At 39.1% G+C, this 144,179-nt stretch overlaps 2 protein-coding genes and 1 pseudogene across 5 annotated transcripts; 1 reads left to right on the top strand and 2 right to left on the bottom strand.

Moving 5' to 3' along the window:
• Window positions 1-42,684: 42,684 nt before the first annotated feature.
• UACA (uveal autoantigen with coiled-coil domains and ankyrin repeats) lies at window positions 42,685-129,727 on the top strand. 4 transcript variants are annotated; one of them, XM_029237284.1, is made up of 19 exons: window positions 42,685-42,885; window positions 87,128-87,261; window positions 91,507-91,595; window positions 94,677-94,741; window positions 95,538-95,595; window positions 101,398-101,468; window positions 101,572-101,678; window positions 104,898-105,079; window positions 106,257-106,294; window positions 108,985-109,053; window positions 110,119-110,226; window positions 110,774-110,806; window positions 111,698-111,796; window positions 115,348-115,384; window positions 116,557-116,609; window positions 118,189-120,927; window positions 122,707-122,859; window positions 124,931-124,996; window positions 127,516-129,727. In XM_029237284.1, exons 1-19 carry the CDS (start codon window positions 42,805-42,807, stop codon window positions 127,585-127,587), a joined length of 4,254 nt encoding a protein of 1,417 aa, XP_029093117.1. In that variant the 5' UTR covers window positions 42,685-42,804; the 3' UTR covers window positions 127,588-129,727. The 4 variants fall into 4 exon arrangements, with proteins under 4 accessions (XP_029093117.1, XP_029093118.1, XP_029093119.1 ...); XM_029237285.1 differs by lacking the exon at window positions 42,685-42,885 and adding an exon at window positions 84,517-85,005; XM_029237286.1 differs by lacking the exon at window positions 42,685-42,885 and adding an exon at window positions 85,706-85,724.
• LOC114904003 (ubiquitin-conjugating enzyme E2 N-like) lies at window positions 77,207-77,672 on the bottom strand. Its single transcript, XM_029237288.1, is given in 2 exon segments — window positions 77,207-77,363; window positions 77,365-77,672. Coding segments are annotated over 2 exon segments (447 nt in total). The 3' UTR covers window positions 77,207-77,224.
• On the bottom strand, window positions 103,519-104,383 carry LOC114904004 (annotated as a pseudogene).
• Window positions 129,728-144,179: the final 14,452 nt, after the last annotated feature.

Genomic DNA, 144,179 nt, shown 5'->3' with positions numbered 1-144,179 from the left:
CTTTGGAGATGTCAGTGAGCCTTGCCCCTCCTGGGGTCTCAGTTTCCTCGGGTGGAAAATAAAGGGCTACGACTTGATCTATATCTCCAAAACCTCTTATACCTGGAACATTTCCATACTGCTTAAACTGTCCAATTTTTATTTTTGGTCTTAAATTTTTCACCTTCTATTTACCATATATGTCCTCATGTCTGTGGGAAGTCTCTACTTGAATGTCCTGCTATTACCCCAGACCAATTAAGTTAAAATCACATCTCTGGATCAGCCCTCTCAGTCAACCATCCTTCTCTCCCCCTTTATCTCAGTGATGACGGAATTTATGGTACAACCTAAATGATAGTTTTCCTTCTTAAACGTCCCCTTCCTCCCTCTATATTTGGGAGAGAAGTAAGGGTTGTCTCCCTTCTCCCACATCTGAGTTTCCCTGGCCTCTGTCCCTCTGAGTCCGGCTCTCTTCCTGGTGACTCTGAGTTCTGTGTGGGTCACAACTCAGGTCAACACTGGGCAGGCGCCCCCAGCATCCTGCTGCTTCCTGAATAACGGCCTACGTGCAGGGGAAGGCAGATGAATGCGTCTCTTTTCTCTTCACAATGTTATGACACAAACAGGAATAAATAAATGTTTCAGGCTTTCCTAAAGGTTAGAAATACTAAAGTTACAACAAAGAGACAATTTTAAGCAGCCATCAATACCACTTTTCTTGGAAAAGAATCCAAGAAATTAAATGTCTCATAGGAGGAAACTCTTTCTGTGCGGGCTCTCCAGAACCCAAGTTTGCCCCCTTGATCTTATATCTGCTTTCCTTTCGAAGAGACAGCCTCCCTCTGCAAACCTCCCCACGCTGGGGTGTGCATCCCTTCCCATGTTTAAGAAATACCACCTCCCACCTATAGGGACAGGTCCGTCACACAAGGATCTCCAAACCAACCCAACTCCCCAGGTGTTCGTTTAAACCAAGGCTTAGTTATTCCATCCAGAATGGCTCAGCCAAATCGTGCAAGCTGTACGTGGGCTCTGCAAGTCCTCCAGAGCCAGGTAAGCTGTGGGGTATGTGGGAACCCCATACCTGGTCCTATTTAAGGTCTTCCACCAAAACGTGGCCTGAAAATGGACCTCCGTACCCTCCATCAGTGAACGACAGCAGTGCGTTAAATCTCCTATTATGAAAGTGAATTTGTCTATTTTTTCCTTGTAGCTCTGTTGCTCGTATGTAAGTTGAAGTTAAGTGCATACAAATTTAAAACTTCCTGGTAAATTGGACTTGCTGATATGAAGTGCCCTTGTTTATTTCTAGAAACGCTTTTGCTTTCAAGTCTACTGTATCTGTTATTATATAATTTCCTTTGGGTTTATATTTGCACAGTATATCTTTTCAAATTCTTTTACTTTCAACCTTTTTGTACCATTACGTTTTATTTTTTTAATAAATTTTTAAAAATTAAGAAGAAAAGATGGGGCTTCCCTGGTGGCGCAGTGGTTGAGAGTCCGCCTGCCAATGCGGGGGACACGGGTTCGTGCCCCGGTCCGGGAAGATCCCACATGCCACGGAGCGGCTGGGCCCGTGAGCCATGGCCGCTGAGCCTGCGTGTCCGGAGCCTGTGCTCCGCAACGGGAGAGGCCACAGCAGTGAGAGGCCCGCGTACCGCAAAAAAAAAGAAAAGAAAAAAGAAAATGGACCTCTTTATTTTTCAAATACCTGTGGACTAAGAGTTGGTGCACACACACACCCCTCCCAATGACAAACATTAATTCACAGGATAGCATAGAGTAACTTTAGACCCATAAGGAGAAAAGAAAAACTTGTTTTCCCCTAACTTCCTGTACTTTGCAAGGCTGCCCCCTTGAAATTTTACTTTACATTCTTTTGGGGACCGGAATATGCTTCTATGCTCAACTCTTCCCCCACCCATTCTTCTTTCAAATTGTACTCCCTTAGTCTGGCCCAGAATAACGAAAGGGGCCTATTGGTCATATACCTTTTAATAGTAGCTTGTGGAGCTTCTCAAAGATCCCCCCTAGAAACTTGGGAAATATTCCTTGTAATATGAGAGACAGATGAAACTCTTAGATGATGGGGCCCTGCTGCTCCCAATTCCTCTCTGAGTTGGGGGCAAGTGAGGAAGGCATGTGTATGTAAGGGAGAAATTCTCCCAGTTATAATAGCAATAAAAAGGGTGAGGCCTGACCCGTGCTTACCAATTTTTATAGCATCTCTCAATCCTGACTGCACATTAGAATCACCTGGAGAGCTTTAAAAATACCAATGCCTCACCCCTGAACTATTAAATCAGAATCTCTGGGAATGAGGTCTGGGCATCACTGTTTGTCAAAGCCTGTAGGTGATTCTGATGTGCAGCAGGGCTGAGAACCACTGATGTGTAGGGATGGGAAATTATCACAGCTGGAAAAGGTCACGTTTTGTTGTGCCTGAAATGAATTCTGCAGCCCCAGGCAGCCTTGTTCCATCAGGCTCCTTTCGGCATCCAAGATTCTCGGTGCAATTTCAAATAGAGTGGAGAGTGAGGTATCGGGTTCCTACAATGCAGCTGTTACAGAGGGTCTGGAATGACTGTTATCATCCACCCCAGTGGAAGTTTCCCACCACATACGCAGACTCTTATTTTTAATGTAAAGAGATGACTGCAGTTACCATACAGCGCCTCATAGAGAGTGGACTCTCAACAAATACAGTACTTGTTGTAATAACTCGTTATTTCAACAGAGCATAAATGGGCAGTTACCCTCTTCCACCACGAGATGGCGACCTACGAAAGATCACTGTAGAACAATGTTTCAACTCTGCCAAAACAGAAAGGGATGAATAGCAGAACCTAGAGATAAAAAACGGAGCATAGGTGTGGGCATATGGGTGTGGAGGGGGGGTGGGGGGGCGGTGGTTTTTGTTTTTGGTTCTTTATCCTTTTAGATAAGCAGATCAACAAAATTCAAGGTGGTTTAAAAAAAGTGAGAACGCAGTGGATTCACAGGACTCATCTCCTAAGAGGCTGAGCTCCTTGGTTGACATCTATGTGCTTCGTGGCATCTCGGGAAGGTAGGCCAGGGCTGAGCACTAAGCTACTTTACGTATAAGGTCAGTAAGTGGCCCCAGTTCGGTTGCTCTGCCAATACATCCTCTTCCAGGAAACATGTTTCCAAGTCACCCTGGTCCCTAGATCTCCTCACCCACCCACCTGGGGAGTTTCAGGGAAACAACTAATCTGCGGAAACAGATACAATCAGTCATACATCAATTAATACAACCTCTGGACAAGCGCCTTTTAATCAAGCTGGCCTTGGCACCAGGGAAGGTTGGTGGGATTTCTTGTCTACATGCTGGTCCTCGGAGAGGCAGTGGAGTGGCATCTCATGAGCAGTGTTTGATTGATAGGCTGAGATCTAGGTCCTAGTGTCTAAAGAGCATGTATACTCCAGGCGATGGGAGGCTCCACCCTGCCTTGGCTGCGTGCTGCCTCCTGGGACACTGGGCTCCAGGCGATCAATCACTGCTAGAGAGGTAGGGCTCCCTACCTGGCCATCTGCTCCGGCAGTACCCACGCTGTCCATAAAGCCAGTCACTTGACCCTGGAGGGGAGAGGAGGCAGACAGCACACGGGGATGGCCTGCTGGTGACTAAAATCTTTGTACTGCTGGATACTGCTGAAGAGGAAATCGTAAATTCACAGTCTTCAGGGCATCGGGGCCATCCTTTGACATGTCTCTAGAAAGTATCCTGTCCCTTCCCTGCGATGGCTATTCCAGATCTTCACCACTACTCTCTAATTCCACCCTTACTTCAACTCCCCTGTCAGTAGATGGCTTTGCCTCCTGGTTCCCAGAGAAAATTGAGGTCGTGCAGCATGAAATTCCTCAACTTCCAGCTTCCCTCCTACGGATGTGTTTATGTCTGCACCCCTACATCCCCCCACCGACGTCGGAGAGCAGAGGTGTCTGGCTCGTATGGAGACCAGAAGCTCTTCACCTGTGTTCTGATTCCAGAGCCTTCGACCCCTCCCAGGGTTCTCTGGGTCTTTGCTCCACCAACTTTCATGTCTCTCTGTCTTTCTGGCTCTTTCCATGTGCAAGCTCCCCCATCATCAAAAAATGAAACAGAACAAAACAAAACCGGTAGTAGCCCATCCTCCAGCCTGTCTCCGCTCCCTCACACCTAAGTGTTCAGCTTCAGACGGGGGGCAGGTGTAGAGACACAGCGGGGTGAGGGAGGAGGGGAAGCCCCTTCCCCTCTTCTCCCCACCCTACCAGTGGTCTGTTACCACTCAGCAGTGGAGCAGTGAAAGTAGACGCAGGACCCCAGCAGCAGCACTGCTGTATAAAGTGACAGTGACCTTGAGGTTGAGCTGCTGACATCCGAGCTGGCATCAGAGGCTTCTGCAGGCTGCCGAGACTGTGCGCAGTGAGCCCCCGTCCTAGGTTGCCCTGGGCCTCACCTCCCGCCCAATCGTGCCTTCTGTCTCCAAGACCAAGGCCAGAGTGGACACAGGCCAGGCGAGAAGCCTGTCCTGTCTGAGGATCAAATGGAGGCAGGAGCGGCAGCAGAAATAGCACTGAGGGGTGGACATGCTCCGGGCCGAGGTCAGAGTGGGCAGCCAATGGGCACGTGCAGCCTGTGGAGGAAACATTGCGAGGGGGGACTTGGACTAATGTTCATGTCACCCTCCATGTTCAAAGAGCAGAGAACCGCCATGCTCAGAGTCCAGTCTGGGAAGTCTTCCAGACGGGCCTCGGTGTCACGGTCCCGCCTCTCCCTCGGGCTGAGTACGTTCCTCTCTTGCAGATGTTGTTGCTGAGCACTGACTCAAAGGCCTCCTGGATGCCGACTCTTCAATCGTCCCAATCATTACAGCAAAAACAGCGTTGTCTGAGCTCATCCTATGTGCCCAGCAATATGCTAAATATCCTGCATACCTTATCTCAGTTCATTTAATCATCCCCAACTCCATGAAGTTTTATTATCTGCATCTCACACAAGAGGAAACTAAGACTCAAAGACGTCATCACCCAAGTTTATGTACGGAACTAGTGAGCGCTGAAGCCAGAATTTGAGCCCCAGTCTGTTTGACTCCATGCCCTCTTGATTCTACGGCCCAAATGGCTGTAACAAGTATGAGTTTGTTCCAACAACTCAGGGGCAAGAAGAGTCGTATGCTAATTGGCAAGGTCTCATTGGCCAGGGTCAGCAAGAGGGCCGATACCAGCCCTGGTCTTAGCCCATTTTCTCTAAAAAACAAGAGGCAAAGCTAATATTGTAAAGCTTTATGGGGAGGGGAGTTAATCCCACGGCTGAGACTGAGAGAAGGAGGAAGTGGGGCAGACGAAGAGCAGAATAAATGCAAAGTGGTCCATTATTGAGCTGGCTGTGGCACCACAGGAATTAAAAGGATGGTTCAGCCATGCTGGATGTTTCCAGGAGACCACATGAAACCACGGCACTGTGGAACGGTCTGTTGGGGAGAAGAGTTAGGAATCTCTCGGTTGCTTCCTCCCTGTTGTGGGTCTCTCTCTGGTCAAAATTCACCCTGTGGGGCATTAACTCTCTTGTACTTACGGGTTGTGTAGCTGGGCCCTCTGGGCAGCTATGGGGCCAAATTCAGTGGGTCCAGGTCAGGGTGGACATGGGTCCGGGGGCTGTTTCAGCTCCTCCCATCACAGGGGACATAATAAAGGTCATGCCCAAACCCAGGGCTCACTCCGCGGTGGCTAAGGCAGCCTGCTCTGTTAGGAGGTGGGTGACAGCCTCAGTAGAGCCTCTCCACTGAGCAGGGCCAGGAAAAGAGCTTGGTGGGAGGCCAGTGGGCTCGAGCACATTTGCTTTCCATTTCCTTTAATACTAAGTCCGGGTTCCTTAGCATGGCATCCAAGACCCTCCACGGGGAGGCCTTAGCTGATTTTTCCAAGCTAGCCCACTGCACCTCCATTCACACCCCCGTTCAGGGCCACCATCAGCCCATGAATCACCTACATATGAATGAGAAAAAGGTACCTCTCTGGGTGGTCACAGCCCTATGGCTCTGGCTTTGGCCGGCAGAACGACGTTTGAGTGTAAATTAGAAAAGTAAAACACTCTTTTCCTGGTCACAGCTCACCCCAAAGTGTACAGCTGGATTTTAATGTGCCCTTTAGCCACCATGCATGGAGGCTTGGCCAATCACATTAAATCCCAGATGAGGAAACAGACCTACAGAGGCAGAGACCCTCGCCCAGAGTCACAGAGACCCAGACACAGGGCTCAGTTTCCGACCCGAATTCAGCTGCTGCCTCCTATTTCACCCCAAGGCCCAGTGGGCAGCTTTGAGATTACTCCTCCCCCAGCCCACTTAGAAATAATTCTTTTGTGGAATTTCCCAGGGGTGTCTGGCATTGATCCCATGTCTGGCCTGTTCTAGTGCCCACAGCTATGAGAAAAGGGCTGTACCCCAGCTTTCTCTCTCCCCACCCCACCCCATGACCTCCAGAGAATCAGCCCCTGGGGCCTGTGCTAATGACCTCATGGAGGACTTCCTGTTTTTATATTCTTTCCTCCTCTGCTTGTTTTTTCTACTTTGTTGTTCTTTGATCATTTTTAGTTCTCCTCCCCTAGCCCATCCTGCAAAAATGAAACTTTATTTTCTGTGATTATTTTAAATCCGTGTTTAACCAAGGAGATGTTATACTTCTCTTTTTTTCCATTTGGGGAATTGGAGTCGAGGGTACTTTCTCCCCACTCTGTTTCTCCCTCCTCATTCCCCATGGTTTATTTCCCAAATGATAGTCTGCAGGTTCCACAGCTCAGGAGAAGCAAATTCAAAAGCTCTGTCTGCAAGTACTATGTGAATTCAGGATTCTGTCTCTAATAGAGATCTCCCCTCTATTGGACGCTATAGTAGGCAGAAGGGACGAGATCTGCCAGCTTCCCCACTGTGATATTCGCAGCTCCAGGAAACAAAAGACAGAGCCCCTGCTTCAAAACCACATGGACTCTCCATTTCTTCCAAGATCAAGTACAAATTCCTTAGCATGCATCAGAGAGCCTCCAAAGGGTGGGTGGCCCAGGGAAGCTTTCCACCCTAGTTCACTGTTTCTCCATCTGCTTTTCCCTCCCTCCACCCTATTTCTTCTATTCCAGCCACGCTAATCTTCTTATCTTTCCTGGAAACACTGTGCTCCTTCCTACCTCCCTACTTTCACACTTGCTGCTCCTCTGCCTGGAATTCTGTTCCCTTTCTTCCTTGGGAACTCTTATTCACCCTTCAAAGCCTAATTCAAATGTCATTTTCTCAAGGCTGCCTTAACCAAGTCCTCCAAGCTGAATTTGTTACCCCTTCCTCTGTGTTCCTTTGGCTCTTTTTTCCTAAGAGTAAATATAAATGTATTATAAGAGTAAATATAAATTTCCATAACTTCATTTATATGCTCTCTTTGGTGGTATTTGATTCATTTGAGCATTGCCTTTTTTTATTGTTCTAGTTTCCTCCTCTCCTTCATTGAATTAGTCCTGTGTATTTATTTGCTTATAAGTCTCTGAGATAAACGTTTCTCTTTCTCCTATTCTCTGTGTGCACATGAATGTGTGTGTGTGTGTCTGTAGTATGTATGAACGTTTTGCTAATTATAGTGTTGAAATATGATTTATGCCAAAGGGCCTGTGGGGCAAGACCCCTGTGGGAAGGTGTGAACTGCAAAGGTTGGTCACTCACAACGTTGATCTCTCACAGGAGGTTGTGGCCCATTTAATGGGAAGCCAGAACCTGGGGCAGGTGGGAAGAGAAATGCTTGTGTCTTCAGGGCAGTGCTTATCAAGATAGAGCTTGTGAATCAACCATATCAGAATCACCTGGGAACAGAGGTCGGGAGATGGGACTTGTTAAATATTCGGACTCTGGGGCCCAAATTCAAGCTTTTTGAATCCAACTCTCTGGGGGTAGTTCCCAGGAATCTGCATTTTAATAAACTACCGGGAGGTTTTTTTGCACCAGCGTTTGAGAACCACTGACCCGGGTGCTTTGGGAGCTGGGGTTCATGCCACTGAAACTGTGCTTGTCAAGGTCGCTAGTTGTCACACCTCCTGAATGTCCGATCTACTGGCTGCTTTCAGGCCTCTTCATATGCTCCCTGCTGGCTTGGGACTCAGGGGAGCATTGCCTCCTTTTTGAAACTCTTCACTCCCTCACGCTCTGTGACGCCCCCCGTTCCCGGTTCATATCCTAACTCCTTAATCATTTTTTCCCATACTCCCCACCAGGCTCCTCTTTCTCCAAATGCCCCCTCACTCTTGGGGCCTCTCCCAGGTCCTGACCTCAGCCCTGTCCTTGACATTCCACACCACACCTATGGCTTCCACCACTGCTTGTGGACGCTGATGGTGTCTAAGTTCATGTTTCCAGTACAGATGCTCTCCTTGGCCTCTGTCCTGTACACACAACTCCCTACGGGAGCTTCCACTGGGATGGTCCCAGGCCTCCTAAATTGTGCATTTCTAAAACTTTTCTGTGTATATTCCTCCTATATTTCCTATCTTTGTGGACACTGAACTGGTCACCTGAGGGTCATCCTACCCCTGACACTTACTAGCTGTGTCACCTTGGACAAGTTACTTATTTTTCTGTGCCTCCTCACCTGAAATATGGACATCATGACAGATCCTGTCTTTCTGGATTGTGAGTATTAATTAAGTGAATTCGTGCATAGAAAGGGCTTAGAATAGTACCTGGCATGGTTCATGTGCTCAATAAACACCGGCTATTAATAATAATAATGATGACACTAATAATGCTTAGTAGTTAACCATCATTTTTATTACCCTGGTCTCCCCACTACCTGCCCACTAGGCAGTCACCTGCCATTTTCTCTCTTTAACACTCTCTTCCTCTGATATCTGCCCCATCTTCCCTATCACCTCCGCTCAGTCTTGGTCAGAGTATCTTCATGTCTTCCCTGGACTTGTCTAAGACTGGTCTCCCACCTGGATTCCTGTCTCCTTTCTCATCTTTGTGACTCCTTGAAGGGCCCATGCCTTGTTCCTCTTTGTGTCTCCCAGCACCTGAGTGTATATTAAGTATTTACAGAATTAATCGGTGAAACGATGGATGGATGGATGGATGGATGGTTGGATGGACAGACAAAATCAATGCATTACATAGAAATCTTTGAAGGGGCAAGATGCCTTATAAATCAAGGTGGCGATGGATAGTCAGGAACTTGGGAAAACAAACTCTAATTAAGATGGAATTCCCAGAAGGTGCTTCTGAATAGAAAAGGAGCGATGGCTTAGTCAATTATATTAACTTGTCTAGGGAAGCATGTCTCTCAGAAGGAATGGGATCTGCAGAGATGTTGCAAGAGGAATCAATGTCTACAAGCGGCCAGTGTGCCTCCAGTTATTCTCAAGGGAGACAGGCACTGGACCTGAGGGTCTGAGGTTGTCCTACTGCTGGGGAGAGGGCACTGTTGTCAGACAGAGATATTTTATCCGCCTTTCCTGACTCATGTGAAATATTCGCTCTGAACCTTCCCACTTCCTTTCCTCTCATTCCATCCTCTTCGTGGGACTGAGTCTTTTTTACCTTTTTTTTTTTTTTTTTTTTTTTTTTGCGGTACACAGGCCTCTCACTGTTGTGGCCTCTCCCGTTGCGGAGCACAGGCTCCGGACGCACAGGCTCAGCGGCCATGGCTCATGGGCCCAGTCGCTCCGCGGCATGTGGGATCTTCCCGGACTGGGGCACGAACCCGTGTCCCCTGCATCGGCAGGCGGACTCTCAACCACTGCGCCACCAGGGAAGCCCGGACTGAGCCTTTTTGATGACTAATTTAGTCTGGGGAGCAGATAAGCTTTGTTGAACCCTTGGAATGTCCTCACATTTTATTTTGCTGTCAGTATCCCATGAATGTGGTTCTTGTAGATCTCTTCCCAAGAGCACAGTCAGCTCCAGATGCACTAGCAGGACTGTGTTTCTGGGCCTATGAAGCTGATGAAGAGATCTGTGGCCATAATAAAGCCACTTGTGACTGCCCCCGGGAAACCTGGGTCACCAGCTGGAGTCCCACGTTGTGGCTTTCCTTAGTCACAGAACTGTGTTCGCTGGTGATGTCAATAATATCTGGTTGAGTTCATCACTGTTCCAGGGAGATGTTACCTAATTCATTGGAAAATCCCCTTTCCAATTATCCCACTTAACATTTAACTTTGGTTATTCTGCTTTCGTTATTCATTGATCTCTGATTGATAATATGCAACAAGGATGGCAAATCTAACCAGACGTATTGCCACTATTCCCGCCCATGTTCTCTGCACACATTACTGGAATCTTGGCTTTCTTTTCCGTTAAGTTGTCCTCAAATTCTTCTCAACACAGCCTTCCAGGAAAACACTACGAATCGATAAAGTTAATAGATGAAATGTAACCTATTTATCATTCCTAATCTAAAGGTGTCTATATATATTTTTTACTTTTCAACAGATTATCAACAGATAATTATCAACAGATAATTTTCAATTATCTGTTACTGTATAACATGCCAACACTAAAATTCAGTGGCTTAAAACTACAGTTATATTTTCTTATGATTCTATGGGTCAGCAACTGGGGCTGAGTTCACCTGGGCAAGCATTCTGCTGACTTTGGCTGCAGACATCTGGTGGCTTGATAGGGAATGGAGGGCCTAAAACGGCCTTGCTCACATGAATGGCAGTTGGAGCTGGCTGATGACTGGCCATGCGTCTCCAGCAGCCTGACACAGGCTACTTCATATGGTGTGCACGTTCTGATGTGTTTTTCAAGCCCCTGTTTGTATCACGTTTGCTAAGGTCCTGTTGGTGCCAAAGCAAATCATGTGGCCAAGCCTAGAGTCAATGTAGAAGAACCTGCACAAGGACATGGATTCAGAGAGGCATGATTCATTGGGGGCCATTTCTGTAACCATATACGCCAGACTGGTTGGTACTTCATTGATCAGAAACTTACTGAGTGCCAGATACTGTGCTCGGCACAGAGTATAAAATGACAAAGAAATTGGGAAGCACTTTGAAGACTGGAAAGGCTCTGAGTAGGTGCAAAGAGGGAAGAGTTCAAACTGCTATTTGAATCATGGTGGATGAAATCATCTCTGCACCTGCGTGCGTGTACATGTCAGAAGGATGAGGAGTGTTGAATTGTTTAGATACTTTCTTCTATTCCCCATTTCGTGTGGTTTTGTGCAGCCTTGGTTCAATGAGTAACTTTATTGTTGTCCATTATGATATGTCCCTTAAAGATTTTCTTCAGACTCTAAAACATTCAAAACAATCACATAAGTGTGTTCTTCATGACCACAAAGAGCTACTTGAGACTTTTTTTTCCCCCTAGAAACCTGGCCAAGTCCTAGACTGAAGCCCATGCTTGCTAACTCTGATATTTCCTCCCTCCCCACATTCCTGCCACCCACAGCTGCTCCGGTCCAGAGGGAAAGTTCAGAGGCCAAATACTTATGGTCCAAACAGCTCTCCAGCAGTGATGGCAAAGAGACAACTCCACTTACGAAAACAAACAATCATTCCCTCCTTTTATATAGCTCTTGAGCCTTCTTTCCAATGCATGTTCACATCCTTTCTCTCATTAGATCATCCCCAAGACCCTTTGAGGTGGGCAGGGCAGATAACAGATGGGGAAACTGAGGCCCAGAGAGGGGAAGTGACTTTCTCAGTGAGTGACAAGGCTGAAAGTATAGCTCCAGCTTCCCAATTCTAGATCTTGGCGTGTCCAGTACTCACACAGCCACGAACTGAGCTGCATGCTTCTTCCAGGTCTCGGAAGTCTGCTTTCAAACCCTGCTGGGGTTTTCTGCTCCACATCTTACAGTTCCACTAATAGCCATTTTAAACTTGCTTTACTTTGTATTCCCATGGAAAGAATGAGGGGAAATATCAAACATTTCCCTGTGTGCCAGCTTCTAAATCTTTTGTTGCCAGAAGATAGTGGATTCTCTTTGAAGTTCCAATTTCCGGGCCATAAATGATCCAGCCAGCATCCTCCTGATGGATAAACAGAGGCCTGGAGCCAATCGCTCTGTGAGTACCCACCCTACCTCCTCAAAGCAAAATGTGATACAGGAGAAAATTTTAAATGAACATCAAGAGAAGGCTTGGAGAGGATAAGCCACCACCTAAGAGGAGAAAATTTGAGGAAGTCAAGTGTACAGGTGATAGGAGACAACTTGCCTCCAAGCTGTGAGCAGGCTTCGGGTGCCATGCAGCCCTGCTTTTACAACCCCTCCTTCCCCCTCAGCTCATCTTCCTTGAGACAGCTGGTTTTCTGTATCTCCATCGTGGAGCACAGGAACCCTTCGGAAAGCTGGAACCGGAACAAACATGCTGGTTTTCATAGAGAAGGTCGGGGAGGGTGAGAAATGGTGATGCCACTGCTTCCCACATTCCTTCCTCAGGGCAGACATGGTGATCTTTCTGGTTGAGAATGGGAGGGGCTTAGAGCCCTTTTCAGTATAACCCTTGATTAGGCTGCCATGCTGGATGAAATCTCCCTGCCAACTCTGTAGTCCCCGGTGACCCAAAGGCATTGCAGAAAGGAGGAAGAAGTGGGGAAGTATCCAAGTATGTGTGAGGCGGACATTCCTCGCTCCTAGGGGCCCCCATGTACTAGGTTTTAAATACAGGGGGCGTGGTCAACTAGAAACGAGAGCTTGTTGCTATAGGAGAGGTGACTGAAGGACTTCGACACCGGCATCAGAACACCAAAGTTTGCCTTGGAGTCTTTCCATGGCATTAGTGCAGGATCAATACTCATCTATAAGATTCAGAAAACACAAAAGATTGTCAGAAGTCACAAAAGGAATGCTCTAAACCATGTTACTAAACACATTTTATCAAATGAGGGAGGAAAACAGCAGAGCAGCTAAAGCAGAAAGGGACACTAGAACTCATCTGGTCTGGTGCCCCTGGTTAATTGATGAAGAAACAGGACCAGAGTAGGAAAGCAACTTCTTCAAAGCCACACAGCACTGGCAGAGCTGGAGCCCAGTCTGCTCACTCCCAGGCTAACCCTCTGTCGACTCACTGCATGCCCTCTCCTTTCTTCTACACCACCCCCGCCCCGCCCCTGTATTCCTCTATTGCCTGACCCAGCACCCCTTCCCTACCCAGCCACCTCCCTCCTCAGTGGGGAAAGTCATTGGTTTACAGATTTAGTCACTAGGTGGCTCAGTTTAAATTGTACTAGGAGGGTGGGGTGGGGGGTAGTGGATGGGAGGACTCTTACCCTGCTTTCTAACAAATATGAAAATTTGTTTTTCTGTTCTGAAGCCTTTGAACTGTCCTCCAAATACCTTCAGGGCAGATATGTTAAGTGAGAAGTATCCACTGTGTAATAGGCAAGGAAATTCCTATAAAACTTCAAAAAACATTTATATCCCAATTCATCCTGCCGGCGGCCAGCAGGAGAGAAAGAAGGTATGGAGATGCAACATCCAAGGAGGTAAATACTGACAGGTCTGATACATGTATTACACATCCCAAGAGCACCCCAGACCTGGGTCTCTAGGAGATGAGTAACTCCCATAGATGACTCTGAATTCAGAGCCTTTGCTTTTACAAGAAGTTGTACTACATTTGTATCCCCCATTTGCACAGCTGGCCCCCATCCTCTGACACGAACTGTCAGAGGAATCTGGCGAGTCCCTTCCTCGTCTCACACAGTGCAAACAGCCGGTAGTCCTGGGCTCTGGTCCTGGGTTGTCTGTTCTGCCACCCCACCACCTTTTATTCTTTCTGTAGTACTTTTGGCCAGTCTCTGGGTTTCATTTTCCTAACATATGGAAATCAAGAAGCTGCAAGCAATTTGACTTCTGGGAATGGATTACAAAAAAGCATTAAGAATTTATGCAAATATTTAGCTGCATGAATGTTCTTTACAACACTGTTATTAATAGAGGAAAAGTTGGAATAACCTAAGTGTTTAGCAGCGGGGGACTGGTTAAATAAACTTAGTACTTCAGGTAATAGAAATGTATGCAGGCATTAAAATGATGTTGAGAAATGTATCTACAACCACAGAAAATGTTAGGTAAAAGACGGGGGAAAAAAATCACAAAAACAGTATAGACAGGATGAACCCATTTTTGCTTTAAAAAGATACATTTGTGTGTGTGTATATAATTATATTATACATAATACATATAGTACCTTATATATTATATATAGTACAATATATATTTCTTATATATAATAACATATATACAGATATATATTTCCTGAGGAGGGTATTCTAATTATCAAACATGGTGTTCATGGTGTAAAATGCTATACAAATTGTAAAAAGAAATCTTTATTTATCTAGAGGGATACTTTACTTATCTAACATGGTGTTATTGGTGATCGTTCAAAGTAGGTGAGATTATGGGTATTTTACCATTTCTTCTTTTCACTTGTCTCTATTTTCTAACTTTTCTCTAATGAGCAGTGGTGCTTTTGAAAAAGAAAGCAATAAAAAAATTGTATTTTGACAAACAAGGGGGCTTGACTATGATGACTGAAGTTCAGTCATGCTCAAGAATTCTGTAAAGAAGACCCACTCCCTATAGAACAGTGGTGGGATGGGGAGAGGGCAGGATGCCACACCCTGGCTCAGGGCTGAGGAATCCACCGCCTCCTTGACTCTGGCCTGTGTGCCCCACATAGATATCCTCTCCGCCTAGCTCATGCTTCATCCTGGAGTTACTCATCCCTAGTTTTCCGGCCTTATTTTTTTATTTTTTTGGTGGGGGGGGGGCGGTACGCGGGCCTCTCACTGTTGCGGCCTCTCCCGTGGCGGAGCACAGGCTCCGGACGCGCAGGCTCAGCGGCCATGGCTCACGGGCCCAGCCGCTTCGCGGCATGTGGGACCTTCCCGTACCGGTGCACGAACCCGTGTCCCCTGCATCGGCAGGCGGACTCTCTTCCCACCAGGGAAGCCCCACCGGGCTTATTTTGACTTACTCTTCAGATTTCATTTAAAAGGAATCTCTGTTTAACCACAGCAGCCACAGGAAGAATCCTACTAAACCTTCATTGTAACTAAGTTCCAGCAGACGGATGACTTAAATAAGCTACACTGGGCTCAGAGGAAGCCCCCAAATCCCCAACTGCTGGAGCACTTGTTACGGGTGGGCCTGATCAGCAGGTGGGCAAACTCCATTTTAAACACACACACACACACACACACACACACACACACACACTCGCCCACTACATCCACAAAACTCAGGCATCAGTTGACGACATGCGCCCTCCTCTGCTTGAATTCCCAGGGTGGACTGGTCACCAGGGCTGGCTCCTGACATGCCCCTGTCTCTACTCCAGTGGTTGAAAGGAAGCCCCTGTGGTACCAGGGACCCTTGTAGCCTTGGATCCAAAGTGACAGAGAGCTGTGGGTACACTGTTGCATCTCACAGGGCGCTCTGACATTTTCCCTGCATTCGTCTCGCCTGAATGCTGACTTTCCTTTCTGTTTATCTTTTCCCTCAGGCCCACCCATGGGGAGCTCTCCTATCCCTCTTCGCGTGCTTTGAGAAATGTACATGGGTTCAACATTCACTTGGCTGGCCCCTTGGGAATGCCTTGATGTGCTGTCGTTTTTCTTTTATGTTTAAGGTCCCCTGGGGTCCTCTTGGCTGTTGTGGGCTGGTTACACTTGGCTCAAGCCTGGACTCCACTGTGTGTGACCAGAGGCAGTGTAGCAGGGTAGGGCTGGTGGGAAATGGGGGTGGGGGCCTTTCCAGATCTTTAAGATAACGTAATAACATCACGCTTACGAAGAGGACAGAAATATGTTAGAGGAAGCAAGACTGTGAGCCAGATGGATAAAAGCAGCTCCCGCTACCCTGCCCACCAGTGGTGGAAGCTCTGCTGTCCCCAACCCTGCCATTAAGCGGGCTCCTGTCAGCTTAGCTCTTGACCAGCCCCCCAGCCCCCGGCCTGTGACAACAAAGCTCTCCCTGGGATTTCTTAAGAGTCCTGGGGCTTATTTCCCAGGATTCCTCTGCTCCCTGCACCTTTCTTGCAGTGTGTCTCTGTTTAACCCCATAACGACTCAGAGGCTCACCTCAGCCTCCACTGGTTTCCTAACAGCATCTCTGCACCATCTCCCATGCCTGACCCCCCGGACAGGTGCTCCAGCCCCTCTCCCCGACAGCACACACTCTCTTGCTGACATTTAGGGTCTCCACTCCCTGCTCCCGGCTTTCTTCACTCTATCCCTGGAACAGGCAAAATTTCCCTTTCTCGGCACCAGGTCCTCTTCCTTTAGTTCTCATTCAACTGTGAACCATTTGTCAGGCAGATTGCTCCTCCTCCAGCATCCGTTCAAAGGTGAAGATTTGGGGCTTCCCTGGTGGCGCAGTGGTTGAGAGTCCGCCTGCCGATGCAGGAGACGCGGGTTCGTGCCCCGGTACGGGAAGATCCCACATGCCGCGGAGCGGCGGGGCCCGCGAGCCAAGGCTGCTGAGCTTGCGCGTCCGGAGCCTGTGCTCCGCAACGGGAGAGGCCACAACAGTGAGAGGCCCGCGTACCGCAAAAAAAAAGAGGGTGAAGATTTGTCTCACCCTTCCCATCCCCCTCCCCCATCCCCTCAATCCGAGGCCCCCAGGGAGCACTTGGTACAGGCTTCTGCTTTATACGTAGCACTTTCAATCATAACTAGTTCTCTCTCCTCTGGCTGAGCAGTGAGCTTGGTAAGGGCAAGTACTGGGTCTTTCACATACGTTTCCAGCCCTGCTTATTACCTATTTCTTTAACATGTGTTTGAACAGGTATTGAATGAAGTTGGGCTGGTGACACTTGAGACAAGACTGAGTAATGCCTAATTGTAGGCTGGGTTGTCCATTTTGTGCCTGCCTACCAAGAGGAAAGCCAGAAAAGTGCCTCCTCGGACAGAAGAGAACTGGTCTGAGGTAAGCGGGGTATGGGTGTGGTAGGGCAAGGAAATGCCGTACCATATGTCTCTTCTCAAGGAGGAGAAGCCGACGTGAGCCTTCCCCAGGGGCCTGCTTGATGAGACCCACCCTATCTTACCCTTTATCATCATTTATCAAGCATCAGCTATGTGCCAGGTCCCATCTCGAGCATAAATGGGGAAACTGAGGCACAAATCATGCCACTTGTCCAAGGTCTCCCAACTAGTTAGTGGAAGAGCTGGAAGACAAATGTGACTCCCACTGCAGAGCCAGATGTTTGTGATGAAGGGCAGAACTCCTGTTTCCTGGGTTTTGTCCAGCCTGGAATCTGCTGGGACTCTGACCTCCCAGCAGCTGGAGTCTGCCTGTCTTTAGAGCAGCAGAGGGAAGGGGCAGAGCACACCCCTACATCTCTAATGGAGTCACCTGTCCAGCTGGCAACTGGCCTCGGCTGACTCTTGCTGGTGGTCCATGGGCTGGGCATTCATGTGGACTGGTGAATCCACCTCCATTTCTCAGGATAAACAAGCGGCACTGGTTGGCCAAGAAGTTTGGAAGTGCCGTTTCCATTCAACAGCACAACCCAGATTTAAGTTTCTGAGACTGGCTAAGCAGCCACCCCCTTGGATTTTTCTACTTCCTCCTGTGTCCTTCCTGCCACCTGTAGTCTAAATTTAGAGACAAGTACAGTAGAGCACCTTCTGGCCTGGGTCACTTTGGCAGGCCATTGAGCTGCTGTTGAGCTGTACTCCACCATTTCATCAGGGCCACCGTGGAGGTGGGGAATTGGTGTGGGAGCCCCATGAGAATCATCCTGGGAGGGTCTCCTGCACCATGTGCTGTCTTAAATTATTTTTCTTTGATTATATAAATAATATATAACTTGGAAAAATAAGAAGAAAATAAATAACAATCGTATTCCCTTCATTAGGAGATTTCATTGTTAATATTTTGTCATTTTGTTTCTTTATATTTGAATCATATTTTTATTCTGATAATAGTAAAAGCTTATTGATAAAAAAATAGATGAATATGAGCCAGAAAGAATCCCAGCCTCCAGAAATACCACTGCTAACATTTTGACTTTTTTTTTGGATATTTTTAATTCATTTTTTTGGTTTACAGAGTTAAAATCATAGCATACAATCAATTTTGTCTCCCACTCTCTCCACTTATCACTTTGGAAAATAAGCAGTCTCCAAGTTTTTATTTCAAACTCTTTAAGACCATTTGTCAACACAATATTTCATTGCTTCAGTAATCTACGACTTAACCATCCCCCTCTTCTGAGGTTGCTTCTCATATTTTACAATTATAAACTATACAACTTGGTGATGAACATCTTTATGCCTGAATGTTTAATGACATTTATTATAGAATTACTTCCTTAAGATTGCTATCTTAGGATTATAAGATAAAGGGCTATGAATATTTTCAAGCCTGTGATCCTTCATGCAGAAAAGTTTTCCGAAAGACCTAGGTCAATTTATGTGATCTCCTCCCAGAGTGCAGGGGAGTGAACAAGCAGCATTCTGATGTGAGTGAAACCAAGTTCAAAGAAAGAAAGAAAGAAAGCGGGCTCCCTGGCAAATTTTAACCTAAAGGAAAAAGTCAGAAAGGGAGAGTGTGAAGTGTTACCTCTTGCAAAGAGAACAACTTTCACAAAAGGGTTACTGTAGGAATGAGAGCCTCTCGGGACTTTTTGCAGATGCGTTGGGAAAGTCATCTGCTCTTCCTCTGCTCACCATTTTGGGTAACTCCCTTGTCCACTTCTCCTAGGACAGAGGCCTGAGCAGTGAGACCAGCCAGCTCCCCTGTGGACAGACGGCTCTTCCTACCACAGTCACCATCCAAAAGGCAGAAACGTGCCAAAAGGAAGAGACCTGAAAGATTCTTTGGTCCAACCCCTCATTATGTCAGATCAAAGCCTAGAAAAATGATGTGACTTGTGCCCAAGAAGTGATTCACAGCTAATTTGTTGGAAAATCTTGGACTAATACCCATTTCTCCATCCACTTTTGATGACAAATAAAAGCCATTGTACTTCAGTACAATCCTGTATACATAATTCCTTGTACACGTTTCCCTCATTAACTTTTGAGGGTGTGTACAGTTGTCTACGGTGCTTAGAAGGTGCACTTAAAAAATAATCGGAAACAAGTAAGTTTTAAAGTCTGATTGATTGGTGAATGGTTTCTCGTGTCTTTGCTAATTTTCTGGATGTTCTTTAAGTTAAGTAACGTGAGGTCTACATCCACCTATGCTCCAATTCATCTCTGTACTTTCTGCTCTTGAAGTATCATGACCTGTCACGGAGAGAACTGTAGCATGTAGGTATGAGTCTTGTGGCCTTTCTTCTTTTATATACATTGGGACATGTGAAATGTGTTGAACCTCAGATATGCCCTTGCTGTTAAAAACTTAATCATTATTCAAGGATCAATTCAAATCCCATCTCTTTCAGGAAACAAACAAACAAACATCCTTTGACCCACCTAGGCTAATATGTTCATTTTCTTTTCTAAATTTTGGCTGTCTATGCTAGTGGTTTGAACAACCCTATTTGGGTATGATAATTTCTCTTTTTTAACTTCAACAAAATGTTCTCATAACCCACATGACAATAATTGTTCTTTTAGAACCTATTATAAAAATTCATGATGACTAAAGGATAGCATAGAATCCCAGGCTTTTAAGTAGCTATATATTTCGCCAATCATAACATATATTTGAACAGCAAATATATATGCACCTTCTGAGATGTGTCTGAGTCATCTTATATGGATTTTTTTTTTTTTTTTGCAGTACGCAGGCCTCTCACTGTTGTGGCCTCTGCCGTTGCAGAGCACAGGCTCCGGACGCGCAGGCTCAGTGTCCATGGCTCACAGGCCTAGCCGCTCTGCGGCATGTGGAATCTTTCCAGACCAGGGCACGAACCCATGTCCCCTACATCGGCAGGTGGACTCTCAACCACTGCGCCACCAGGGAAGCCCATCTTATATGGATTTTTGATGCTCAATTCAACCCATAAATTACAAGGGATTCAAGGTACAAAGTTTGGGAATCACTGGCCTACTGCATTTATTTACAATGAATCACAGGCCAAGGGATATTGCTTGCATTGTCATGTAACTCTTCAGGTTGGACTGTATCCTTCATTTAGACTGAATCCTTCTTGAGGACAAGAGCTTCCTCTTTCATGCCTTTGTACATCCACAGTGCTAATGAACCAATCAGTTAAGGATCATTAATTGAGCACTAACGGTGAACAGGACACTGAACTTGACTCTGTGGGAGATACAAAGCATAAGATCCAGTTCCTACCCTTGAGCTCTCACAGTCTAGTTATAGAGACATGACAAATGTCTCTATAAATGGATTAATGAATTAATGAAATAAGGCTGTGAGAGCAAGGCTTGAGATACATAAAGTAACAATTTAACTGGTAAATTCTATGGGTTATAGGATGAATTATGAAATGAGTTGAACAGATGCTAAATGCTATGACTACAGAAAAGAAGGAAAGTGTGCCAGTGAGCAGGAAAGCATTGTAGAGGAGAGCTTTGAGTGTGAACCTGAAAGATGATTTAGACTTGCCGGCTTTCCTCAGCCCTGGAAGGTGCTCAGAGAATAATTTAATGAATGAATGGGCACAAAAAGCATTTTGGGCCATTTGTTCCTAGATAGATACAAGTGAAACCCTCATTCTTTTAAAGAATAACATTCACTCTGCAACACACAGTAGTCAACTTCTTGAAGGGAGCAGTGGATGAAGAGGAGGGGGGCTTTCCTGTTTCCTTCCAGGAGCCTCTGAATCCCATAGTCTCATAGAATGTTGTTGCTGGGGTCCAGAAATCATTTTGTTCAACCTTTCACAGTGGAGAGTATTGAGGCTCCCATGGTGAAGTGACTTGCCCAGGATCATACAACCAGTTAGTAGCAGAGCCGGGACTTGGCATGTGGGAGCTGGACTTCAAGGCTAGTGTACTTTCCACTCTGTCCTGTTACCCCTGGAATTCCCTCCCTTTTACTGAACTTGCCAAAACAACTTGTATAAAATAAGTTTCCCTGAGGCTAACCCTTCCTACCACCTTCTTATTCTAATCACAATGCTAGACAGGCCTTCCTTTTCTTGCTATCCAAACATGCCCTACTTAAAAACTAGAAGCAACTCCTGGACCCCCGCCAATGCTTCAAAGAGACTGTGTATTGGCACCCCCTATGCCAAAACCATCTTATAAAAGACAAACTATTAATTACAAAATCCAAACCATTGCTTTGTGGATTGTGGGGATCTCATGAGTGTCAGTGGGAGATGGGGCTGGTTCTGGAGGGCCCCTCTCCAGTGCCATTAGGTTTCACCCACAATAGAGAGCTGCCTTCCCTAGGATACCACAAACCAATTAGGTTGGGACCCTTCCAGGAAGCTGTCACCATCGGGTGAATATTCAGACAGTCTGGGTGATCTGAAAAGACAGTGGGTGGGCACTGGGATACACAGACATGACTTTTGGCCAAGGATGCCCCAGGTTCAGGAACCTGGAAGGCAAATGTCCTTAAGAAATTACCTCCAGGGGCAAAGTCAAGATGGCAGACTAGGTGGACACGAAATTCGCGTCTCCGCACAACTAGGGCACCTACCATGCACTGCTGGGGGACCATGGACACCTAAGGGGACGGGAGGAACCCCCAGCAATCGGGTAGGACATAGGGCATGGGGGAAAGTGAAGGGGGAGGAGAAGTGGAGGCGGAACAGGACTGGCGCCCCTGAGGGGAGGCTGAGGGAGGGGAAGGGATGCCACGCCCACAGGGGGAAGGGGGGGACCATTGGGAGGGCAGAGGATCAAAAGGGAGCATGGCCACCATTTCCCCTGCCCACCTGGGCCCCCGGGGAGCCTGCTGAGATCCCGGGCCTGATCCTCTGCCCACTGAGGCCCCCCTCCAGCCGCTTGGATCCTGAGGGAGTGAGAGGGAGGGAAGGGGGAGCAAAAGTAAATGCCAGACCTACAGGACCGGCACTCCTAAGGGGCAGCTGGGGGAGGGGAGGAATTCCTACATCCAGCAGGACACACTCACGGATAGGGGTCCAGTGGCTTCGTGGGAGACCCTGGGGGAGGTGGGCAGAGGAACGGAAGGGAACGCAGCCAGCGCTTTCCCTGTCCACTTAGGTCCCAACAGGCTCCCGGACCTAATTCTCTGCCCTCAGAGCCTCCCTCCTGCCATGCAGACCCCCAAGCCCAGCCCCTACACCCCCACCCAGGGCCCCACCTCTACACTCGGAAACCCCCTCCCTCCAACTGCGCTGGCCTGAACCCCACCCACACACCCTCACCCGGAGCCCTACCGCCAAACTCCGGAACTCCACACTCTGGAAGTCCCCCTTTGGATGCGCTGCCTCTCCCCTTCGGTGCAGGTCCTAAGCAGAGGCCCCGCCCCACACTTAAACATCACCCCACCACACCCCTCCACTCCACCCCTGCCTAAGTTCCACCCCCACCCCCCCACCCCCGCCTAAACTCCGCCCACCATAGCCCCAGCACTTCGTGTTTTTTTTTCTTTTAGGTTGGGGTTCTGTTTTACCTTGTTGTTGATACATTTATATTTTTATTTTTTCTAATAAATCTTTTATTTTTCTAATTTTATTTTATTCTTTACAGTTTGTTCTTGTTCTGCTCCTTTTGGCTTGCTCTCCCTCCTTTATTTTTCTCTTTATTCTGTTGTGGTTTTGTTTTACCTTGATGCAGTTGTTTCAGTTATATTTTTATTTTTCCTAATATATTTTTTATCTTTCTAATTTTAATTTAATTTTATTTTGTATTCTATGTTATTGAACTGCTCCTTTGTTTCTTTTCTTTTCTTTTTGCCACACCACACGGCTTCTGGGATCTTGGTTCTTAGGCCAGAGGTTGGGCCCAAGCTCCTGTGGTGGGAGCCCCGAGTCCAAACTGCTGGACTAACAGAGAACCTCAAACCCCAGGGAATATTAATCTGTGTGAGGCCTCCTGGAGGTCCTCATCTCAGTACCAAGACCTGGCTCCACCCAAATGTCAGTAAACTCCAGTGCTGGATGCCTCAGGCCAAGCAACCAGTAAGACAGGAATACAGCCCCACCCATCAAAAAAAAAAATTGAAACAACAAAAAATATGTTACAGATGAAGGAGCAAGACCAAATAAATGAAGATGAAATAGGCAACCTACCTGAAAAAGAATTCAGAGTAATGATAGTAAAAACGATCCAAAATCTCAGCAACAGAGTGAAGAAAATACAAGAAACTTTTAACAAGGATCTCAAAGAACTAAAGAGCAAACAAACAGTGATGAACAACACAATAATGAAATTAAAAATACTCTAGAAGGAATCAATAGCAGAATAACTGATAATAACAGAATAACAGATAAGTGAACTGGAAGATAAAATGGTGGAAATAACTGCTGGGGAGCAGAATTAAGAAAAAACACTGAAAAGAATTGAGGACAGTCTCAGAGACTTCTGGGACAAAGTTAAATGCACCAACATTCGAATTATAGCAATCTCAGAAGAAGAAGAGAAAAAGAAAGGATCTGAGAAAATATTTGAAGAGATTATAGTTGAAAACTTCCCTAACATGGGAAAGGAAATAATCAAGTCCAGGAAGCTCAGAGAGTGCCATATAGGGTAAACCCAAAGAGAAACATGTCGAGACACATATTAAACAAACTATCAAAAATTAAATACAAAGAAAAATATTAAAAGCAGCAAGGGAAAAGCAACAAATAACATACAAGGGAATCCCCATAAGGTTAACAGCTGATCTTTCAGCAGAAACTCTGCAAACCAGAAGGGAGTGGCAGGACATATTTAAAGTGAAGAAAGGGAAAAACATACAACCAAGATTACTCTACCCAGGAAGGATCTCATTCAGATTCAACGGAGAAATCAAAAGCTTTACAGACAAGCAAAAGCTACAAGAACTCACACCACCAAACCAACTTTACAACAAATGCTAAAGGAGCTTCTCTAAGTGGGAAACACAAGTGATGAAAAAGACCCACAAAAACAAACCCAAATCAATTAAGAAAATGATAATAGGAACATACATATCAATAATCACCTTGAAGGTAAATGGATTAAATGCTCCAACCAAAGGATATAGACTGGCTGAATGGATACAAAAACAGGACCCTTATATATGCTGTCTACAAGAGGCCCACTTCAAACCTAAGGACACGTACAGACTGAAAGTGAGGGGATGGAAAAAGATATTCCATGCAAATGGAAATCACAAGAAAGCTGGAGGAGCAACACTCATATAAGATAAAATAGATTCTAAAATAAAGATTGTTACAAGAGTTAAGGAAGGACACTACATAATGATCAAGTGATCAATTCAAGAAGAAAACGTAACAATTATAAATATTTATGCACCCAACAGAGGAGCACCTCAATACATAAGGCAAATGCTAACAACCATCCAGTAACACAATAATAGTGGGGGACTTTAACATCGCACCTACACCAATAGACAGATCATCCAGACAGAAAATAAATAAGGAAACACAAGCTTTAAATGACACAATAGACCAGATAGACTTAATATATATTTTTAGGACATGCCACCCAAAAGCAGAAGGATACACTTTCTTCTCAAGTGCACACAGAATGTTCTCCAGAATAGATCACATCTTGGGTCACAAATCAAGCCTTGAAAATTTAAGAAAATTAAAATCACATCAAGCATCTTTTCCAACCACAACGCTATGAGATTAGAAATCAATTACAGGAAAAAAATGTAAAAAACGCAAATACATGGCGGCTAAACAGTGCATTGCTAAATAACCAAGAGATCACTGAAGAAATCCAAGAAGAAATAAAAATATACCTACAAACAAATGACAATGAAAACACAATGATCCAAAACCTATGGGACACAGCAAAAGCAGTTCTAGGAGGGAAGTTCATAGCAATTCAAGCTCACCTCAAGAAACAAGAAAAATCTCAACTAAACAATCTAACCTTACACCTAAAGCAACTAGAAAAAGAAGACCAAAGAAAACCCAAAGTTAGTAGAAGGAAAGAAATCATAAAGATCAGAGCAGAAATAAAAGAAATAGAAATGAAGAAAACAGTAGCAAAGATCAATAAACTAAAAGCTGGTTCTTTGAGAAGATAAACAAAATTGTTAAACCTTTAGCCAGACTCATCAAGAAAAAAAGAGAGAGGACTCAAATTAATAAAATTAGAAATGGGGCTTCCCTGGTGGCGCAGTGGTTGAGAGTCCGCCTGCTGATGCAGGGGACACGGGTTCGTGCCCTGGTCTGGGAAGACCCCACATGCCATGGAGCGGCTAGGTCCGTGAGCCATGGCCACTGAGCCTGTGCGTCTGGAGCCTGTCTCCACAACGGGAGAGGCCACAGCAGTGAGAGGCCCGTGTACTGCAAAAAATATAAAATAAAATAAAAAATAAAAATAAATTAAAAAAATAAAATAAAATTAGAAATGCAAAAGGAGAGATTACAACTGAAACCACAGAAATAAAAAAGATCATAAGAGACTACTACAGGCAACTCTATGCCAATAAAATGGACAACCTGGAAGAAATGGACAAATTCTTGGAAAGTGCACCTTTCCAAAATTGAGCCAGGAAGAATTAGATATTATAAACAGACCAATCACAGATAATGAAATTGAATCTGTAATTTAAAATCTTCCAACAAACAAAAGTCCAAGGCCAGATGGCTTCACAGGTGAATTCTATCAAACATTTGGAGAACAGCTAACACCTATCCTTCTCAAATTCTTCCAAAAAATTGCAAAGGGAAGAACACTCCCAAGCTTGTTCTACGAGGCCACCATCACCCTGATACCAAAAACAAAGATATCACAAAAAAAGAAAATTATAGACCAATATCACTGATGAACATAGACCCAAAAATCCTCAACAAAATACTAGCAAACAGAATCCAGCAACACATTAAAAAGATCATACACCATGATCAAGTGGGATTATCCCAGGGATGCAAGGATTCTTCAATATATGCAGAACAATCAATGTGATACACCATATTAACAAATTAAAGAATAAAACCCATATGATCATCTCAAGAGATGCAGAAAAAGTTTTTGACAAAATTCAACACCCATTTATGATAATAGCTCTCCAGAAATTGGGCATAGAGGGAACCTACCTCAAATAATAAAAGCCATATATGACAAACCCACAACAAACATCATTCTCAATGGTGAAAAACTGAACGCATTTCCTCTAAGATCAGCAATAAGACAAGGATGTCCACACTCACCACTATTATTCAGCATAGTATTGGAAGTCCTAGCCACATAAATCAGAGAAGAAAAAGAAAAAGAATACAAATTGGAAAAGAAGAAGTAAAACTGTCACTGTTTGCCAATGACATGATACTATACATAGAAAATTCTAAAGATGCCACCAGAAAACTACTAGAACTAATCAATGAATTTGGTAAGGTTGCAGGATACAAAACTAACGCACAGAAATCTCTTGCATTCTTATACACACACTAACAATGAAAGATCAGAAAGAAAAATTAAGGAAATAATCCCATTTACCACCACAACAAAAAGAATAAAATACCTAGGAATAAACCTACCTAAGGAGACAAAAGACCTGTACTCAAAAAACTATAAAACACTGATGAAAGAAATCAAAGATAACATAAACAAATGGAGATATATACCATGCTCCTGTATTGGAAGAATCAATATTGTGAAAATGACTATACTACCCAAAGCAATCTACAGGTTCAGTGCAATCCCTATCAAATTACAAAGCATTTTTCACAGAACTGGAACAAGAAACGTTACAATTTGTATGGTAACACAAAATATCCCAAATATCCAAAACAAACTTAAGAAAGAAAAATGGAGCTGGAGGAATCAAGATCCCTGACTTCAGACTATATTACAAAGCTACAGTAATCAGGACAATGTGGTATTGGCACAAAAACAGAAATATAGATCAATGGAAAGGATAGAAAGCCCAGAGATAAACCCACACACATATGGTCACCTTACCTTTGATAAAGGAGGCAAGAATATACAATTGAGAAAAGACAGCCTCTTCAATAAGTGGTGCTGGGAAAAATGGACAGACACATGTAAAATGAAGAAATTGGAACACACCCTAACACCATACACAAAAATAAACTCAAAATGGATTAAAGACCTACATGTAATGCCAGACACTATAAAACTCTTAGAGGAAAACATAGGCAGAACACTCTATGACATAAATCACAGCAAGATCCTTTTTGACCCACCTCCTAGAGTAAGGGAAATAAAAACAAAAATAAACAAATGGGACCTAATGAAACTTAAAAGCTTTTGCACAGCAAAGGAAACCATAAGTAAGATGAAAAGACAACGCTCAGAATGGGAGAAAATATCTGCAAACGAAGCAACTGACAAAGGATTAATCTCCAAAATTTACAAGCAGCTCATGCAGCTCAATCTCAAAAAAACAAACAACCCAATCCAAAAATGGGCGGAAGACCTAAATAGACATTTCTCCAGAGAACACATACAGATGGCCAACAAATACATGAAAAGGGGCTCAACATCACTAATCATTAGAGAAATGCAAATCAAAACCACAGTGAGATATCATCTCACACCAGTCAGAATGGCCATCATCAAAAAATCTAGAAACAATAAATGCTGGAGAGGGTGTGGAGAAAAGGGAACCCTCCTGCACTGTTGGTGGGAATGTAAATTGATACAGCCACTATGGAGAACAGTATGGAAGTTCCTTAAAAAACTGAAAATAGAACTACCATATGACCCAGCAACCCCACTACTGGGCATATACCTTGAGAAAACCATAATTCAAAAAGACACGTGTACCACAATGTTCATTGCAACACTATTTACAATAGCCAGGACATGGAAGCAGCCTAAATGTCCATCGACAGATGAATGGATAAAGAAGATGTGGCATATATATACAATAGAATATTACTCACATAAAAAGGAATGAAACTGAATTATTTGTAGTGAGGTTGATGGACCTAGAATCTGTCATACAGAGTAAAGTAAGCCAGAAAGAGAAAAACAAATACCATATGCCAACGCGTATATATGGAATTTTAAAAAGTGGTACTGATGAACCTAGTGGCAGGGCAGGAATAAAGACGCAGGCAGAGAACCCACTTGAGGGCACAGGGGGCGGGGAGGGGGAAGGGGAAGCTGGGGCGAAGTGAGAGAGTGGCACGGACATATACACACTACCAAATGTAAAATGGATGGCTAGTGGGAAGCAGCTGCATAGCACAAGGAGATCAACTCATGCTTTGTGATGACCTAGAGGGATGGGATACGGAGGGTGGGAGGGAGGCTCGAGAGGGAGGGGATATGGGGATATATGTATACGTATAGCTGATTCACTTTCTTGTACAGCAGAAACTAACACAACATTATAAAGCATTTATACTCAAATAAAGTTGTGAAAAAAAAAAAAAAAGAAAGAAACTGCCGCCAACCCCCTGGCCATCTGTGGCCTGAAGTCAAGCTATTGGTTTAGCCTGTTCCATTGTGAAGCAATTAGCGAATCCTTTGCTAAGAGGTCTTGGCCTCTCTGAACTGTGTACTTTTCTTGTTTCAGTGATAACTTTCTTCATTACTATCAAAGACTCCTGGGCCTTTATACTTTCTCTTTCCTGATCTACCCCAGCAAAGCCTTGTTCTCAGAGCCTTAATTCATTAATCCACTCACTCAATGTATCCATTATGCCTGTTTAGTCGAGTGAAATCACTACTTGAAGGACTATTAGGTGATGTCACTTCCTCCGATTCTAGTGCTCACTAGCTGTGTGACTTGGGCAAGGCATTTACTTTTCTGGTCCCTCTGGTCTAATCTCCTTACCTATAAAGTGAGGGAGTTGTATGAAATGATCCTCTCTCCTTCTACCTTTGTCATTCAGGGTAGGAGACAGAAACCACATGGTACTAGGAACAGGGGAGGTTTAATATAAAGAATGATTAACTCATAACAGAGAACTAGCAACTCAGGGGTAGAGCAAACTTTGAAGAATACTGGAACAGCAGATACAGGGAGCGGCCTAGGACCTGCTCCAGGGCTGAGGCAGAGTACCCAAGGAAGGGACAAATTTGGAGAGTCCCCACTCCCAAGGCTGAGATGAAGCCTTATAGCTGTAACCCAGTGAATGGCACAGAAATTCATTGAGGTATTACAGGCTGGGGCTTGGCAGCACTTGAAAAACTTGTTGAGGAGCTGCCCATAGGAGTGCTGCTGGTCTCACTGGAAAGTCAGCTAAGGTGCTGGTGGAACTCCACAGAAGTGCCTGTAGGGTGCCACGGAAACTGGCTTGAGGTGAGTATGCCTCCACCAACCCCGCCCCTCTTCCTCTGCTACAGGAAAGCCACAAGAGTAAGAAGAAAAGAAAGCACATCCGAACCAGGAAAGGAAGTCCCTTTCTCCTGCTTTTTAGCAGTATCCCTCCAGAACCCTCTACTGACAAAGCTTAACATCATGCCATCAGGTAAAGAGAAATGTTTACAGCGTCTGGTTTGCTGGGCAATGAAGGGTAGATTTGGAGATGAGAAGCAATAACTCAATAACTGGCGCATCATCATTATGTAATGTGCGATTCTTTGATTTGTTGAATTTTACATTAAAATGTAAGAAATAAATGAAACCGTTGTACTGTACCTGGCCTAGACATGATCTTAGCTTATTTTTCTATGCCTTCCTCAATAATTAACGAATTGCTTCAGACTGTAACTGGTCCTGAGTAGGATGACTTTTGACCTTAACACTATAAACATGACACAATCATGTTTATATATGATTAGATATATGTCTATATTATATATATAATGGGTAATTAGTTATTACCCATGCCAAGGACAGAGGTGGATGTGAGCTTCCAGGGGGATGAATAGGAGATGTCAAGGCCTTCCATATTCTTCCTAATGACAGCAAATAACTCAGAGGTGAAATAAGATCAAGAGTAAAGTTAATCTTAAACCAGATATCATCAAGAACCAGATGAACAAAGAAACTGTGATAAAAGTTCATAGGAAGGAAAAAGATCCATAGGCTGAAACGGTCAAGGAAGGAAGGATTTGTGATGGCAGCCAGATTTGAGAAGAATGTTGAACCATGGACAGAAGTTGTACATTAAGTGCAAAGGGAATAGTCCAAGATGTGGCTACAGATGAGAAACAGACTAACGATCCCTCGACCCCAAATTTGCTAGCCTCAGCTTTGAACTGAGCCATTCGGTTGCCAACAGATATGTCATGCATGTAGCACAGACGCCATGGAGATCAGCATGCAGGACCTCTAAGAGTCACTGGATCGCATGTGAGCTCTTTGTGGAAACATCATTATACAGACCTTCCCCATCATGTAGCTAAACCCATGGTTCTCATATCAATGGGTTGAGCATTTGCTAGTACAGAGGATTTACTGCTATAATAATCAACTTCTCTGCACCTTGTTTCATTGAAACACCAAGATATAAAAGCAAATAAATGTCCCAAATAATTGTGATCAACGGTGCAAACACAGCCTTGCTGTGTCCAGCCCCTCAGGTTTATTTGCTCTCTCCTGAGTGAAGATTGGGCAGAGGTGTGGCTCAGAAGTGTTCTGAGTGTTCGACAAGCTGTGCTCTGTGTGAGGATGTCAGAAGGAAAGTGGCTATTGGCTTCTGTCTATATCACTTGCACTTAATATTTACTGACATTTGGCCTCTGTGACCCTAGAGTTTGCTGGCCTAGGTTTCTCCATCCATCCTCTAAAAGCTGCCATTCCTTAGGCTCTGTCCTAGGCTTGGCTTACTCTACACCCTTCCTGGGCCTTCTTATCTATTCCTGTGACTCAAATTACCATTTATATTTGCTGACAACATCTGAGATTTTATCTTTAGCTCCAGACCCGAATAGCCTCCCTGCTACTAGATAAGGATGCAGTATAGGCAACTCTAGCTCAACATATCCCAAGCTGAGCAAACTGTCTTACCTCACAAACTTGTTGCTGCTCCTGCTGTGCCCTTTCAATAAAATGTAACATTATTTCACCCGGGTGTGCAAGTTAAAAACCAGGAAGTCATCATTAACTTTCCACCCACTACATCCAACTCAGTCATCAAAGGCTATTAATTCTTTCTCCAAAATCTCTTAAATCCACCTCCTGGCTTTCACCCCACTCTACTCCCTGTGCCACAACCTGGTCCACCCACAGCCTTCCTCACCTCAGTGATGACAACTTCTAGTTGCTCCAATTCCTAATTGGCTCTCTCGTCTTTCCTATCAATTCATCAGAAATTTTTATCAGCTTAATCTTCAAAGTATATCCAGAATCTGATCACTTCTCTACTGCTACTACCCTGGTCTGGTCACTACTGCCTCTCACTTGGATTACTGCAAAGCCCTGATGTGGTTTCCCATGTCCCTCAGAGAAAAGTCTGGAGCCCTTATAATATCCTACTGGGAAGTACATGATGTAGCTTTCCACTACACCTTACATCTCTCAGTTCATATCCATCTCTTGCCCTTTTTCATTCTGTTCCAGCCGCGTGGGCACTTCTCACTTTTGGTTCTTTGTCCTTCAGGAACAATGATTAATCTCAAGGAGTCTGAACAATGCCTGGCACTTGAAAGGTACTCAATAAGGGACTTCCGTGGCAGTCCAGTGGTTAAGACTTCACCTTCCAAATGCAGGGGTGCAGTTTCGATCCCTGGTCAGGGAGATAAGATCCCATGTGACTCGCAGCCAAAAAACCAAAACGTAAAACAGAAGTGATATTGTAACAAATTCAATAAAGAATTTAAAAATGGTCCACATCAGGGACTTCCCTGGTGGTGCAGTGGTTAAGAATCCACCTCCAATGCAGGGGACACGGGTTTGAGCCCTGGTCCAGGAAGACCCCACATGCCGCGGAGCAGCTAAGCCTGTGAGCCACAACTACTGAAGCCCACGCACCTAGAGCCCAAGCTCCGCAAAGAAAAGCCACCGCAGTGAAAAGCCCGTGCTCTGTGACAAAGTGTAGCCCCTGCTCCCCGCAGCTAGAGAAAGTCCGCGCGCAGCAATGAAGACCCAATGCAGCCAAATAAATAAATTTATAAAAAAACAATAGACCACATCAAAAAAATCTTTAAAAAAAGGTAGTATTGAATTAATTAATTTTCTCAATCACAAACTCTCATGTTGCTTAATTTTTCCTGTTTTTAATGATGCTGTTTGCTATTTCAATTGTTTTTTGAAATATGTATTTAGCATCTCAATTTTGGACAGCGTTGACTAGATTTTTGTTTAAAGTGGACAAGAGAATGCAGTGCTCCTACAATATCAGGAACATTGGCAAAAAAAAAATAAAAATCTGGGGAACATGTCTGAAAGAAAACTTGATTCCACCCTAGAGTCTTGTTTCAGCCCTGGACTGTAAACCATACTTGTTCTGACATGAACCAGGAATGAAACTGGGAAGACATACTTTTGAAAGTTCACATAACAATCACCCATGACTTTATAAATGCACCACTCTGGTGAATATTCATAGTCTTAAAACTGAAACTAGAAGGTCAATGAATCCTTTGTTTAAGGTGATATTAAGCTAAATCTCTCTGTGTGAATTGTTTTCATATAGAAAACTCAGTCACATTATCCAGTAAGTCAACACCAACTTCTCAGCACTTACTTGAGGAAGCCGTATAACTACTGCTTTAAGAACATAGGCCTGGAATTACACAGGGATGTTGAAACACAGGAAGTGACCACTCTGAATCTCTATATGTGATTATATCTTATTCACTTCATTATTTCAATATTTTGGAAGAAAGAGAGAAAATATGAACAAAAGACAAACACTGGAACAAGATGGTCTCTTGCACCCATTCCTAACCATAATATCAAAAATACATTAGAATCAGTATTCTTCATGGCTAGAGTTTTCTTTTTAATTCATTCATTTGGCCCATAGGAGAGGGCCTATAATGTCAGGCCAATTGAAATTCTGAGATCTCAAAGTTATCGTTGCTAGATATACCCAAGGAAGCATGAGGTCTGGTGGTGCCAGAAGGGCTCTTACTAGTTTTTTTCCAGTGATGTGCTGGAGCTAACCTATAACAGCTGATTTGTAAATTTTAAGGGATTTTTACGAGCTGGTTGAACTCCATGCTAGCTTGCACTCCGAGGTGGGAGTATTTATACCATGGAGACTGGCAATCACTGCCAACCAGGATTCCCCCCACCAGAAAACAATGCCAGCTGTTAAATTACCAATATTACACCACTGGTTCAGTCTTTCAGTCTCTTTGACAGACTTTGCTGAGTCAACAGGGGTTTCTAAATTCCCATTTTTCAGTGTTGGACTTTCTGAAGTATTGTGACTTTCTATAGTGAAACCTATCCATCTACAGTTATAGGTCTTTGATTTCAGTTTTGGTTTTATAGATTTTTTTTCTCTATGGGAAAATTATTAACAAGCATGAATAACTGATTAGGATTTGGTTTTACATTTATTTACAAACTACTTTTGTAATTACATGGCATGATTAACAATTGCTGACTCTCTGTCCTTCCCATCTCCTGGACAACTTCATGGTCTCTCATACTGACATAATATAGCCTTTGTAAACTTCAGATTTATCACTTATAAAACTGAGATAATAATAGTACATGCTGCTCGCTTCGTTGTTGGGAGTATTAAAGAAATAACACATGTAAAGAACTTAGCACAGTGCTTGGTACATGGTAGTATCTCAATAAATTTTAGCTATCATGTAGTAACAGTAGTAGTAGCATTTTGTGCTGTGAGGTACATACACACAATAAGGTAAGATGTGGTATTTTGGTGACAAATATTTTGACCAATCCCTATACAGCTCAGGAACGCAAATTAACCAATATTTGCTGCTTGGTGGTTTAGATATTGGTGGTCCCTGTCTGAGTGGATCCCTTTGCTGGTAGAAGGAGATTAGTTGAGTATTTATCTTCATACTCCCAGAATAGCACTGAGGATCTCTTAGATCAGGAAGATCAAGTTGATATTTTGGAGTTGTAATACTGAAAGTTATTGGCTATTTCATACTTTCTCCTTTCTCCTGAAACTTCCGAAAGCCCTGTTTCTTCACTGCCCATCTTTCCTTTAACTGATGATCATGATCTATGAGAAAAGAGAAGCAACCCAGTTGAGACCTTCTTTTCTTTCTGCTAAATATACCAACGTATACATATCTGTACCTGTATTTTCTGCCTTCCTCCCTGTTACTACAGATGATGGATTCAAGCTTCTATGTGAGGAATCAGACCCCTTTTCCACCTTCTCAAGGACTTAATCTGTACGAATATCCCCATTCTCTGTTTCGTCCGTCCTTCCCCCTCTACTGGATCCTTCTCCTCCCAGCTTACAAAAATGTTTTAGTAGCTCCCACCTTAAAAAAACTTCTGCTGACCTCTTGTCACCCTCCAGCTACTATCCCCATTTCTCTGCTCCCCTTCACACCACATTGATTATAGTCTCCACCCCATTACCTTCCATTCTGTCTCTAACCTACTTTAGCCCAAACTGACAGAAACTGTTTGTCAAGGCTACTAGTACCGTCCATGACGCCAAACCCAATGGTCTCTCATCTGTCTTCATGCTTCTCCAACTTTCAGCGCTACTTGGCAAGGCTGAACTTTGAAAAACCATCCTCTCTTGGCTGCTGCATCACCACCCTCTGGTTTTCTGCCTGCTCTCTAGCCATTCCTTCTTAGTCTCCTCCTCCTTGCCTTCTCCTCTGCTTGTTTTCTAAATGTTGCAGTATCCATGTCTTGGCCTTTGGCCCTCTTCCATAACAGAGCTCATCTGGTCCCATGGCCTTAATTAAAGTCTATTTCTTTGCCCTTGATTCCCAAATCTGTGTCTCCAGCCCCACCTCTCCAATGAGTTTCACTGTTGCTGTTTAGGCTGTCTACTTGATATATCCCCACTTGGACGCCCAGTGGGAAGTTCAAACCAGCACGACCAAAATAAAACTCTTAACTTCCCCTTTGAAACACAGCTCCTGTAGTCATTCCCACTCAGTCAATGGCACCACGATCCACCTAGTTGTCTAAGGTATTATCCTCTCTGTATCCAATCTACTAGCAAGTCAGTTCTATCCCTAGACTATAACCCAATCCTCTTCATACCCTTCTGCTTTCCCTCTTGGTCATTTATGATCAGTTTTTTCTGCAGAAACAGAAAGATCTTTGGGGTATATAAATAAGATCCCAACATCCCCTGCTTAATTAGCTTCCTATTAGAACCTTAACTAGCTTCCTGTTAGAAAACAATCCAAAATCCTTACTTTGACCCACAGGGCTGTGTTGGCCCCAGCCTGCCTCTCCAAACTCATCTTGCTCCTATACTTCCCCCCTTATGCTGCAGTGAGGCTGGTCTTCAATGTGCTCCTTCAACTTGCTAAGTTGGACCTCCACTTAGGGCCTGTGCATTTGCTGTTTCCTCTGCCTGTAGTGTTCTGCCTCCACATAGACACTTGGAAGGCTCCCTTCAGTCCTCCAGACTTGAGTTCAAAGTCACTTCTCCAAGAGACCTTCCTTGACCACCCATTCTACAGTAGCCTCTCCTCTCTTGTTCTCTAACACGTGACTCTTTCTGTTTTCCTCACATACCACTATTTGAATTTATCTTGGTCACTTATTTGTGTGTTTACATTTTCTCCTCCCTTCCACCATGCTTGTGAGAATTAAGCTCCATGACAGCAAAGCCCCTCATCTACCTTGTTCCCTTGTTTCCCCTGCACTGCCTCACACATCACCTGTGACTGACCAACAATTGCTGAGTGAATGCATGACCATTCTGGACACTGAACAAGGTATTTCTAAATACTACAAGGGTAAATGTAGGTGAGAAATTGACTGCTACACTGCTCACTGTCCTGTATGTAATGCCACACCCGTATGAGAAATGTATTCTAGAATGCAGCATCAGGAAAACTTCTGTGGAGAACCTGCTGTGCCTCTTCCTTTCCCCATATTAGAGCTGTCACTAATGGTTTCCATTTTTGATTTGCCCTGGCTGTTAGGAAGTGGAAAGCCAAATTTCAAACCCAGGACAGCAATAGTGGTTGTTCTAACAGTCCCTTCCTCTGGTTTATTTCCTACTTTTGTTATGGGAAGTATGGTAGTGAGATTTGTTATGTCACCTCCGTTTTTTTTTTGGAGAGAAGTATGATTTAAATGAAAACATTGAAAGGGTTGACATCTAGTGTTGACTTGGAGCAATGTGATATTGGATGGGAGCTTTCTGGCCATAAGGGTTCAGGTGGTAGTGTGAGCTTTGTTGTTGTTAGGGGTTTGCTGTGATTCATATTTGTGGATTCCCTAAGGTTACTTTAATTAGGACTTACTTGGCTAATCAGGGCCCAACCCTCTGGGTTGTCAGGCTTATTTGTATTTGTTGACTTGACAAGTGTCACTTCAGAGTTATGAGCTGAAAAGCTGCTGCATCTTGAGAGTTTGTTATTCTCTTCCTGTCACAGGAGTGGAAGAAAGATGCCTTTTAGTTTAGGCTTAAAATGCTATGCCTTGATCTTAGACTAATTCATGAACCACACCCTCCTAAGGTTCAAAGGAGCTGTTCTTAATTGTTGTTTAGGTCTGGGGATGGTTCTGAAGTTTATTGGAGCGTAACAGGTAATGCTTCTCCCCAGTATGACAAAATTAAAATGTAACTCTTTTGAAGTCCAGAATGTGTTGGTATTTTAATTGATTAGTTATTTTATATATTTTGCTAGTAGCAATAGCATTCATAAAATAGCAATAGGGAAAGCATACATCAATCCATTATTATTGAATGTTTTGATGCTTGTACTAAATCGATGTTGATGGTGTAAAGAATATATACATGGCTAATTCATGAGGACATCATAGGGGACAAATCTCTTTGAATAGTTAAAGTATGCTTTTAAAACAGCCCTCATGGCTTATATGCAATGTGGAATAATGCCACTGCATACAAGAATTGTACCTTAATTTAAAATTTTCTCTCAAATAAGCATTGTAATTAAGTATTACTGAGAAATTTGATACAAAAATAAATTTTAATTTTTGATAATAATTTAAACACTGGTACAAATAATTTTGAAGAAGGGGCATAGAGGAAAATTTTTTGCAAGCTATTCTCATCCAGGAAGCAAAAGTCTGAGTCTTTTGGTAACCAAATCCAAGTATACATACATACATACATACAGAAATCCTCTATGACATGGTTTTTTTTTTTTTTTTTTTTTTTTTTGCTGTACGCAGGCCTCTCACTGTTGTGGCCTCTCCTGTTGCGGAGCACAGGCTCCGGACGTGCAGGCTCAGTGGCCATGGCTCATGGGCCTAGCTGCTCCGCGGCATGTGGGATATTCCCGGACCGGGGCACGAACCCGCGTCCCCTGCATCGGCAGGCGGACTCTCAACCACTGCACCACAAGGGAAGCCCGACATTGATTTTTAAGATTAATCTGTTGAAATACAAGTTTACCCACACTAATGTGGGTTCAATTTTTTTTTATATGAAAGTTAGGACTTACATAAAGATTTATTAATTTGTGATTAATTAATTTGTGAAGCTATTTTATGAAACAATTCCATAGTACTTATAAGTAATAAGTATAAATAGTACTTATAAATAATAATATAATATAATCTTGTATGATGTAAAATATAATAATATAATATCTAATGTACATAATAAGCTGTGTTTACATATAACTTTATTAGAACATCTATTTATCCAATATTTTGCCTATGACCTTCTTTTCAACATAACTTAAACCACTATAGTCAATGATAATTTTAATTTAAGCTACTGTAAGATCACTGTTAAATATGTATCATAAAGTTTGGGGCATTTACCAAGCATATTTGAAAGTGAGATTTACCTTGACTTATTCTGTTTGGAATGTCCTTTCATTAGGATGAGTAGCAAAGATCGGTATGGAGTAACTGAAGGTATACCAGTCACATAATTTACTAGCAATTATTCAGGAGTATTAATAATACCTTGCCAGAATTTTAAAAGACCCCTGGAGATTTGGAAGGGAAAAATTATAAGGAGGACACATAAACTATCATTTAACATCCATAGAGATTGTCTTTATTTGCCATATTTTCAATTCAAAAGCAAGAAACTTTTCTATTCCACTTCGACAGTGCTGAAGGCTTGCAAGTCTTTTGACTCATTGTTTGTGCATATCCTGGTGTGCTGGCCAAGATAAGAAAAATCCAAGATCTGGAATCCAGGAAAGTTCATCATGGAAGTCAGATGGTTACTGATTCCTGAACCAAATGCTATGTGTTTATCTGGGTTCCAGGATGAGCAGCCTGTTATAAAAGGAGCAGTCAAGAGCTTCTGCCATGAGCACTGAGGGCCGTCAATCTCAAGTGAGGCCAACGGTATTTCTGGAACTTTGTGTAATCAAGACTTGATAACAAAGGTTAATTTTCACGAAATGAAATGGGTTGGATTCTCTGACATTAAAACTGAATTCAGAGAAATAATTGTGGGTATCTCGGCAGCTTTTAGCTGTAAGCTCAATTATGTCAGGGAAATCTGGTTTTGTTCCTGACCATGCCCCTCCCTGCTTTTCTTCTCCCTCTTTCAGTACTGAAGCTAATGACACACTTGATGTGTCATAGGTGAATGACAGTCTGTAAATGCCAAGGAGGACAGAGAGTTAGACGGAAAGCAGCCGTCTTCAGGAGGTAATTGGTAGGCTCAAGATTGCTTATAGCAGAGCACAAAACAACCGTCAGCGGGGGATTAAAGAAGTTTCTGTAAGAGGGAAGCAGCTATCTCTTCTTCCCACTTTTCTTCCTCCCACCCTAGTTTTCCAGGATGTAGTCATTGGAGAGCTTACTAGAAATACAGATGGTTTTAAAATTAGTGCCAAAGATCACCTATTTATTTTTTTTAAAGCTCTCTTATGCATTGTGTTTTAGTTTTGACTGTGGCAACAGAAGAAGGTGTGAGAACAGCCTCAGGTCTTTCATTCCTGGGGCTGCCATATGAGTTGTAGGTGGAGGTGTCTTTCCTCAGGACCCCGTGGCCACATGTGGTTCTGCCACCTATCTGCTTTGGTATCTGGGCTGGCAGAGAATGACTGATGTTCTGGGATCCTCCATGGAATTACTGACTGACTTTGTTGGCTGGGTTCCCTGGGGCTACCAGGACTGGCAGGAAGCTCTGAAAATGAAGAGGGAAGTCGTTGGATATAAAATTCATAACTGAAGATTGTCTGAAGGAGATCTTCCTGCTTGAAAGGGGAACGTTTTAAGTGTAAATTTTTGATTCTGTGTGTCTAATTCATCTTGTCTTTGTCGTCTTGTTGCCATTATCATCACATCATTATCGGTGAGCAGCTCCCAACGGTGCTTTCTTATCTGCTATGGCTGGCCCCTGGGGAATCCTTTGTCATCTTGGTGTCCCTTCTCAGTGCACTCACTGAAGCTCCTCCCAACCTTGGGTACCCTCCCTTCATGCAGACTAATTTCCTGATCTTTCCTTCCCTGAATACCACCCACATCTGCTATCTACCATACAGCTCAGTAAGTAGTTGCTCTCCAGTTAAGCGGTGTATGTTAGCTTTGTCCCCCAGTCTAGAACACAAGTTCCTTGACAGCCAGGGACAAAGAATAGAGGCGGTGAGGAGACTCACTTTTCCCCTTCTGTATTATTTGAGAATCTTTACATTGTGCATGTGTAACCTATTAAAATAATTTTTAAAGATGCATTTCCCTTCTGGGTTTCATATCTTATAAAACACAAGAAGCAAAACTAAAAAAAAAAAATCATATAGATTCAGCATGGTACCAAATAAATTCCTTCCAGATTTGATAAGTGCCTTTTGCTCTGAAGGGAAGATAAAAATAAATAATAGTGGTAATAGTTAAAAAAACAAAACCTGTCTGGCTGACTGCTAATAATAGTGACTTTACTTCATGTGGGGAGCTTCCAGATCAATATAAAAAAGATGTACTGCACATAAAAACCAGTGCTATTTACTTAGCAGCTCTCAAATGGGAATAAGCAGACATCAGCTATCAAGTTTCTAGCCTGGAAAAATCCACAAAGGCCACTGAACACAAGACACCATGGGGACATTGTGCAGACAGTTCATAAAAATAACTTGCCCAAACATTTTTGGAAACTGATGCAAGCTGTACTGTGGCTCTGTCTGCTTCCTTTGCTTTATCCAGTAACAACTGAAAAGAGGCCAGGACTATGAGAACTTAGATGCTACAGGAGATACCCAGTATTCACCACAGGGAAAGTACCAATCCTGTGTTACATGAATACACACAACAAACTATAATTCACTCTAATAACCAAAAAGAATGCATCAATCTATTCAGAAATATTTATTGAGCACCTAGTATATGCTGATCACTCTAGGGAATTCAAACATATATCAGTTATTCCCTAGTTTTAAGAAGTTTGAAGTCTAGTAGTGAAATGATGCTTGTTCAGAACATATGTATTAGTATCATCTGAGAGGTTCAAGGTAATCATTCTGAGGATGGAGAGATCACTTTCAGTTGAGTGATCAGAGAAGGCTCTACTAGAGAGGTGGGCACTTGGAATGGATGTATGATTTAAAAAAAAATTTATTAAAGTATAACACACACAAAAGTGTACATATCGGGGCTTCCCTGGTGGCGCGGTGGTTGAGAGTCCGCCTGCCGATGCAGGGGACACAGGTTTGTGCCCTGGTCCAGGAAGATCCCACATGCCGCGGAGCGGCTGGGCCCGTGAGCCATGGCCACTGAGCCTGCGCGTCTGGAGCCTGTGCTCCACAACGGGAGAGGCCACAACAGTGAGAGGCCCGTGTACCGCAAAAAAAAAAAGTGTACATATCATAAAGACTACAGGCTAACTGAATTTTCACAAACTGAACACATTAGTTATGTAACCAGCACACCAGTTGTATAATCAGATAGAATAGTGCAATACTCTAGAAACTCCCTTTGAGAATAGTACAATACTCTAGAAGCTCCCTTTGTGCTCTCTTCCATCATTCTTGGGGGGAGTAAGATTTTGTTAGATGAATGTACACAGAGAGAAAATTACTGGAGGAGGGATCAACATGCATAAAGGTATGGAAATTAAAAGGTAAGACACATGTTTGAGGAATGGGCTGAAGAGTTATTTGCTTGGAGTGTCAGCTGGAGAACAGGGTTGGGTTCATGTTGTTGAGCCTTAAATGCCAAGTAAAGGAGGTAAATTTTATTCATTAGCTGCTGAAGGTTTTTGAGCAAGGGAGGAATATTTTGTAAGATTTTTTGATGATGGTTGGTAGTTTATTAGTGACAGGAGAGGTGAGACTAGAGATCGGGTGACTGATTGGAAAGCTTCTATAATATCCAGGTATGAGATAATTTTGGATCTGCAGTGGCAGCTGAGGACAGAGGAACTAGCCATCTACAGATACTATGAAGAGCCAACAAAACTGAATGGCTGTGGATCTTGAGGAAGGAGGAGGAGTCAAAGAAAATTTCCTTCCATAGAACTAATCAAGAGAAAATTTATTAATTTTCTCAAGTAGTTCATTGTTACTTACTATTTTGTTAAGGGTTAACACGGTCTTTAAATACTGTCTCTCTAAAAGAGTTCTGAAAACTTTCTTACACTATTTGAATAAAACCTTGAGTTATTCTAAGGAAACTCAAAGAAGCAACTGACCTTTCAGACAAAGAGAGTACTTTGCTAGTCAGAAATGTGGATTGTTTGTCTTTTCATATTGGTGAATGCTAGAATAAACATTTTGCTTGGAAAAACTGACTCCAAGGAAGACTTTTGAAGATGTCACTGTAACAACAAATTATTGGGTGTTGCTCACTTGCCTGTTTACCCATCCTTCCCTTAAATAATTCTCAATAATCCAGATTTCTGGGTAGGATGAATTAATTTCACTGTATACTTTTACCAGTAATGTGTTTCTACAGGAAACAAAAAAATTTTTTGAAGAAAGGACAATATTTTTTTCTTTTACAGCTTTTTATATCACTTTGGCCATTTTTAAATTAAAGCTCTCCCCCTCCATTTTCCATCTCTTTCCCTCCAAAGCAGTGGTTTATGGACTCCACAAATAATTATTGAGCACCTGACATGTGCTTTGATTTTTCTATAACATCTTTTAAAGTCTGTTCTTAACTATTTGTGTTTCTGTACAACCAGCACGTTATTCTTTAGAAGCTGTTTTTTTTTCTGTAGTTTCTGATGTGCGTGGTTGTTCCCAGATACTGGGATCTGTGTAGTAAAACATCCTCAGATGTAAGGGAAGTTGCTCTTGAAAGCCGTTGTGTGTGCGGGTGACAAGGAGTGCTTTCTGGGATCAGACGGAAGGAAGGGAACTCTACTTGGGAAAGAGCACGTGGGTGGGAAGAGGAAGGGAGTCCGGGAAGATGAGAGCTGGTGTAGGCTGGACCCCATGCTCTCTCTAGACCTGAGGCTCCATCACCCAGGTAGGCGGGCGCCGATGGTCTGGAGCCTGCCTCTTGCGTCTCTCCAGACCGCTGGCCGCCCACCTCTGCCACTCCCGTCAGAAGTTCCAAACTTTTTCTCCAGCAGGGAGAGGAAGGGTGTTATTAAGTTTGAAAGGGAAGTCCCTCCCCCTTCCAGGATTCCTATTGGTCGGGGCCGGCCCCATCCCCGCCAGGGTCGCAGGCGGATTGGCTGTGGGAGGGGAGCCGCGCCGCAGGCCCTGGGCCGACCGCCGCCAGGGGCCGACAGCCGCCGGGGGCCCCCAGGTGGCAGGCAGGTGGGGCCCGGACTGCCAGCGCTGCCGCCTCCTCTGCGCGCTTGCAGCCCTCAGACTCTAAGGTTCGCGCGCGGATCAGACACGCCGCGCTCAGCGGGAGAGGGACTGCCACGACTTGGCCATGAAGAGCCTCAAGTCCCGCCTGAGGAGGCAGGACGCGTCCGGCCCCGCGTCGTCCGGCGCCGCCGCCGCTGCCAGCGCGGTGAGTCCCGCGGCCCGTGGGCGCCCCGGACTCCCGGAGCTGCCCTCCCGCGAGCCGCGGAGTCCTCCTCTGCTCGGCTTTGCCTCAGAGCGTCCCGCTGGGTCGTCCCCGGCGACTCCTCCTCCCTCTTCTGGCCAGGGCTCCGCGTCGGCCCGGAGACCCTGGGGACCCTGCCCACCGCCGCCCCCGGGCCTCGACGGATCCCTTTCCCGCCCCTCATCCCGGGGTCTCCCAGCTCCTGGCCTTCGGGATTGTATCGCACCCTCCTCCTCAATTCGGTTTTCAGGGTTGTCCCCCACCCCGGCCCTTCCCCGGCGACCCCAGCCCCTCCCTTCTCCCGGGCTGGCCGCCGTATCCCACGCGCGCTCTGACCCGGCGCGATTCCACGGGGCCCAGGCGGGCGCCCCTCTGTCCCCGGAGCTGCGGGCCGGGCGGGGGCTTGGCGCCCCGCAGTCCAGGTGGGCAGGGCAGTGGACCTGGCGCCGCCCCGCCCGGACTCCGGACCTTCCGTGGGTGAGCGCTGCCGGGCTGGGTGGAAGTCGTGTTCTGGACGCTGTCGCGAGGTCCCTGGGAAAGTTTGATTTCTGAGTGAGGCAGATGGAATCGAGCGTAGTTGTAAAGACAACGCCCCCAATGGGTGGTGACCCTGGAAGTGAAGGTGGTTGTCCTGTGGGACCGTGTAAGTCTCACCTGTGGGACAGACCCGTGTAGACCTCCATTCGGCGCAGATCTGCAGCCCGGCCTCAGTGTGCACGCTAAGAAGTTCTCAGGGCCTCTCTTAAGTTGGCAGAACAGAAATCTTGAGAAACAGCCTGACTGCAAATGTTGGGATTTAGATAATTTGGCAAGTTAGAAGAGTTGGCCATATCACCAACATTCTGTATTATTAGAATAAACGTTACTTTAAAAGTCTTGGAAGAGTCAGAAACGTAAACGAGATGTAATGCTCAAAATGCCTGGTTGCCCATTTGGAGTAATTAAAATGGACCTTAATAAGTTTACATAGGTTTTACCCAATGATTATATGCTTTTTATGAGAATACTAATTAATCTGCTTTGGCTTTTGAGTGAATTCAGAACTGTGCCTTTCTCCCCACCTGACTACTTCTAGGATGATTTTACTTGGACTTAAAGGAAATTGTGGCGAAACTTGGCTCTTTAATTCCCAACTGAAAAAAACAAAGAAAAAAAAAGGGATAGCTTCAGATGGCATGATATTTGATGATTTGATATTGTTTAATAAAGCATGAAATTGTTTAATTAGCCCATAGAAGGAATGATTACTTTCACATTATTCTTTAAAATAAAATAATTGGCAGAAACGTCATTTAGTGATATCAGAGGTCACTATAGGTAGTTGAGTTAAAGATTCAACTTCTTTGTAGTGCAGGTTGTTTTCAGCTTTAAAGATACACTTTTCTAGGATTATTCACAGTATTACACCCGTTTGGTTTGCACAAGGATTCACATCCCATTTCTAGGTTTGTACACCTTAATTTTAGCCTGTTTTCTCTTCTAGAAATGCAGAGTATTTAGTTGTTATTGGTATTATCAGCATGCCAGTTTGCACTTTATATATTTGGCACATGAAGTGCATCTCTCTGAGCTTAAATCTTCATCATTTGTTACACTGAGCATTCTGTTATTTTTCTTAAAATAACGGCATAAAAATAAAAAATATATATATATAAAAAAATAGAATCTACCTGCTTAGAAAAAGTGAACATCTCTCAGCATTAGTTAAATATTCAAATAAATTTTGTAAAATATTCAAATGAAAATAAATGAGTGTGATGACTAATAAAACCAAACCAAGCATTGATAGAGTACAATACATGTACAAGGGAAATAGATTCCTTCTGCTTTTCAGTCTATAAACCATAATCTCTAATGTCCTATTTGGTCACATGTGTATGTATTGTTATGACTGAGCATCTGTTTTTAAATCTTTTTGCCTTCAAAAATATTTAAATTTTATTTATTTGCTTTTGAATAGGTAACATAGTACATAGCTTAATATTTAAAAGGAACAAAATTATTTACAGCGAAAAGCCCCTCTCCCACCTGTGTCCTTCAGTTTTTCTGCCTGCCCCCCACCATTCCTCAGAGGCCAATGGTGTTATCAATTGCTTGCATATCCCTCCAGAGAGAGTTTAGCATATACAAGGAAATATTAATACAAGTATTCACCCTTTATAGAAATGGTAACACATTGTACCCGCTGTTCCATATATTTTTTTAAACTCCAGTATTTAGGCCCTTTCAGAGCATCCCCATTCGAATATTTTGCTATAATAAAAAATGCTATGATGAATAAACCTGTATATATTTCAAGTGGGTGTGTGTGTGTGTATATACTTGTAGGATCAGTTCCTAAAAGTGGGATTGGTGGGTTAAAGGATATGTGCATATGTAATTTTAAAGAATGTTGTTAAATTTCCTCTGTGCATCATGTACCCAATTTGTGAGCAATTATCACTTCCCATGCTTTTCTTTAAAGTTTGCTCAGATTTTTAAGTTTTGCCAGCCTGATAGGTAAATACGGTATCTCAGGATAGTTTGAATTTGTATTTCTTTTATTATGGGTGAAGTTGAGTATCTTTTCATATTTTTAAAATCTCCTTCCATGTTCTTTTCTGTGAACAGTTTACCCTTTCCATTTTTCTATTTGGTTGTTGATTTCTTTCCTATTCATTTGTATGTACTTTATATCAGGGAAATTAACCTTTTATTTTATCTTTTTAAATTAATTAATTTATTTTTGGCTGCATTGGGTCTTTGCCGGCTTTCTCTAGTTGCGGTGAGCGGGGGCTACTCTTTGTTGCAGTGCATGGGCTTCTCATGTTGCAGAGTACAGGCTCTAGGCGCGCGGGCTTCAGTAGTTGTGGCACGCGAGCTCAGTAGTTGTGGCGCATGGGCTCCAGAGCGCAGGCTCAGTAGTTGTGCACAGGCTTAGTTGCTCCGCGGCATATGGGATCTTCCAGGACCATTGCTCAAACCCGTGTCCCCTGCGTTGGCAGGCAGATTCTTAACCACTGCGCCACGAGGGATTTTTTAATACTTTTTAATATGAATGTTTTTTCTTAATTGGTTGTTTGACTTTGTTTATGGTGGCTTTTGCTATGCAGAGTGTAGTTACTTTTGTACAATTAAATGTATCAACCTTTTATTTTGTGACTTTTTAAGTTTATGTTATATCTTGGCCTTTCCACTCTACAATATTAAGCAAAAAAAGAGAAAAATCTCCCTGGTTTCATCTAGTTGTTTGTTGTTTCATTTTTACATTTAACTCTCTAATCCATATAGAATTTATTCTGGTGTAAGGTAAGAGGTATACATCTTGCTTTCTTCTTTCTCTTCCACTTTCCCCTCGTGTCTACCTATTTTGAATCTTAAAGCATTCATTTAATCATCAGGGAAATGATCACGATTTGTACAACTTTGAGAAAAAAATGTTAAAATGTGTATTTCATAAATAGTTTTCTTCATGTATTTATTTAAGCTTATCTGGAGACACATTAGAAATAGACTGAGGTATGTAAATATTTTATGATATTATCATATGTGAAATGTAGCATATTAGCTTAACATGCTAAATTATAATTATATGTTATATAAGGCATTTCAAATATTCTGAGTAGTACCGTTGTTATAAATATGTCAATGAGTTTAGAGTTCACTAAATGGGAGTGTGTTTATACACATATAAATAAATATAATTCACAATTATAAGTTGTGCATAGAATATATTTGAGAGTCCTTTACTAGCTAAATCTGGAGATAGCTGCAGCTTTTGATCATAAAATAAGACAATTTTTGTTGTTAGATTTATTTTTAATTGCTAAATTGGAGCTTCGGGTTTCTGAAAGGGATAATTAAATGACTGTAGGGATTTCCTTGGTGGCGCAGTGGTTGAGAATCCTCCTGCCAATGCAGGGGTCACGGGTTCGATCCCTGGTCCGGGAAAATCCTACATGCCGCAGAGCAGCTAAGCCCGAGCGCCACAACAACTGAGCCTGTGCTCTAGGGCCTGTGAGCTGCAACTACTGAGCCCGCATACTGCACATACTGAAGCCTGCGTGCCTAGAGCCCGTGCTCTGCAACAAGAGAAGCCACTGCAATGAGAAGCCCGCACACTGCAATGAAGAGTAGCCCCCACTCGCCACAACTAGAGAAAGCCCACGCGCAGCAACGGAGACCCAAACGCAGCCAAAAAAAAAAAAAGAAGTAAGAGTGGTAATTAAAAAAAAAAATGACTGTAAATGCTATTTCAGATCTAGTCAATTATATATTCAGTCAGTTATGTGTACAGTTATATGTACAGTGAGAATGAGCTTGTTTCATTTTCACCTAGTTCAGATTAGGAAATTTGAGTAGTAATTAAACTGCAAAGCAGTATTGCAAGGAGACATTTTGGAAGGGGGTTCTACTTTAAATTGTACCTATACTGGTAATCTCTGACCTGGGAGGTTCTTCAGTGATTATTTTTGCTGCCCTTTCTTTAGGCTTCTGTTAAAATGGGGCAATGAATTTTATAAATCAGCAACCAAGTATGTTCTAAAGCATCTTCGTAATGTCTCAGTACCCTGAGAAAATTTCGGTATTTCTAAAAGAATTTAGAGTTACAAGTATAACAACTGAAAAATCTTTAAAAAACTTCTTTTGGTTTCCACCAAGAGTAGAAGTTTGAGATTATTTAGAAAGCATAAAGGATTAAATATGATTTTAGTTGTGATTTCGAGAATGAAGCATTTGTGTTTTCCACTCAGGGATGTGGGCGTGTTTGAAAGGATGTTATTGTTATTCTTATATTGATGATTTTGTGGTAATGTGAAAATTAAGATCACAAATAGTTATGTTTAGTTTAAACTCATGATACTTAATTGAGCGGTGTTTACTCATTTTCATTAAAGATGCCAACCTTTAATTAAAAATGTTTACCTTAATTAAAGCTTTATTCAGACAGTTTCCTAGGGTTACCCCTGCGTTGTATTTCTTGTGGTTCTTGAAGGAAGATCACAATAAAGAAGCCCTCTTTTTATACTTGTGGATTTCAGCCCAGCAGCAGTTTTGCCCAGGTCATCAGGCTGACTTTAACTGCTGAACCTTATTATAATACCAAATCAGAAGGGTTGAGTTGCTTTGTTATGTCTTTTAGTACATAATGAGTCCAAGAACTTAAATGATGAGTAGTTAAGCATTTTAATTACTTCTTTTAATAAGAGTGGAGTAATGATTGTGCATTTATTTATTGTGCATCATACACATTTTTCAAGTTTAAAATCATTAGTTTCAAAATAAGGCAGTTGCCTTGTTTAGTTTGGGAAACATTTATGGCACACATGAGCTAGCCTCAAGACTGAATTAATAATTAGAAATTATTAATGGATAATTCCAAGTTGGGAGCAGAAAATGTGCAAGAAGAAGAAATGGATAATTCCAAGTTGGGAGCAGAAAATGTGCAAGATGAGCATGGCATCCTTTGTCACACTAGAAGGCAAAGAAGTTATCAAAGATCAGGACTCAAGAGGGAGCCAACTTGAAGAGGCGACCAGTGATGGGGACTGTTTGATCATCAGTAAGGATAATATGGCACTGGACTGAATTCTTTAATAAATCTTTGAGTTCATAATGAAGAACTGATGTGTTCTTTTAAGATCCAGAAAATAAAGAGAAAGAATGAAACTTGGGCTTTTTCTCAGGGTAACCAAATACTCAATAAGGGGAAGTTTCTTTTTTATAACAGGTATTTCACCCCAGCTAATAGATGAAGAAAGGACGATAGAATTAGTATATCACAATTTTACAGCTCCCCATGAATTAATGGATATAGAATCCAGACAGTCATTTATGAGTAGCTACTAATGTCTCAAAAAAAAAGGCAGTTGGACACAATTTATCTCCTGATGGAAATATTCATTTCTACTAAGTAACAGTCTTGCCAAAAAAGCCAAACCTGAATATGATAGGCCTCTAGAGCTAACCACCATTTTACAGAAAATACAGAGGACAGAGAAACATGGGGATGCAATGAGCAAAATTCTAATCATGGGAAACTCTAGAACAAATGGCCTAGTTTTTTCAAAAATACATTATAAGAAGAAGAAGAAAATGGAGGAGAAATCTAGATATTAAGAGAGATTTAGGAGACATATTAACTAATCACAATGGTAGACTTCATTTGACCCTGATTAAATAATTGTAAAAATAAAAGTTTATAAGACAATTGAGGAAATGTAAGCGCCAACTGGATTTGTGTTGATATTATGGAATTATTATTTTAAAAGATTTAAGTGTGACAATGGTAGTAATGGGGTTATGTTTATAAAGAGGTCTGTCTTTCAGGGAAACATTTAAAAGTATAGTATTTACAGGTGAAATAATGTGAAGTCTGGAATTTGCTTCAAAATAATCTGTGGGTGGGTGGGAGAAGTAAGTGGGGGGTATAGTTGAAATAGGATTAGTTGTGAGTTAATAATTATTGTAGCTGGTTGGGTAATGATACTACTGTATTTACTTTTGTGATATTATTTTGTATATGTTCTAAAGTTTCTATAATAAGAAAGATCAAGTCATGGCCTTCATGAATTTTAAGAGAGCTAGACATAAAATAACAATACTACAGTATGTTAAGAGCCATAGTATATCAATAGGTGTGTATAAATTGCTGTGAGAGCACAGATGTGTAGGGTAGGGTCAGGGATAAAGGTAGAAAGGAGAAGCTTGAACCTGGGCCAGACAGACAGTTTGAAGGGCACTGCAGGCAAAAGAGAAGTGAGCACAATGGTGTGGAGCTGTGAAATGATATTGCCTATTGTGGGAGCATCGGGTTTGAAAACAAACTTTGGTGTTTTGGTAAGGGATGGTGCAGATGAGGTACTGACAAGAATTTCAGTGAAAGTAAGGAGTTATAGGGTGACAGCTTGGGGGGATAGTCAAAGGAAGATTTTTCTTTCCTTTTTGTTTTTTACCTTGAATTAAAACTTTGAATTCCTTGACAAGTTTAAACTGTCATTTAGAGAGATCTCTGACTGGAGTTAGTAAAGTTTCATCTTCAGAAATTATCCTGTTAATAACTTAACAAGTTCATTTTCGCTCTTATCCCCTCCCCGCTAGAATTAGCTAAATTAGCCAGCAAAATTTTGTTCTCATTAACCCTGTTTAACTTATGGTTGTAGGCTTGGTGAAGAAATCTAGATCCCAGAATATTAGATTTAAACATAACTCACGTATTCTGTGTTTCACCTCTATCATATGGAAACCTTTACTGTCCTGTTACAGATTATGCAAGCATTTGTCTAACCTCACATAAGGGATATAACAGATTGTTGAAAATTTCCACCTGCATGAGCTTATCTATGTAAGAGAAGTCAAATTGATTTCTGTAGGCAATTTGCCTACAAATAGATCGTTGAAATGTACTTCCTGAAATTATAAGCAGAATGATAGGCTAATACATGCATATTGCCTTTTCCTAAATCATAAAACAATTAAAAACTTTATATAGCTTTTATATAGTTAGAGTAATAGCTCTTCCAGGTTTAAAAATATAGCACAAAAACACAAGAATAAACTCATTTATAGTTATAAAAAGTTTTGTCTGTTGGACTTTTTTTATTCTCAGGAATCCTGAATATTATTGATGTGGACTAATTTATTTCCACATAGTATAGTCTCCAAAATGAAGTGTAAAACACGAACCGATACAGTTGAGTGACTAAAGCTCTGACCTAGGATGGGATTTGATGAACTGTATTTATATAATTGAGTCAGACTGGCAAGTGCCCTTGAGAGAGAGGAGATGCCTGACTGAACCAATGAGGATAAATGGCTGTCTGTTGTTTTTAAAAATCTTTTTTTTCCCCCATAAAAGTCATACATGCTCATTGTAGAAAACAAAATATAGTTGAAGATAAAGAACAAAACAAGTCAATTGTAATTCTATTCACCAGATTATAAACCACAGGTTAGGCTATTTTTAAAGATCTCATAGTGCCTCTTTGTTATTCAGTCAGCATTTAATTACCTTAATGCCACAGTAATGATATGTATGTCTTTTTGAATTGTATTTGATTCTAAGAAACTTTGTACTTAAAATTACAAGTAATTTGAAATGACTTGAGCAGTTACAAATGTCCCATTAGGAGAACTCAGTAAATGCTAGTGAATTTACTTAAATAGAAATAACTTATAAGAAGTCCAAGTGCCAATAGCCAATATTTTTTGAGCATGTATGTCCCAGGCATTGTTCTAAGTGCTCTACATGAACTCACATAATCCTCACAGCAACCCTAAGAAGTGGGTACTATTGCCATCATTTTATAGATGGCAGTTAAATAATTGACTTGCCCAAGTTGCTATCGCTAATAAGTGGAGAGCCAGGTGGCTTGACTCTGGAACCCGTGTCCTTAACCATTGTGAACTGATATAATTTAAAAATTAAAGCTATGGGATTTGTACCTTAAGCCAAAGACCAAAAAAATTGTGGGGTGGGGTGTTTGGGCAAAAGGAAGGCCTTTTATGGTAAATCTCAAAACCAATTTGTGTCCCATCCAGCAGTGTATAAAATTGTTGCATTCCACACACCCTTCCAGTAGTGGATGCTATTATTTAAAGCATATTTATGAACCAAAAAATTTCTTGCTTAAATCTGTGTTTTTAATTTCTAGGGAGTGTGATGATATTTTTATGCTTATTGGCACTTTCACTTCTTGTTTTAAGAATTGTCTATTCGTGTTATTTGACCATTTTTTCTGTTGATGCCTTGTTCATATTGATCTTTAAGAGCTTTATATCTTTAGTTTTGCTAGTTTTTGGCCTATTGTAGCTTTGAGAGTAGTGTGTCTTTCACTATAGTTGTGTTTCTGTCCTCTCACCTGTATATTTCAAACAGTTTTTGCTTTATGTATTTAATTTTGTGATAATTGATACGTTAAGTTTCCTGGCTACTTTATATTCTTTTAAAGTGTAACTAGTGATTATAAAAATCTGTAATTTGTCCCATTATAACTTTTGTCTTGAATTCTACATTGTTTGATATTGATACTGTCATATTGTATCCCTTTTGCCTTTTGTTGTTGTGTATATTTGTATGTTCACCTAGTATATTATCCCATCATCCTTGGTTTTAGCATTAGATGGAGGATGTATGGGTAAAGTAAGTCCTGAGAGTCCAATAGAATTAAAAATTGTTGGTTTACTCTCTGGAGAGGGGTGTGTGTGTGTGCATGCGCGCGTGTGTGTGCGTGTATACATGTGTGTCTTAAAGGGTATATGCTTTTTGGGGTGGGGGGAAATGATATGTTTTTAATATTGACCTAATTGATATGTTGTCAAGGCTTGACATTACCTCTGTAGTAAAGTTTTCCCTTTCAGATGCACAAATATATTTTTAAAAATCTCATTGACTTTTGGTTAATTTTTTTCTTACCAGATTGTGGCATTGTTAAAGGTGGTAGGGAAGGACATAAAACAATCATGCTTTCTCAACTAAAAAAGTGAATGTGTAATTTTTCTTCTAGCTGGTTTTTGTTATTCCATGGTTTTCTTATCCACAAGATACTTACCCTGTGCAGAAGTTGGGGTACCATGAAAATGAGTCTACGGTGGGGAAGTCTTTGTGTGTGTGGTTCTAGTGAGGCTGGCATACTCTGATCTTTTCTGCTGTGTACATGAGGAATAGCCCATAAACACTTGCTGATTGACATGTGAGAGGCCTTTTTAATGGGAGATCTACTTTATGATTCACCTCTATTTTTTTTGACTGTTGGATTCTTTTAAAAAATTAACATTATGTATTTTAAAAACGTTATGAAATATAAACAACATTGATGGCAATGGATAAGTAGATAAATGTGGAAAATGGAGTGTTTTCTCAGCCTTAGAAAAGGCACACTGTGGGCCAAAGACTGTCCGTTCATAGCTCTTGAAACTATGCCTGGAGCAGTGTGAAGGGACAGGTTAGTGTGTTAGTGTTAAAGGGTCAAGGTCTGCAGTCTGGATGACTTGGACTTGAATCTTGCTGCTCCCAGTAACCAGCTTTATGACCTTGGGCAAGTTACTTAAATATATTTGTTTCCTTATTTGGAAAATGGGGTTAATAATTGCAATTAGCTCAATAAATGTTATTTCTTACTATTACTCACTGAAAAAATCTCACCAGAGGTCATCATTTTTATCCTTTATAACCAGATGAATAGCAGTCTTTCCTGATCTTTTTCTTTCCAATTAATACATGCTGTCATAGGCTTTTTAAGAAAATTTATTTTATTTATTTTGGTTTTGGCTGTGTTGGGTCTTTGTTGCTGCGAGTGGGCTTTTCTCTAATTGTGGTGAGCAGGGGCTACTCTTCGTTGTGGTGCGTGGGCTTCGCGGGCTCTAGAGCGCAGGCTCAGTAGTTGTGGCGCATGGGCTTAGTTGCTCCACAGCATGTGGGATCTTCGCGGAGCAGGGCTTGAACCCGTGTCCCCTGCATGGGCAGGCGGATTCTTAACCACTGCGCCACCAGGGAAGCCTTCTCATAGGCTTTTATATAACCTAGATCTTCAAAAGATCATCTGCCCTAGCCTTTTGCCCCAAGGGAGGTAAATGGTATCTCTATTTTTTTTTATTTATTAAAAAAAATATTTCTTGAGGGCCTAGGCTAAGCACTGGGGGGTGAGAAGATGAGGAAGATAAAGAGGCTCAAAATACTGTATGGGAGCTCTATAAATGGATAATATAAAGTAATAACTGCTGTGATAGAGGAATGTACAAGGTGCTGATCCAATCGGGGGCTGAGGAGTTGGTGAAGGTTTTTTGCAGGGGGAGCTGCTGCTGCAGCTTTTTTTTTTTTTTTTTAAATTGAGGTGAGATTCATATAACGTAAAGGTAATCACTTTAAAGTGAACAATTCAGTGGCATATAGTATATTAACAGTATTGTGTAAGCACCGTCTCTGTCTGGTTCCAAAACTTCTACTACTCCAGAAGAAAACGCTGTATGCATTAAGCAGTTGCTTCCCAACTCCCCGCCCCCTGGCCACCACCAGTCTGCAGGATGAGGCTCTTGGTCTGAAACTTAAAAGAAGTGGGTAGGAGTGATCCAGGAAAGAAGAAATTCCTTTCAGAGGGAACAGCAAGAGCAGAGGCATGGAGAGGAGAAATGTCAGAGTTGGAGGAAGGGGCAATTGGATTGTCAGCTTACCTTTTTGCCACCAAAATAATAGGCAAGGGGATTGAAGGGGAGGTGGGCAGGAGGGGAGGTTGGGGTTAAGCCATCTTGGAATGGCTTAAAATACGCTACACTGTAAGTGTTGGACTTTGTCCTGTGTATGCCGAAGTGGTGAATCATATGATCAAAAGTGTTTTATTAGATGGATTACCGTGGTCGCTGTGTTCAGGATGGATTTGAGGTGGGCAGATTGTTTATGAGTGTGCTACCGTAGGCAAGGATTAGTGAGGGCCTGAATCATAACAATGCTGGAAGGGATGGAGAAGAGGCATACATTAGAGAAACATGGGTCACCTGAGACCCAGAGAAGTTGTGACTTGCCAGCCACACAGTCAACAGACAAGTGGTCAGAGCCCTTGCCTGCTAGCCTTGAGCGAGTCCCACTAAGTCCCCTGCGCCTGATGCAGTGTGGGGAAGGTACAGTCCCAGACTGGAGGTAATAACTCACAAGGCGGGCGGGGAGAACACTGTCTCCATCTTCCTATGGTAGCAACTTAGCCTCGTTTTAAAGTACACTGATTCATAGTCAATTTGGATGAATAGCTCAAAGTTCTGATGATGTTGTTTGAAAAATACTTTTGAAAGCCTAACTTGCTATGCTAATAATCATTATAAGCACAGGTGAATAAGAACCCTTGATTTAGAGTGTTTTGCCACCTGAGGAAGACGTTATGTGTGCGTTTGATACAGTTGAAGCTATAGTTAGTGTTTTATATTTACAACTGTATGAGCTTCTCATTCCGTGGTATCATTCATAGCTATCAATATACTCTTTCCACTGGTTAATACAAATAGGCAGAATCTCACTTATTTTGCTGGGAACAAGTCTTTGGAATTCTGCTGAGGGACATTCTATCTACTTGTATATTTGCCATTGTATAAATTACAGTTACTCTGAGACTAAAAATTTCACTTCCACTCATATTTCTCAGACGTTTTTTTGGTCTTAACACTTTTATCGTCTGCCCTCATTTTCTTCTTTCGCTCCCAGGAACTGCTATCCAGTACCCTTGAAGATTGCCCCACCTTGGACCCAGTGTCAGCCTATTGGCAGGCTATTAGTAGTGTTTAGCCCATTAGTAGCTGAGATTTAGAAAGAGCTCTCTTCTCTGTCCAGAGGGGGGCAGTTCCTGAAGGCTAACAAACATTTATGGTCTATTACATTCTACTTTCATTCAACAGATATTGATTTAACACCTTCTATATGCCAGATTTGGTTCAGTTTGGTTTGGTTCCTTCCTTCCTTCCTTCCTTTCCCTCCCCTTTCCTTTTTTTTTTTTTTTTTTTTAGCTAGATTTATGTGGTGGGCATGGGGACTATCTCATACCAAACCCAGCTGGCCGAATCACTCTGAAATGCCTTGCCAGCCTGATCCCAGTGTTGTATCCTTAGTCTTAGTTTTCCATAATGAACCTTGGGTAGAATAGCCAGTCAATGAGCTAGGTTCTCATTTGGCCCATTTACCTCCTCTACTCTTTTTTTTCTTTTTAATTAATTAATTAATTAATTTTTATTTTTGGCTGCGTTGGGTCTTCGTTGCTGCACGCGGGCTTTCTCTAGCTGCGGTGAGCGGGGGCTACTCTTCGTGGTGGTGCCCGGGCTTCTCATTGCGGTGGCTTCTCTTGTTGAGGAGCACAGGCTCTAGGCATGTGGGCTTCAGTACTTGTGGCACGTGGGCTCAGTAGTTCTGGCGCACAGGCTTAGTTGCTCTGCGACATGTGGGATCTTCCCAGGCCAGGGCTCAAACCTGTGTCCCCTGCCTTGGCACGCAGATTCTTAACCACTGCACCACCAGGGAAGTCCCCTCCTCTACTCTTTATAGCAAGAATCAACCTAGAGTTTTGTAATATAGAAATTGTCGCTGGTTTCAGAGTTCTTTGCTTCTGGTTCACCCAGGCATTATGATTTGGTGCTAACCTTTGTTTCCACATTCATGCTTTGCCTTTTGGTGTAACTAGAAAATTGGCTCCAAAAGGTGACAAGTTTGCAAAAACATGTCTTTTTTTTTTTTTTAAACTAGGGGAAAGTTCAGCTCCTTTTTCAATTTAACTAATTTTTAAATTCATATAATTTTATTTTCTTTACTAAAATAACCTTACACTTTATTTCTTTAACATGTTTAAATTTTTTAGCATTTTAGGATTCGAAAGGACGTTAAAGTTTTCTAGCCCAGTGGCTAGATGACCTTTAAGCTTTTTGACTATATAATCCACAGTTAGAAATACATTTTCTATTGTGACAGAGATGTGGTGGGCACAATTCTAAAAATGGCCTTCCCTGATTTCCCACCTTAATCTCCAGGACTTCGAATTTGATGAGATACTGTGCCCATGGTTATGTTATATTACATGGTAAATGAGATTTTGCAGATGTAATTTAAGGTTACTAACCACTGGAATTCAAGTTAGACAAAAGGGAAATTATCCAGGTGGACCTATTCTAATCATATGAGAATTAAAAAACAGACTTTTCTCTGGGTTGCAGCAGAATTGGAAGGCAGAGAGATTTGAAGGACAGGAGGGACTTGGTATGTTGTTGCTGGCTTGAGGATGGATGGGGCCATGTGAGAAGGAATGCGAGAGGCCTTGAGGAGCTGAGAGAGAGGCTCTGGGCTGACAGCCAGGAAGGAAACAGGGACCCCAGGCCTATAGCTGCAGGGAACGGAATTCTCCCAATAACCTGAATGAGCCTGGAAGTGAATTCTTCCCAGATGAGAACCCAGCCTGGCTGGCACCTTGATTTTGGCCTTGAGAGACCCTAAGCAAAGAACCCGGTCAACCCCACTTGGACTTCTGACCTGTGAACTCATAAATAAGTGTTTTTAAGCCTCTAAGTTTGTAGTAATTTTTACACAGCAGTAGAAAAGGCAGGACTGTTTTGCCATAGTCTATACTGCTATATGAAGAAATTCTATGGAAGAAATGAAAATCTTATAAGTGAAAAAAATCAGAATAAAAAATATAGGTACAACCTGATAATAGTCATGTAAAAATTCACATGGGAAAAGACCAGTGGGGGATATACAAAGATGATCATAGTTATCGATTATGAAATTTTTGTTTTCCATTTCTTTGTTATGATTTTAATTTTTGTAATTAAAATATATTTATATTAATATAATTTTAATACACTTATTTATGTAAAACTATGAACTTAATTTTATTTGGGAATTTATTACTGAGAACATGCAAGTTCATAGCCCTGAAAGGCTCTTACTGGCAAGTGTTACACGTGAAAAGCTTCTGAGTGTTTTCCCTTGGCTTAATTATTAAATATATGTAATTAAGATCATTGGTAGAAAGAACCTGTTGGTAATAAACTAAAACCCCTATGTTCCTTAACATTCACCACATCACTAATTTGCTGAGGAAATAGCTTTTGATGTCTTGTGTTGAGTGGAGCGCACAGGCCTGCACAGTTTTGGAAAAGAGATTCTTTGTAGAGGTCAAGACGTGGCCATTGGAAAGGTAGATTTAACTTCCTTATTTATGGCTTTTAAAACAAAGATGTGAAAGGCATTGTTCCAAATATTACTTGTTTTCAAGCCACTTGAAGTGATTTAGCCTTAATACGGAGCTTTATTGCAAGGGGTCGTACAAGTTAAGCTCTACTAATCAGAGCTCTTTCTATGCACAATTGAGGAGATGGGACAGCAGTTTTCCTAATTGCTTAGATCTAATTGCATTCCTGCTGTTGAACTGTTTCCATAGTGTGGGAAAGGGTGAGTCACAAGAGGAAGGAACTCCACTTCGGACCCTTGAGAAACACTGCTGGGTGTGGTGGTGGGTTTGGGTGTACTCCTAGGACAAATGAAGTGTCTCGTTTTATGCAGTGAGGTGATCATGTAGGGTTTTTGTTGATTCTAACTTATAAGATAAACTTCCTGTGTCTGCTCTTCGGTAGCATTGAAGAGGACCATAAGTAGGAAAAGAATAGTATTGCATCATGAAGATGAAACCCTATCCTATATTTATTTTTTGTATGAAACTGCTTTATTAAAACTAACATTGTTAACCACAAGGTATGCTATTGCTTTTCAGCGTTCCTGGGTGATGACATTGATTCAGTTAAATAGCAATAATTGGGAAAAGATGTGGAAAGTGATAACATTTCCATTGAAAGTGTGAATACGTATGCTTAAAAATTATAAACCACTTTTAAACGCAAGGCCAACTTTATAAAGGACAGAGTTTTGGAGCTCCTGGAATGCTTCTTTTTTCCAACCTTCATAACTTCAAAACTTAAGTGTTCCAATTGTATACGTGTGGGTGACTCTTTCTGCTGGGTTCCCCGGTTCCTTGTTTGGTACCGTCAGACTAGAAGGTTAGGCAGGCCCTGTGGTTCTTTGAGGGGTCACAGAGATGATGAGTAAGGTGTAAGTGCCAAGATTTAGTATAGGACAGACCTTGGGGATGCAGAAATCAGGGTGCTGTTTCTGCTGTTAAGTGCAATTCCTGATGGACTGGAGGTGAGAGTAAAACAGCAGGTGCTTGCCTCATGTTTTGGCTCATTGCCTGCCCCTTAGAGTGAATCCTTCCTTAAATTTGTGCCATAAGCACTTCACTCCCCTTTCCCTGGTCCCAGCCCTGCTCATTGGTGCATCACTGGGTTAGCAAGTTATCCCATTTTCTTTTCTTTTCTCTGAAGGAGAGACTATTATTTTTTCACCCAGAGAATCCAGAAAGTGTCTTTAAATTGGTTCTTGTATATATGACTTCACTTGGCCAGAGCTATCACAGATTTATACATGAATGTAAGTTAGAGAATATTTAGTTTATGCATCTGAGGCAGTTTGGTTCGTATATAGCATTTTATGAACATAAATATTGTGAAAACAGAACTAGATCAAAAAATATTTCATGACTATGACTGCTAGGTTTTCAATATGCCCAGGGAATGTTCTGATTTGTTGTTTTCTTCCTTCTTTTATTGAGACTTTCTACTCCTGTAATTTATTACGGAGGTTTTCTTGGCGTGTTTCACATTTGTAATCGGTGCTAAAGTCAGAGGTGGAATTGGGAGGTATATTGCCATTGCCTTGAAATGGGAAGAGAGGAGGATTGGACATGAACTATAGTTTTGAGACAGAGTTTTATATTTGGAGGTTGGGAAACACCACCATTTCTTTTATTTCTATTATTTCTATTTTTATTTGTTATAAAAATATAAATAATAGACCAATCTGGGGTTTATATATGTACCACACCAAATCCTAGAGCCAGTACTGTTAGTTTAGTTGAACTTCTGGCAATTAACGTCTTTCATATTGACTTCAAAAATCTGGTAATATTTTTGGTTAAATTAGCAGGAATCTAAGTATTGTCAATGAAGTTTTGAATTTTTAATATGCAAACTGTTAAGAATTTGGTTTACACCTTACATGTCCATAAGTAAAGTTTGCATTTTAGAATCATTTGAACGGCCTTTTAAAGTAAAATTAGGTTATATTGGCAAGAATAAGACCAAGTTGTCTTTACCTTAATTCATTCCTCTGTAGCAGTGGTTCGCAACTACAAGTGATTTTTGTTCCCTGAGAGACATTTGCCAATATCTGGAGACCTTTTTGTTATTACAGCTTGGGGGCGTACTACTGGCATCTAGTGGGTAGATGCCAGGGATGCTGCTAAACGTCCTGCAATGCATAGGACACACCCTCCACAACAAAGACTTACCTGGTGCAAAATTTGAATAGTGCCAAGGTTGAGAAACCATGCTTTATAGGATTTATAACAAAGTATAGTTTTTATCATCCTTTATATTTTTCATTCCCGTCACCCCCACATCTTAGATGTACCAGCATTTTGAAATAGTGCTCTTGTCATGATATGTGGTAGATTGATTACAAAGTGGCCCCATTCTCTACCCTTCCCTTTATCCATAGGCTTTGCAATGTGACTTTGCCTATTTCCCTGCTTCTTGAATATAGGTTGTACGTGTGCCCTGCTTTGGACAATAGAATATGTTGGAAATGATGTTGAGCCTAGGTCTCAAAAGGTCTTTCATGCTTCTGTTCTCTCTTGTGAACAAGCCCACGCTTGCCTGGCTAGACTGCTGGTTACCAGTTGCTCCTATTGTCCCAACAGACATCTAGCCAATCACCAGACATGGGAAAGAGGCCATTCTAGACCAGTCAGGGGCCATTTGACTGCAGACACATGCATAGTCAAGATTACTCAGTCTCACCCAGCACAGCAGAACTGCCCAGCTGACATGTAGACTCATGAGCAATAATACGTGGTAGCTATTTTAAATCTCTGTGTTTGGTTTTGCAGCAATAGAAAACTGATACATTGTGATACAGTAAGATTTTTGGAGGGAATGGAGTCTGCTTTTTCCTCTAATTACTAATAATTCTAGGCAGAAGTCTTGTTAAAAAGCCTTGAGATGGGATTGTATTTGCTGCCTTCATAATTCAAAGACAGGGAGGCCATGAAGATTGGAGTGAAGTGAGTGAAGGGGAGAAAGTGGAAGGAAATTTTATCAGTGATCTCTTGGGGGTCCGGATCATATATTAGTAAGGATTTTGGATTGTGTTTGGATCCCAATCTAAAGAGTCCAGTAGGCCAGTTTTTTGTTTGTTTGTTTGCCTTTTACAGAACATCCCACGATTTGGGTTTGCTTGACTTCTTCCTAATAATTACTTTCAGGTTAAATATTTATGGCAAGAATACTAACTACTAGAGGGTTTTAAGCAAAGGAGTATTGTCATGTCAAAGGACATGATCTGACTTATGTTTTAAAAAATATTCTGACTGCTGTGTGAAGAGTAGACTGTAGCTTACGAGTAGACAAGGGGGACAAGGGTAGAAGTGGGGAGGCCAATTAGTAGATTAATTTAATAGTCCAGGATGCAGAAACTAAAACAAAAACAACCCCCCCAAAACAGAACCATAATAGTTCTTCTTATTGCCATTAATTAATATAAATTAATTTTATTGTAGACCATTTAAAAACTTTCTTCCGCATTTTCCATATACTCTCACTTGAGAAATAATGCAATGTTTAAAAATTGGCCTTTTAAAATAATAAACTCATGGATCTATTTAAAAACTCATCTTTCCCCCAAAACAGTAAGGATAACTCCAGGAGAAAGGTGAACAGGGAATAACAAATTACAAAATGTGTGAGGCTGTGTTATATCTATATTACTGGAAAAGTCTAAGCGAATTATTTATTTGTAGGAGTGAACCTCTGAACGTGGCTTGGTTTCTGTTTAAGTACTGTGGCTGATCTTGTTCTTTTATAAAAAATTTCTTACACTTTAAGTAAAAGGCTGTGGTTGAAGTACAAAAGATATTCTTTTAAAAATAACTAACCATCTTATATTAAAAAAAATTATATTATATACATGTAGATTTAGCAAGTGTTTTTTGTTTTTGCGGTACGCGGGCCTCTCACTGTTGTGGCCTCTCCCGTTGCGGAGCACAGGCTCCGGACGCGCAGGCTCAGCGGCCATGGCTCACGGGCCCAGCCGCTCTGCGGCACGTGGGATCCTTCCGGACCGGGGCACGAACCCATGTCCCCTGCATCGGCAGGCAAACTCTCAACCACTGAGCCACCAGGGAAGCCCTAGCAAGTGTTTTTAAATATAGAAAAATACTGTGCAAATTTAAAACTGAATAAAACTTATTAGAAAGAATGTAACATAAAGTTTAAGATTTTGACCTCAAGAGAACGCAGTTATTTTTCTCTTCAGTGTATATACTTTATATAAGACTTTGGATGAAATGTTCTGCTCTTCTTAATTTGTTCACAATATGGAAGTGGTTCCCAAATAGGGTCCTGCTACACTCAAAGGGGACAGAAAATCTTCCAAGACACTCTCACACTCTGAGCCCTGATAGCCACCTATTCAGATTCGTCTGTCAGCTCAGAACAGTAATGATTTTAAAGCACCACAACTGTTCTAGAACTCAGACTTGCTCATCATTAAACATCCTTGAAACTCAGAAAAATATGGTAATGGATATGAGCCACCCTCATACCTCTCACAATGCCTGAGAGTATCACTAAGCAGCATTTGAGAACCAGTGAACTGAAACTCATATTACACACAGTGCCTAGCCCTGCCTTTAGCAAAGTCATGAGCTCTGTCACCATCAGCCAAGAGGTTATAAGCATGAGCATTTATTAACTCCAGATAGAATAATCGCTGCAATACAAATAACTACAGTCCTCTGTTAAGATGATAATAAAGATATTGAATTTTAACTAAGCTCCATAATTTCTCAAATACAAAGTATTATTTGAAAGCTGTTGAATATGCCACCATTTTATTAAAATCAATACAAAATATCTTACTTCCAATTGTATAGTGAAATACAATTGTTAGAATAGTTTGCTATAATTTGACTATAAAATAATACTTAAAGTGTACTAATTAATTTGAAAACTACTTATTCATGCCAAATTCAAATTATTCTTCATATACAGCTACTTAACTGATGTAAAATATATGAAAAATTCAAAATTGCTTTTAAGAGTTATTAAATATTTCCAAAACATGAAAACTATAATTAAACTAATTAACCAATTTAGAAATCTGCCAGTTAACTTCCAAACACCAAACTGAGGGTATGTCCCATAAAGGTATCTTCCAGTACAATATTAATATTATAATCCCCAACATTAAATTCTAAAATCAATTCAAAGTACTCAAAATAACAAAAATAGCAAAACTGAAACATTTGTTATTCATTCCTTTTTAAAACGTTTCTCTGATTATAGAAAATTGTAAATCTTTAGAAATTATCATTTAGATTGTGAAAAATCTCCATATTTACATATATGTGACATGTCAAGATATCCAAGATACATTATGTGAAAAAAGCAAGTTGGAGGACAGCCTATTTGTATAATCCTAGTTTGGTTAGTGGAGATTTTTATTTTAATTGGAAAAGTATACACCAAATTCTTCATTAAACTCTTAAAAATAGTTTCCTGTGTTTAAGGGGTACAGGAATGTGGGGTTCTCAAAGATATTCCTGGACCACACTTTAAGGGATGGGTTTAGATTTAGAGTGGTGTCATTCTGCATGTTGAATAAACACATGCACCAGGTCATTTTGGTGCAGATCGCTTGCCTGCTACATTCTGGCTGAGCTGCCCTGTGGAGTATTTTAGGTGATAGAGGACAAAGGAAGAATACAGCCAGTAAAGGGACCCTACCTTCAAAGAGAAACTGCTCTTCTTTGTTTATTTCAGGACTTCTTTGAAGAAAGTTTCTGAAATTAAAAAGACTTGAAAACCACCATCTGAGATAGCTGTCCATATCAAGTAGAAGTTCTAGGACAGTTTGAGGGTATTCAGTAAATTAAATGTCACTACCTTAATGTGTATTTGGAGTTTTTAGTTTCTGAGAACATTTTCTCAATTATATTCATTTTAGCCAGTTTAATCTGAGCAGGACAGATGAAAAGTGTATTAGAAATGAAAATATTTCTACCATGATGAAGTATTTCAAATAATTTATAAATAGGTGGTCAATATAAATTTATCTGCTCTGTGGACAATAAAGTTCAGAAAAAATATCTATTTAAAATGGAACCAATCAGTTTTATAGTGCTTCATATTATTTCTATGTGATGCAATGTCAAATAATTTTAAAGTAACCTATTTGTTTTGATTATGTGCATTTTCTAATTGTACAATCGTTTATGTAATAAAGTGAGGAAAAACTATGGATATTGCTCTTTGTTAAACAATATTTTTACAATTTTTAGAAACATGAATATTAATTTTCCTTTTATAGGGTACTCCCCCCGCCCCAAATGCCAGGAAAGAGGAGGGAACCTTTTCCTTTTTATATTGCCTTCTCTATACTGTTGGCTCTTTCTAAAAACCATGGGTATGTATTCAATTCATAATCTAAAAAAGTAAAATTCAGTCCTTAAGCAAAAGCTGCCTGTTTTCCTAACCCTCTTATACCTTAACCACAGCCTTATGCTTAAAATGAAGGACATTTGGAGTTTAAAGTGGAAGCAAAGGAAGCATGTCTGTGGCTGATAGTGAGAGTGGAAGACATGGATGGACTAGAATTGAACAACGTATATGGCCGCGCATTGGTGGGCAGCTCCTCTCAGTATTTTCTTGAGGTTCCTGGAACAGAATTGATGCCAGGGCCACCCCTAGCTCCAGACTTTGTAGGGCTCAGCTCAACTATGGTTTTCTGTGAGATTCTTCTTGCAGCTCTTTGTATATCTTTATGATAAATCCCGTTTTTCTTAAGGCAACTGCATGGGTGTTTTATTTCTTGCAAGTAAAGAAGCTTGAATAGAACAATATTCATTGTTGAAAATTCAGAAAATACAGAAAATATAAAGAATTCAAGTCTTCTTTAATCCCACATTCCGTAGCTGTTAACTCTTTGGTTATTTCCTTCCATTATTTTTCTGAATGTTTATTCCTTAAAATTGTGCCCTTACAACCTAGATTAATGTTTGTTTGCATGCCTTTTCAATGTACTGAGCTCTGTGATCTTATTTCTAGCTCAGAAGAAAATTAAAGCCAAGGTAAATGAGAATGATTGGGTATGTACTTTTAAAACCTGAATTTTGGAGAGATTTAGTTTTATTATGAAAAGATCAGCAAAGAGTATGCTTCTAAGCTAGCGAGAAAATCAGTGCCATTCACAGTTTTTTACACTTTCCTCTGTGTTGCTCATGTATTATATGTCTTGTAAAAGTTTGAATTAAAAGTTTTGTTAGGGAAGACCCAATTTCCTGTTGTCAGGAAATACCTTTTGTCACTTTGATAAATTCACATTAGGCTTGTTTAAGCAGAAACTCAATCTTGATTGAATTAGAAGAAGCTGAGGAACACTGAAAGTCCATTGAGGTATTAAGTGTCATCTTATTGTGTAATGAGAACTAAGTAGCTGACTAGTGGGCTGGGTACCTCCATCCAGTCTACCCCTATAGTGAAGCAAGTTTATCAGAAGCTTGCCTGGTAAAGGTAGCATCAGAAGAGTGGGAATGAGTCATACCATTCAAATGTTTAAAGCTGTTGTATTTTGATGACTTGGTGTCCCTGTCATCTTCCTTGGATTGTTCCTGCATGGTCAGTATCTGAATTCCTGAAAACCTTCCCTCTTAAATGCACCTCTGCTCTCATTCCAGTATGTTCATAGGTACTTCAGTTGTGCTCCCACTCTTCGTTTCTATTTTTTGATTAAATGATAACATAGGAAATTTTTAGATTTTCTGTACATCACAATGCAGCTCCTGGGGATAAAGTAACAATTGCTATTTTGCAGTCATAGGATTTGCTAAAATCATCAAATAAAGACAAAAATCTATCTAATACATCTATCAAATAAATTTATCAAATATTCTATCAAATAAGATTTGAGTCTAGGAGATGTGTTGCAAACCTTGTTGCTTTTTTTGGTTGGAGCTTTCCTTGTTTTCTGGCTTTGGTATAAATGAATAGAGGAAAAGCCATTTGGGGCCAAAATTTACTATATACTTAGGAATGCTTACTATTTAAGGAAGGAGTTAAATCTATAAAAAGTTCTCACTCTTTAAGGCAATTGGAGGTGTGTGTTGGTTTAAAATAGTACAATATGCATACTTGTGAAAGAAGCCACGAAGCACACCTTTTAGCTGGTTATTGCTAGCTCTACTATTTTGCAACCACAGGTTCCCTTGAAAAGTAAAACTCTGTAGTACAGTGTAAAACACTCAATTTCAGACAAATTTTCAGCTGAATATTTGTTACAAAAGCAAGTCACAGACATTAATTTTTTAAAAAAATTTAAATCAAATAGTGTTAAAGGACTATCATATGTTTAGGTCTCTGTGCTCTTAAAAATTCTTCTCTTTGAAAGGCACAACATTTTCTTTGAGTATATGTGTTAAAGATATTTCTGTATATTATTGTCTATCAGATTTTATGAACAGACTTTATGAGCAGCTTGCCTGAGAAGTAATACAAAGGAAAATATTCATAATGTTGCTTTATATTTATATGGCTACCTTTGTATGTGAAGTAGTCAGGTTTAGAAAGAATTCTTTGATTTCAGTTATCTGTTAATTTGTTTATTCAGTCACTCAACAGATACTTAAGTGCCTGCTCTATGCAGTCAAGTGGCTAGGTTGTGAGGATATGGAGTGCTACTCCCTGATCTTGAGGAACTTGTAGACAGACAAGGCGGGGAGACAGTATTACAGTGCTAACACATTTAAATATAAAGCTACAGCACTGTGTAATAAGCTCTGTGAAGGAGAGGTATACCATAATATACATAATAGTGAAGGTCTGACTTGGTCTGGGAAGTCAGAGAAAGTGTCTCTGCAAAAGCTGAGCTGAGATCTAAAAAAATGAGTTATTGTTAAGTATCATAGAGGAAGGAAATGCTGTAATCAGGTACTCTGTGAGGGAACCTGGTACTTTTGAAGAACTTCACTATGAAAAGAGATTAGAGGGCTGGGAGAAGAGTATCCAGCTTCAAGATTACACTTCAGAGGTCAGTAGGGACCAGACTGTGAAGAATCTTAGAGGTCATGTTAAGGATTTGGTTTTGAGAGCAACAGGAAGTTATTACAAGAGTGTAAATACAGTAAGTTTACATTTTAAAAGTTAATCTCTTTGCATTTGATTGCTGTGTAGTAATTCTTAAGGAGTTACGCTGTGTAACCACAACTCAGCTCCTTGGTGGTGGTGGTGGCAGCATAATACTTAACTGCCACTTATTTTGCACTTGTTCTGTTAACTCTAATCCTTATGACTAATGAGGTGGTTGATATTACCTTCATTTGACAGATGAGGAAACTGAAGCTCCAAAGGAATAAATAATTTGACCAAGGTCGTTAGCAAATAAGTAATCAAGCTGGGAACTCACTGGGAACTTAGTCCCGGATTTTCTGATGCCAAATCCCTGTTGGCTAGTAGGAGCGAGTGCCCTCAACAATAGACCATTGTACTCTTTCTGGCCAAACTGTACGTTCAGACAAGTTCCCAAAGATGTTTTTAATAATGATAAATTAGTGCTTCTCTGAGATTGAGTGTTTAAACGAATTGAATAATAATAATAAAAAGCTTCTCTTAGTGTCCAGCAGGGGGAGCCAGAAAGACTGATATTTGAATACACTTTGGAATTCTCCGAGTTAGGAACATTCATTTGTAAGCAATTCTATTGAACGCATGTTAAGAATAACCATTTAAATGAAATGTGTGTATTTTGATTTAAAAGTAAATATATATCTAGGTATTGAAAATGAGGAAGAATGTGTAACAAAATATAAAGTTGTTATTATCCCTTAATGATGGTTTTGCTAGGTTGTCTTTGCTGCTTTTGTTTTGAATATGTATTAGTCTTGTATAATTTTTCTACCATGAGTTTGTGTTATATAATTAAAAAACCTCTTATTTTTTGTTTATATGGGTGAGGTAAGGGCTATTAAATGGTTTATAAAGTCTTTAAAATATTCCTTTAATCTAAAATGCATCACCGATCATTTTAATGCATTATTGATTTACTTGAGAAATCCTTTTCATATCAGCAAGGTAAATTTAGGCCATCACTTAATCTGAATCTTCAAAATTCTGAATTACTGTAATCTGAATTTAAGAAAATGTATTCAGTAGAAATAAAAGGTGTATTATTTTGGAATCTTGGTTGTCACATTAATAAGAACATCTTAGAGTATAAAAGAAGAAATTCATTATGAATAATATATTTATTTAATAGGATTTAGACCTAGAACTGAGTTCATGGTATCGGCTTTCTCTCGCATCCATTTTGTAGAATTGGTAAAAAGTATAAAACCAAGGTAACCCTTCTATGGAATGATTATTAAATAATCTGTACCTTTTTTTTTGCCAGCATGGTATAGAAAAAAATTGAAGTTTAGAATTAGATAGTCTTGAATTTGAATTTTTACTCTGTCACTTGGTAGCTATTTAACGTTGGCAAGTCAGTAAACTTCTCTAAGTTTCTCTTTATACGGAAAATGAAGATGGTAATAACAGCCTTTTTTGCTTATAGTTGAGGACTACGTGAAGTGTATATGAAGTGCTTATTATTAATAATAAATGTTAATTTATAAGGTTTGCAACCTTATTTTTATTTTTGCCACAACCTCACTTCCAACAACTAAACTGAACTTATTTATCCTTTTAGTAATCTGTATTTACTCATACCCCTAGCTGCTACAGAAACATAGATCCTTCACTAACTGCACTAGTCTATAACCACAGGCATCTTGCACTATATTCAGCTACCAAAATAATAGCTACGCATCGCAGAATCCCTCCCCTTTTTACCTTTTGCTTCATTTGATTTCTGTATTAATCAACTTTGCTACAGCAACAAATAACCCCCAAATTTTGGTGGCTTATAATCACAGTACATTACACATAGACTCTGGGCTGCCTGTGCAGAGGGGCTCTACTCCACATGTTTTCATTCTAAGACCCAGACTGAAGGAGCAGCCTCAGTTTGGACCTGCCATTTACGTGGTACTGAGAACTCAGAGGGCCGGCTGAAACTTGTGGTACCTCTTAAAGCTTTTGTTCAGGTGTGGAGTGCTTCATGACTGCCAAAGCATGTCATGTGGCTAGGCTCAAAGTTAGCGAGGCACAGGGACAAATATTGTTCCCATTGGAGGTATAGGCAAGTTATAAATTAATGGGCAGGGCTGTATAGCCTCTTTCAAGGATGGGCATGGTAAAGAGTGAACAATAATATAATCTACCACAATCTGTCCTCTTGATTACAAATATTAACTTTCTTCCCTTCTGCATACTAGATTTATTTATCCCTTCCTCGAGAAAAATACCCCAAGAATTTCTTTCAGTCGTTAGAGTTTCTACATCATTTCTGTATGTAGATTTTCTTGACTCAGAGACCAGTTATCTTCCATCCTCCATCTCTCCAACATACAATGTTGGAGCAGGGATAGGCTATCCGCAGTAAACCCTCCTGTTAAGAAAGGGGAAGAATAGAGGCACATAGCAATCACACTACAATTGTCCTTGGCAATTGTAAGAATATTCTTGGGTAAATAGAGTGAGGCCTCCTTTTCTTGGCACTAGGGGATGTTCCTTGATTAGGCCCTGGTTTTGGTCCTGTGTGAGGCGCTCTAGTCCGCTGTTTTCCGTGGCCATGGGCTATGCCCTCCGTGAGGTATTTCCTTTAATATACCATGTTCATCCGTATTGGAACAGAGTATTGGAGGGTGTACCCTTCTTAGCTGGGGAATGAGGTAAGTGCTGAGCAGCTTTCCTGGCCTGCTTGTCTACAGAAATTTGGGCACCCAAAGATGGTCTAGAAGAGTAACAGACCCTTAGCTCAGTCTGTGGATTGTTTGGGAAGTTGTCTTTTGTCTTCTTATCTATTTGATTTTAGTCAGATCCACGTGCCATGCGCTAGCTATATCCTCAATTCTTTGAGATATGCATTTTTCTCTAGACATCAATACAATTATCTTGAGCTGATCAGGCTTCTGTGGGACCACATCCTTAGTCTCTTCCTGTGGGGAGTTCCCCTCCAAGCCATTTTGTTCCACTGAAAGGGTTTACTGGGTGAAAGGAAAACATTTGTTTCCTTTACTCACAACTCACTGAATACTTTTGCACTCCCAAGTATGTGTGGGTTTTTCCACACCAAGCAATTCTCCAATTCTCTGTGGGCACCGACTGGGTGTCCTATAAGGTAACTCAATTCTGCCACTACCCAGAATTAACTCAGACCTTACAGGTTAAGGGCTCAGTCCTGCAAGACTGCCCCTCTCCCACTTCAGATGCCAATCACAAGTCCAATCATTTCACCAAGTTGTCTAATATTTTATACCTAACAGTTTTATTTACCACTACACTATGTGGTTTGCCATTACAGTTTCCTTGCTGTCTGCCACCTGGCCTCAACTCCTGGACTCCTGTTTGACCAAACAACTGGCCTCAACGCCTACATCACATACTTTTATTATTTTTGGTGGTGGTGGTGATGAAAGTAGCACCCTACTTCTGGTACCAGTTTCTACAGTGTTCAGCTTTGTTGTAGTAATTACCTCCGCATTTCAGTGGTTTCTCAAAATAACAAACTTATATTTCCTACTGACTTTATGTTGCAGACTGTGAGTCAGCTCTGTAGAAATAGCCTGTGACTCCCCTCCAGAACCAAGGCTGAAGGAACAACCCGCATATGAAATCTCTTGACAAAGTACTGAAGCAAGAAGGCTGGCCCAAATTCGTGTTGCTGCTTCAAGTTTTTGCTTAGATGTGATGTGCATCACATCTGTTCACATTCTATGTGGCCAAAACATATGACACGGGCAGTCCCCAAATCAATAACCCAGGGACGTCTATTCTTTCCCTGTGAGATATGCACAAGTCACACATCTACATGTGGCTGTATATATATAATCATCTTGCAAGGAAGTAGGGGATTGAATAATCCCAAATAATAATACTGTCTACCACAACTTTCTCACATAGTTTTGGATAATGCACAAAAATCAGAGTATATCCTTTTTAAAATTTAAGGTCATATTACCTTAATATATTGTATCAATCAGGGTTCTCCAGAGAAATAGAGCTAATAGGAGATATCTATATATTTGTATCTCATAGATATCTATATCTAAGAGAGAGATTTATTTACTTTAAGGAATTGGCTTACATGGGTATGGGGCTGAAAAATCTGAAATGTGTAAGGCAGGCCGGCAGGCTAGGAACTCAGGCAGGATTTCTGTGTTACAGTCATGAGGCAGGATTGCTTCTTCTCTGGGAATTTTTAGATTTTGCTCTTTAGGTCTTCAAGTAATTGGATGAGGCCTACCCCAAATTATCAAGGGTTATCTCCTTTACTTCAGGTCTGCTGATTTCAGATGTTAATCACATCTACAAAATACCTTCATAGCAACACCTAGACTCCTGTTTGACCAAACAACTGGTCATCATAGCAGAGCCAAGTTGTTATATAAAATTTACCCTCATATGTACACAATGCTATTTTGCAGAGTAGAGTATGAATACAGAGAGTACTTTCTAATAGGTCTCGTGGTAAGGCAGCAAACAAATTAGCTTGATCACAACTAATAAACTAGATGTATTTTGGCTGAAGATATTTGAGCATCTAAAACAGGGGTTGGCAAACTGTGGCCCACTGCCTGTTTTTATATATATATATATATAAATAAAGCTTTATTGTAACACAGCAATGCTTTTTTTTTTTTTTTTGGTATATTATCTGTGGCTGTTTTCATTCTACAGTGGCAGAGTTGAATAGTTACAACAGGGACTGCATGGCTTGCAAGTCCTAAAATACTTACCATCTAGCCCTTTACAGAAAATGTTTGCCAACCCTTAAAGAATACATAGAAATGGTCCTTGCAGTCCTTGCTCTGTTATGGTCCACTCCTAGTTCAGTATTTCCATTCAAGTAGGAATGTATACTTATTAAACATTACAGTAGCAATGTTTTATTGTTGCAAGCCACATATTTTATTAGATTCATAAAATTTAATAATTTCTTAATTGTTTCATTGCACAGACATTCAGAATTTTTAGATCACATGCTGAGTTCAGTTTTTATGGATAAAATATATACGAATGCTGTTAGTTTTTAAATGAATACTTGTGTATCTTTGGGAATGAAGAGAAAGTATTTTTTCTATAAAATTTGATCAACTTCATTTATTACAATTGCAGAATTCATTGTATGTATCTATTTTCCTTCTTTTAAGATGGTTAAAAAGGTATTTCTGTGCCCAGCTCATCACCTTTTTTTAGATCATGGGTTAAAAAAATGTAAACTATTATTTTTTATTTTGATTGCTCTTGTATCTGTAAAATTGAGTTAGAGTACAAGATGTATTTGTTTCCCAACCAAATAGTAAATTGCAGCTTTTGTTAGTAGAGACAGTCTAGGCCCTGGATTCAGACAGTCCTAGGTTTAAATGTAGTGTTTTAAAACAACAGCTATTTTACTTGCTGCTGACTTCATAGGTCAGCAATTTGGGCTGGGCTCTGCTGCATGGTTGTTCCACTGGTCTTGTCTGGGGTCACTCATGTGGTTGCCAAGTCATCTGGTAGCGCCTATAGTGCTGGGTGGTCTAAGTTGGCCACGCTGGTGTGTCTGGCACTTTATGGTAGATTGCATGACTGAGTGGCTGGGCTCTTTCTCCCTTAAGCTCTCTCATGCTCTGGGTCACTAACTTGTTTACGCTGTGTCAGCAGCATCCCAAGAGGGGAAGCTATAAGGTCTCTTGAGACTTAGATTCAGAGTTCTACAGGGTCACTTCTGCCACATTCCATTTGTCAAAATAAGTTACAAGTCCAGCCCAGATTTTCGGGATGAGGAAATAAATGCCATCTTTTAATGGGAATCATGGCAAAGTCATGTAGCAAAGGGTGGGCTTACAGGAGTGAAAGGGATTAATAGTAGCTGCACAGTCCAACGCTGTAAATTCCTTAGTTTCTTTATGCCCCATTTGGAAAGTAGAAATAACAGTATGACTTAGAGAGTTCTTCTTATAGTGTAACAAGTATTTCTTAAAGAAGCTTGAAACTGAATCTTTATCTTAAATGCTGTTTTTTCTTGTTATATACCTAAATATCATGAGAGTATTCATTCTTCCTCATTATTAATTTGGTCATGTATTTTTAATATGGGAGAAATATATTAAGACTCACTGGAAGGAAATCCTGCTTAAAAAGCTGTGTGGGAAGAGTTATGCATATGTGTAGAACTATTATTCATTTCATAATTTAAAAAAAGCAGTTAACTTCTAATGTGTTTACAAAAACATATATTTTCTTATAACCCTCTGTTTGTACGTATCTTTATATTTCCCACTTTTAATTTTAAAAATACTGGCTAGTATAGTAAGATTTATTATTAGTTCAATTCTTGAAGGGTCTTTTGAGTTCTAGCAAACATATTTTTGTTTAGCTAATGTTTCTTTGCAAAGCCAAGAAAAAATAGAAAGCCAAAGAAACAAAAATATCTCTTATTTTTCACTGTGGTCCAACCCCATCAGAGGCTCTTTTTTAAGTGTATCTGTTTTGCTTTTTACTTTATCAAGAATAAACATAGAATGCTTCCTGCTGTTTTGAGATATATATATATATCAAACATTAGCCAAAATGTTTGTTAAAACTCGTCAGAGGTATTACTCTGTTCATTGGTGTATGTAAGGTGGGGTAGGAGGCATAATAGACCCTTCTCTGTTTTTACCTTTATATTGAAAAAGTTTCACTCATGACATTTAGGCATTTGAAGAATTCTAATTTGAATACATTTTTTTCTAAAATTTTCTAAGGAAAAAGTTTATATTTATTTCTCCCAGATAACCAATTGCTTAACATTTTAAAGGGAATCTTAAACAAAATCTTATTTATCCAGCCTGAGAGCTCTATTCTTGTTTGATATACATTTATAATTTTTTGTGTTTAAGATCTATATATGTATTTACTTTAGAATTCAATGCTTCTTCTGGTGAGGAAGGGTGAAATAAGTAATATTATGAAACAAATGATGCTTATTAAAATTGGAGAGGCAATTTCCTGTCTATTTTAAATAACCTCTTTTGGGTCCCTAGACAGTTCTAATAAAGGAGCAAATACCTGCAATAGTTAGGGGTAGACAGTCTGGTATTTATACAACAGACTAGAATAGAATCAAACCGGGTGGTTAGGAAATCTTATCAAAGCAGTGCTGAGTCTTTTTGACTCCAGTTGTTTAAAGTTTTTTTAGATTTCATAGCACCTTCAGTCCTTAAGATGTTAGATTTATTAAGTAATAATAATAGTTATTATTATTGTTGTCTTTTTTGCGCTTGACATTTTTATGTAGAGAAATCCAGTAAAGCAGGATTAAGCCTGTTAACATCTTAATCAGAAAAATGATTGATGGGGTATAATTTTCCCTTTCCTCTATTTGTTCCATTGAGTCCTGACTATATAGCACTTTCAGATCACACAGTGGAAGGCTTGAGAGGATAAGATGGGGCCTAATTAAATAAGGATAAGGAAAAATCAGAAAGGGAAGAGAGTCTGGGGTCTGGCAAGAAGACAGTGGATGCGTAGCTTTTGTCTCCCTGGTTTATTTTAACATTCTTTTTTTTTCCTTTTTCTATTATGTAAGCTCTAATTTGCTGTTATATAAGAAAGAAGAGTAAATAATCTTTGGACTAAATGGAATGGGGGAAATATTTCTGTCACCAATCCAGTGAACTGTAGAACAGCTTTTAATTGTGCAGCCTAATCTTCAAGGAATGTTTATGCTTCATGAGCTTTGCTTTCTGCTGTTTGCTCCATTTTCAGTTGTGGCAGAGCTCGTCTTGGGTTTAGTAACAGGAATGGTGATAATTGTAGGATACCGTGGAAGTCTGTTGTACTTTGTTTCAATTAGATATTTAGGGGTTTGCCTAAATGTATGTGTTGTTTAGCTTTTATTTAGGACTTTTTTCCCCTGGGAGAAACTTTATTTAGTTGCCTCTATGTTCTTTTTCTTGAAGAGCCTTATCTTGAGGATGTGATTGTGAAATTCTGTTTTTTGGGGTGCTATTTCTCTTTTATGGTGGTTTTTTTAGTGTAGTTCATTGCAAAGTTTGTTTAGGTTTCCAGGTCTGAGGTGGGTGAGGTACATTATGATATTTATTATGTTAAGATAATTGATTAATCTTATAAACATTTCAAGGCAAGTTAAGACTTAGCTGTATATTGTTCAATATAAATGCTTGGAAGTGAAAAAAAGTAGCACTTTAGGATGAATTATTTTTTTAGACTTGATTCTAAAGCGGCCAAAAGAACCTTATGAAGAAGAGTTGCTTTAGTTCCTGAATAAGTCCCTTTTGAAAAATTTTGATGACAAAACTGGGGAAACTCACATTTTAGATCTGGTAGTGCCTGCCCCCCTCCCCCTCCTCATCCCGTGATCCCTCTTACTCATTATTAGTCAGCTAAACTGGCCTTCTTTCAACCATGCCAAACTCACTTCATTGCTTGTTCTCTTCTGAAATGTAAATTCTCTCAGGCTGGCTCTTCCTTTTCACTCAGATACCATCTTCAATTTCACCTTCTCAGAAGTTTCTGGGTTACCCAACCCAATAATCTATCCCCAGCATTCCATCGCATCTCCTTCCCAATTCTCATCTGATAGTTTTTTTTTTTCCTTAGTTGTTTAACCCTATTTTGTTCCTTTAGAACATCAAATTCCATTAGAAGAGAGACTTTGATATGTTTATGGCCTTGATGGTGGTGGTGGTTTCACTGGAATAGACTTATTCTCCAATTCATGGAGTTGTATACATTAAATGTGTACTGCTTTTTACATGTCAATGATACTTTAATAAAGTAGTTTAAAAAAGGAGAGAGACTTTGGCTGTCTTACTCACTTCTATATCCCTAGTGCCATGCATGACACGTAGTAGGTGCTTCATTAAAGTTTGCATATGCAAATGTGGAAAATTTTGTCCCTTTTTTTTTTTTTTTGCTGTAAAGGACAACTAAGTTTATGATGTTTAAATTTTTTAAAGATACTTGCATTTTTACATCAAAGATTTATTTTCAGATGATTTGAGAAATGGAAATAGCTTAATTAGTGGAAAGGACTGGACAAGTCATAACAATAGGATTCTCTAATCATTCTGCAACTAACTGCAGTTGCCTTATACGAAATCCCGTAATCTCCTAGTGACTCAATTTCTGCACGTATAATATGAGAAACACTGTTAGCATTTCATATGATGGGGCTGAGGGAGGTAGTAGGGGTAACACCATTCAGGGATTTGTAGACATCATAAAGGAATTTGTCTCCTGCAAAAACAGAAAACTACTGAAGGATTTTAAGCGAGGTGGGAGAGGGTATTTGGAAGGGAGTGGTGTAGTAGTGGTGGTATGATTAGGTTTTCATTTTGAAAATCACTCTGGCTACAGTGTGGAGAATCCAAGGGAAGGGGCTGGAATGAATATAGACAGACTGTTTAGGAGATTAATGCAGTCATCCTGGTAAGGAATGGTGCTAACTTGAAGTAGGGTAATGTCGATGGACCTGGAGATGAGCTGGTGGATTTGAATAATAATGGGGAGGTAAAGTCACTGGGATTTGGTGAGTCAGGTGTCAAGACTCATTTCTAGGTTTCTCTCTTGTACAACTAGATGGATCATGGTATCATTTACTGTGTTAGTGAAAGTTGGAATAGGATCAGATTTCAGGAGGAAGAACATGTTTATAGTTTGGGACATGGAGGCACTTTTAAGACACTGAAGAAGAACTGTCAAGAAGATATTTGAATACATGGGCCTGGAGATAGAGAAGTCTGGGTTGCAAATGTGTATGGGAGTCATACGTGAATAGATTTTTAAATTGATATATCATGAATATGAAGTGCTTCATAAACCATAAAGGGCTACATTTGTGTTTAGTTTCCTAATTTGTGGTGCTATTTCAAACCTGGTGATTTCTCTACTCATCTTTTATTTTTATATTATTTTTGATTTTTAAAATAACAAAAAATATTTTACTAAAACATAAGATTTACAGACGTTTCCAGACAAGCCATACAAAGTGGTTACAAGCTTTTTCTTGAAGGGAGGATTCTACACTTGACAGCAAAGTCACAGTGTTATTAGTGAGGGCTGTGATGTTTGTTTAATGTTCCCATTTTGGTTCAAACAATCAAGCTTGTCCATCTACAGCATCTAAATAAAGTTAGACTTGGCTAGAGAGCATATTCTAAAGAACCGGCTAGCTGCTTTTAACCACTGCAATTAGATCATCAAAAAAAGGGGGAAAGGAGCCCATAAAATTAAAATAAAACTAACTTCCCCCTCACCAAAAAAAATAAAGAAAAACACCTATCCCCCTGCAGCTAACCCTGACAACTACCTTCATTCACAGTGCTTTCTACTTAAACCATGATGAGGGAAACGCGTCAAAGCAGAAAGGGGCCATTGCTTTTAAATGTTTCGCAACAATCCAGATGATACTTCTAGCTTCTGCTCACGCTTTACAACAGTGAGTCAGGACAAGACATATTTGCTGATGGGCATTTAATCATCAAAGGACTGAAGATGTCTGGGCTTTTATTCTGTAATGTTTCTAAAACTGTGTCCATTAAATGCAAACAAAAAAGTCTTGGCAGAACTGGAGAAGTGATGCACACTTGACGATCGGGTTGATTTAAATATTATTCATGGCATATAGCCTAGTCCATGCTCTAGCTGTTTCTATGGCTTGGGCTTCATTGGTCTTCCACTGCTTCGCTACATCATTTGCTAATGGATCATCTGGATTGGGAGCACTTCACAAAGCCTGGATCTGTGCGGATCTACAGTGCTGGGGACCACTGATCTTTCAAAATATCTAAACATATTCTTCCCAAATTGTCTGCATTAGGATGATAAATTTTGGTCATGAAACGTACTTTAGAGGCTGCCATTGGGTATTCTTCTGGAAGGAATAGTTCAAGTTTAAAAATCCCTTCCTCAAAAGGGGAATCCTGAGGCTCAGCAATGACCACATGAAAATAACGGGTGTTGCTCTCATCTGGTTCTGCTTTAATGCCGGGAACTGGTTCTGACAGCAAACGCTGGGTTTCCTTGATAATCCTGAGGGGTAGCCCAGCCATCTTGTCAGATCCAGAGTTCAGCCTCTGGTCTCGTCTCCCTACTCATCTTTTAGTAGATAGTTTAGTCATTTTTTTTCTACAAATTTTTTTCTGATTTCCCTCTTTTGAACTACTTCTGTAGCTTACTTACATGTAATTAATGTGGTATTATAGCAGTGTATTATGATTATGTGCATGTTTACATATATATCTGTGTCTTTTTCATATTGTGAGATCAGTTAAAGAAAGTAACTGGGTTTTATTCCTGTGAATTGCCTGAGGCCACGTCTCATGTATGTTTTGTTCCCTATGGTATATCCAGCACCTAACGTGTGGTGTAGCACATATCAAATGATCATGTATATTTGAATGTTGAGTCAAGTATTCATATCCCTTTACACATAGATGCTCAGTAAATTTTTAGTGAACAAATATCCCATCTTTTGCCAGTTATTCAGTACTTATTTTATAAACATTATATAAAAGACAAAACTCTTTTGCTGCTTCTCCTTATCTATATTAGGGGTTTTTGATCTTGGGGCTTATGGACTCCATATTTGTAGAGAGGAGATCAATGAAATAATCTGAAAATAAATGTAAATTTTTCTGATTCTGTGCTTATGTATAATTTTTAAAAGAAGGTCCATTGCTTTCGTCAGATCTTAATGGGGTCTATGACACCAAAATGATGAAGATCTGTGAATTAGATACTTTTGTTTAGCATGACTTTTCTTGGTTTTAAGCAGTTTTCTATGAAAGTTTTGTGGTAATCCTGTATATTTCTCTTTTGGGTAATGTATCCAAAATTGCCTTGAGTCTAAAACTGGTCTTCATATTAGCTGTGGTCTGTTGAGTCCATCCCTTAAATATGTAAGTACTTTATATGAATTTGCGTATATTTTAAAGTCTACTTGTTTATTTGCATCTATAAAGGTCTTCTCAGGAGACCTTCTGTCCTAAATATTGCATAAATGAAACAACTGTTGGACTTATTTATGTTTAAAAAATTTTGATTAAACCTTTTAACAGAGAAGAAATTTGAGCTTAATATACAAAATTTTTAGTAATTTTTTTCTGCATGGTGGAATTATAGGTCATTTATGTTTTTATATGTAAAATTAAATATATTATAGATTTTCTACATTGAAGATGAATCACTTTAAAAGTTTTTAAAATATCATTTAATTTCTGAAAAAGTTACAAATTTGCAGTTGATGCTAACATGAGGGAATCACTGTCAGAACTTTTAAGTGATTTCCTTTATGGTGATCTAGAGTTTAAAGCTGTCATCCATTTAGCTCCACCTAGTGAAATAACTGCTTTGTGTTATATTTATTCTCTAGAAATAAATAAATAAAATGTTATATTTATTCTCTAGAAATAGCTGTATTTTGACTTTTACCATAAATGTGTTGGCTTGCTGCATTCTGAGTTTGATGAATATCTTCTTTTCAAACCAGTGCAATACTGAAGTATAGAAATATATTTATTATAATATGTGGTAAACATTAATGCTTTTTAAAAAAACTTACTGCTTCTTTTTAGAATGCTTTCATTCGATGGCACAGGGCTCATCTTGTAAGTATATGGCTGTGAATGACAATAGCTTCATTTTAATCCAGAGAAGACTGAGTGGGAAGGATATATACTGCATTTCCTGCCGTATTAATGAATCAGTGAAGGGTCTTGGTAATAAGCATGTAATATAGTTTAAAAGTTTATACATCAGATTTATTGGACCATGTATCAAAAGTGCATGAAATATACAGAAGTTGAGAGAATAGTTTAGTATAATGAACCCCAATGAGCCTGTAACTCAGCTTTAACAATTATTAACCTATGGCCAATCTTGTTTCATGTATATCCTCACCCTCTTAATTTTGCTTTTAAAAAGTTTATTAATTGATATGAATCATGCTAATGATATTGTGAGAGATTGCATTTCTTTTGTTTTATTATTTTTACTTTTAATTGTGGTAAAGAAACACAGTTTACCATCTTAACCATTTTTAAGTGAATCTTTCAGTAGTGTTAAGTATATGCACATTGTTGTGTAAATTATCACCAGAAGATTTTCATCTTGCAAATCTGAAATGCTATATCCATTAAACAACAACTCCCCATTTTCCTCTTTCCCCAGACCATGGTAACCACCATTCTACATTTTGCTTCTATGAATTTGACTACTTTGGATACCTCATATAAGTGGAATCATACAGTGTTTATCTTTGGGGGGCTGGGATTTATTTCACTTAGCATAATGTCCTAAAGATTCATCTATGGTGTAGCATGTGACAGAATTTCCTTCCTTTTTACGCCTGATTCATATTCCATTGCATGTATAAACTGCATTTTGTTTATCCATTCATCTATCAATGGATATTTGGGTTGCTTCCACCTCTTGGCTATTGTGAATTATGCTGCAGTGAACATGGGTGTGCAAATACCTCTTTGAGGCCCTACTTGCAATTCATTCAGATATATACCCAGAAAAGGGATTGCTGGATCATATGGTAGTTCTATTTTTAATTTTTTGAGGAGCCTCCGTCTTGTTTTCCATAGTGGTTGCACCATTTTTCATTCCCACCAACAGTGCCCAAGGGTTCCAGTTTCTCCACATCCTTGTCAACACTTACTATTTCTATTTTTTTGATAGTAGCCATCCTAATGGGTGTGAAGTGATATCTCATTATGATTTTGATTTGCATTTCTCTAATTTAATGATGCTGAGCATCTTTTTATATGCTTGTTGGTCATTTGTATATCATCTTTGGAGAAATGTCCGTTCAAGTCCTTTGCCCATTTTTAATTGGGTTATTTGTTTCTTTATAATTGAGTTACAGTTCTTTACATATTCTGCATATTAAACCTTCATCAGATATATGATTTGGAAATGTTTTCTCCCATTCTTTAGGTTGCCTTTTCACTCTGTTGTTTGTGTCCTTTGATGTACAGAAGTTTTTAAGTTTGATGTAGTCCCATTTGTCTATTTTTGCTTTTGTTGCCTGTGCTTTTGGTGTCATATCTAAGGAATCGTTAAATCCAAAGTCATGAAGCTTTTCCCCTATATTTTCTTCTAGGAGTTTTATATTTAGATGTTAAATTTAGGTCTTTAAATTTAGCCTTTAATCATTTTGAATTAATTTTTCTATATGGTGTAAGATAAGGGCCCAACTTCATTCTTTTGCATGTGGATATCCAGTTTCCTCAACACCGTTTGTTGAAGAGACTGTCCTTTCCCCATTGAGTGGTCTTCGCACCCTTGTCAAAGATCATTTGACCACATATGTGAGGGCTTATTTCTAGGTTCTTTATTCTATTTCATTGATCTAAGTATCTGTCTCTATGCCAGTACCATACTGTTTTTTTGTTTTGTTTTGTTTTTGTTTTTTTTGCGGTACACGGGCCTTTCACTGTTGTGGCCTCTCCCGTTGCGGAGCACAGGCTCCGGATGCACAGGCTCAGCAGCCATGGCTCACGGGCCTAGCTGCTCCGCGGCATGTGGGATCTTCCCGGACCGGGGCACGAACCTGTGTCCCCTGCATTGGCAGGTAGACTGTCAACCACTGCGCCACCAGGGAAGCCCCCCCATACTGTTTTGATTACTGTAGCTTTGTAATATATTTTGAAATCAGGAAGTGTGAGACCTCCAACTTTGTTTTTCTTTTTCAAGATTATTTGGCTACCTGGTTTCCCCTGAAAGGCAGTATGAATTTTAGGCTGGATTTTTCTATTTCTGAAAAACTGCCTTTGGAATTTTGATAGAGATTGTGTTGAATCTGTGGATTGCTTCGAGTAGTATTGACATTTAACAATAGTAAGTCTTCCAAGCTGAACACAAACTGTCTTTCTATTATTTGTGTCTTCTCTTATTTCTTTCAGTAATGTTTTGTAGTTTTTGGTATACAGCTCTTTCACTTCCTTGGTCAGGTTTATTCCTAGTTATTGTATTATTATTATTTTTTTCAAGTTAGTGTTTTTGTTTTGTTTTTAACATCTTTATTGGAGTATAATTGCTTTACAATGTTGTGTTACTTTCTGCTGTATAACAAAGTGAATCAGCTATAAGTATACATATATCCCCATTATTGTATTATTTTTGATGCTATTATAAGTGGAATTGTTTTCTTAATTTTATTTCTGGATTGCTCATTGTTAGTGTATATAGAAGCACAATTGATTATCGTGTGTTGATTTTGTATCCTGTAACTGTGCTGAATTCATTTATTAGTTCTAACAGTTTCTTTTTCTTGTGGAATTTTTAGGGTTTTCTATGTATAACATCATGGCATCTGCAGACAGAGATAATTTTACCTGTTCCTTTCCAATTTGGATACCTTTTATTTCCTTTTCTTGTCTAATTGTTCTGGGTAGGACTTCTAATACTATGTTGAATAAAAATGGTGAGAGTGAGAATCCTTATCTTGTTCCTGGTCTTAGAGGATAAGTGTTTCACCATTGATATGATGTTAGCTATGTGCTTTTTATATATTACCATTATTATTATTATTTTAAAAAAGATGTTGGGGGTAGGAGTTTATTAATTAATTTATTTATTTTTGCTGTGTTGGGTCTTCGTTTCTGTGCGAGGGCTTTCTCTAGTTGTGGCAAGCGGGGGCCACTCCTCATCGCGGTGCACGGGCCTCTCACTATCGCGGCCTCTCTTGTTGCAGAGCACAGGCTCAAGACGCGCAGGCTCAGTAGCTGTGGCTCACGGGCCTAGTTGCTCCGCGGCATGTGGGATCCTCCCAGACCAGGGCTCGAACCTGTGTCCCCTGCATTAGCAGACAGATTCTCAACCACTGTGCTGCCAAGGAAGCCCCCATATATTACCATATTATGTTGAGGTAATTTCCTTCTATTTCCAGTTTTTTGAGTGTTTTTATCATGAAAGATTTTAAATCTTATTTAATGATATTTCTACATTAGTTGAGATGATCATGGACTTTTGTCCTTAAGTCAGTTAATGTGGTGTATTACACTGATCAATTTTCATGTGATGAACTGTCCTTGCATTCCAAGAATAAATCGCACTTAGTCATGGTGTATAATCATTTTAATGTGCTGTTGAATTCAATCTGTCCCCCTGATTATTCTGATTTCTTTTGAAGTAAATACCAGAAACAGACATTAAGCTGATAGACAGGTAAACATATGATATAAGGGCAGATACTGATAACTATTACGAAGATAAGTGAAACAGGGCAGAAAGATAAAGAGTGGCAAGGGTAGAATGGGGCTGGTACTGTTTAGATACAGAGGTTTGAGAAGCCCTCTAACGCAGTGATATTTAAGAAGAACCAGAATGAAGGTGAGGGAAGAACCTTACAGACACAGGGGACAGCAGAGGTGGGAATTTGCTTAGAGCTCTTGGGAAATACCTGGGAAGGCAGGAGCGAGAGTAGGGACAAGAGAGTAAGTCACAGAGGCTGGGGAGGTTCTGGATATCCGCAGAATAGGAGGGCACATAAATCCCATCTCCTGAGCCTTAGCACAGACAGCTCCATATATGGCTTTTATTACACATTACAGATCTCCCCCTGTCTTTTTATTTCCTTTGCCTTTGCTGTCCTATATATAGAAAGAATGTGCTTGCTTTGTTAACCAAAGGACAGGGCCTGAGTTCTATCCCACCCAGATTTCCTCTGAAGACGGGTGAAATGGAGTGGGTGGAGTCACTGGGTCCAGCCAGAATCCATTGTGATGTCTAATGTGATTTGGGGGAAAGAAAAATCATTGTTTCAAAAATAAAACATTATGGTATATGATCTTATATATTTTATAATTAGAATATGTACCTAATATTTTAAATTTAAATAGTAGGAAATGGATTTCTTGATGAAATTCGTAACAGAACTTTTAACTGGCAGCATGATCTATAGTATAGAGTTACCTCCTTCCTATAAACAGTTGTGTTGGGATGTTTAGCATTCCCATGAAATGATTTCCCAAATCTGCCTTTTTGGAGGAAGTGTAAAGTACTCTCGTGCTACTGTGGGAACTAGAAGGTACAGAACACCCTGGAGCTTGTAGACATTTGTCACCATCCTTGATAATGGAAGGAATGTTGTGGTGCAAGCATGTTAAGCATCATGGAGAACGTGGAGAGGTTGTTTGCTTTGTCCCCAAATGGAGTTTCATTTACAGTCTTGCTCAGTGATTTATGCATTTGTCTCCTCTAGTATTTAATCGTTTTATGTGTTTGTTAAAATCCCTGAATCTAGATAATTTGATTCCACTTATAAAATATTTACTTGTTATATTAGGCAGGGTGCTAAACTTGGAAATTAAGAGTACTGAGTTAAATTTAATATTTGTTGAAAAATATTCATCATAATGCAGACTATTTAATGTCTTGGCAGTGCCTCTGGCTCTTCTCATTTAACGTGTTAGGAGACAGACTGGCAGCAGTTGTAAGCTGAAACCTGGCTGTATGCAGAACGAGACTGATAGGGGTACAAGGAAAATGGAGAAAATCTGAAAATGTTTCTGTGTGTGTGTGTTTCCTTAAATTAAAGTGTGACACATTTGCTTAAAATAGAATTTTATATTCTGTTTATCAAGGTTATTATAACTTCATGATAGAGGATCCTAAGACTGAGACTGGTTTTAAATATTGTTTTGTGGAATAACCAAATTTGTGTCTTAACAATTTTGTCGTGATGTCACACAAGTTGCTTTGATATAATAAGCATGTTTTACAATGTGTTTGAGTCATTTTTCCCTAGCAGACCTCATGTTTATTACTCAGAGGAGAAGCATGAATTTACAGTATATTCTTAGCTGCTCTTCTCTATCTATCACTCAGCTGTCAAGGCCTATGGAATCTAAAATAGATCCTGACCAATGGGAGACAGCCTACACACTGCTTACGGGATGATTCGGATGTGGACAGCTTTATTGTGCACAGATGCTGGTCTGTGTTGCAGTGTTGAGGCGGCAGGATGCAGAGTTGAAGTTTTCCAGTGGAGTCCCTGAAAAGGGACAGCTTTGAAAAACAGCTTCTAAAGAATAACAAATAGGAGGAGTTACAGTACCTGATTTGGGGACTGCTCACACTCAAGTGCTGCACAGCAAGGAAGATAATTTTCAAGCGTTATGAAGGCGGAGAAGGATTCTGAAGACGAGGAAAATATCGTTAGAGATCCAAGCTAAGTGTAGCCCAGCATGAAGACTGCAGAACAGGAAGAGTTGTAACGAGAAGGACCCAGTCACTTGTTAGGCGTTTCTCTGAGGGCTTGCTTTGTGAGCTACAGAGATTTGTAACTTAATGCGAAGTAGTTTGCTGTTAGCAACAAGAAACTAAATCCTGTCTATGATGAACTGTTGGTTTTCTTGTGCTCCTAAGAACAGAGTAGGTATCCCTGTAGTCCAGTGTAACAAGAGTCTTGGCTAGGCTTTTCGAACCGTATTCTTTTAAAATGTACAGTTTTATTAATTTTGGTTTCTTTGTCTATTGTATTCTCTCTGCTTTATTTGATTAGCAGATTGGGGTTAGTGATCGAAAACAACAGTTCTTGTTTCTTTTTCTGTATTTAAAAAGCATATAATAGAATCTTAATAATTGAGCAGTATTTCTGTTAACTGACAGTGGACCAAAATGGAAAACAATGCTTAGTGGAGTAGAATTGAGAATCACAGGATAATATGAGACTTTAATCTCATTTAATTATCTTTTAAAGAGCCTTACTTTTGGATTTTACAATTGTTTTAGTGTTTTAGATAGCTCCTTTCTCCACCAGGACTTTACCTGGAAATAAAGTTGAGTTGTTCTAACTGCAAGGATAAACTAATCAATTTAGAGCAAGCGTTTGTGTGCTAAACATGACTTAATCCCTTAGGCATTTGAAAACACAAAGCCTACGTCTACTACCACTCCCCAATTTAGAGTCAGTAAACTGATTGTTTTGTTTTAAAGCTAAAGAAAGGGGATGCCTAAAATGTAGTTTAGACTTTGAGCCAGTGAGTAGGGCTTAGCCCTACTCATAGTTTGTAGTTTGAACTTTTCAGGTTAGAAAGAAGTGGGTTCATCTCCAAATTTGACTAGAGACAACAATTCTGAAGTCTGTGTAGGTACTTGGATCAGATTTCAGGGATGGGTTAAAATTTTAATGTATTTATCTTTTTTCATATTCAGTTTTTATATTTTTCACTTCAAGTATTTAATGAATGCATTGCTTATTTAGCTAGAAAAGTTTCTGGTTTAGAGGGGATAGTAGATATAAAATAATCATACTGATCCAGCATTTAGAGGATATGCTTCATTTAAGTGATTCATTACCCCCTCCACACCCAGAAATTTGTTATGGTATTTGTGGATATAGGAATTGCTTTGTAAGTTAAGTGAAAAATATGTACATCTTTTTTTCTAGAAATGATGCTGGACTTAGCAAAGAATTTAGCAATAAGTTTACTGTATAGAATTTTAAAAGGCTAAAACCTTACTTGTTTAAATAATGTATATTTTAGTGCTGGGTTCTACATTTCTACTTACTAAGAAAAGGTTGAAGTTATTGGCTTCAGAATGTCTTGAATATATTTTCTCCAATCAAAGCTAAAGATAACCTTGATATAATTAAAATATACATCATGTGATACATTCTCCTCTTTAAAAAAAATTGCCTTTGAGCTTCCTTTTAAATACACATGCACTGTTTTTGTTGAAATAAAAAATCTTTTTTAACAAAAGCAATATATGTTGAATGTAAAGAAGGAAGAAAATGAAAGTCATCTGTGATCCTATAATTTTAGGATTTTTAAGTAGTTAGTACTTTAGAGTCTTTTTTTTTCATTTTATTCTATGTAGAAGTTTCTTTTTATCCTAACATATAAGCATAATGGATTGCTTTTTCTCTTGAGCGTACGTGTGTGTAATTTGTCTCCATAATTATATTTCAAACAGTGCCTTTTAAGCGAGTAGTGGTGGTGGGGTTCTTAAAAGGTGTGCAGAATTCCACTGTGTCTAAGGGTCTTGGGAGATAATCAGAGCCAAATCTGAAAGCATGAGTTATAGAATAGGAAAAAAAAGAGCACACTGATTTTTGAAGTCATGAGAAATCTCGATTGAGCTTGGCTGCTTGAGTCGTTTAATGTCCCTGGAGTCTTGATTTTTCTCATCTGTTAAGTGAGGATGATAATTCTAGTTTACTAGGGTTGTTCGAGTCATTCATGCCTGGAACAGGGTAGGTGTTCAATCTTTCTCTGCTCTGAAGGCAAAGAAAACAGGGCAGAAAACATGAGAGACATCCTTTTTCTCAAAAGTATAATTAAAATATTTCTTGTACATCAGGTGTTTTGGAAAGGTTCTTTTGTGACGTTGGAACAACAGGGACAAGGAAATTTGGGGTGCAGCTGGTAACTGAGTGTTGTATTATACATTACTGCTTTCCCTTCTCTTTTTTTTTCTCCCCTTCTTTGGAAAGTCTTACTAATATATATAGTATGCCATGTTTACATTCTTTTTTTCTTTTTTGTAGCAAGCAGCAGATTGGAACAAATATGATGACCGATTGATGAAAGCAGCAGAAAGGGGAGATGTAGAAAAAGTGTCCTCAATCCTTGCTAAAAAGGGGGTCAATCCAGGCAAACTAGATGTGGAAGGCAGATCTGCGTGAGTATTACGATAATTCCCTAAAGGAAATTTGGGTAGACCCTTGGGATACAAATGAAATTTGTGAATTATGGTTATCAACATTTAATTAAAAAAAACCTTTATCAAAACCCACACTATAAAATCTTTCAACATCACTTTCAAACAATTTGGACTAATAATTCTTCTCAATATGAAACATTTTCAAGTGAGAGAAAGAATACTAAAATACTACCCAGTGGTCTAATTGTTTGGATGCTGTGGCAAACCATAGCCTGGGTTATTTGGTGCATTTTTATTCGGTGCAATTTTGTTTATAAGCTTTTTTATACTCCTTATCATATTTGATCCTTGCAGTGGCCCTTTGAAAAAGGTAGGAAAAAGTTTACAGAGGTTAAATAACTTGGTCTAGTCTCATTAAAAGTCACACGTCTGGGCTTCCCTCATGACGCAGTGGTTAAGAATCCACCAGCCAAGGCAGGGGACACGGGTTCGAGCCCTGGTCCGGGACGATCCCACATGCCGCAGAGCAACTATAAGCCCGTGAGCCGCAACTACTGAGCCTGCGCTCTAGAGCCCGCGAGCCACAACTACTGAGCCTGCGTGCTATAACTACTGAAGCCTGCGCACCTAGAGCCCATGCTCCACAACAAGAGAAGCCACTGCAATGAAAAGCCCGCTTGCCACAACTAGAGAAAGCCCACACGCAGCAAGGAAGACCCAATGCAGCCAAAAAAAAAAAAAAAAGTCACAGGTCTGTGATGTAAACCCAAGTTTTCTGTCTTGGAAGAGTTCTGTAAATTACACTGCCTTTTCCTCTTAACCCCCAATCCATTTTTATATTTGGGTAATTAATTTAAATGAGAATGTTTCAGGCAGTAGGGAGGCAGAATGACTAGTGTGACTTAGGGAGATACAGGTAGTGATCCTACCCTTTTGCTTTTGTTACTGAGGACTTTACATGCTTATGAACCAGGCATCTTTTCTCTCACCCCTCCCCAGTCTTTATCATTTCTCTCCCTGTTGAGGATGGGGAGCAGTTGGGTTAAAGGGTAGATCTAGCTTCTGTTACTACCCTCTATAAATATAGCAGTTAAAACCTTATCTGGGAAACCTTCCAAAGTTAGAGGTGAAAAGTCTCGTTTCCTAAAATTCCTCTCCGCCTTATACTTGTGTAAGTTTTTTTTTTAGACTATTATAACTGGAAACCAGGTACTAAATATAGAAATGAATATTAAGAAGTGGATAGTTAATGTTTGATGTAGGTCACTACCTTAGAATGCTTAGATATTTAAGTATAGTGAAAATAGCAAAGCATGACTTTAAGTTGTTCATAAGAGCAATAAAGTTTGAGAAGTTCCAATTTTTTTATACTGTTTCGGTTTTATCAAGTAGGCAATTTGATAGCTACAGAAACTGGTTATTTTGAGTCCTGCTGCTATTTTTGCTAATTTTAAACCATTTATAGGGCTCACAGTATAAATAGTGAAAATTTAATATCTAAAACTGACTGTTTTTCATTTTTTTTCCCCAAAATTCCAAGATGTTAAAAGATAAAAGGATCTTCTTTGGGATGAAAATCTTCAGTGAAACCTAATTTCTTCAGTTCTGTCCGTCCATGCTTTGAATGTTTTGAAAGAATGATTACTTGAGTTTTTGTTCAGGTTTTTTTGATCTAAGGTTCAACTTTGAGGGAAATTATTTGTATTAATGGTCAGAATTATGAAAATCTGGTGTAATTTGATTAACTATGAACTTTAGTTTGTGAAATATTTGAGTAGTATTAGTTTCTGAGGTTTTCACTGTAGGAAGTAGAATTCTTTCTGGGATTCATAGGATAAAATATTTTCCTTTTGTTACTCACACACAAACTGTATTCTTTCTTAATTAAAGCATTTTATATTTAGTCAAGTATAGGGCATATTACAAATATATTTTCTGTAATTATAAAAATAATGTTATTTTGAATGATTTTTTTGGTTTTCAATTTTTGAAATTTAAGACAAAAGTAACATGTCCTTCTTGACCTCTATCCAATTTCAAAAATGAAATATTTGAGGCCTAGCCATAGTCACTGCAAGGATCTGTTTTCTTCCTGTTTGCCTCTTTCCTAGGGTGTAGCCCTTTGCCCAGGCAAAATGGGGCAGGTTCACCAAGAAGCTTCACTGCCACTTGGAGAGCCATGGATTCCAATTCCTGTCTCCCCATCCCCTCAGGCTGTCAAAAGTACTGTTCAGCCTCCCAGCTGTTTTCTCTGGAATCAGCAAATGCTCCTAGACAAAAAGTAGCCCCAAATACCAAGCTCACCTCTCTGGGCCTCTGTCCTTCCCTGCATACTGGCCTAGTAATTTTTCACTGTCTTGTTAGCCTACTGATACCTTCAAGCAGATGCATTATTTTTTATGAAGCTCTTCTAGTTGTCCTCAGAGGTGGGGACTGTCCATATTACCTGGATCTCCTATTATAGAAGTAAAAGTACTTGTCTTGTTTAAAAAACGAAAACTTAAAGTTGATTTTTTTAATTGAAAAAGAGTATTTCTATAAAGCAGTTTTCCAAATTTCCTTTGCAACTCTGCATACAATTTAATGATTGATATATCTTCTTTCTGAAGCACATCTACTATTTATAGCACAACAGTATTAATAATGCATTGTAGATTTGCTGTGATTTCTGCCCTTTTAAGTGCATCATCAGTATAATGTTGAGTTATTTTGAAGAAAGAAGTCTTTCAGATTTTGTGAGCTAAGAAATGAAAACAAGCAGACAATAAATGAGATCCCCAAGATTGTTGGAAGACTAAAAACCTTTGCTTGACGGAAATTACCATTCCTCAAAAGGTTCTCATGGTGCATTGCATAGTATAATTCCCCACTTCAGTGTTGCAAAGAGGTTGATACCCTCAGCCTTATAGCAATTTAAGGAGAACTTATCTGACTTTTAAGAACACTATATTCCTTTTATCGGAAACATCTCTTTCTCTCTAATTCAAACTTTACGCAAACCTGGTTTACTTTACTTAGTAGTGCTCAGTCTCTAGTTTGCATTTATATCCCTTATAATACTAATAGAGGCATAACTAGTGTTGTAATATCTGGAAATGAATTTGCTAGCTATCTCCAGATTTTGTCTCTAAGCATTCAGTTATTCAGATATTTGAGGGTGCATCATCTGTCTGGTACTTTCATTGGTTCTGGGAATATAATAGGAAGCAGAACAGACAAGAATTCCCACTTTCATCTAGTTAGTTGAGTAGGAAAAGATTAATAGACCATAAAGAAAATAAATCTTGAATTTATATATAGTATTAGAAAATGTGTAATTCTATTTAGAATAATGAAGGCCAGGATGGGGAAGCTAGGAGTACTAAGGTTGCAGCGGACGGGGAAATGTAAAATTTTCAAATGGTATGGTTAGGGAAGACCCCGACAGGGAGTGTGCTGCCAAGTGTGTCTGTATCCAGGCACCTTGCTGAGCCTTTACCTCCTGGCAGCTTCACGATGGGTACGGTACTCGTTTAGGACCTGAGTTCAATGTCCTTTGCCAACAAGTCCTACAGTATTTACTTACAATGTCAGTTCTTAATGCACACAAAATATTTCTGTAAATGTTTATTGATTAAGAAAGTATTAGATGATCAAAGAAACAATGGGATATTTTATCATGTATCTTGAGTACTTGATGGCTTAAAGTTATTTCGTGTTCAACTCTGTGTGAAATTTGAACCAGTCATACAGGTCTCTGAGCAAAAGGAAGAATAATGTGGTAGTACTTCAGGAAGAAGATGATGCCAGATCTTTTGTGGCTTTCAAGTGTAGCTTAGCTTGTTTTGAAGACTTTTCTGTGCCAGGTTTAATATGATAATTCTAAAGAGATGGATAAGTGTTTTGATCTGTCTTTGGCCTTAGCATTCCATCGTAACTTCATTTGTTTTGGCGGTTTCAGTATATTTGAAACTAAGTAAAATAATCTGATAGAAACTTTTCCGTGCATTTATTAAGGTCTAAACACCAGTGCCTTTGTTATTGAAATGATAAACTATAGAGGTAATAATGTAAATTTGGATTAAAATGAGTTTTTCAGTAATATGAGATAGGTTTCTTTTTTCTTGGATTAAATATATAGGTGTTCTAATGTAGCCTTTAAAATGCATGTTCACACGTGTGTGTATGTATGTGTGAGTATTGAATATAAGGTGACATTTATGTAACATTTAAGTTGACCTTGAGTAGTTTCCATGGCATAACAAGTATTTTCTTTTTGTTTAGCTTTCATGTTGTAGCCTCAAAGGGGAATCTTGAGTGTTTGAATGCCATCCTCATACATGGAATTGATATTACAACCAGTGACACCGCAGGTACGTTTGCCTCCATAGTCAGTTACAAACAGAGAAGACAAGCATTGTCCACTGCCAATGCTCTAAATCAGAGCTAAATGTGATTTACAAAGAGAAGTCCTTAACTCTCTGTTTCTAATTAACTGAGGTATTGCTCTGGGGGAGAGGGCAAGTACTGGGGATGTAGCAGAAAGGATGACCGAATGGATGAGCAGCTGGAGACCTGAGGTCTAGGGCTGGTCTTGGTAGTGCTACAGGATTCTAAAATCTCAGACTCTGAAGAACCTTTAGGGGCCATTTCGTTTATACTCATATACTATTCAGTATATGAATTCTCGCTGTCCTGAGGTCATTTGGTTTTTGGTTGGACATTTCTTGTGTTGAGGAACTAACTGTCTCATAATAACAACATCACCAGTAGTGATCATAACAAGAAGAGGTGACACTTATTTAACATAGACTTAGCTACTCTGCTAAGCGCTTTACACGTACTAACTCATTTTATCCTCACATCAAGCCAATGAGGCTGCAAGGCACTGCATTGTTAAGCGACTTACCCGGGGTCTTTCAGTGGATGAGTCGCAGTCAGAGTTTGTGTTTTTAACCATTATGCCTCATGAGGAGACCTGGTCTGTGTTTAGCTAGCTATATTTATAAAAATTATTTCTAATAGACAGTTTAAGTCTGTCTCTTACCAGGCCTTCTGCTTAAACTTAGTCATACCTATGTCTGTCTTTTAAAATATTACAGCATAAGTTTGTCTGCACATCACAAGATAAATTTTAAGTCTTTGAATATAGCTATTGCTTTTCTTCAGTGTTTTAGTTTTCTGTTCATCTGGACAATCATTCTCAGTTCTCTGAGACCTGTGGCAGCTTATTTCTCTGCACTTCTACTTTGTTATTCAGTTAAATACGGGAGCTGACATAGAGCAGAGAATGTCCTTAACAACTTTAATTTTTATCCTGTGACTCCATGTATGGACAAATAAATACATTACTGTTAACCAACATTGTGTTTGGAAATGGAAGGCAAGCAGGGAGAGAGAGAGAGATCACAAATGAGTTAGTGAGGAAAATCTTTACCTAAAGTTACCTTAATTGAAGATGAAGCTCAATTTATTTGCCACCTTTGAATGAACAAAAAGCTCTTATTACTTATATATATGTTTTCCACTGATGCAGAAGAATATTTATTTTTAGAAATTTTGGATTAACCATACCATTTCAGAATTCATAAGACTTTATTTATTGTGCTGATTCCAATTCAAACACGCGTCTTTCTTGTTTTTGTCTGTGTTCTTTCTGCTCTGGACATTTCGGCCTAGTGGCCAATCTAAATGACTTTTGCCTTCCCTCCTTCAGTGCAGATGAAGCTCAAATGCTTTCCCAAGCTCAGCAGATGACGTCTTTTCATATACTGCATTCTGGCATACCTTGCTTTACCCATTTTGTCATTTGTTTTTGCTGTTGTTTAGTCATGTTTTTATTGATGAGTTTAATTATGTTTGTCTTTAGAGTTGTCCTTTCCTGAGAACAAGGACCTTGTCTCATTTGCTGTTATATTGTCTGTTATAATCCAGATGTGGATATTTGATAAAACTTTGATTAAACAATCTTTATGTATTTTATATTAACTCCGTTATTTGCTAGCAATATAAAAGTAGATTGAAAATAACCAGATTTCAAGTTAGTGTGGTTTTGAGGTATTTGTGACCCAGGTCTTGCCAGGTACGCGCCTTTGGTATAATTCAGGGTGATATGCTTTAGATGTGATATTTCCATGATTTTTTGCTGTACTATCTCAAGTGGCTGGATTTGGTATTTCCTTAGCCCTGACCTGACATTTTAATGTGACCAAGTTTCTGTGGCATTTTGGTAAACACCAGGGACTGTTGCCACTGTGTCTATCCTCACTATCCATTCCATGCTCTCTCTTACTTCTTATGTAAGCACCAGTTATTCTAGTCACTTTTCAGGATGTGAAATTGTTTCTAGAAAGTTTGTCCATGACCAGTAGCAAACTGAAATTTGAAATTGTTACATCTGACTTATTTGTAGAGGATGTTTAGGAGTGGTTGAATATGTTACCTGTTCAAAGGTCTGGACTCATTGCCTTTTGCTCTAGAACCTGTTAGCTACACAGAAATGATCAGACCCAGCAAAACGTATTCACCTATCTACATGCATATAAAACTGAATGAGAGTTGAAAGTCAATTTATTCCTTCATCCTGGATGAACAGAACACACATTACTTTTCTAGCAGAAAGGTCTGCTTGTGAAGTACAATTATGTTTGGTGAAGTTTGTGAAGTTAGAGGGAAATTAAGAGCATTAAAGATTGGAAGCTGGAATAGTCTGGTGAAACCCTTGTAGTTTTCACCATCCAAGAAAGATATTTGTGTAAAGAAGTACAATTAGGAGAAATAGTGTTTGGAGGTAGAATGTTCGCTGCAAATTACCTTTTTCAGTATTCAGAGTTAACCTTCCAGATTATCTGGTGACCTCTTCCCTGCTCCCCTCATCATTTCCTTTAAATTTGCACATTTTAATCACATATTTGAAGAAATTGTCTGATTTTCAGAGACAGAATCTCTCTGTAAACTTTGAATTTTAGTTGAACATAAAAATTAGTTAGAGAATACCCTTTCTTTGACTCACATCTCTTAACCTTTCTCCATTTTAGTATCCACACTGCCTATTGAGAAATGTTATGTGAAATCTAGTTATCTTTCTCTCCCTCCTATCCCCATTCCTTTTTTTTCTTTCTCTTTCTCTCCCTTCTCTCCTATGGCAATATTTAATTACTTACTCTGTTTCAGGAACTGCTCCAGGTATTGGAGATACAGTGGTGAATAAGACAAAATTCTTGCTCTGTAATGAGTTTGTGTGTTTATTTTTTCTTCCCACCTTCATTGTTTTGGTGTGTACATTATCTCTAATTAAAATATGAAACTGGGTGAGACATCTTAGAAACTTAAAGCATGCCTACAAATGAAGTAGTCTGTCAACTGATTTTGGAAAACTGAAGCACATTTCTAAGGAGAATTCACATGTGAAGAAAATAACCCTTATCATATATTTAAAATTATTTCTTTTCTAGGGAGGAATGCTCTTCACCTGGCTGCAAAGTATGGGCATGCATTGTGTCTACAAAAACTTCTGCAGGTAGTAAAAGTGGTTAATACTTTGACTTTATTATTTTGACTGCAAATAACAGATGTGTTTTTGGAACTTGAGATCAAAGAAAATAGTAGGCTAGCTTTGACTATTAGCTTACATAATATTTTTTCCATCATTTGTGAAAGAATGTGAACAATAAAGAGCAAAGACTCTGAGGGAAGTGAATTGCATAACTCAGTGTATTAAAAATAAACAACAAAGACTTGACCTTCCTGTTGACATTAGCTGGAGATTGGAATTTTCTGTCATCTGGTATATGACTTGAGATGAAGTGATACAGCATAGGATCTATATATTTCTGTATAAACATCAATAACTCAGACTATGTAATAACATCATTAGTTAAGCTTATAATCAGGCAACCACAAAATTCTGTGAACTACTGGGCTAAATTACGTTTTCAGTTGAAAGGTCTAGTCACGCATTTCCTTAAACATGTTTGCCACTAAGTTTCACAGCAGAACTCATTTGTTTTTTTCTGATTCAATTGTTCAAGTTTTAATTCTTGCTGGAAAAAAACCCCAAACAATAACAGTTTCTATATTTCATGCGATTGTAATGTACCATATGTTTTCCTGTTTACTGGAATACTGTTAAATTTACAGTATAACGTTATTATATTTGTCGCATGTCAAAATATTTATGGCTTGTCTAGTACTCTTTAGAGTTCTTGATAAATGCAATATTTTTAAGATTAAATAACAGCTGTTCATTTGAGTCTCGATATTTAACTTGGAAATAAAACTTTCTTAGATTACTAAATATCTATGTTTTAAAACAGTACAGTTGTCCCACTGAACTTGTAGACCTGCAGGGAAGAACTGCACTTCACGATGCAGGTAATAAGCAAAGGTTTCACTTGGACATAAACAAATCTTTGTTAAAATGGCTGGGCATTTAAATTAATTTCAAAGTTTTAACATGAATATATTTGTATAATTCATGGAGAAACAGAATGTTATGAATTTTTTATTTATTCAGATTTGAAATTTATTGGACTGTATGGCTTAAAAAGAATCATTCAGCCAATATTTACAGGCCAGGTTGCTAGATACTGAAAGTCCAAAGATGAATAAACCATAATCCTGCTCTCAAGGAGCTGTAAGTACCATGTGTTTGCTTGGGAACTGGTAGGAGAAATGGGAACGAGGAAGACTACTCTTTCTTAAAAACTATATTTACCTCATTAACATGTCTGAACCTCATTTTCCTCATCTGCAAAATGAAGTTACTAATACTACTGCAGTAGTGGGTACAACTGAATCATGAGCAGTACCTGGCATGTAGTAACTGCTTAATTAATGGTGATGGTGCTTGTTTTGATTTAGAGGTGTCAGTGCTGAATTACATATCATTGTAATTTGCTGTATTTTAAAAGAGATTTATATTAGTAATTTCAAAGATTTTATTAATCATACTGTATATCAAAATTTATCTGCATTATTCTTTAGGTGTCTTAAAGAAAATGATTAGAAAAAAGTTAAATATTTAAGGATTTTTGGAATGTAAGATAGTCTGACCCCTGGGCAGGTTCCTCTAAGACTGAAATTCCTAGTTAACTAGGTGTTCAAGGAAAAGCAAAACAAAACAAAACCTACTGTTTCCCTTCATGTATATGGAATATCCTTGGTAGATTAGAGGATTAGAGTAGTCTCTGTTAAAAATGTATTATACTTCAAATTTCCTTCAAACTTTTATACTTTTGATTTTCTTCCTTTTTAAAAAAATTTTATGTATTTTTGTGATAGTTTAATCTCTCACACAATGCATTTTTTAAAATTTTGGTATAGAGTGCTATTATTTGCAGAACATTTTTACATACATTGTCATTTAAGCCTCACAATGACTCCTGTGAGTTTCTATAGTTTTATTTTATATTTTTATGATAATTTTGTATTACTACTTACATAAACAAAAATAATTAAAAAATAAATAAAAACATAGACCTTGATTCATATGTGATATACTTATCAAGCTTGTGTAGTTATGGGATCATCAAAACAAATTTATACATTAAACTTAAAATCATAAAAAATTATAATTCATTTCTGTAGCACTAATTTATTGTTTGATGGAAATTTTAAAATGATTTTGCTGCTTAATGAAGTATGAATATGTGTCACATGATATTTCTATTCTCCTACCACCTTCTCATAGTTGTTTTTTTAATCCATCCAACCTTATTAATAATCATGTTTTAAAAATTATTAAAAATGTTATAATTATTAAAAATTAAAAATAATCATGTTTTAAAAATGTTAATAATCATGTTTTAAAAATTATTAAAAATGAAAATTTGAAACATAAAGTTAGACTATCATATTAAAATACCTTATACCCTTCATCCAGCTGAGACAGTTGTCAGCATATGGCTAATCTTGATTCATTTATACCACCACCCATTATTCTCCTCTACTTGGCATATTTTAAATCAAATCCAAGACATCATATAATTTTATCCATAAACAATTCAGCTTTTATCTCTGAAAGATAATGATTCTATTTTGTAACCTAAGTGTAATACCATTATTACACCTAATGCATTTGAAAATGTTTTCAATATCATTTACTCAATGTTCAACTTTTTCTAGCTGTTTTTATTTTTTTTACTGCTTAATTGAGGTATAATTATTATACAAAACTTGTATATAATTATTGTATAATGTAATGTAATAGCGTATTGCACATAATTAACAATATGCTATTGTGTACTTTAAAATATATTAAGAGGATAGAGTACTTAGTATTCTCACCAAAAAAAAACCCCCAAAACAAACCCCAAAAAGCACACAGACACACAAAAGGACACAAGGAAATTTGTGGAGCTGATCCATATATTTAGTACCTTGATTGTGGTGAGGGTATTACAGTGTATGCGTTTGTCCAAACTCATCAAAATGTGTACGGTAAATATGTGTAATTTTTTGTATATTATAGATTTTATTATCCCTGTTTTTAAAACTGGTACAACTTAACAGATTGGAATTTTAATATTTGTTCAGTAGGTATACAGATGAAGTTAGAATGAAGACCAAGTTGATGTAGTAAAATAACTCCAATATCAGTTGCTTATAAAAAAAAAACGGAGGTGGTATAGGTTGGCAGGTGGCTTGAGGTCATTCATGAACTGAATTCTTTCCATCTTGTTGCTCCACTTTCCTCTGGTATCTTCCTCAGCAATGTCATTGCAGCAGGGTTGTAGTCATACCTGCGTTCCAGCTGGCAGGAAAGGGAAGGAGAATAGGAGGAGCGCATGCCCACAGTCTGAGGCCCAGATTTGGAAGTGGTAAATAGCCCGCTACTCATAATCCATCAATAAGAGCAAAGTCAGTTGGTTGTATTTATCTGTAAAGGAGGCCCAGAAATGTAATCTCAAGATAACTTGTCATGGCCGAGCTGCCACACTGTAGAAGAAGGGGAGAACAAATTTTGGTAACAATTGCCACAGTCCAGCCCTCTGGCCTTCCAGATATTCCTGCAGCCCCTACTTCCCACACATAGAACATTATCCCCACCCCAAGGGAGAGGATACATAACCAATTCAGTCACTGAAGCCACCTCAAAGTCTGGGATTTCTGGGTGATGTGCACTTGTGTATTTTTGGCTCTGAAATGGCTCTTCATGGTCCAACAGTTTGTAAACTCAAAGAAAAGAGATCTGCTCCTCACAATATAGTGATGCAGCGAGAACAGGATAAGTAAAATAAAGACTCCCTTTTGGAAACAGGAGAACTGGGAAATACACAGCAGTCACTATTCAACAGCAGGTTTCAAATACTGCTGAGCAAAACTTGCAAAGGCTTTCAGCTGAGATCTTGGAGTAAATTTCTTGGTTAGCTCCTTCAGGTGCCCCCTGGTTTTGTTTCCTAGGAGAAATCCCTTAGTGTCCTCTGTGGGCCCTAGCTCTGCCTTCTGGGAGGTTCTTGTCCATTACCCTCCAAGATCACAGGTAAATTGGATGTTGGAAAGTATGCTCTCTGTATAGGCAGCTTAAGCACAGGAAGAGTTATTAGTTTTAGCTGACTGGGCTTTTGGATTTTGGGGTAGTGCATTCCCTCAAAACCTTGGTAGATTTCTGGCCTATTTGTTGCCAGCCACTTCCATATGTCAGGAACCATTTATTTTCTGGACATAAAGCTCTTAACCCTCCTTTATTTCTTGTTTTTATTTCTGGACTCATGATTCTCTACCTCATTTTATTTTATTTTTTTAACCAAAATTTAGAAAATTTATTTATAAAATGTTCAATACTGTGTAGAACATTAGGTTAATTTACAGAGTTTTTTTTTAAATTTTATTGGAATATAGTTGATTTACAATGTTGTATTAGTTTCAGGTGTACAATGAAGTGAATCACTTATACATATACACATACCTACTCCTTTTTTAGATTCTTTTTCCATATAGGCCATTACAGAGTATTGAATAGAGTTCCCTGTGCTATACAGTAGGTCCTTATTAGTTATCTAGTTTATATATAGTAGTGTGTTATGTCAATCCCAATCTCCCAATTTATCCCCCCCAACCCCGTCCCCTGGTAACCATAAGTTTGTTTTCTACATCCGTGACTCTACTTCTGTTTTGTAAATAAGTTCATTTGTCCATTTTAATACTGCCACCTCAAAGTCATCTGAAATAATAGTCTTGGATGGGAATGTAGTATCCTCAATCTGATCTTTATTCCAGGACTGGATCTGGTTTTTTTGTTTTTGTTTTTGTTTTCATTTTTCCTTATTGGGCTGTCTTTGAGAAAAGTTGTGACCAACAATAGTTTTATATCTTGCTGTTTGGTATAGAGAAACAATTGGCTTCTCTATGCCTGTGAGGTCCCAAATATCTAGAAACTCTATTCCCTTCCATCTGTGTTCATAACTAATTCTTGCTTGACCTCATCTCTTTCTTGTTGACCTCATCTCTTTCTTACTAAAAGCAGTAAGCAGCCGCCAATATGCCCTAAAATCTGGGCTCTTTTCTATTGCTTCACCTAGAAAGGCTCCATAGTCACACAGTGTACCTTGTAAATTAGCACAGATGATAGATCTATCAAATGTTTTGCCACAGTATCAGAAAAATCACAAGGTTTCTAGCCTGAAATATGTTTACTGACCACCTAGTACCCAACCACTAAACCAGTGCTGTATAATTTAGGTATCTGTTACAACAGCACCTGACTCCTGATAGCAATTTTTGTCTTGGTTAGGGATAAGATTATACTGCTATGACAAAATAAAATAACATTTGCTTTAAACACACACACACACACACACACACACACACACACACACACTGAATTTATTTCTTTCGTGTCACAGCCCTAATGATCAGATTGGCTTGTACCTCTGCTTCATACAGTCATTCAGGGACCCAGATTTCTTCTATTTTGCAGTTCTACCATTGCCTGGGGGTGTTGTCGTCATCTTTAAGGCTGAAGCTGATAATAGGTACCTGTTATCCTGCTAGCAGGAAGGAGAAAGATTATGGAAGAATGTATAACCACTTTTTAAAGCCCTAGACTCAGAAGGTAGCACATGTCCCTCATGTCAGACTCCATTGGCATGATCTAACTCATGTGGTCATGCCTTCATGCAAAGGAGACTGGGAACTGTGGTCTAGGTGAGCCACCCTGTGCCCAACACAGTTTTATTACCATGGAACAAGGATGAACGGCTGGCATTCTCCATCATCGCACCTTTAATACTGACTTGATTTGTTCAGTATAGTATATAACTCTGGAATTTTTTATGCTTTACATTTTTTCCTTCTTATTTTTAATTGGGCCTGAATGGTTGTTATTTTATAATTTCTGAATTAATGTATTCAGTTTCAATTTATCTTTTTTAAGATTGATTATATATTTTATATAAAAGACTTGCTGGATTAAAGACAACAGAAATGAAAAATTGACTTGATTTTTTAATGTATGTTTGGTTTTACTTTATTGAATTGCACCAAAAAAAAAAAAAAAGAACACTGACTTAGTACTTTTTTGTGCAAATAAACTAATATCAACTTATAAAACTTTTATAAAAACTCGTGGGAAGTATAAACACAATCGTACTTTATGAATTTGACCACTTTTTTCCTGATATGAACTCTAGCGTTGATCAGAGAAGAGGCATCATGTGATTTTATAATATAATTTTTAGCAAAATGACCCTGCTTTTGCATCAAGGGCAGACATTGCAGTTTGTGTTTTGAAAAGGAAATATGAATTGTATGAATCATACTTTATTTACTGAGGGTCTTCTATAAAGAAAAAAGTATATGATTCTTTTAAAAAAACTGCACTAACACTTCAAGGATTCAGTAAGTTATAGCCATACTTTAAAATATACTATAAATAGAAAGTTTAAGTGTGATTTTCATTATCAGTGGTTACCCTTAGCACAGCAGTATATTCTTGTCCTCTGCAAGAGTGACAGTGTTCCTTGGTCCTAATAAATTATACAAAATTTATAAAATGATCTTGTCTAATCCATTTTCAGATAGAAAAATCAATGCTTATAATGCTAAACTGAGAGTGAAGGATGTGAAGTTTAGTACTTTAGGGATTGAAGAATTTAGGCCTTATACGGGTCTAGCAAAACACCACGTGTTACCAACAGATGTTCACCATTTATCATTTTCCTTTGTTCCTCAAAGCTATGGCAGACTGTCCTTCTAGCATACAGCTGCTCTGCGACCACGGGGCCTCAGTGAATACCAGAGATGTAGTAAGTCAGTTTATGTTTATTCCCATTTCAGCTCATGTATTCTGACTTTCATGTTTTGGGAGACTCGTTGTCTGAATGCTGTCTTATTTTTCTTGTTGCTTAGGATGGGCGGACGCCCCTTGTTCTGGCTACTCAGATGTGTAGGCCAACAATATGTCAACTGCTGATAGATAGAGGGGCGGATATTAATTCCAGAGACAAACAAAACAGGTAATTCTTTTATCACGGCTCCCCAGACACCAGCTCGATGCACAGTGATCCTGAAGCTCTGCTGCTGTGACTTGGCCTTTCTATCCCCTGTGGTTCTCCCTTCCTTGGAATTAGCACTCACTTCTTATTACTCTTCAGAGTTGGCTGAAGAAGGAGGGAGAGGGAAATGGGGGATGATGACAGGGTAAACTCGAAATACAGGCAGTGATTATGGCCTGTGTTCAGGTCAAAGAACTGAAGAAAAGAGTAATTATATCCTAGTTATTTTGAGCTTATAAAATAATCTTTAATGAAATGGGCTCAAATAAGGAAGAAGAATAAAAAATGACATTTACAGTCTCTACATCTTCATTAGTAAATCTTTTGAGAGTAAGGGAGTTCTTGCGTGTCCTGGAGCTTGACATGTTTCAGTGTAGATTTTCTCAAGGTGTTTTCTCTCCTTTCTGCTGGGCACAATGCCACCTCCTTCTTTGAAACTGAGTTCATTTCTGTACCCCAATACAGAATTCATTAATTTATTTCTGCACCTGTATTTGATGTTATTTTAGTTGGTGTGCACTAACAATTTCTATCTGTAATTCTCTCTGTCCTCTTTTCTGGGTCTAGTGTATCATGCTGCTTGCTATATTATAATTCTGATGTTTATAGTCACGGAGTTTCTGACAACAAAGTATCTGAAATACATCCCTTCCACCAGTTGAAGCATTACCGTAATTTATGACAAGTTTCTGAGATTGTATAGATGATTACTGGTAAAATTGTTGGTTTCTTTTCAGTTACTTTTATTCTTCTAAACACGTATTCTATTGTTTGTAGTTCACTGGAAGTAGATAAGTATAATTAGTCTTTGGATGTCACATTTTATAGCTCTCATTGTTTTCATTGTTCAGGCATCTCAAAGGAGGAAATTCTTAAGCAATTAAATCATTAATGTGATTTTTAAGAAAGTGGCTTTTTTTATATTACTTTGTTTTTGTGATACTATGATCTGGCTCCAAGCATGATTTGATTGAAAAATAAATTTTAGGATCAGAAAGGGGTGATCTGGCTGATCCACGTATACATATTTTTCCAAGTATACATATTGTTCCAAGTATGTTTGTCTGTGTTATTTCATTGGAACTTCACAAAAAAACCAGTGCGATAGGGCAATGTGTATTATATTTAGTCTACATATCAAATGGTTTTAAAGGTAAATTAAAATCTGTTTCTGACACTCTGTATTCAAGTTTCTTTTCTTTCTTCCTGTCTTACCTATAACATTTTTTCCCTTATAACAAAAAATTGGTTAATGCCTGTTTTATGTAAAACTGCATTCCAGCAACTACCGGGGAGTATAAAAGAGGAATAGAACAGACATCAAATAAAGGCAAAAATCAGTTTCCGTATGAAATTCAATATTCACAATTGAAGACAGAATCATGTATAGGATAAGTCACTTCACTTCATTAAGTGTTGGTTGCCTCAGCAGTAAAAACAGAGAATTTCTAGAGTACTTCTGAATTTCCATGATGATTTAATTGTTGCATTATTATGATCTGCCAATCATACTGTTAAGTGTTTAAGTGCTGACGATTCTATCATGGCAGAATAAACCAGTGGTCCATGATAATGGGGTTAATCAAAGAAGGTTTATTTGAGGGCTTCCCTGGTGACGCAGTGGTTGAGAGTCCGCCTGCCGATGCAGGCGACAGGGTTCGTGCCCCGGTCTGGGAGGATCCCACGTGCCGCGGAGCGGCTGGGCCCGTGAGCCATGGCCGCCGAGCCTGCGCGTCCGGAGCCTGTGCTCCTCAACGGGAGAGGCCGCAACGGTGAGAGGCCCGCGTACAACAACAAAAAAAGAAGATTTATTTGAGAAGGCAAATTTTAAAATTAAGTGTGAAAATGTGAAAGAGATGTGTAGGAGAAGAAAGGCTCTTCTAAAGAGAGAAATCAGGAACAGGAATCTGATTCTTGGTTTGGAATAGAAGGGATTCATTGGTGACGTTTGCATGATGTGGTTCAGTTCACAAAGTGATTTATTTGTTTTATTTTTTTCAGTAACTGATAGTGTATTTATAAAATGAAAACCTCTCTAACAAAATACACTTTTCACTGGGAAAATAAATAAAACAGACAAATGGATCTGCACAAAGTAAACATTAACTTTGGTAGATTTGAGTGTAGGACAGTCCGTAACAAGCTTATTTGCCCTTACTCCCCCAGAGCTGATCATCTTTCAAGTTAAGATTTTTAAAATATTTTTAAATTGAGATTATTTTATTGACACTTGTTTCTCATTCCACATCTTCAGCCAAGCTCTGAGCACTTACGGTTCTCTAATTGTTGGGAGCTTAGTCAGAAGCATCTGGAACACTGGTGGTGGAAGAGTTTGCTGCAACACTTGCAGTAACTGCTGTGGCCATCCACACACAGCAGTTGCATTTGTCAGACGGTCAACACCCTTCTCATATTCACCTTGAGCTAGTAACTCTTGCAAGCTGTATTTCTTCAAGGAAGAATTTCTGAACGGCTTCAGCATCTTTAAGGTTAGGTAACTTGGAAAGTCCAGTTCTCTCCTTGGCAGGCTTCTGTTTCTTTCTTCGTTCTCGCAGCCTGTTCTTGAAGTTAGGATCACTCCATCTCTTGGGGTCAAGGTAAATGCAGTACCCAATGAAAAGGGCCCCGCACACACCGGTGGAGATGGCGCTGTTCCGGCCCTCCATCTTCTCTCCAACGAGGAGTGTGGTTGGCGGCAGCAGGGCCCACGATGAAGCCCTTGGCCGAGAACCCTCGGAAAGGACTGTGCCACTCTGTCCTGCTGCCCGCCGCGAGGGACGCAGAAAGGCCTGCAAAGTGATTTAAATAACTTGGGTTTATCATTGTAGGTTTTGCACAGATAAGGTGACAGTATCAGTTGTGGAAGATCTTTGTGGCAATTAACTTGTAGTGCATAGAAGGACTGGAATAAAGGAGGTTAATTTGGTAGTAGAAGTAACAAATGTGTGTAGGTAGATGTAAAATGTTAGCTCTGCAAACTAAGACACAAAACAAATGTTTTTTATAAATGCAATGGAGTTAAAATATAAGATAAAAATATGAAGTCAAATCTGTGTCTGTAACAACGTGGCTTTTTAAAGTAATATCTGTTCTTTAAGAAGGGGACCTCTGAAAGAGATTTCTGAAATATTTTTTTTTGATCCTTCTCAAGGTCTTTTATTCTTCCATCTTGCCTTCTAGGACTGCTCTCATGCTAGGCTGCGAGTATGGTTGCAAAGATGCAGTAGAAGTCTTAATCAGAAATGGTGCTGATGTAACCTTGCTGGATGCCCTTGGCCATGATAGTTCTTACTATGCAAGAATTGGTGACAATCTGGACATTCTAACCTTACTGAAGACTGCATCAGAAAATACCAGCAAAGGTACCAGCAGTTTTCTGTCACTAGAAAAGTGCTAGTTAATAAAGAGCAGCTTTTAAAGATTTAGGTGGTAGAGCTACAGTTCGTAAGAGGCAAAACACTCCTTACAATAAGCAGTATTGGTTCATCTCCCTCTCTGCCCCAGCTGTGTGGTTTTACATTATAGTCACTTGTTTTGAGGCAGTGTGTGTTACATTTATTGTCCAGTTTGTCCAGTCAACCCTACTCTACTGTGGAGTAATTTAAGAACTGAAAAGAAAGAGCCAAATAAAGTGTTTTGCTAATATATATTTTTTGATGAGGAGGGGTGAAGTGCTTAAGCTCTTGTACTTAAAAAGTTTTAAAGAAAGAATCATTGTTTAAACATGTATTTAAAATATTCAAGTAAGATTTATTGAATACTTGTGCCACGTATTTTCGTATGCTTATTAAAGAGAAATTGAAAAGCACAGAAAAGCACAGCAGGTAAAATCAACCACTCATTCTATCACTGAGGAGCCTCTACTAACATTTTGAGGAATATCTTTCCAGTCTTCTCTCTATGCATAAAATTGAGGTCACCTGTAGTGAGCTGTAGATTACTTTTTGTGTAATATAGTTCGAAGACTTTTGCCTCATAAATAAATATTTTTTCTACAGTATGAGTTTTATTGATACATAAAATTCCATCTAAGTTTAATTTAATTAAGCAGTTTTCTATAGGTGTCATTTAAGTTGTTTATACAGTTTTTACTAGTATAAATAACCATTTAGTGACTGTCCTTATGCATAAATATTTTAGCATATTTTTATTATACCCTTAGGATAACTTCCTAGAAATTGAATTAAGAGGTTTCAGGTTATGCACATTTTTTTAAGCTTTTAATATATATCGAAAAGTTGCCTTCTAATTTAGGATGTTTTAAATTTTGTATTTTTCACCTGTCTCCCCTCCCTGGCATTCAATATCATCTACAGGGATGTTGTCATAGGAAAAAAAAAATACTTTGTCAATTAGATAGGCAAAAGTGATATTTCATTGTTGTTTTAACTGTAAGGTCGTAAACTTCAAAAGAAACTTAAAAATTTGTTTCTTTAATATTGACTTAATTACATAATTGGTGAATGCAAATCTACCCAAGTTAACCTGCTGTTTCACTGTTCCTCTTTCTCCTCCCTTTCCCTCTCTTTAAATCTTCAGGGAGAGAAGTTTGGAAGAAAGGACCATCTTTACAACAGGTTAAAAAATTATGTATATTGTGCAGTTTAAGTAAAGTGTTGAGTAAACCTGGGTAATGGTTATATATAACTGTTTTGAGCTTAAATGCATGCCGTTCTCTCTTCCCAGTTAATCATGCCCATGTAGAACCTAGGCCATGAGGTCCTGAGGCTTTATCCAGACATTGTCACTCAGCTTGAGACAATGGGCCTTAATTACAATGAATGTATCCAATGGGAAATAAGTAGACTCCTGATTGCTGGTCTTGAACATCCAGCCTTTTCAAGTATGGAATATTGCACCTTGTTGAGTTTCTTTGATGATGAATATTAGCTTGGTAGACCCTAGACAGTTTTCTCCTATTCTCCCTTAGTAACAGAGTCGAATATCCCCTGATGTGGGAAAATTCTTCCAAGCAATAAGAAATGAAGAAAACAGAATTCAAAACTGATTATATATGTGATTTCAATGCCACTGTTAACATTTTGATTTCTTTTTCTTTTTTTGCTGTATTTAATTTAATGAGGATTTGACTTTAAAAAAAACACAGTACGTGAAATAATTCATACCTTGCACTAAGTTTATTATCAAATCACTATTTAACCCTGGTTTTGTGTTTCAGTCTCAGTAGATGTCTAATCATTTCCCCTGATCTCTTCGAGTTAAAGTGTGTGGGGTTGCTTTGCGTACTCTTAAACCATCTCACCCAAAGCTAGTGTAGGCAGCTCTCCTCTTCTGCTGACTGTCCCCTTCCAGGCTTTCAGCTTTTCTCTAATGAGAGGGACCTGAGCACTTCCAAACCCTGAAGAGAAGTAATCAGGTACCTTCTGAGCCATCCTGTCATCATTCTGTATCATTTCTGTAGCTCGCACCTAAATTTGAAAGCTGTATGAAAGCATGCTTCCTTTTCAGTCCATCAGAATTAAGTAATACGTCCCTGCATGGGTCATATCTGCTGTCACTTTTCTTTCCCATCTGGAGCAGCTGTTTCAGCCTTTTCTCCCATTCCTCAGATAACCTAAGTGGGTGTAGAGGGAAATAAAATGTGCCCTCTTATATCAATACCAGGCATCTCACACATATTAAGAGAAAAACTATTTCTGAAATATACATGTATTTAAAAGAATTATTGAATATTAATATGGGAATGGTATCTAAATGAATAGGAATTATCTAAATGAATTCATGGAGTTAATATTCTGCTAAGAACAGTAAAACTCATTTGTTTCAGTTGTTAATTAAATACATTTAAAAATATCTGCTGTAAATAGGATTTGTTTGTGTACTAAGGGACATATAATCCTTGTTATCAAGAAGCCTACAGTATAGTTTAAAAAATAAGATGTATTCAGTTACTTACTATATGCCCATTACTGTTCTAAGTGCTGGGGATATCAGCGTTCAAATTCCCTGCCCTCATGGAGCTCCCAGCCCAGTGAGAGAGATGAACAGTAACCAGATGGGTATTTAGCACCATGGCAGATGCTTTGAAGACAAGCAGAACAGGATTAGGGAATGAAGAGGGAGAGGGCGGGAAGCTATTTTAGATGGTGTGGTCAGGAAGTGACTGACATTCTAGCAGAGGTCTGAAGGAAGTGAGGAGGGAGCCAGCGGCTCTGTGGGTGAAGCCTCAAGGGCAGAGGGAAGGGCAAGTACCAAGCCCCTGATGAAGGAGCATGTTTAACATGCCCGTGGGGCAGTAGAGGGGCAGAGTGACAGGAACCAGAGACCAGAAGGGAAGGCAGGGGCTGAAAGTGGTATGTATGATGAGACTGGTCAGATCCCACGTCAAGAACGGCCCTTTGGTAGAAGGAATGAGGCTAGACATGTAGTTTGGGCCAAATCGTGGATACAGAGCATCGTCTTAATGGGAACTTGTTCCTCTAATTCTAAATCCAAGCTCATTAGTACGATAGTTTAAACACATGAGTCAACAAATAATGTGGAACATAAAATTATCTTGGAAAATTAAAGCATTCACGTTTTGTTTCTTTAGCTCTCAAAAAGGAAGAAAGAAATACCTTTCTAAATTATTGTGTAGATTTAAAGATCAATTTGGGCAAAAAAATTATTTTATCTCTTGTTTAGTGATTGTATTGTGCTTTTATTAAAGCAAATCTCTAAGCTGGAATGAAGTTTCAAAGCAGTAAGTGTACAAAAACAGATCATGTACCCAACCAAGTCATTTAGAAATCTTTTATATAGCTTTAGTCAGTGGATTGTCTATCTCTTTCTTATCACACCCTTTGATATTTTATCTCATCAGTACTCAAAGAAGTAATTTCCATATTTTCTCTCAACATTAATGTAACTCCCCCCCGCCTCCTCTTTTTAAACACCAAATTCTTCTTTTGGGAATGGTAGCTGATGCTTTATAGTACAACGTGAGTTTTGCCTCTAGTACAACTTCTCCTTTTTAAAATTTGGTGACTTTGGTTAAAATAAATACTTAGCAGTAGGGGTTTTAAATTCTGTTATTTTTTTAGTATTTAAAAAATAGATTATACTTGATTTATTTAAAACCTATATCCTTAAAGATGCTTTCCATTTGGAGTTTTAAGTGGAAACACTGCCACCTTGTGTTTTGTACGGCAAAATTTAAACTTGGATAAACTGAGAATCACTAATTGGGTGTATTGCCTATTGAGGAAAATGTACTTTTCTATATTCTCATACTTGCTAACCTGTGTTTTCTTATGTTTTACCAAAGCGAAATTTGACGCAGATGCTAGATGAAGTAAATATGAAATCAGATCAGAGGGAGCATCAAAACATTCAGGTAAAAAGAAAAAAAAAATTGGTATCTTCCTTTGCAAAGAATTCCAGCATTGTTTGTAGTGGGGTTGGGGAAAAGAAAGGAAGCAAAAATGCGGGGGAAATGAGTAGGGGATGGAAGGGCAGCTTGTTATGTTTTGTGATTGTACTTTCTTGCCAAATTCCTTCTAAAAGAATTAACTTTTGATATGAATGTTTGAGTCAGTATTATCTTACAAGAAGTATTGTTTTAATATATATTAGGAAGTAAATAATTTAATAACTTTCTGTAAGTTTTTGTTGATTTAAATATATCTGTTTGGGGCCATAAATCATAAATTTGTATTCCTTTTAGAAAATTAATTATAGTGATAAAAATGATGGTTATCAGTGTAAATAAACAAAATCTGAACTTTTTCTTAAAGTATTTTTTATTTTGATTAAGAAAAATAATTTCGGTAACCACATAGCACTTTTTACCTTTTATGTTCGTCAAAGTGTTCAAAAAATAATTATTATTTGGATTGTGTTGGAAAAAGAGCCATAATTAAATGGTTTATTTTATGACTGAAATACCATTAAAATATAAATTGAATAGCCTTTTCCATATGATAAAACAAAAGCATTTTATTTGGGTTTTCATAGTTTACTATGTAGTGTTAAGAAAGTGAACTGTAGCCTTCAATTGGAGGCTTAAATGTTTTATCAGAGCACTGAAGTATTGATATTCTTATGCTTTGTTAAACTCATAAATTTGAGAGGTGTTTGGCAAAAGTTAAAATGACATATTCTTCTGCTATTTTCTATTTCCAGATGATGCTTTTTTTCTTATTTATTAGAATCATAATGGTTTGCTGTCTTTGTATATAGTTGTATTTATTAGTTATCATAGGACTATAATTTTCTGTGTTATTTCTCATGTATAGATTTTAAATTATTTGAATGTCATTGAAATTATTGTATCTTTATACTTAAAGCTGTTTTATATATGTATATATCTGTTTATGATAGTGAACTGCTTTTAGAAATTTCTTCCGTAAGAATTGCTCCTTTAAAGTTGGCCTGGCACCTGTTATCTTTGCTATTTAAGGATCTGGAGATTGAAAATGAAGATCTGAAAGAGAGGTTGAGAAAAATTCAGCAGGAACAGAGAATATTATTGGATAAAGTAAATGGTTTACAACTACAGCTGAATGAGGTAAATAATCTGCGTCATACCAGAAAAATCCAGAACTGTTTTACTACGAGTCATTATCATCGGTAACAAATTGTTAATGACGGCCCATCACAGCAAGTCATGGTGCCAGGTGCTAAAGGAGGTAAAATCAGGTCATTGCCCTGTGGAAAGTCATATCTTATTAGGACCTTTACATGAAACAAGGTCGGATCTAAGAACAGAGAACACTGTTGGTCTGTGGTGATGACAAAGGACTGAACTGTGACTGGAGTTGTGGGATTAGAGAGGAAGAAGTAGACAGAAGACATGAGGAGGAAGAGCAGGTAAGAGTTTTAAGTAACTGATGGGGTCTCAGAAGAATCGAAAGTGCTTCTGAACCTGGTTAGTGAGAAGCATGAATGACAACATAGAGAACAGAAGTAGTAGCACATAGGCATTTTCTTCTCACAGCCTCATCCCCAATCTTAATGACCTGCACCAGTCTTTTTAAAAGATATTTGCCAAGCTCATGCTTTTTAACATAAACTTTCAAGAGTGAAAATACATTTCTTCTTCTTTTTAAATTTAGGAAGTAATGGTTGCTGATGATCTGGAAAGTGAGGTAGGATGATAAGTTTTACTTTAAAGCTGTAAATTGTTGTGTAAATTGAAGATAACATTGCAGTAGAGGTTTAAATCCTGAACTGATGTGGAGACAGAATTCTCTTTTTGGTTATTGCTCAAAGGAAAAAACAAAACCTATGTGTGACTGTAAAATTATGTTTTGAGTATAGTGGCGTGGGTTATTGTAGGCATTTTCTTGTTACTGAAATGAGCCTCTGAATGGCTCATTTTCTATGAAACTTTTCATGAAAAGATATAAAATTCTAAGCATTATAGAGAAAATGTCTGAAAATGATAAGATTTAAAACAAACCACAGAAATTTGAATTTTTCATAATATTGTTTGTGTATATTGTATATTATTAGTATAGTTCTGCAAATTTTGAACTCTACTAATAGTTAAAAGTTGACCAGGTTAGGGCTTCCCTGGTGGCGCAGTGGTTAAGAATCCACCTGCCAATGCAGGGGACACGGGTTCAATCCCTGGCCTGGGAAGATCCCATGTGCCACGGGGCAACTAAGCCCGTGCACCACAACTACTGAGCCTATGCTCTAGAGCCTGCGAGCCACAACTACTGAAGCCTGTGCACCTAGAGCCCGTGCTCCGCAACAAGAGAAGCCACTACAATGAGAAGCCTGCACACCGCAAGGAAGAGTAGCCCCCGCTCGCCGCAGCTAGAGAAAGCTCACGCATGGCAACAAAGACCCAACACAGCCAAAAAAAAAAAAAAAAAAAGTTCCGTTTTAAAAAAAAAAAAAATTGACCAGGTTAGAGAATTCATTAACTATAGTCCTCAAAGTAATTCTAATTCACATTTTCTAAAACACATTTTTAACACAATTTCAAGCACAGGGTGATTTTGCTCTGTATTTATTTCTTTCCATTTCAGAAAGAAAAGCTGAAGTCCCTTTTGGCAGCTAAAGAAAAGCAACATGAAGAAAGCCTAAGAACTGTTGAGGCTCTGAAAAATAGATTCAAGTATTTTGAGGTATAGAAAGCTTAAATAAATTATTTCATGTAACTCATAATGGGCAGTGGTAAAGGGCTTGAAGTCAGGCTTGAATTTGAATTATCACTCTCTTCTTTATAGTGTGACCTCGGGCAATTTATTTAAAGTCTCTGAGCTTTGTGCTGCTTTGGCAAAATTGGGGTGATTGTCCTTTTTTCCACAGAGTTGTTTTAAAGGTTAAGTGAGATCATTGAAATTGACTAAACTGACATTTAGTTCAGTTCCAGTTTCTCTTCCCCAGCCTTCCTCTTTGTCATCTTTACCTTTTCAAGACATACTTTTACCTGTAAAATTACAATGATTATGATGGTGTTAATAAAAAGCATCATTTAAGTGAAAAGCAGTAATCCCAGGATTATCTCAGAAAGGACCTTGTGCATATATGGATTTGTTTGGTGAGAGTAGTGTGTTAATAAGGCTCAGATCATATACTTATCTTTTGTTGGCTCAATTAGCTCTTAGTTTTTCCAAGACTATGTTTTTTTTTTGTTTTGTTTTGTTTTGTTTTGCGGTATGTGGGCCTCTCACTGTTGCGGCCTCTCCCGTTGCGGGGCACAGGCTCCAGACACGCAGGCCCAGCAGCCATGGCTCACGGGCCCAGCTGCTCCGCGGCATGTGGGATCTTCCCGGACCGGGGCATGAACCCGTGTCCCCTGCATCGGCAGGCGGGTTCTCAACCACTGCGCCACCAGGGAAGCCCCCAAGACTATGTTTTCTTTAAACTTTTAATCAAAATACAATATACGTTAAAAAGAACATGTTAAAGTGAATAAGTTGAAGAATTTTCACAAATCTAACATCCCAGATCAGGAAACACCACATAACTAGTACCCAGAAGCCTCCTCACGCTTGCTCCTTGCACCAAGGGTGACCACTCTCCAGACTTTTAACTCCATAGATTTGTTCTGCAACGCCAAAATATATATTTTATAAATGTTGTTCATCATTGGGGTCACTGAAGAGAGTGGCTGATTCAATGTGAGTCTTTTATCTTTATTGTGGAATATAACTCCAAAGTACATAACAAAAATAAATTTTTTGTGTGTAAGTTTAAAAATATGGGTGTAGCTATGAAAAAGAATGTAAAGACATGGATGTATCTCAAGACGTAATGTTGCATGAAAGAAATCAGACACAAAGAGCACATACTGCCTGACTCCTTTTCTGTGAAGTGCAGAACTAGACAAAGCTAATCTATGCTAATACAGGTCAGAATAGAGGCCACCCTTTGGTGGCCGGTTACTGACCTGGACGGGGCATGAAGAAACTTCTGGGCATGCTAGACAGGTTCTATATCTTGATCTGAGTTGTAATTACACAAAGTATACATATGCAAAAATTCATTGCACTGTATTACTTGTGTACTTTATTGCAGGTGAGTTATGCCTTGATACATTAAAAAAAAAAAACCAAAAACCTGTGTTTATATTTATAGACTGAATTCTGAAATTATTTAGAAACAGTTTTATAAGCTAAAGAACAGTCTAGTATAGGGCCTTCTATCTCTTTTCACATTTGAAGACTTTTTTTAAGGTTAGTAGTGAAACTAGTGATAGCTAACAAGTTCATGACCCCCAACCATGTGCCAGAAATCGCTTTGTGCACTTTACATGCATTTAATAAACACATCAGCTTGGTATGGTATGTTTTCATTTTATCTCCACTTCATAAGTGAAGAGACTGAGGCAAAAGCAGTTTACCCATGCGGGGTTTTATAAATAAGAGTAAGTGTCAGAGCCAGAACCTGAACTCAGGCATTTTGTGCCCCTAACTACAATACTAGTTTTACACTCAGCTGGAGAAAATACAGAAGTGTATGTGGGCCTTTGAAGTATTCATCAAAGTTTGACACCTATAATTGGGTACTGTTTTTGTGTTATTTTTCTCCTAAGAGTAGACTCCCATGTCTTAAGAATAGATGGTTTTCTGTAGCTTCAGACAAGTCTGTAACTTTGAATGAGGTTATTATAAACTATAGGAAAATACTTACTGTTTCTTATAAAACAGCATATATTTATTTCAGAAAAATTTAAAAATATAGTTAAACTAAAAGTAGAAAATAAACACACCTATAAGCCCAGCACTCTTAGCACCTGACATCCTTTCAGACCTTTGTTTGTACAAAACTTGTGTTATATACATGAATTCAACAGGTAGTCTTATTATTTATCCTGTTGTGTAAGTTTTTGCACTCAATATAATGGGGGCATTTTCCCCAGTCAGATGAATTTTTATACTAGAAATTATTTATAACCTTCAAAAAGAAAATTACAGGGTCCACTTTATATGTGACCCCAGTATTTATGAGAGCAGTCCTTAAAAACTAAGGAATCATAATTTATAAATATTGAATATCCACTACTATATCATCTCACATACTTAAAAGTCTTCATAAACTGCCAACAGAATTGCTGTGTTACGTGTAATACTTAATATGTAGGCATTTTCCTTATAGAGCAGGTTTGGGAAAACATGGATATTTTAGAACAAGGCTAATTTTATGTTGTAACTCATGCATTTGTTTTCATTTGAGTCATCAAGTCAAGGTAATGAACCCAAACTAAGTTTTTTGCACTCCTTATGTGCCTTGGCCTCCCCTTACCCATTCATGTATAAGCACATTTACTACCTATTACAGACTCTAGTATTAAATATTACTTAGAACAAAGAGCTTACCTAAGTTTACAGATACTTTTCCATACCCTTGGGGCAATAAGTATTAATGGGACATTAATTTAGTTATGGAACTGTGGGCCGTTTTTATCATGGTCACCTATCAGAGTCTGACACATAGCTATTAGTACTAATATAGACAGATACACAAACATGAAGTACATCTGCATACCTTTACTCTCAAAAGTATAGTATTTTAATTTATGTTAGGTTCTTTGTGTCTAGCTTACTTGGGATGAGCAATCCAAATATATTTTAACTCAGAGTATCTAAAATTTCTCTATTCTCCTTTTCCTAACTGATGTATTGATGGATTTATTATGAACTATATGCAGCTCTTTGCCTCAGTTTCATTTCCTGCTCTCTGTCTCCTTTTACCTTCAAAGGTAATTGGTGTTCCACAAATTCTGAAAGAGGGGGTTAGGCTAATGTTTCACAGGCGATGAGGTAGGGTTCGTGCTCCCCAAAGGTGGTAAAGTAAATTGGTTTATAGAGGTGAATGTGGCATTTCCTTCCTTTGAAGTAAAGAAACAGCAGAGAGTATGCATTCAAGGTTGTTTCATTTCATTTGGAGCTTGTTTTTTGTTTTTTTTTTTTTCTTTTGAGCAGTCAAGTTTTTCCTTGAAATACTTGGCTGCTTTTATTAAAATGCTGAGTGAAGTAGTTTATTCCCAACTGATCTCTCTAACTGTGTTCTGCCTTTCTGTAAGTTCGAGTAGAATAATACCCAGGAGAAACAAGGAGTGTTGAAAATGTGGTTTTAATGACTGGATCATTTAGAGCTAAAATAGATACAGAATTTAACAAAATGAAGCAGTATTCACCTAAAATGTTTTAATGTATCCTTCTGATTTCAGAGCAATCATTTAGGATCGGGAAGTCATTTCAGTAACAGTAAGTATAAAAGTATAGATTATCATTACAGTTCAAGCAAAAAAAAGAATGTTTATGCCTCTTTATTTCGTCTAACTGTATATGATATTCCTGCTGCAAAACTTCATCCAACTACTTGTGTGTTATACCTCAACATGGAACTAGGAAGAGATTAAAATGACTCCTATAGTCTCTAACATAAAATCTGGTAATCACTGAGGCTCTGATTTTCCTTAGGACCTAGATTTTTAAATTGTATATTGTACGCATTACCAAATTTGCCTTGTCGCATGTTAGACATTTATCTTGTGATATTTGGTGTCTGCTTTTTATGGAAAGAGACGTAAACATAGTTTTCTAATTTGGAGAAATCTTTGGATATAGTCTCAATGCAGGTAAGCATTTTAAAATTAGATGTTCCATAAATATTTATTATTTTAAGACTATACATAATTTTCACTTCTGTTTATTCTCCAATTTTAAACAACTTCTCTAGAAAAATCTAATTTTTTGCTTCTTGTTGAATATTAAATTATCCGTTAGCTAACTACAATCGAAATATTTATCCTATAAATTGCAAAGAACACCATTTTTATTTTGACTAATATACATATTTCATAATAATCATTTAACTTATTTAGTCTAACAATTTTACATAATTCAAAAAACTAACTTAGTGGGACTTCCCTGGTGGTCCAGTGGTTAAGAATTTGCCTTCCAATGCAGGGGATGTGGGTTCGATCCCTGGTTGGGGAACTAAGATCCCACACGCCGTGGGGCAACTAAGCCCGCGCACTGCAACTACTGAGCCCACGCACCTCAACTAGAGAGCTCACGTGCTGCAAACTACAGAGCCCACGCTCTCTGGAGCCCATACGCCGCAACTACTGAGCCCGTACGCTGCAACTACTGCAGTGAAGAGCCCGCGTGCCACAACTAAGACCTGACACAGCCAAAAATAAATAAATAAAATATAAAAACCAACTTAGTATCTATTCAAAAGAATATACATACTTTCCTTATGTATATAGGAATAATAAGGAAAAATATGGATATTTTAGAACAAGGATAATTTTATGTTGTAACTCATGCTTCTTTTTTACTTGAATAATAAAGGAGATAATAACACCAAATTAATGCTTAGCCTTCTTTGATATGGATATTTAAGATATCATTTATTTGGACTTATTTAGGAAAAGAAGATATGCTTCTTAAACAAGGTCAAATGTACATGACAGACTCACAGGTAATATTTTATTTTAAAATATATTTATAAAAATAATTGTGCCTTTTTAAAAAGAGGAAAAGAGCATTGTATATTTATCATCTATATGTACATTGAATAAGGTTTTCATTATCAAAGAAAAGTGGTCTTGAGTTTAATAAAAGCAGATATTGCTGTGTCTGGTGCCCTCTAGAGTATTTTTGGTGACAGTGACTTAAATAAGAGATTTGAATTACAATTTCATTGTATTTGACGGTAGCCCTCTATTCTTTAACAGCAGTTGGTCACCTCTTCATATTTGCCCATTAAAGGGGGAGACAGGTATGAATAATTCAAAAGGCATTTGTCTTGACTTTTAAATGTATTGTTCCTTGCATTCAAATATATATTCTATGTTTTGGAAATTCACCACAAAATAAAGCTTCCAAGACAGAGTGTTATCTGATTTTCTTACTTGTTTAACTGCTCCTCACTTTTAGTTTCCAGTAAATACAAAGTTTGCATTTTTAGTACCTTCTGTGAACTGCAGAACTGATAAATATTTGGTCTTTTAAAGGTTTTTTTACATACTTTCTTCTGTAGAAGAGTGAATTAGCCTATATGATGTCTAAGATCACTCTAAGCTGGAAACTTCTAAGATTGTAAGTTGAGAGACTGGTTGTCAATCAACTGAATAATATTTAAGAACATAAGATAAATATTTGATTGTAATAAAATAAGTATGGAAATTGTGAAGCTGTGTAAGTAGTTTGTTGGTAGATGATAGTAGTCTTAGTCTAAAGATAACTGGTAAGTTGAAAGATAATTAGAAGCAGACTGAGGCTGAGAAATTATTCCATGTTGTTAATTTTCTTCTTCATCCATGGGAAGGCAGTGTGGATTGAAATGAACAACAGTAAAACCTGCCTATTAAAATAGTGGATTGTACTCATAGCACATGGCTTTTTTACTCATAGCACATGACTTTAAAAGAGCCCTTACTGTAATAGGGTGGCTGGGGAAAAATAGAAATAGTTAATCTTTCATGGTTATATGTTCTGATACTTATGAAATATTTCAATGAGAACTTAAATTGTACTTCTTTTTGTTAGCATTTAATAGAGGAAACAAGATGTCAATCCAATTTTGTAGTAAGATTGTATGCTAAGTTCTAATTTATCTTTCTTTTTGAGAGAAGAAAACGTGTTTCTATTTTTGAGTTGCTTAACATCATTCTCTTGACAATTCTTATACTAGCTAGGATTATTTTGGTAGTATTTTTATAATTTAAACAACAGTACACTGGAGTTAACATTGAGGGAACTTAGAAGCCAATATATGTTATTAGAAAATAATATTCTATGGAATTATTTGCAGATTTAAAATTGTGAAAGCCTTGTTTTTACTCAAGGGTTCTGATGACTTTCTTCAGAATTTGAAGTTCTAAGCACATTATGTGCCATAAAACATAGAAACAGTAAATGTATGTTGATAAAGTTGATATTCATGTGTGGACAGGTATTACCAATGGTAAGTTTGGTAAATAAGTTTGGTAAATAAGTAAGTGTCTTCTTTAGGCTTTTGGAATTGATATTTTATTTTATTATTATTATTTTTGCAGTGTACTTCCACAGGTATGCCAGCCCATATGCAAAGCAGATCTATGTTAAGACCACTAGAGCTGGCCTTACCTAATCAAACCTCATATTCAGAAAATGAAATTTTAAAGAAAGAATTAGAAGCAATGAGAACTTTCTGTGATTCTGCAAAACAAGACAGACTCAAGCTCCAAAATGAACTGGCTCACAAGGTGGCAGAGTGCAAAGCCTTAGCATTGGAATGTGAAAGGGTCAAAGAGGATTCAGATGAGCAGATAAAGCAACTAGAAGACGCCTTGAAAGATGTTCAGAAGAGAATGTATGAGTCAGAAGGTAAAGTGAAACAAATGCAGACACATTTTCTTGCCCTGAAAGAGCACCTAACAAGTGACGCAGCTACTGGGAACCACAGACTGACAGAGGAACTGAAGGATCAGTTGAAAGACATGAAAGTGAAATATGAAGGTGCGTCTGCAGAAGTGGGGAAATTAAGAAACCAAATCAAACAAAATGAGATGTTAGTCGAAGAGTTTAAGAGGGATGAAGGCAAGCTAATGGAAGAGACTAAGCGACTGCAGAAGGAATTGAGCATGTGTGAACTGGAGCGAGAGAAGAGAGAGAGAAAGGTCACCGAGATGGAAGGCCAGTTAAAGGACTTGTCATCCAAGCTGGCCCTTTCCATTCCAGCAGAGAAATTTGAAAACATGAAGAGCTTGTTGTCAAATGAAGTAAACAAGAAGGCAAAAAAATTAATAGAGATGGAAAGGGAATATGAAAGATCACTTAGCGAAATTAGACCGTTAAAGAGAGAACTTGAGAATTTGAAGGCCAAACTGGCTCAGCAGGTCAAGCCGGAAGAACATGAGCAGCTCAAGAGCAGATTAGAGCAAAAGTCAGGAGAACTTGGGAAGAGAATCAGTGAGCTAACGTCGAAAAATCAGACACTACAAAAGGAGATCGAAAAGGCCTATCTGGATAATAAGCTCCTCAACCAACAAGTGCATAACTTAACGACTGAAATGAAAAATCATTACGTCCCTTTAAAAGTAAGTGAAGAAATGAAAAAGTCACGTGATGTAATTGTTGATGATTTGAATAAAAAGCTTTCAGATGTGACACACAAATATACAGAAAAGAAGTTGGAAATGGAGAAATTGCTGATGGAAAATGCCAGTTTAAGTAAGAACGTTAGCCGCCTGGAAACTGTGTTCATACCTCCAGAGAAACACGAAAAAGAGATAATGGCCCTGAAATCTAATATCGTTGAACTTAAGAAGCAGCTATCTGAACTTGATAAAAAATGTGGTGACGACCAAGAGAAAATATATTTGCTCACATCTGAAAACACTGACTTGAAAAAGATAATGATTAATCAGTATGTGCCAGTGAAAACCCACGAAGAGATTAAAACTGCTTTGAGTAGCACATTGGATAAAACCAGCAGAGAATTAGTAGACGTGAAGAAGAAGTGTGAAGATATAAATCAAGAATTTGTGAAAATAAAAAATGAGAATGAAATATTAAAAAGAAACCTGGAGAACACTCAGAACCAAGTAAAAGCTGAGTACATCAGCCTAAGAGAGCACGAGGAAAAGATGAGTGCTGTGAGGAAGAGCATGAAGAAGGTCCAGGACAACAGTGCCGAAATATTGGCTAACTACAAAAAAGGCCAGGAGGAGATTGTAACACTGCATGCCGAGATCGAGGCCCAGAAAAGGGAACTTGACACAATACAAGAATGCATCAAGCTAAAATATGCCCCAATTATCAGCTTTGAAGAGTGTGAGAGAAAATTTAAAGCTACCGAGAAAGAACTAAAAGAACAGTTATCCGAGCAGACACAAAAGTATCACATCAGCGAAGAAGAGGCCAAGAAGTGCAAGCAAGAAAATGACAAGTTAAAGAAGGAGATCCTCACTCTTCAGAAGGATCTAAAGGATAAAAATGTTCTTGTTGAGAATTCTCATGAAATGGAAAGAGCATTAAGCAGAAAAACAGAAGAGCTGAACAGACAGTTAAAAGACCTGTTGCAGAAATACACAGAGGTAAAGAACGAGAAAGAGAAGCTGGTGGAGGAAAATGCCAAGCAGACCTCTGAGATGCTTGCAGCACAAACTCTTTTGCAGAAACAGCATGTTCCACTGGAACAGGTTGAGGCCCTGAAAAAGTCTCTTAATGGCACAATTGAGATGCTTAAGGAAGAACTGAAGAGTAAGCAAAGGTGTTATGAGAAAGAGCAGCAGACAGTGACCCAACTGCGGCAGATGCTGGAGAATCAGAAGAACTCCTCTGTGCCCCGGGCAGAGCATTTGCAGATTAAGGAAGCATTTGAGAAAGAAGTTGGAATCATAAAAGCTAGCTTGAGAGAAAAGGAAGAAGAGAGCCAAAACAAAACCAAAGAGGTCTCCAAACTCCAGTCTGAGATTCAGAATACGAAACAAGCATTAAAAAAATTAGAGACTAGGGAGGTGGTTGATTTGTCTAAATATAAAGCAACGAAAAGTGATTTGGAGACACAGATTTCCAACTTAAATGAAAAATTGGCCAATCTGAATAGGAAGTATGAGGAAGTATGTGAGGAGGTTTTGCATGCCAAAAAGAAGGAACTGTCTGCAAAAGATGAGAAGGAATTGCTCCATTTCAGCATTGAGCAAGAAATCAAGGATCAGCAGGAACGATGCGATAAGTCCTTAACAACAATCACAGAGTTACAGAGAAGAATACAGGAATCCGCCAAACAGATCGAAGCTAAAGATAATAAGGTAATAATAATACTTTAGGTAAGCATGGCTTGGTGTTGGAAACCCCAGAGCAGAACTGCCAGAATAGAATAGGACTCTTTACCGTAGCACTCCACAAGACAAGTTTACAAAAGCATTAACAAAGTGACCATTAAATGCCACCTTTTTAGTTTGACTACGAGTATGCAAAAAAAAAAAAGATTTGGAGTTGACAAAAAGGTAAAGTCACACAAACAAAAATCAAAAGCAGTTTTCCTTTTGTTTCCTCAGCTGGTACAGCCAAGAATTGAGGTAAGATGGGGAAACTCAAGATTCACTTGCCTCAAAAATGAATGGTCAAAACCCAGTGGGTTTTAAGGTACCTAAAGAATGGTGAGGGAGCGGAGGAAAAAATACTGTGTTTCTGGGCTATGAGAAACTAAGGATGCTGCAGAGCTCACCAGACTTGATCTTGGCACTCACCCATACCAGTAAATTGAGCCCTCCAACTCATTGTACATCCTTTCCCCGTATCTTCCTACAGACAGAATATCTTGCCCCTCCTTTCTACCTACTTAAATCTTCTACATTCCTTAATGCCCACTTCATCACTTAACCCTCCTTCCTAAAGCCTTCATTGGCCAATCTAGCCTACAGTAAACTGTTCCTCTTCCAAAATGCATGTTGTATTTTGGTTTTGCCATCCATTTACAACATATATATTACCGTGTCAGAATGATGTGGTTGGGACTTCCCTGGTGGTCCAGTGGTTAACACTCCACGCTCCCAATGCAGGGGGCCTGGGTTCAATCCCTGGTCAGGGATCTAGATCCCACATGCCACAACTAAAGATCCCACCCGTGTGCCACAACTAAGACCCGGCACTGCCAAATAAATAAGTATTTTAAAAAAAAATGATGTGGTTAGTCTATCCAACTAGTTTTTTTTGCGGTACGCGGGCCTCTCACTGTTGTGGCCTCTCCCGTTGCGGAGCTCAGGCTCTGGACGCACAGGCTCAGCGGCCATGGCTCACGGGCCCAGCCGCTCCGCGGCATGTGGGATCTTCCCGGACCGGGGCACGAACCCGTGTCCTCTGCATCGGCAGGCGGACTCTCAACCACTGCGCCACCAGGGAAGCCCTTTCCAACTAGTTTTTAAGAGCAGGTTCATAACTTATGTTTCCATCTTATCATTCATTCTCATGGTACAATTTACAGAATAGGTGCTCAATAATACTTTCAATACTGGTAGTTGAATAAAGTATGTACTATGAAGATGAGAAATCATGGAGATTGAGTTCAGTTTTACCCATTCAACAAATAATTATTAAATGCCTTCTACCTGCAAGGTACTACGCTTAATGCTGGGGATATAGTGACAAGTGAAAGCAGACACAGCCCCAGCCCTCCTCAGTGGACAGGTACAAGTACTGACTTTCTGACATGTCTGCTCATATGACCCAGAATTTTAGTGCTCTCAGCTTGTTTGGAAGTCAGTTATGAATATAATGTATAATTATAATAGCAAGTTATTAATATCTACTTACAATTGTCGCTGTTTATTAAGCATATACTACATACCAACATGTATTTATGATTTCATTTAATTTTCTTAACTATGAAAGGTTTTCCCCTTACTGAGAGGAAATTATATATTGTACATACTGTTGATAACAATCTTGACAGCGTTCATTCCTCAACTTTCTGGTATATAAAGATAAATTTTGTGTCTCAAGGAATGAGTTCTGTGTAAAGATGTTCATTGTAAGTGAATAAGTGACTAATACATGTTTCTCCCACAACTCCTTTGTTTTTTTATAAGATAACTGAACTGCTCAGCGATGTGGAAAGACTAAAACAAGCACTCAGTGGCCTTTCCCAGCTCACCTGCGCGAGCAGGAGTCCCAGTAAGAGGCAGAGTCAGCTGATTGGCAGTCTGCAGCACCAGGTCAAGTCCCTGCAGCAGCAGCTGGCGGTGAGTAACCGGGGCCTGCAGGGCTTCGTGCTGATCTGTGCAGGGTCTCGTTTGTTTGTTCGTAAAATCTCATTTAGAAACCAGATTGATCTTTGGCTATGTTCAGATCCAAGAATGTAATCATTTTTGCTAATAGTTACTTATACTAATGATATAATATCATTTTTTGCGTGCTTACTGTATACCAGGCACTACACAAAACATTTTACATACTTGATATTTAAACTTGATCTTCACAATCCTACAAGGTTTTATCCCCCCTATTTAATTCTTAAGGAAACAAAGATGAAAATATGCCTGGGGTCATACAGCTAGGATTTAATCCTGGGACTTGCTGACTCCAAATCTGATAGCTTTCCAACTGTAGCACACTCTCTAAAATATTGGTCCACTAAACTGAAGGAAGTTTTTTTAATAGTCTTTTATCCTTATGAATGAAGGTAGGCATTCCTATGGTTTTATACATTATATCCTTACATATTAAAAGAAAACATCTGTGTATATATATTCATATAGATACCTATATGGATATGTATCTCCTTTATATATTAAAAGAAAGCATCTGGATTAAGAAGCTGAAGTTGGGATCTCAGTTCTAAGCCCTGCCAGTTAAAAGAGAGTGACATGGAACATTCCTCTTAACCCTTGGCTTCCTCATCCATAAAAATAGGATAATATGAACTGATTGTTTGCTTTTTTTAATTGGATGAGCTATGGGGCTAAGTAAAACATAGCCCAACCAAATGTAAATTGTTGGGTAATATTTTCCTATTCTATAGAAGTTTGTCATGAGTTATTTTTGAATAGAATAAAGTTATTTTTTAAAGTGTTCATTTTATGACACCGTTGCCCTACAGATTAATGATGACATATTACTGATTTGGATCTTATCGAAAGGATATGGTAGTCTCTTCAGTATTCAGAAATATGTTTATTATGTTCATGGCACTATGCTAAGTACTGTCAGGGATAAAGAGAGTGTACAGTTCCTGTCCCCAAGGAGGTCTGGGCAGTTAGGCAAAATATAGATCCATGAAAAGTAAAATAACGAGACAAAAAATATCAAATATAGAACTAAGAATATGATCCCAGATTCTAAGTGATATGAATTCCCAGGAAGGAAAGATTACTGATGTGGTGGGAGCTGGTTTCAAAGAGGAAGGGAGTACCTGGCCGGAACTTGTAGCTAGATGGTGTTCGGGTAGGTGGAAGGAAAATAGAGACTCTCCCTGGCAAAGGAAATAGTGTGAAGGAAGGCATGGAGGTGGAATCAAGTGGCATGCCCCAGGGGTAGTAAAAGGCTGCTCAGCCTGGCTAGGCATGGGAGCTGTGTTTGAGGTCAAGTTGTAGAGACTGTTGAGAATCAAGCTGATGAGTTTGATTTCTCTCTTATATCTAATGAGGTGTCACCCAAGGTTTTTGAGTCAAAAGTGATGCGAGGAAAGAGCTACCTCAGTCTTGGAAGCATGAAAAGGAATAAAGTCTAGAGACAGGGGATGAGATGGGAAATTTTTGCAATAATCCAAAGCATAAGTTGATAAGTATTTGGGTAATTCATGGCATTAGATATGAACTCAGGCAATAATTTCATGTTACCTAGGGTAAGTGCATTGCTTTCACTGTGAATGTCCACACATTCTTTAGAAAAGTTTATACTATTGTTATGCAATGGAATTTTGCATCTGGTGGGTCCAAGGTGGTTTGTTATAAGAAGTAGCAGGAGCACTTTAATAATACTACCGTGTAGGGCTTCCCTGGTGGCGCAGTGGTTGAGAGTCCGCCTGCCGATGCAGGGGACACGGGTTCGTGCCCCGGTCCGGGAAGATCCCACATGCCGCGGAGCGGCTGGGCCCGTGAGCCATGGCCGCTGAGCCTGTGCGTCCAGAGCCTGTGCTCCGCAACGGTAGAGGCCACAACAGTGAGAGGCCCGTGTACCGCAAAAAAAGAAAAAAAAAAAAATAATACTACCGTGTAGAAGCATCAAGCCTGAGGACAGCATTGTCACAAGCCTTCATGTGGTTGAAAACGTGAATGCTGATATTCTGATCTGTCCATCTTTCCACACTTGTAGGATGCTGACAGACAGCACCAAGAAGTAATTGCAATTTATCGGACACACCTTCTTAGTGCTGCACAGGTAAAGAAGAACTACTCCTTTGGCTAGGATATTGTTTCAGAGAAAATAATTTTTTATTTTCCAGTAAATTTATGTGAAAGTCATTGATGTTTAAAGTAGTTGAACCCCCATATGCTTATTTTAAAATTGTTTCTTTTAATCATGGCTTGCATTATCTCCCAGAGAAATTTACAAAGCTGTATGGCAACACAGCATCTTAAATTTAGTGTTGTCTCCATCTGCTTGTCATTCATTTTATAGACAGTTTGGCAACATGTGATGGCAGCACACGTTAATGGTATTGCTAGCTGGAGATGATGCCTTGACATCCACACATGTCTTTTAGCTAAAAGAGGAGAGTAGGAAGGACTTCATTGTTTCTTGGTAGCTCAGGAGTGTTTCTTTGAAAGGTAGAGAATACCAAAAAAGTGCAAAAATGACAAGTAAAATGTGCACAGAATTTTAATAATTTAAGAAAAAAATGGTTCTGCTAGAATATCAATAATATTTATTTGTTGAGCCTTAATCTCAGTGAAGCAGAAGACTACGAATTGCCCTCTTTGGGGGGTGTAATGAGAAAGCTATTAAAAAAAAATCACACTAAGAAACATGTTTAACATATGAAGGATTTTATATTTAATGCTCTGTAGAAACCCTGTGATCAGCATCTCCAAAATTCTCAGATTCTGGGGGGAAGACAATCGAGACAACGTTAGAATGGCAAGTGAGATGTAATAGAAATTGTTTAGGATTTGAAGTGTCCACACTGAAAAAAAAAAAGGTGTTGAGAGAAAACTTCAGAGAAGATCATTTAAAAAAAAAAGAAAGAAAAAACTAGGTTAAATAATAAAAAGGAAAAGATTTTGCGATATCAAATTCTTGAAATAAAAGAGCCTGCCTTTTCTATAGGAGATGAGGGGGAAACCAATGTAAAAGAATGAATGATATGATAAAGCATCTTTGGCTACTTTCTTTTTAGTAGATAGACGATAAGCTGGGGTTTGAAAGTATATTATTATTGCAATTATTCAAGACTATTGACGGGCGGCAGAATGGGGAGTTCTTTGGAGGGAAAACAGTAGAAAAGTGTAGAAGATCTGTGTTAGTGAGGGTGAGGAACTCACTTGGCTCTGATACTGGCCAAGGGGGGAACAGCATACTCTTGCTGAAAGACCGCAAACTGACAAGGCTTTCAACTTTTTTTCATGTATGCTTCTGAAATTCAAAATTATTTTCCACTGACTCCTAATGAAACATAACAAAAGCAATTGGCATCTGAAATAGTCTTGCCTTCTGGCATCATAAAGTTAACTAAGAAATTCAGTTTAGTCAACTATGGCTAATGTTTGGAATTTAAACATCCTGCTGTTATAGAAACAGATTTTGGAAGCAAAACTTTTTATATTAATAGGAACTGTTATGCTGAAACCCATTCAAGTGCTCAAGCAAAGAAAAAGGGAAGGGGGGTTGTTTTAAGCCCACCATACTGACTTGCATTTAATCAACCTCTTGCCGTCTTTTTAACTTTAAAGTGTCTCTTTCTAAATTTAAGCGGATAACATTCATGTAAAAAGGTCTCAACCTAACCAGTAAAGGAGGAAATGCAAATAAACAAGGAGGTACCATTTTTCAATTCTGGGATGGGCAAATTTTAAACAAGATGATAGTCTGTAGCATTGGCCAGGGCATTGTGGGAAATGGGCATTTATACCCTGCTGGTGGGAGTGTAAATCGTTATTATCTCTATACAGGGATATTTGTAGTACTTAGCAAAATGTAAAAATTGAGTCTGCTTTTTTGGCCTAGCAATTTCTTCCCTAGGAATCTGCCCATAAAGATTGGAAACCCCATAAGTGCCCATCATTAGGAGGATGAATAAAGAAATTATGATACATCCATACAGTGGAATATTACACAACAATTTAAAATAATTAAGGCAGGGAATTCCCTGGCGGTCCAGTGGTTAAGACTCGGACTTTCACTGCCGTGGACCTGGGTTCGATCCCTGGTTGGGGAACTAGGATCCCACAAGCCGCGCGGTGTGGCCAATCAATCAATAAAATAATTAAGGCAATAACTAGGTGAAAGGGCAAGTTGCAAAATAATATATATGATCCTATTTATGTATAAAAGATAAATATGGGTATTTTTCATTAGTTACTTTTCTAATTAAAAAAAATAAAACTCAGCAGAAGCAAAAAAAATTTCCTTTTAGTTTACTTTGCTCATCTGTAACTTATGCTACCCCTATCATCTGAGCCATTATGTAAAAAAAAGAAAGAGGTTTGTCCGTCTCTTCTCTGACAATAGATGTTAAGAGCAACTGATGTGCACTACTTTAAAATTGATTTTCTCTATTTCTATGATAGAGCGCTACTCTGTTTTCCAATAAAACCTTTAGAATATCACCACGATGGTGAGGATTTAGCATTTGGTGAATCACAACCCACAAGGTTCTATTATAAAGCCCTTGTCTTTAGAATTTGTGTGTAAATGAAGATGACATAAAATATTTCCTCCCCTTTCTTCTTTCTCCCAAGGGTCACATGGATGAAGATGTGCAGGCGGCCTTACTCCAGATCATACAGATGCGGCAAGGGCTTGTGTGCTAGCATCAGCACCCACCAGCCGATGGTGGCTTTCCCTGCTGGTGCCGAGCATTCTGTGTGCAACTCCATGGCCTTTCTGGACCTCACTTTCCCTCAGCTTTCCCTGCTGGTGCTAGTATAATTAAAATAAAGTATATTTTGATCCATTAGTAGGTTTTTAACTTAGACAAATACGTTACTGAGTTTTTCAATATCAGTTCAAATCTTATATTCTTTATATGTTAATTTTACAATTAGATAAACAACATAACACTTTGCCTTGGATTGGCTACTTATTTTTAATTGATTGAGTACTCAATAAAACATGAGTCATCTGAGTGGGTCCATATGAAGAGGGATTAGGCTGAAATAATTATTAAAGTTTTCTTCCAGAGAAATTAATTGGGTTGGTAGCAACTTTTAAGTGGATCAAGAGATCTTTCAGATGTTCAGTCAAGCCATGAGACCTAATGCAGTTTCAAGGAATGCATGGTAACTTGGCTGGCCAAGTTCCATTTTTATTAAAGTAACTTAATGAGTGCTTTTGACTTCTTTTGGAGGTACAGATTTTTTTTCTCTCTACACTAGTAAGTTCTATGCCTTTTAAAATAAATTTCTTTTCACAAATGGTTGGCAGTGCTAAATTACATTTAGGCTAAGAACAGGCAAGGGTGGAATATATCAGGAATTTATAATAAAATTTCCTCATAATCTCCGCAACGGTATCTTAATTTTCACTTGTAATGACTTTTCTTTTTACAGTATGAAGAGAACTATGATAAATGGTATACTGGATTTTTCAAAGTGTCAAAAATGCTAGACTTTTTTTAGTAATTACTCTGACATTTGCTACTGTAGTAGCAAAGCACTCATTATATATGCATCCTCCAAATGTTTTGTACTTATTTATAGGAAAATTGCACTTATGAGATTAATAATGTGAAATGCAATTTTTTTGCAAAATTAGCATTAGAAAATTGATTTTAGAAGACAGATCTTTAAGGTTTTAGACAAAAGTGCAATAACGTTGTAAACTGTAAGAATATAGATAGCAAGAAAATAATGAAATTGGGCATGTTTATAGTAAATATTATAACCAACCATTTTTATTAACTACATCTCATTAAGGAAAGTTTATATGTTTTGTTATTTTATTAATATTTTATTTACAATTCAGATTGAAAATGACTAATTTGACTGTTAGCAAATAAACTAAACAAATGAATCATTGCAGCCAAGCTTTTTAAATTGCAAAATGTGCCTTAGCAATAATCTTTGAGCATCCTGAACCAGATTTTTGATCCCATTTTTGTGTAATAAAAAGGACAAAGGACCATCAAAATATCAATAACTTATTCCACCAAAGAGTAAGCCATTGTGTTTCTTCAGCATAGAAACAGAAGCGAAAAGTCAGAAACGGATTTCTTTTGAATTCTTTAGGTAGGTATATACAATAAACAATGTTTGGATTCTTTAATTTTTATATTTAATGTTGTCCTTCAGCATGAGCTCTGTGTCATGAGTTTTAGGTCACCTATTGAAGCTCTAGAGTAGAGAAGTTCTTAACTGAATACTTACATTTCAGTGTTATATTTTCCTTATTAGGGGTGGGAAGGGAACCCCTATATGGGTTTATATATGTTTTATTTTGTCTTCAACCATCAATAAAATGTCTTCTGTGAAATATTGTTTTGAACATCTTGTAAGAGATTTACACGGTAAACCAGTCCATTTGCTATTTTTGGAGAATTTGGGGGAGAGAATGATAGAATGCAAAGTATAGATGATGACACCCATTTTCAGTTAGCTATGTAGAATGCAATATCAAGTAACCTTGAATTAATCCCATTTTCTCATTCACTCACCTTTGGGTCAAAGGCAGAGCTTGCATGTACAACACTGAAGGCGAAAGCTTCTTAGATAGTTAACAAATGGAACATGCACAATGGGTGATGCTGGTTTCTTTGCTATTCTGTATTCAGGAAGACTATGAAGTCTGAACTTAGGCCAAGAGGAAAATCAGTTGTCTAAGATGTGAGTGCTGTCTGAAAGAATCGCTGAATTCCTTTTGGAGCGCAGTCCTTTGTTGAAAGCTTTATTACTATTGGTTGCTTGTTTTTTTTTCTTATCATTCCCGCTTCATCAGAAAATCTCATTCCTTTTGATAGAGGGTCAGTGTTATAAAGAACTATTAAAATAAAATCAAATATTAATGCAATGAACATCTTAAAATTTAATAATACAGTGACTCTAATCACTAGCTATACCTGTGCTATTCTAAAATTCCAGATGAATTTAGCTTAATCTTTCTTATAGCTTGTTTTTTATTTAAACCTTTCCTCTTGACCCTAACCAACATTACACAGTTTAAATTTTTCTATTATTCTAAATGCATTGGATAATCGCTGCTTTAAAAATCTTGTAGCTTTAGAACATGAGCACTTTTTTCCCCCAGTGTTATCCAGTTTTCTTCTAACAAGGACCTAAATATTGTTCTCATACACGAGCTTCTTATCTACTGAGAACGTGGTTCATGTTTTCAGTCCACTTGTTTCAAAGAAGAAAAGGGAAGAGTTTCAAATTGATTTTTGGTGTCCATGATGACTAGATACATCAGTGCCTGCTTACACTAATGCCAAGTGGGAAGTAGTCGTGGTTACAAGCTTCTTTTGACATCTGCTTCACCATGGCGGAAGAAAACTGCTTCTTGATGCCTCTTTATTTTCCTCATCACTGGATTCTGCAACCTTGTGGTGATCCTTTTTCATCTTACAAGTTCTGTGCATCAAAGTCATGGCAGTACCTCTGGCACCAAAATAAGGATTGAAAGAGAATTTGCCTGTGATAATCATGCAAAATGTGGTTGCACGTGTCTGGCAGGGGAAGAAGAACCTGGACCTTATTCCTGGCTGCTAAATGTTGTGAATAAATTTCAGAGAGGAAAAAAACAATTATTATGAGTAATTTTCAGAAAGAGAAAAAAAGCAAATGGCACCATAAAATATATCGTGCGCAAAATGTAAAATGGAAAATACATATTTCAGCTCCCATTTCATTCAGTGATGTCTCCAACTAAACTGGATTTAAGACTTTGTTGTTGGAAATTAAATTCTTCCCTGTGTTTTGGTTTTGGCTGTATGAAACAAGACTGTCTGTACTAGCCTCTCCAGGTAAATACTAACCTGCTTCTTAACGTGGCTTCTGTTTCTTACAGTATATATGGACCTTTGGCTCATGAGAGTCGTGAATGTAGAGACTTAAAGGAAAAAATAAAGAAGAAACTGCAGCAAAGATGGCATTCCAATAAGGCTCCCTGGGCAGTGAGAGCGCTTGTATTTAGCATAATAGAGCATGTGGCATCATTTATGCGTTAGAGGGCATTTTCATTATCTGTGCCTGCATGAGCAAACATTGATGATGAATGAATTCAACCAAAAAGAGAAGGTTACAAAAATGTCATATGTAAATTTAAAAAAGCCAAGATTTGTGAGGGTTGCTTCTCCAGTTATAAGTGTGTGTGTATATACACATACGTACATCACGTGCATATATATATATAGTGAAATAATAGAAGAGACATCGATAAAAACAATGCCTTTTATAATTGATATTTGGCATCAAGTTTACTTAATGAGCCCAATTTTTATATTTTAAACAGGTTTGCAATTTGTTTTTCAAGATAACAGAATATTCTGAATTCAGGAAAGAGTTTAGAGAGGTTATTGCCTTCTTAATAATTTGGAGCTTCTATTGCTCTGCCAAGTCAGAAGATTAACATTTAATAGAAGAAAATTATATATCTGTAATTCAGTCATGGCTATAAGATCAGATGGATTTTACATTAAGTGAAAAAGATGTCGAGCATTTAAGGACCATTAAACTACAGGACTCTTTTATTGGGTTTTAAGGCCTCCGAGCCCAGGTCCTGCCGTGAAGAGTATTTATTTTTACATGTACAGAACACACTAAGGATGGGAAAAGGGCATACATTTTAAAAGAAAACAGGCCATGAAAAAGTGTGATTTTCCACATTGTGAACAGCTACCATTCAGATTCAATCTTTTTAAATAATAATTAGTTTTATGCATCATTAAGTAGCTTTCTTACAGGCTGGAAGAATATGGTGAAGTCCACTTTAAAAGCGGTACCTGCAGGAAATCCAAGTAGCTGGGCACCCTCTGTTGACATTTCACTTTGAGGAACCCCATTTCTAATAGTTTCCAGGTAGCTCAACATTGTAAAGAATTTAAGTTTGAAAATGCCTTCTCCAGTGGTCCTTAAGGACTATGAAAACAAAAGACCTAGAGAGAAGTGACTTCTAATAAGCGTCTACCTTTTTCTAGTGATGCCCACATTGTCAAGGAAGGACTGGAATTTGACTCTTGAGAAGAACCACTTACCTACGGGGAGAAATTCTGCACCATCCAAAAGTCTGCACCATCCCTTTCATTAAGTGCGTATAACACTTGACATTGTTGCAGTTAAATCATGACAAGCGATATCTTAAATAATATAAACCTTTCTTACTATTTGCATCGTACCTCCTGTCCCATTCCCACCTCCAAAAACTGGGGAAGAATTTTATGTAGGAGTTTAAGAACAAATAGACTCAGGGAGGATGGAGGAAAGGAGTTAATGTAATTTGTAACTTTTTTCCCTACAATGTCCAAACAAATTTTGTGATTTTCTTTCTTGCTATTCTAGGATTTTTTTAATTGCCTTCAACTAAAGTGGCACCTTATGGGCTGTTTCAGAAATTCTCTTTAGGATTTAAAAATGAAGCCGATTCATATTCAGAGTCTTCCTGCTAAAATCTGTTAAGCCAAAATAAAAATGACTGCTACTTAAAATTTTTCCCCTCTTTGTTGTTGCTACAAAGATTGTCTCACAGGAGTTGCAAGTTCCCACTTATGCACAATTAAAAACTCTTCTTTGTACAAATGGAGAGAGATGAACAATCACAGGGTTGCCAGCACAAGTCCTAAGGATTGAAGTGTATACGCCTCAATCAAATAAAGAGGGGCTGCTCTCTTGAGCTTGGAGGCTTGTTTTGTGAAAGTGAATTTTTCCAGTTGGCCTTAATCCCTAAGCAGTATAGCTCCTTTAAAGCCATCTTTATTCATTCACACCAATTGACACTTTAAGAAATTCCCCCAGCTACTGTTCATCTAAGTCTAAATATATCTGTTAAGAGTCGAATGCATTTAAGAGGATTTGCAATCTGTGATTATCCAGAATACTATTCATTGTCAATATTTTTGGTGTGCCATAGCCAATCTTGTTATTATAATGTACATAGCCACTTAACTGCAGCAAAGCCTGAATACATCACAGCAACTGGAGTAACCTGAGGAGGGCTTGTCTCCAGCTCTGTGCTACCATTCTGGCACAGCTTGTTGTGTGGTTATGAACATCAGAAAGGATCCCTTGATATTCTCTTCCTCTCCTTCCAGACCCTTTTGGGCAATCTCACCCTCTGTGTTCTCTAAGTGGAGAGCAGTTACCAGGACAACAGAGAATTTGAGAAAGATTTAATTGTGATCTGGTGTCTAACCAGAATAAGGAACTAGTGCCTTGAATTTACATTTTAGGTTCCCAAGGAAATGTCAATATGCATATTTATTATTTTTGCCCTACCTCATTACAAAAAAGATTTTAAGGTGGTTCGCAATTTTCTTCTTAATATGGGTGAGGGAAAGGGGAATGGTAAATACTAAAAGGATAGGAAAAGCAAGCAACAGCTTGGGATCCAGAAAACATGCCATGAATATCGTAATATTCTGCTTACTTTTCTGGAACTGGCCTCAATTTGACTCTACTTTCTACCAGCCAATGCAAAGAAGTGAACATCACATATGTGAGGCACAGCATCCATTAGGAAGAGCACAGTTATTCCTGGTTGTGAAGCCGGCCAGCCTTTCCCCCATGGGTCCAGCACATCATTTCAAACCGGAGTAAAAACTCCCTTTGGGGCACATGCCATGAGATAAGCAGGGTGCATCTCCCTAAGTGCTTCCATCGGACTTGATGGTAAGAAACATAAGCTATTTTGTAAATAACTTTTAAATTTTGGAATAATGCAGTGACTAATATGCAGTGACTAAGAGTAAGAATAGTCCACATTTTGGGTCTATTTGGGTCCACGAGGAAGAATTCGCTTTTTTCTTTCACCTTATTTTTTTTTATTGTAGTACAGTTGATTTACAATCGTGTGTTAGTTTCAGGTGAATAACATAGTGATTCAGTATTTTTGCAGATTATATTCCTTTATAGATTATTACATGATACTGGGTATAATTCCCTGTGCTATACAGTAAATCCTTGTTGCTTATCTATTTAATACATAGTAGTTCGTATCTGTTAATCCCACACCCCTAATTTTTCCCCCGCTTTGGTAACCACAAGTTTGTTTTCTGTGTCTATAAGTCTGTTTCTCTTTTGTATATAGATTCATTTGTATTATTTTCTAGATTCCACGTATAAGTGATATCGAATAGTATTTGTCTTTCTCTGTTTGACCTATTTCACTAAGCATAATATTCTCACTAAGCATACTGTATATGTGTGTCTGTGTATACACACACACACACACACACACACACACACACACACACCCCACACCTTAAAGTAGTCCAGTCATCTGTTGGACACTTGGGTTCCTTCCATGTCTTGACTATTGTAAATAGTGCTATTATGAACATTGGGGTGCATGTATCTTTTTGAATTAGAGTTTTCATCTTTTCTGGATATATGCCCAGGAGTGGGATTGCTGCATCATATGGTAGCTCTATTTTTAGTTTTTTAAAGGATCTCCGTAATGTTTTCCATAGGGGCTGCACCAATTTACATTCCCACCAACAATGTAGGAGGGTTCCCTTTTCTCCACACCCTCTCTAACATTTGTTATTTGTAAACTCTTTGATGATGGCCATTCTGACAGGTGGCTCTCACCTTAGTCTTGGTTAACAGATATTTCAAACAAATTTCTAAAGTAGATGTCTGTCTCTGGTATTTTTTGCCTTCCTTTCTGCTCTCTTTGTGCATTCATTACCTGTGTCCCTTCAGGCCTCCTATGCACTCACCCTAAATCCTCCATTTTTGCACCCCCTTATACAGGCCTACCATAGACTCCTATTTTCCTTAATCTCCCTCACCTCTATTCCAAGATAGGAAATGGTAGAGCTTTCTGAGGCAGGGATTAAAAAAGCAGTATGACCAAATGAGTTCATTTGTAAATTACTGATAACATATTAACTACTGTAAGTGAATTTTTACTGTGAAAAGGTATGTTTAACCTCCAATAATGTATTAATTAAATAATCTTAGAGATAATAATAAAATTAAGGGGTAAAGCCCTATTTTAAGGAAGAGGAAGATAATTTGCCACATGTGGAGGCATCACGGCTGCCTGAGTTGTGCTCACCCCATCACAATTCCCTTTAAAGTACTTCTGCTTTTCAGATTCCTACCTCCCTCTATATTTTTGATGAAAATCTCTAAAAGGTATTATGTAGTAGCCAATTACTGTTCTCTTGACCACCGGCATATGAACCACTTTTCTATGTCTAGGGGATTCTCTGCCTTATGAGTCTTCATGAGATGAAGAGACACCCGCCCACTACAGAGGCTGAAAATGCCAAGTGTTTGCTTTCCCCTGGTGTCCTGGGATGCAGGCACATGACCCAGGGCAGGTCATTTTGCCTTGATTTTGACTAGGGGACTAAGTGACAGTGAGAGGCAGAGGTGGCACTGGTCTGTCTTTCTGGTTGCAGGGACAGTTGGGTTTGCTCCAAGATCAAGTTCCTGGTGCAAAGCTAGAAGTGGCCCAAAGATTAGCATCTAATGCTTGATGGGCCAACTGCTGTTTTCTCCTCAGACAGACTTTGGAGTGTGATTTGGAAGACTTTTCTGTCCCCTCAGGCCTGAGCCTGGTTTTCCACCTTCTCTATAATTCATTGAGCTACCCAGTGCATTGTTTTATTATTATTTTTAAAAAATTTTAATCCAGTTTTAAGTAAATCCCCTATTTACTTAAAACAGCCAGAATTGGGTTTTATTGCTTGCGATTAAGAACCAGGGCTGATTTTTTAAAAAATTTCCCCTTATTTCCAAAGCAAAGTATATTCAATTTGAAAACTTTTAGAAAATACAGACGGAAAAAAGAAAAAAATAATTCATCCCTCCAACCCCCTCCAAACCTAGATATAACCATAGTTAATGCTCGGTTGTGTCTTTTTCAGGACTCTTGTATGTGTCCATTCCAAGGAAGTCTATCCTGTAAAGCAATAACAGTACAGGATTTGGGGGCTACTTCCTTCTCTGTCCAGGGAATCCAATAAATAGGCTTCCTGCCCTTGTCTTAAGAGCCTGAGGTTAAGAGTGGTTGATTGAATTGGACTTTGTGGGCAAGAATTTCTTTTAATCCTTTAATTTAAGATTACATTTAAATTACAATTAAATTTAAGAATCACCTAAAAAAGGATGTTAATTCTTTGCCAAATAGGTTGCAATTTTTTTCCTTCTCATTTTATTTTTCCCTTTAACTTTGTTTTTTTTCTCTCATTCACCAGTTTAAATTTTGTATTCAAATTTGTCAATCTTTTGTGGTTTCTGGCATTGATATATCATACCTTAAACATTCTTTCTGAACATATGGATCTATATTTTATCTAGTTCTTTAATTATATTGTTTATATTACATATTCCATTTGGAACTTTTTTAATGCTATCACATGAGGTACAGATTCACTTTAAGTATTATCCATATTTCTATCCAGTTTGTCTAATTAATTCAATTATCTTTTTTTCTTCAATGCAATAATATTTTTTTCCACTCAAAAATGTATTAAATTCCTATTTGGGTCTATTTTTTTAATCTTCGTTATGTTCCATTGGCCTACCTATCTCTTAGCTCCACTTCAAAAGTCTGTATATTCTCTCAAGTTCCAAATCTTCCTGCAATTACTCTTGAAAAAATAAAAGATAATATTGGATAGATAGGCAGGGATTTGGGGGAACCTATTAATTAGGAATTGCCATTATGGAAAACTCTGTTCTTTAATGTGGGCAGGGAATGGAATGCTCTGGTTACTATAGCATTTTGGTAAAGAAGCAAGTGTATTGAAGTAATTTGGCTGGCCTTTGAGAATTCATAGGGCCTGTTAAGACCTGATTGTATCTCAGGATCACCAGCAACATCACAAATACTAATTATCATCATGCTCCAGATGCGCTGATGTGCTCATTAACAGAGCCTGAGCAGAATACTGGATCCAGCAGAGCTGACTGTATTTGCTTTTGGAATGCTGTGAGTGAAGTGAGTGTTAGGGTCCTTGGAGACAGATGGCAAGCCCATCAGTTTGCTATGTGAGTTACCACATCTGTACTAAGCTGATGAGTGGACTTTGTGAGCTAGAACTATTACAGAATGGGAACTAAGACAATGGTAAACAGTCGGTCAGTAATCCATGGAGCCATTTCCCAGGGGAGGGAAAATGTTCTTTCTATCCTACTAGGCTCCAGATAGCTTTCTGGCAGGGGATCCAAGAGAACCCACTTGGCTTTTGACAGCACACCACAGAATACCACTTCTTATGCGCAGGTCTTAGAAGGATAATCTGTAAAAGTTCCCCACATTGGTAAGATTGGTTGTATTGGAGGAAAGCCAATGAAAACCCACGCATAGACTGATAAATGAGGGAACTGGGGCATTTGTACTGCAGTGCTTCCCCACCTTTCCCCATAAGGGCGTTCTTCTATCCCAGCCATACTGGGCCGATGTCATTGCCCTCATGGTCCTAGGCTTGCCTGCCTCCTTGCTTTGCCCATCTTATTCCCACCTCTTAAAATGATCTCTCACTCCATTTCTTCCCATTATAATTCACCCAGTTCTTCAGGGAATAGCTCAAATCCTACTTCCATGAAGCCTTCCAGGAATTGCCTTTTGGAAGAGCTTTTCCTTTTATTCTGAACTCAGAGAAGTTCATCAAACATTTCTTGAGTACTTGCCAGAAAGGCACTGCCCTAGTGTTGGGGAGTATATTAGTTTCCTAGGGCTGCTGTAACAAGTTACCATAAGCAGTGGCTTAAAACAACAGGTATTTATCCTCTCACAGTTCTGGAAGCCAGAAGTTCAGAATCAGTTTTATTGGTCTTTATCTCCTAAACCATTTATAAGCTACTGGACAGTAGAGGTGCTCAAAAAACTCTCTCCAGCGGTGGCTGCCCCAGCCCAGAGTCTTCCACTTGAAAAAGTGAATGTATGAATAAAATAGAAAATTAAAATAACCTAGAGAAAAAGAGATGAGTGAACAAATAACTGTACTTCAAAAATATATTCGCCTTTGCTTACTACATAACCCATTTATATAACATTTCCAAAATGACAAAATTATAGCAATGGGAGCAAATCAGTGGTTGCCAGGCGTTGGGCATAGTGGATTATATAACATTTTCAAAATGACAAAATTATAGCGATGGAGAACACATTAGCAGTCGCTAGGGGTTAGGGCTAGTGGAGGGAGGGGAGTGAGTGTGGCTATAAAGGGATAGACGAAGGAGATCTTTGGTGATGGAATGCTTCTGTATCTTGACTGCAGTGAAGGTTACAGAGTTACATGAATGTGATGAACACGTGAACATGACCTAGAATTTTACACACATATTGCACTGATATCAAATTCCTGGTTTTGATGCTTTACTATATTTATGTGAAGTGTAACCATTGGAGGAAACTAGGTAAATGAAAATCAAGAGCTCTCTAATATCTTTAAAATTTTCAGTGACTCTATAATTATTTAAAATTTTTAAATGGTAAAAATAAATTCACCTTGTTCCTCAGAAGAATAAGAAATATATGTGGCAAAGTAAAAGTAGTTACATTAAGAAATTGAGGGTTAAGCAAAAGGTGGGGGTAATGTCCTCATATCATAACTGAACTTGGGCTGCAAAGTTGGCTTATGAGCTTCCTAAAGTCCAAAGAAAAACATCGATCTGTTAGGGTTTTCTGTGTTTTCCCTTGAGCTACACCTTCTTTAATCTAGAGGACAGCACCTTTAGAACCTGAGTGAATCAAAGAGTTTTTCTGTTCTTTTGTGTTACAGTGAAAACATTGAGCAGCGGCCCATATCCTTTCTCTTCTGCATTTGGATGGGGGTGTATTCTAGAGCTTGGTCTGCCCAGTTTACGCCTTGGCTGTGACGGTCAGCAGGAAAAGCCAGGGCCCATGATGGAAAAATGAGCACAGTAGAATTTCCAAAGTGCGAAGTCTGCTGAGATCCTTCTAAAATGCACTGTGTAGGAGAAGAGGTTAATGTCTTGAGGGGAGAAATTAGCTTTAAATCAAGTGAGGGGTGTCTTTTAGAAATTAGTGGGCTCAGCTGGAAGTTGGGACTTGCCTTTCTATAGAAAGTCTTTTCGTCTTACTGGATGCTCTGTATGTGTATATATATAATCACATTAGATATTATATGTGGGCCCTCCCGGGATGTATTTAATGATGAGAATTTATGAAGTTTTGTGAAATGTACAGATGTAAGCAAAATTTCGCTCTGGCTCCTGAGTATGCCCTTGATTATTGGCTGTGACTGCAGATAAGTAACTTAACCTTAGTATCTAGACCTGAATTGAAAGAGAGATGCTTTGATTATTACAAAAGTACTTCTTGGCACAAAAGTTTTATGAAATTCTACTTCTAGGATGATTGTTGGTTTGTCTTGGCACTTGGACCAATTATGTTCTTACTGCTTTCTCTGAACTATGAACTTCAGAGTTGTTTTTTCTGACACTAAGTTTGGTTGTGTTGTATGTGTGCTTGCATGCATGTCTACAAACCCCTCACCACTGGTGTTAAGGAGTCAGTCCTTGCTTATGTATATTAACAGAGAGGAAAAAATACAGGGGAGAATCAAGCCACTTTGGTTATAAGAGCTCCCCTCCAGCCTCTACAATGGTGAATAGGAGACAAGCCATATGAAAGGAGAGGTTAAAGGCAGAGAATTCAAAGAGCTCACCAAAGAAGTAGCAAGTTGATGCTGGAAGCAGACTCATTCAGAAAGGATTCCAGAATTGCTCAGAATGGCTCATCATATCATTTCAACCCACCACGTGCACAGAACTCTGTTAGCGAGTGGCCCTACTTCCTGTGTCATTAGTCCAAAAGTTAGAATGAGACCCTGCTACTTCCCCTTAGAAATTATTTATATTATGTCAACCAAGGGTTTTAGTTACAAGAACAGTTGTCTGGTTTAAGAAGAAAGGTAATTTATTGAAAAAAGTATTAGGAAGCTCATGGAATCACTGGAAAGATGGAAAGACAAAATTTGAAGGCTATGCAGCCAAACCATGTTGCAGAATTGGTTCAGTGGAGAAGCCACTGTTACTGTTCCTCAGAGCCAGATCCCAGGCAGGTTTGCATCCTAGCTGCCCCTAATTGTGCTAATTGTGAGGGAGGCTGAGTAAGTGAGTCTGGGGCATCATCAGCACCACGTCATACTAAGACGCATGCAGGGAGAGTTTCCCAATTATAGAAATGGTTTCAAACTCTGGGAAGCCAAAAGTCAAACCAACAAAATACAAATATCCACTAACTTCCCTCTGGTGTCCAATACTGTAAAACACTGTTGCAAAGTTATGAGTAAATTCCCCCCAAATTCAACTCTTGTAAAATGTGGAATGTATGAACGTGAAATAAACTAAATAACTGGGTGAGACAGCAGAACTAGCTGGATGGCAGTTCTGAGAGTCCCAGTGCTTGATTCAATTAGGGCCAAGTCCCAGCTGCCATATGGTGCCGTTTGGGGCAGCTGTCAGTTCCAGCTTAAGTATCAAGAGAATGATTCTGGATTCTGCAGCAGGCAGGGATTCCAGAACAGTTACAGTGATTCTGAAGCTCTCCTACTTAGCTGGTTCTCATCTCATTGTCCTGACCTGGGGAGAAAACCAGTGATGCAGGAGTACACTGTCCATCTCTCTACTTTACTGTACAGGGTTGCCTGCTCTTCTCCTGCTTAGCTTCATCCTCCTTCCATAATCTTCACGCCTGCTGCAGAAGTAGAAGATAACAAATTAAGCCCGCCTCTTTTTGAGAACAGAGCTGGGCAGAGGACTGAGGTAATCACCACTTGCGCTATATCCAGGTTTGCATTAAGAGGTGGTGTGTTATGGGATTTTACCATATCAGTAATATTCCTTCTTTCCACATTTTTGCTTCAAAAACAAAATACAACAAAATAAAACTTCCTCCATCCTAACCCTCATATAATAAAAAAAATGCATTCATCCATTTCTCAAGGGGAGTCAACCCAGTGTCTCATGAGAACTGTAACCAGTTCCAAGCCCAAGTCCAGGGTCTCTGAGGATGTCTTCCTCTTCTAGTTTTGTCACAATTTTGTGATCCGACCAAGAAACTAAACTGTACAGTTAACTACTCCCAAGAGTCAGGGGTAATGATAGGAAAGACAAGAAAAATGATTGAAAACTCAAAAATGTATAAATGGGATGGAAGAAAATATGGATAGATGCTCAAGTCTTAGTTTTTGCAAGTAGGCCCAAGGCCAGAATTGGTGTTTGTGACTTTCCCTCGCCTGCAACATTTAAGATTCCCTTTGCCTTCAGCCAGAACCTCAGCTGGATTATTTAACCAGGAAAGGTGACCAAAACCTTCATTTCTGAGGGATCTGAGCCCTTGATGACACTTTTTCTAGGGAGTCACTTCTCAGTGGTGTGCTAGATCTATCTTGTGCTGGCTACTGAGAGTAGGTTAATCAACTTTCAGCAATGTTTTGGGCCACTTGTTAAACAGAAGCCATTATTAAAAATTAAATTATATAAACTCACGATTAAATAAATTATATTAAAAACAATGTGATAAATACCCCAAACTCTTCACTTTCTAATTATTTTGCTATCATCCATCCTTTTGCGATGATTTCTGTCTTTTGTGTGTATGGTAGGAAAACCGTATAATGGTGTGCTACTGTTCATTTTATCCTAACTGCATGTTCATCACGTAGTAATGTCATATTGATAGCTTGAAATTGGCCACAGTAGGAGTTTTTAAAGAAATGGGCAAATACTACAATTCGGTGTCACCGATTCTAGTTTTCACTCGTTTTTACCACTGATCACTGCAGTGTCAAGAGAAGTCCCAGGGGATCTTCTAGGGCGCATCTATTCTTTTCTCTTCCTGAATTACATAGTAGCTATGTTACAACACCACAGTAGTATGAGGAGGTGAAATAGCCAAGTCTTTGAAACCTTTGTTTTTGTCTCCTGACTGAAACATTCTTCTCTCAAGATTAGAATCTGTAAACCAACAGAGCACAGAATTATAGGGATGGGAAGCAGAAATTTTGTGAGTCATTCATTCTGAAAGTGACAAGCAAGCACCTCCACATCCACTGCTTGGTTCCTGGCCCTGTGTACTGGTTGCTGGTTCAAGGAATATATCATGTGCTGTAGATCAATACACTAACCTCAAAGGTGTTGTCTCTCCAGTGGCGCTATAACTTGAGTTTTCCATAGGTGATTATACCATTCTATAAAGCCAGTTGCCCCTAAGTGATTTGGTACATGGTAAAAACTTTGAATAAGGTCTATCAACCAACTTCCTAATTTTGCAGAAAAATGGGTTCCTTAGGAGCAAGGTGGTCTTTGATACCAAGTCTGTGTAGAAGGTTGTGCTGGCGGAAGTGTGATGGGCGTGCTAAACAAATCCAAACGCGTTTCATTGAGGACAAAACACCACCCTCTCCATAGAGTGCTGTATGAAGCCTGGGTCAGTCACTGCTGGCCAGCTGAGCCCATGAGATCAAGAACTTAGGGATCAGACCTTTTCAGTCTTTCTTTCAGCTGGTCATTGCTCTTGGAAGGAACCGCCCACCGCACAGTCCTTGAATTCTCAGGCTTTTCGTACTGGTTTCTGCTGATGGCTCCCCATGGCCTTCAGTTTGAAATCCAAGTTCCTTAGTATGGTTGTTCTTATTTGGAGCCCCGCCCACCTCTCCAGCTTCACATCTCACCCACCCTTTTTTGCAGCACCTCAGCCCCAGCCAGACTAAGCTACTTGCTGTGTTGAATGCTTTCGTCTTCAACCCCCATCCCAAGCCGCTCTGCCTCCCCTGCTTTTGCACTTGCTCTTGTCCGCCAGACACATCCTTTCACGTGTCCTCTGCATTGGCCCTTTAAGACTTTCCTCTCTTGCTCCCTCTCCCCAAGGGAAATGGATCCTTAAGCACTCGTGACCCACCCCTGCAGACCCATCTACCCAACAGGCCTAGAGGATGGAAACGTGAGTTGAATGAGTAACAGGCAAGTGTCTGTTGGAGCTGCCCTGGCTTATTTGAGTGCAAACAGTGCAGTGACAGCAGCAGAGCATCCCGGGGGCTGATGGAAAGGCAGGGTGGGGCCTGTGGTCAGGGAGAGTGGAGGGCACTTCCTCCCCCCACCTCATGAGACCGGATGCTGCCTTGCTGTGCCATGGCCCAGCAGCAGTGAAAAGCTGGCCTTGGGGCCTGGCCAGGACCCACCTCAGGGAGCTACCACACACCTCACGTAGTCTTTGAAGGCCTCTCAGTAACTCCACGGAGCAAGGTGCACAATGAAGGTTCACGTGTAAACCCAGAGCTCACATCTCCTACTGCTGGTGTGGGTGTTCAGTCTCTCCACAGTCACTTAAGAAGAGTGCGTAATGAGTTTGTGTGGGTAGCAGTGAAGTCTTGGAGGCATAAGGGATCCCATCTTTTCTTGAACATGAACAGTCACTGCCAGTTCATTTCACTGGAGGACAGCTCCTGTTACAGAACCTTTTCCTTATTTTAACGAAATCTGCCTTCCCAAGACATCCCCCTGGTGATCCTGAGCCTAAAAACAGTCTATAAAGGTGACTAGAAAATGGCATTACCTTTCTTTTTTTTTTTTTGACACCCACATTCCATTACTGATTCTTATGGGCTTATTACCAAGTAAAGCCTCTAGGACTGTTTTCAGATGCAATTAAATCAGGCCTCATAGTGTTATTATGCAGATAGCTGAGAACAAATAAGTAAGGAACTTTACAATTAAACCTATTAAATGTTGTCATGTTGGTTTAGGCCTGGCCTTTCCCCATTGGCCCAGCACTGTAGGAATTAAGCTAGAGTACCAGAGATGTTGCGAGTGGGCAGGAGATGGCAGGAGAGAGCCAGGAACGACCACCGCTGCGGCCTCCAGGACCGTGAGGCTGTGGAGGCCTAGACGCTAGCTGGTGGGGGGAAAACAGGGAACTGGGGCAGAACTGGCCCCTGGGTTGAGGAGCAGGGGGAGGGGTGAGGATGCACGTAAACCCAGAGCAAGGTAACCAGAAGAGGAGAGTTTGCAGGTACTGAGAGAGGTGGGCTAAAGGGGGGAAGCAGAATCACGTGCCTGCGGAAGGACTCCTGAGCCCCACGTGGGACACACAGACTTAGGTTAGGGATCACCAGAGCCGGCCCCCAGACACAACAACAACCGAAAGGGGCAGCGAGAGGGAAATGGGCAAATAAATCATGTAACCCACATGTGACGGAATATTCTGCCCTGATTAAAAAGGATGTTTCCAAAAAGCTTTAATGGCAGAAAGATGTTTTTCAGTTGAAGCT

This window comes from Monodon monoceros, unplaced genomic scaffold (genome assembly GCF_005190385.1).
Source record: "Monodon monoceros isolate NGI ecotype Baffin Bay Population unplaced genomic scaffold, NGI_Narwhal_1 Super_Scaffold_21, whole genome shotgun sequence".
Lineage (NCBI taxonomy): Eukaryota > Metazoa > Chordata > Mammalia > Artiodactyla > Monodontidae > Monodon > Monodon monoceros.
The sequence above is the reverse complement of the archived record's forward strand: the minus strand, read 5'-3'. Positions and strand labels throughout refer to the sequence as shown.

Excerpts from the sequence above, each read along its gene's own strand:
- UACA (XM_029237284.1), top strand. The coding sequence starts at position 42,805 with ATGAAGAGCCTCAAGTCCCGCCTGAGGAGGCAGGACGCGTCCGGCCCC. Across the intron at positions 91,596-94,676 it reads TACAACCAGTGACACCGCAG|GGAGGAATGCTCTTCACCTG; the intron begins GTACGTTTGCCT and ends TTTCTTTTCTAG. Across the intron at positions 115,385-116,556 it reads GGGAAGTCATTTCAGTAACA|GAAAAGAAGATATGCTTCTT; the intron begins GTAAGTATAAAA and ends GGACTTATTTAG.